Here is a 141,706-nt window from a genome sequence, read left to right on the forward strand (position 1 = left end):
ACACAAGAGTAACTAATGAGTACTCCTCAGTAACTACTCATTAGCTAATTTATAGTTAATCAGTAACTACTCATTAACTAATCATTGGTTCCTCGGTATCTACTGTAGTAGCCCCCAGTCTGTTCTCTAGTAACCCATCATTATCTACTATACAATCATGGATTCTGAGTTAATCAGTAACTACTCATTAACTAATCATTGGTTCCTCAGTAACTACTGTAGTAGGCCCCAGTCTGTTCTCTAGATCCTCAGTTACTACTATAGAAGTCCTCTTCAGTAACTAATAGTTAACTAATCTCTGAGTTAATCAGTAACTACTCATTAATCATTGGTACCTCATTAGTTACTCAGTAACTACTCATTTTTGTGTGATGGCCTCATGTACTCAAAGGTGATGGCCTCGTGTCTAAATTAGCGCGGGCCTGGGAAAGACTGAGACCATAAAGATTAGTATCAAATCTGGTAACACTTTATTGTAAAGTGTTACCAGATTTGATACTAATCTTTATGGTCTCAGTCTTTCCCAGGCCCGCGCTAATTTAGACACGAGGCCATCACCTTTGAGGAGAGAACTTGCTTAGGAGGGTACTAGTTTTAGGCTCTTTGAGGCGTTTAGAAGCCATTTTACTGCTCCGGTCGGCTCATCATCATCCTCAGACGATCCCTCAAAATATCAGAAAAACTGTTGGTTCAATGCCGCGGGCTTTGCTGTAATCAAACACTCTACGATTAAATTAGGTAGTTATGAGTAGGGCCCTCCTGCGTCACCACCATTGCCTCTGACAGCTATTTGCAAGGTTAATGCAGTTGAGAACAACATCCATCTCTCTATCATGTCCGTTGGCTGTCCTGTGACCCTCTCCACACAATGTTGTCAGATGTGACACACATCAGATTATCGGGAGGTATGGCGATCAATAAATAAACAAGAGCGCTGGGTAGAACCCTCCTGGCATGACTGCAGAACCAACCTCTATCCAGCATGCTGTTGCCTGTCACAGATCTGATAATAAATGGACTGGCCCCAGGCAAGAGCCATCAGTAATAATATAACATGTTGATAATGATGAATTAGGCCCTGGCTGTTGAGGGCAGGGTAGAGTGGGCTAGAGTGCACAGGCACTTTAAATACTGCGGCCCCACTGGTTAAACAGGACTCTTGGCTTCACATTAGTCCTCCAGACCTGCATGTGGATCAATGGGAAAACTCTCCATGAATGGATCAGTATGTGTGTGTATGTGTGTGCGCACATGCATGTGTGTGTGACCTCTAGCTGGGCTGTTACTGACAGAGTACATCAAATGAAAGGATCAGTTCCACACCATTGTCTACAGAAATTTTAATAATGTCCAATAATCAAAGCTGTTTATGAAAGTACCTCCATTTCTGTCATTGATTGTGCTCCAACTCTACTAGTAGGCCTAATGTACTCAAGCTACTAATGACTCAATCATAAAGTGCATGAAGAGAATTCACTTTTTTTTTAAAGTGCATTCATATTTGAGCATTTCCCAAATTTGAAAATATTTACAAATGTCAAGATTGAGAATTGCCAGTATCCGCTTTGATCCTCCAGGCCAATCTGGCCCACAAGTGCTCTTTCAGGTAATATTCATAATCCCAGTCTTCAAAATGGTAGGTTGTTTATCATTCAACAAGCGTGAATTTGCAATAGTTGCGACCCCGAACGAGCTATAAGCACTTTCAATCTGACTGAAACTTCTCTTTTCTTGTCTAATTAGTGGATTAATAACAGCTGTGCTGCCACAATTCCGCACACCCATACAAGGTCCAGTGGACAACAGCAGCATTGCACTTCTACATTTTTGTCGACCGACCGACTGACCAACAAACCGACAGAGTGAGCTATTAGAGCTGCTGGTTCCAGCTAAAAAAGGGCCTGTGAAGTAAGCGGTTCTGGCACAGTCGATAACAGCTGCTGCAAAGCCAGACCGGAGTTAGTTAAAGGTGAAGGAATAAATCTGAAAACCAATGTGGCCAGAAGCAACATACGTTTTGTACTAATATGTAAAGAGTCTGTGTACAATGTACTGAAAATAAATAACCTCAAAAGGTCACTTCCTTGATAATCATTGGATGTACAGCAGCTGTGTCTAATGAATACCGTAGTATCAACGCCTACATGTTTTCCACAGTGGTCATAATTTTGTGGTTGTTCTTGATGAACTGCCATGTGATGTGTTGAACCTGTAGATTACACAACACGGAGAGCAAGTCGTGAGAACAGCTCCGAGGTACTTGTGCAGTAATGTCACTTAAGACCCATGAGATCACGAAGCTTCACAACTGCTCCCACAATGGTCTTGGTGTAAGCCTTTCCTGTGCTTCTGAAAAGTACCATGAGATCATGCCGCCTTGACCTAAATGCCACAAGAGCGAGCCGGAGATGCGCCGAATGGAGTGGGGAACACAGAGAGTGATCTGCCGCTCTTCTATGACAGAGAATGTGTGATTTGACACATGAATGAGAAGCACACTGACAGTCGTCTGAGGGATGGACGGAAATGGCCTGTATTGATCTGTGGTGGGGGAGTAATGGTGGCCACAGGGGACATTGTGCTGTCTGCCGTTGAATGTTCAGCCTCATGTGCCAATACTGCTGTACTTACACTTAGCGTTGTTTGTATATTTACCAGAGGGGCGTGCAAGTACATTTTTCCCCGTTTTTTCATGGCAGTAACAATGTGACACTGACACTTAATAGAAGTAATAGAGGCAGTGAATGGGTTGCTTTAAACTGTATTCTTCAGGGGATTTGCCAATAACAGTGTATAAGGCAGGTTGAAATGGATATCTGGGCTCAGTTTAATCTTGCCTGCAGTCACTCTGAGGCACAGGGAACTTGAGCCTCAAAGATCTGGTGCATTAGTTCTGCTAAGCTAACCGTGAATGCTAATTGCAGGAAGGACAAACTGCAACCCTTGCCCTGTGGCCATGAACCCATTAAATAACACTGAGAGTTTCATAGCCATAGACGACATACAAAGGGCTTCCCCTGAAAGGGCTGCCCTCTGATTTCAGTTTAAATGGGGATAACAAGTAACTGTTTTCCAAAGTCTCCCAGGGGAGCAACCCCCACCCTCCTTGACACTGGATGACAGTATATAGAAACTGCCTCTCACTCTGAAGCTGACCGCAAATCGTTAACACAATGCAACAGGTTCTACATTTTCAATTGGAATTTGTTTTCTGAAGAGTAGGAATCGCCCCCGGTTCTCACAGATCCTGACAGGTGGCTCTCTGTGGGATGTGTTTCCATCAAGGTGTAGCGCGGGTTCTGTGGTTTCACCTCCTACAGAAAGCACAATGATCCACTCACTTCATAGCACTCATAAGAACTATCCAAACTAAGCAGATTATTTAATATTATATAAGCATAATATATATTTATTATTCATTATATAAGCATAATATATATTTATTATTCTTAAAACAACCAATCAACCAACCAACAGTGGGAAATAACAATCATTTGTTTGCCTTGCTAAAGAGAACAGCTATTTGTCAGTACTATTGTGAATCAACAGCAAACTCCCTGTGGGTCCTCAGGCCTTCACTCTGTGACCCACTGTCACACCCACAGATGTGTGATTTACTTAGCCAGGTCCCAGGTGTGCCTCTCTCTAGAGCACAGCCCCTACGCTCCCAGCTGCTGCCCAGGCAGAGATGGATGTCTCGGAGTGTGAAACCTAGCAGTGGGCTACATGGCCCTGAGCTCTGCCGTCTAATTAGGTCCTAATGTAACTACACTGCTCTGGAGGAGATGTTGTCTGGCTCACCGAATGTCTTTAAAAGCATCCCCGGGGCCTTAGTGGGTTGGAGGGAGATGCTGTGGCAGGCCACAGTCAGGGCCAAGGGGAAGGCTCAGGTTTCCTCTGCCTGCCGTGATGTACGTCGGGCGGGACGCCAAGACTTCATCCTCCAGCCGGGTTCTTTTTGCCCCTGGGTGCCCCGGTGACTGTCAAAGTCCTGGATTAACCTTGCTTCCGTAGGCTTTTTTTCACAGGCAGGTTTCCATAGGCTTTTTTATATCTCATGATACATACAGACGAGTGACTCTGCCTGCTTCTGTGCGGGTGCTACTTCTGTAATGGAGATGCTTGGGAATCAGGTTAATTTAGCTAATCACTTGTGAGACCCCCCCCCCCCCAAAAAAAGGTTCAAACACTAACAATGACACAAACATCAATCAATGCCTTGGCATGTTCATCAGATAGGCATATCCCACCAGATAGGCTGTGAACTGAGCAAGAGAACTGATTCCTGGGGTTGTTTTGTTAGTGGATAGTTAGATGAAGATAGATGGAGTCGCCACTGGATCCATACGCCAATAACAAATAACAGATTCAGAAACACATTTTTAGAAGGCTATCAATATTTACTGATGCATCATGTGATTTCCCCGTTTCTTGGTGCGTTATGTGGGATAGCGTCATCAGCTTGATATAATATTAGATACCACACTGGAGGGATTAAGTGTCCAATTGAAGGTCATCTGTGCCCTCTGAGTAAACACAAGACTCCTTTGTGGTCGGGTTAAATGTACATGACAGGCTGTAGGAGCACAATTACCCATTTTAATTGTCATGTAATGGTTTCATGTAGAGCCAAACTGTCTGCAACACTTCAGTGGTTGGAAATCAGAGCCTGGCCACACAACCACAGCTGTGGTTACCTCTGGCTTTGCACTTAAAGGAAAAACAAGCTGGAGGAAGACGTCCAGGCACAAGGGAATCGTGGTTATGTGTGCCTGGAAGAATACAATAGGATCTACGCACTGTACATTGGAATTATAGCCAAGTTGTGTGGATCAGTGCAATGTATTATGTTGAATTCCAGGCCTATGCTTTTCACAAACACTTATCTCGTAAATAAGAGCCCAGAGCTCCAACTGTCTGCGTTGCCATTCATCTTGGTTACATTAAAAGGAAAAGCTGCTGCTGCTAATGTTAATTGTCATTCTGCATCTGACAATAATAATGGAACTGCTGAATTACTTTTTGTCCACAACAGCTAGCCAATCCGAGGGAAGAACAACCCTAACAATTGTAATGCTCACTCAAGGAACTCAATTTTCTAATTTGGTGGAAGCAAAGATGACAGGAAACAAGGTAATTTACTGTGGTCTCCCTCCACACAACAAATCCCAGCCTCCCTCCGCCCTGCTATGTGAACGGTAATTATTCCCCAAAATGAACGCCATTTCATATTAAGCTGCAGTCAGAGCCAAATGACAAAGACTGAATCACGGCAATCATGGGAATTAGTTACCTCATTTAACCAAACGAACAAATAATTTCCAGGATGTTGAAGAGGCAGACAGACCCATTGGAAAAATTGTAGCTCTTAAATAGAATAATTGCCATCGTTATCTTCTCTGCTGTTCCTTATGCTGGAGTGTTTCAGAAAGTACATTAGTGCTGGGTTCATAGAAAATCCGCACTGAACACGTTATAAAAAAATACACTACTTTCTCAGTATTTAAGATACTGTATTCTACCCCATTCAATTAATGAAAGCCTCAATAAAAGGGTATGTATTTTATTTAGCGACAAACCATAGGGTTGATAGACTGAATTACCTTGCACATAGAATTGTCTGTATTATATTCCAATAGGCTATATTTTTAGGCTTATATTTCGTTTTTTTTTAGGTTCAGGTTAATATTATTCAACTGTATTTTATTTATAGGCTTTATTTTTAAGTTAATATTTTATTATTCACATTTATAGCATATTGTTTAGTCAGGAACTTGGGAACTGATTAGCAACTGTGGAAAGGAGCAGGACCAAGAATCCCAATGTATCTGTACGTATTGAGTATGGTAAATAAAAACATGAACTTGAAAAATGCAAGTGAAATGACTGCAACATAAATCATAATAATGGAACAAAAAACATAAAGAGCAGTTAAGTCAAACTAATCAACAATATCTAGCAGGAGATGCTCCGAGCCATGTCCTCCTGATGTATTATCAGCACAGGTCACGGTCTGGGGGCAAGTGGAGCCCTGGGCCACACTGCTGGGCCATCACTGTCCCTCAACACCACACCACAACCTCTCTTACCCCAAACACATTTTTCCTTCTCACAACTTCACTCTTGGAGTGAAAATAGACATTACATATTAAATAAAAAAGCATGATGTTACATATTGTCATTCTTTTAATTTCAAAAAGACAGAAAAGAGTCATATGAAAATCACTAACGTGTTCAAAAACATGTTTAAGTGAATTCTTTCTAAGATAAAATATAAATATCACCAATGCACACACAGTATCTGTTTGGCAAATCCTATGTGATGAGGAGAGTGAGCTATAGTGAATTTAGAGTGGAAATGGAGATGTTTATTTCTTCTATTACACACGGTACATAGAATTTCACTTTCTCAAGGAGTTAGAAAACACAGCTAAAAACAAAATCTTAGAGAACAGTGATTGAGTGACAAAACCAACAAATACAGGTAGCAATGGACAGCAAAAAGATGGACAAGACAGGACAAAACAGTGGTACACTGGATGCCAGCAGAGTGTTAAGACATTGGGGACATGGCTTCAGAGGGATACATTTCCATGGACACAACCCCAGGAAACCTTCCCATGGAGGACTTATGTTGACCTGTGGTCCAAAAACACGAGAACGCAGAGCATCCCATCAACCTACGAGCAGTGATGTCACGGAGACCAAGGTCTCCCCATTCTAACGTTTAACCCCTTTAGTACAGAGCTAACATTCCGAATATTTATTGGATTTTCCCTATATCACTAGAAAGTGCAGCTTTCAGCTTTTTTAGATATTTTTTTCCCGAATTTTTTTTCCAAATTTGCCGGCGAGACGGTCGTATTAAAAGGATTAACTTCCACAAACTCATTCAGTATTTCCGCTATGAATGTAATATACACTAGGGAAAACCTTCCACTTCTTACAATAAAATCAATTAGGCTGAATGAAACTGAATAATAGACGCTGGGTTCGTAAATCTACAAATTTAGCTCAACTGCCTTGTTTTTCCACTGATGTAAAACAGACCACAGAAAACAGCTTCTGGCTCATTTCAGCTTTTTAATTTATGAATGAAGGATCCCATCTGTTATGATATGGCCGGACAGGACTGAAACCATGTTATGGATGTATAATTCACTTTAAGATGAAAACAGGTCCAGGGAGTTAACTGTCTTTATGCTTTCCGATTGCTTTACAACTAGCGATTAAAGTTGGGTTCATAGACCTGCGTCTCATCACAAAACGTATTCCCTGGTCTGTGGGATCAATTGTGCTACAATTAAGACCCCCAGAGACATAACCACATCAATATTGACTATTGGAAGCTGCATTACAAACTAGATATTCTTGCAGAGGGGAACAAATCTTGAAGTCAATACAAAAGAGATATTGCAGTTTGTTTTTGATCTGTCTCGTAACGGGATACCATGTGATTCCACAACTTCTTATCACTTTTAGAAGATGTTATTACTAGATAATGGAATAAAAAGTTTGTCTGTAAAAATATCAAAGACAGTCTCAATACTTAACCTAGAAAACAAATACAGTGTTGAATTGTACACTTTCCAAGACACACGTAATACAGAGTGAGGGAGCAGCAGCAGCAGGACAGTCCACACAGGGACGCTGGCGTCATGTCCCACCGGAACTCACTTGGGCTTGGTCTCGGCATCTGTGACTTGGCGGATGAAGATGGCATCCTCCGGGTGGCTGATGTCTCCCTGCTCCTGCATGTAGGACGAGGCGATGGCCAGCGTGGAGCCGTCGTTGCTGAAAGCGAGCGAGGCCACGCTGGTGGGGTAGCGGTGGAACTGGCACAGGCGCTTCTTGTTGAAGGGATCCCAGATGTTCACGAAGCCGTCTGAGCCACCTGTTAGGAGGAGAGGCTCATTGTCAGTGCTGGAGAAATGTACATTCTCCTTCTGTAGATTAAAATCTGTAACATTGAGATTCAAGATCCAGGTTATGTCACAGGTAACGTACAGTGTACATCAATGGGTCCCTGATGTGCTTGTTACAGATAATTACAAATACACAATTTACCAATAACACAATAAATACAAATGTATACAATATAAAGATAAATATACCGGTATGGATGTATTATGTACATGCTATAAATATATTCATAGCCTGGGAGGGGGGCATGGGTGTATTATGTACATGCTATAGCTATAAATAATCCCAGGGGTGGGATAATAGTCATCTGCATGGTGATGTTATATACACTAGATATTCTGACACTGTGTATACTAGATATACACTGTATACACAAGCTACAGTAGAGTCATTCAGGTGCCGGCTGGCCTGGGGGAAGAAGCTCTTCCTGAGGAGCTTCTAGAGATATTGGAGAGATGCCGCTTGACCACACTAATTCAATAGACCCTTTTCCTAGCAGCCATTTTGACATCATGGCAGGGCAGGATCCAACAATAAAGACTGCCCGAGGCAAGTAAAATGCAACGTCAGACTAGTAAACCAAACAACTTACTTCCCCCATTAGGCAAGTAGTAAAAATAAATGTGATTTTCATTTTTATTCTATTTTTATCAGTTATTCTCGATCATTGCCGCATTATAGCTAATGTTCTCTCTGGCATATAACATAGCCCCCTCCCCTGGCACTCGTCGTTGGCCAATCAAAAACTGAGTAGGCTTGTAGTGTGACGCGTGGCAGTCAGACTTCTTTGAAATGGCGACGGGTAAAGACAAGATGTATGAGCTCAAGAGCAAACAAGTTTCAATTTTCTTGGACAAAGAAGTTTAGTTGGGTGGCGTCAGATGGTGTGGGAGAAACTCCAACTATTTTTTGCGAAGTTTGCTGAAAGTTAAAGAGCAAGGCAGATAAAACTGGGTAGTTTACAAAGACACTTCAAGTTTTTAAATGTCTTTGTTATTTCATAACTGCTACTAAATAAAACAATTTGTATAGGGGGTGCAAATAAATACTTAAGTAAAAATGGATTTTGGGCAATTAGTATTTTCTTATAGCAGAGCACGAGTCCACAGCCTAAGAAGGCAACTAGAGGAGGCGTACCTGTTCTACCTCTCAACAAAATCAATTTGTTGTTTGAAATTCACAAAAAACAGCAAGCAGATATACCTGTGGCAAACGTGTTGTGGACACTGTGGAATGAGATGGCATTGACAGGGTAAACTTGCTCGATTCCATTCTCCTTCAGCCTGTGGCACTTGAAGGCGTACTTCTTCTTCTGCACCTCCTGGACTGGGTCCAGGTACTCCACAGCCACACGGCCTTCTATTGAACTCAGGACATAGCCCTACAACAGAGACAGAGGATGGGCACAAGCTAACCATTACAGACAACAGAAAATAAATTACTACAGAAAATAAATTGTGGGGTGGCTGTGGCTCAAGAGGTAGAGTGGGTCATGATCATAGGGTCGGCGGTTCGAATCCCAGTTCCTCCCGTCCATTTGTCGATGTGTCCTTGGGCAAGACACTGAACCCCAAATTGCTCCCAATGAGCAGGCTAGCACCTTGCATGGCAGCTACCCCCATTGGTGTGTGAATGGGTGTATGAGAGGCCATTCTAAAGCACTTTGGGAAAGCCCTATATAAGTACAGTCCATTTACCATTTATCCCATGAAAATGACTGCGGCAATCAATTTGTAATGTGTTGCCACAGTAGCCACAGATGGCTACGGCTGTGACAGGTGGGGAGTTACCTGCTTGTTGGGGAAGGCCCTGATGCAGCGTGTCTGATACTTGAGACTGGATTCTCTCCTCTGCTGGACATAGCCCATGTTCCTCAGGTCCCACACCAGGACCCTCCTTCCAGCTGTACCCACAATCAGCCTGTCTCCAGCCACAGAGAGGGTGTATACCTTTCAGAGAGAGAGAGAGAGACACACACGTGACATTAGCATTTCTACTTGAGTGCCCTGCCCTTCTTTTGGTGTTTTCAAGCTTGTTGTGCCTCATGGTAGCTTGGCATCACTGTGAATACTAAGGAGATGCAGTTCCACACACCAGATAGCTCCCATTAAAAGGATTTTTATTGCGAGTGACGTTTCGAGCCCAAAGGCGCTTCCTCAGACAGTCTGACGAAGAGCCGTTGGGCTCAAAACGTCACTCGCAATAAAAAATCATTTTAACGGGAGCCATCTGGTGTGTGGAACTCTATATTCTCCTTATCCACAAGAGTCTGTGATCCAGCACCCAGCCTAATAGGTACAGTGGAATGTGTGCATCTTTTTTTAATATTTTCTTATCACAGTGAATGCTACCTTGAAAGTTGTGCTCGAAAGTTTCACTGCTGAGATATCAATGTGTGGGCCTTAACACTCTTGAGGACGTATGAGCTGTTGAGCTGGGATAATTTAATCAAGTATGCAAATCTTTGCCTTGTTTTGAAAATCTTGCATAATACTGCTCCCCCTCCGCTTCAAACATGAATCACACAGAGGTCAAACACCAACCGGGTAACCAGAGGTTCAACTCAAGGAGACTTTTGTGTTGTACCCATTAGATACAAGCCACGCCTTTAGCCACTCTTCATTTTCAGTTAAGGCGTCGCAGGAATGGAACTCAGTACCGGTGCATATGAGACATCCTTCACTAGGCAGCTGAAATCATGAGCTGCCATATGTGTACATTAGCGCAGGAACCACCACTACAGCAGGCATCTTGGCAACTGTCTTGTCCTGCTTGCTTGTCTTGCCTCTAGTATGTGCTTACTGTCCTGTTATTGTATGTTATGATGTCTGCTATGTGTGCTTAATGTCATATATGTATTGTATATATTGTCCGTGTGTTTGTCCGTTTGACGCATGCTATAGTGTTATTGTGCCTGCCTAACATGCTATAGTGTTATTGTGCCTTCCTGATGCATGCTATAGTGTGTGCCTGCCTGATGCATTTTAGTGTTATTGTGCCTGCCTTGCTTTAGTGTCTATCTTATATACACATCTGCATCTGTTTCATCTGTCACTGTCTACTAATTTGTCTTTATATATTTTACTGTCTCTTGGCTCACTCGGGCTTTGAATTCATAACATATGCATTTTTCTACCCTATTTTCTTTTTGAAATCGTAGGTTGACTTTTAAGCATCTGGCCAGGGACAACAGATGAAAACTAACCTTTAAGCCAACTTGTCCCTGATTAATAAACCAATCAATTAAATGAGGAAGGGATGCGCATGACCTTGGTACAAAGTGATGAGAGATGCAAGACATTTCCCTCAGGGTACTCAATAAAAAGCCTGGGTTTGTGCATGCAGAGCAATACATGTTTTTACAAGTTTCAAAAAGGTACACGAGTAGTTATGGTTTCCGACCTTTTCAGGCTGGGTGAAGGTGCCAGCGTTACAGGGCGTCCGCGGGTCCCACAGCCGAACGGATCTGTCCCAGCTCCCCGTCACCATGACATTGACCTCTGGGCAGTACTCCACACAGCGAATAGGGGCATCGTGTGTCCCAACTATAGTATCTGTACAAAGAAAGAATAAGCACAATAAAACGTCATGTCATCTAATGTTGTGTGTGGGATATCAACCTGCCTACACACAATACCTTCAATGAATCAATATGTTGGCAGACATACCTTGATCTGTGTTGAGATCATGGGTTTTCAGCTGTGTGTCTAAACCTCCACTCCAGGCATGTGTCGGGTCCTGCAAGACAAGTGATATCTCTGTCTCAATTTCCTTTGTGGCCAAGAGGAAGTGACCATAGCAAAGCAATATTGACTTGCAGCTGTTGCCGGGTTTTACAATAAGACACACTTTGTCTGTAACCCACTATAAATGCGTTGCTTTGAGATGCTTCATATAAACAGTGTTCCGATGCTTACATAAAAAGCACAGTCTAGAACAGGTGCGCTGTGTTGATACTTCATCCTCATGGAGTTGCCTCCGACATCATAGAGGCGAACAGTGCAGTCCCAGGAGGACACCAGCAGGAACTGGGCTGTGCTGGGGCTGAACTTCACAGCGGAGATGCTGTCCTCTGGACCCTGGTTGAGTTTGTACTCGTTGGAGCCAGTCATCTGTGGGAAGAAAACAATACGACTTATGGCACCAGTATTGCTGTATCTTAGCAAACATTTTAGTTGAGTACTAAATGACAATGTGATATGCTACTGCTAGCTACGGTTACATAGGGTTACAATGTCTGCACAGACATTGGTCGATCTGCCAATTAAGAAATTAAATAACATGACATGAGGTCACGACCCATTGCATGGTAGCTAGCTAGCTAGATAACTTGAACGCTTAGCTAACGTTAGCTAGAACGTGTGTTCATAGCTAGCTGGCTGCTTTGTCTTTTCCTAATGTAGTAACGGTAACTAACAAGTGGCGTGTGGGCTTGAGGTTTGTTATATTTCTCTTCATATACAGTGCATCACGCCATGGCTACCTAGGCACTAGCTGAGTTAGCTATCAGACTAGTGCTAACACTGTTAGCAACTGTACTGTAAATGTGGAACGTTCTGCTGTTACCCAGATAACGACAGCCAGCGAACGTTATCATATCACATTAACGTTAGTTAGTTAACTATTAACTAGCATAACTACCCCGGGTAGCTGTGTAGCTAGCTAGCGTATGCTTCAGTGTGATCAAAACAACTCGTTCGCGTGCTCAAAGTCGATAGCTTAGCTAGTGCTAACTACATAAGAACCTTTCCGAAGCCCGTAGACGAGCCACTTAGCATTGTGCTGGCAGCTAGTAGGAAGAACACCGTCCCGCCTCTCAGTTGAACCGCTACATTATTAGCTATCGTTAGAACTACTAAAATAGCACGTCAGTTACTTAGCTTGCTACTAAGTAAATAGCATGTTATCGTTTGCTGTATCCACCGATGCAGAATATACTCACCTTTCACGTTATATGGATATCGCTTAATTATAACTGACAATAATCAATACGACGATTTTCTTGACGCTATATCTCTCGCTTGTTAATGCTCTTGCTGGCTACAGTTGCTAGCATTCAAATGCACTGCGCTGCTGAACAGAGACTTCCGTTACAGGGAAGATTTGATTGGATAAAACGAATAACCCCTGTTCCCGCCTGCGTTTTGATTCGACGAAAATCCGGGATACTTACGTCACTTGGCGTAACCACGCTTGAATCTCTATTTTATAATTTCACATAAATAATAGACTCTAATAAGCAATGCACCATTTGATGTCAGGAAACGTACATTTCCTAGTTTGCTTAGTAGCCCGTAGAGGCAAATTAGAAAAATAACTCATTTTATTTATAAAGCACTTTTCATTGTGAAAATATCATAGTGCTGAAACAATCACAGAGTCGTTGAGACACAAATTAATAGGCTATATAATTTTTCAAAAAAAAAGTCTTAAAATAACCCAGTCTGTGGTTCCCTCAGATTGCCAGAGAGGGCATTCCAAAAGGCAGGGGCCTATCTAAAGTAGGCATATTGGGAAATCATTCACATTTCACAATATAGCTTTTACTGAGTTCCTATGTTGCACGTCATTAGGCGAGTTCTTCCCTCAATATCACATGGCCTCATACTTTAGTTATCTCACATCCGACATATGTAGGCTATGCAAGTCATTCAGTATTCATATTGAGCATGTTCTAGCTGTAGTAGTAGTCCAGACTAATTAGGGATGCCACGAGGAATTAATTTGGGTTGTCACTCGATTTTCTGTTACAAATGCATAGCAGGCTGTTCCAAGGATGATGTAAAGGTGTTTGGAAAGCCGCGTTGAGCGTGAAGTTGGAGTCTGTCCGGATCCATCTCTGAACGTGGTGAGGGGCATCCCAGTCAGCTCGGAGGAGAGATGACGCTTTCACTTGTTCCTTCTATTATGGAACCAATTTTTCACCTGAGCCTTGAGGTGAGTTGAGAGGTGAAGACTGGAGGTGGAGGCAAGCTCGCTCTGAACTGCCATGTCAAAGGTAGATTCAAGTTTGTACACCTAGGTGATGCAGGGCCGTAATATCTCTCGTCGCAGTTAAATATTTCACATTTTTATGTTGCGTGCCGTGCTCTTCACGTCTTGCCCCAGTAGGCTATTATTTCTTTGTTGGCACCTATATAGAAAAAAGAAAAGTTTGATCCAACTTGTTATCAACAACAACAACAACAACAACAACAGCAGCAACAACAACAACAACAACAACCGTAATAGCCTCGATAATAACGATATAGAGTAGGCTTATAATAAAATGAATGTAAGAAGAACGATGATAATAATAACAATTACTATAATAGGCTATAACAATTGTAACATCAATTAAATCAATAATTACAACACTATGCTACTGGGCGAATGGGCCTGTATTATTATTATTATTATTATTATTATTATTATTATTATTAGGGTATTATTATTATTATAATGGGCCTATAATAACTACAATATACAATTATTCGATTATTTAAGCTATTACTGTCCTGTTATCGCCTATATCTGCCCATGACAACATAATAATCGATCATCATAATCATAATATGCCTATGATAACAGCCATCAACATGAAATCATATAAAGCTGTTTTTTTCACTGACTTACCACAGGAATAGTTTGGCCTGAGGACACTGCATTTTTCATGTAGAGCAAAAGCAACAGGGCTGAAGTCGTCTGGAGAATCCTCCCGTTTACACGAGCTGTCAGCGTGCGATGTCCTGCACTGGTATGATAACCCTCCTTGCTCCTATCTTCGGACACAGTTCCAAGAATGAACTCAATGGTAAAGACCGGCGCAAAATCAGCAAATGAGCACTTTTGCATTTAGTTTTCTTCTTCATTTAGGCCCTATTCTTCAGAATTAATATATTTTCTTCAAATCCAACTGTTTTGTTTTTTTTTAGGATAATGACTCGCCCAGTTCAGTCTCTATTATGCTTTTGGTATGCCCTGCCCTACCCTCACTACCTCGAGGTCACATGTTTGCAGGTAGCCAAGCCTATTTCACATTGGCCAATCACAGGCTGAAGAAGCCCGGTCATTTCAAACCTCACTATTACAGTAGGCTACATGTCCCCTTTGCTTTCAATGACTTACTTGCATTCTAGGCCTATATCATGCGCCTTAAATAGGCTAGCTCTTTAAAACAAAATAGCATTAGATACCCTCAATGTTATCTAGGCTACCTTATATGAGCCAGTTTGGTAAAGCGATAGGTTTGAAACTTCATTAGCCTATAAATCTTTCTCACTCCTTCAGGTAGGTTAGGCCTAATTGCAATGATTCATGACTGGATAGCCTAGCCTATTGTTGAAGCCAAATCCATTAGCTGAAATAGGCCCACAACCGACTCATCTTAATTCAAAAATAACATGGCCCCATAGTCTGCATCAATAATTCTCATGTGATGCACATGCACATCGAATATGTTTTCTTCAATTTTACTGAAATAGCCTACAGTTTGTTTGGACATTTCATTAGTGAGAAAAACATAAGCACGATGCATCAGCTGTGTGCATGAAGCCACGGAACGACGGACTAGATGGCCAACAAGCATGAGAATGGTTCAAATTATAAGACGATTCTCCCACAATGCGTCGGTGCTATCTAATAGACTATTTGTAGGCTATGCGTCCAGTGAATAATTTCGTTTGATGAAAACACATAAGTGTGATATAAATATGATTTTTCTCCCCAAAAACATCACAACACAGTTTACGACTATTAGGCTTAGCCCATTTGTCATCAATCAAACGTCGTTTTTTATGTTTTAGTTTTTAGTTAAGATAAGCCTAGGCTATATAATATAGGCATTGAAAGATACTCACGAGGACCGTGATCCACTCAATTCATTTATTTCAGCATTAATAGGCTATAAAAAGAAAACATAGAATATAGACCCATAAAGGGCATTCGCGTCTTATTGGCTCTTCAGTTTCAGGGCTGGAAAATTGGAGCCTACATTTCATTCTCATAAATTGAATGCAGGATTTTCAAGGAGTGAAATTACAAGAACACATGATTGTCCTCACTGTTTCTGAGCTAGCCTAACATATTTTTGTTGAGGATCTATGCTGACAGCCGTATGAAGCGAACAAGCCTATTGCACATGACAACATTGTGACATATCCAATTTATATAGCCTAAACAAATCCTATCACAAACACAAGTCGGTCTTTGTATAAAAACATGGTCACAGACAGTCACGTAGCCTACAGAGAACCCTGTTAAAAATGACCAATTCACCATTAGGAAAAAAACAATACGTGAGAGAACTCAATGTCATACTGTTAGAATATTCTGAGTTGAAAAGTAGGCTATCCAGCATAAATTTCGGAGGGAGCAAAATTATAATTAGCTCGATAGCCTACCTAGCGCTTGCTCTAGCCTTGGATGTAGAGGCAAGTCTATAAATAAAAACAACACTAGTTATGTTAGTAATAGGCTAATAATAATAATAATAATAGCAATGTTAATAATATCAATAATAACAATAACAGTGATAATAATGATCATATACATTTTGGCATAGATAAATTGCACAATAGCCTATACAGCACATTTTAAAATGTTTCCATACATTTTCCCCAACATTTTATACATTATAATACAAATTAACGCACGTAAAGGAGTGTCACACAGGTCTCAACAATGGGACGGATGCGACTATTGGATGAGAGTAGTACATGGGGTGAGGAAACGTTAGGAGAGACTGGCTGGCAGGCGAATTTCCAGCAGAGCCTCCCGTCTCTGAGCCCGCGTTCTCGTGGTACAGTATTGGCACACGCACAATCCTCTGCGCTGCTGCATGGCTCAAATTGGCTGCCTCCAGCTCAGCGGCCAGCTGTCTTTTCCACTTATTTCTTCTGTTCTGGAACCAGATTTTCACCTGCGTTTCCGTCAGGTGCAAAGATGCAGCCAGGCCGGCCCTCTCCGAGCTACTCAAGTAGCGTTTCATGTCGAATGTAGACTCCAGCTGGAACACCTGACTCCTGGAAAAGACTGTGCGCGTTTTCTTTTTGCGACAAGGTTTCTTATCTGAAATGTCATCCATTTTCCCCCAGTCAACCCCCACGTCATCCTTTTTTGGTTCCTCCACATCACTCTCCTCTAACACGATATCATCGGCACTTTTGTTGTCATCATCCTCTTTGGCATCTAGGTCGGATTGTTGGAGCAGCTGCGGTGAGTCTCTACCGGTGGGCGATGCATCTCGCACACCGGCCTTTTCAGACACTAAAAGTAAAATATTAATCACATTGTATGATTATTCGGTATAGGCCTATATCGTAAGATAGTGTTGGTGCAGCGGTTATGGAATAGTCTGATTTGCCAAAGACAGCATAGCGTAATTGATCAAAAGCGCATAGTTCGGTCTGGGACGGACATATGTTTTCCTCAGACACAAACAAGTTATAGCCTATTTTCGACATCTAATAGCTTAACATTCTTTGGGCACATCTAGTGACAAACTGGATATATCACATTTGGATTTACTCATTACATGGCAACATATCATTCCACTCAATAATCTAATAAATTGGTAGTTTTATAGCCTAGCCTATTAAAATGTAGCCCTAAGAACATAATGGACCACCTGAGTGGGGGTAGGCTATGTTATATCGATCAAGTAAAGATATAAAGTGAGTAGGCTTATGGATTCCTTGCCTACCTCCAGTCCTGTAAAGGTGCCCCGACGTTCCAAGCGAGTAAGGGTACCACCAGGTAGCCGCTCGTTCCAGGTAGTGCGCAGATAGTCCAAACCGCTGGCTTGGAAACTCGAAACGAGGGAAAGTTAAGTCACCAATCCGGGAGAGAGAAAAGCCCCCTTCCAAAAGTCCTTTGGATGAAGCCAGAAACGTCTTTGGTTTTGAGGGTTTTGTGTCACAGTTCAAGAGGTTCTTTATGGAGAATGGGGATTCTTTAGCCGGTGGACTGGTCTCCCGAGTGTCTGCCATTGCTGTTAGATGTTTGTCCATATGACACACATAAAAAATCAGATGGAAAACAGTTCACGATGTTGGTATTCCAATTTTATGTTCGTTTTAAGTCAATGACTTGTAACGGTTGGAATGATTTAGGAACAGGCCTAAAGCAAAGAAATTCTGCGCAGATCTGCATCCAGGCCCTGGTGAGCGCTAAAATAGCGAAAGTGGCACAATGATCAATGCGTCAGACTCGCACCGGATTCTAACGATGAAATAAAAGTGTCATCCGAGTTAAATGCGCTCAGTCCTCATCGATTGGGCACGTACAATAGCAAATGGGATTTGAGATGAATCTGAGAGCCAAGGCAGGGAGGGGATAGGACGAGAATAGGCTTCGAAAAAAAAGTCCACCCCAGCATGCATGCGCTCTGGCTTCAGGCTCAATTGCGCGCGCGTGCGTGGTGTTGGCTATGCCGTCCAATTAGACGAAGGAAGCAAAAGGTGCGCGCGTTTGGGGCTAAGGTTTGGTTCATTCACATTTGCATTTTAGTCATTTATTTAGCAGATACCTTCATCCAAAGCGACTTAGAATAAGTACACCCAGAGTCCAGAGTAAGTGAACCGAATGCAATGTAGGCCACTGTGCATCATCGTCAGTAAAGCCTTCTATAAGAAGAAGTGACACCAGGAGTCAGAGTGCTAGAAAAAGGAAGAGGACTTCATATGATGCGAGGGGCCCAGTGGATACGAACAAGGCAGGGGATGTGGCGTGGGGAGATGTTTTCATATACATATACTAGGCCTACATACAGCCTACAAAAAGTGGAAAGTAAGTAATAGTGAGAAATCGATACGTGGTGTAACTGTTTATCAGTCAGTCAAACAAAGATTACAAAGTCAAGATTCATTTTTATTTGTCAAATCTACTGTAAAGTACAGTGTACAGTCACAGTGAAATGTTGCTGCCGGCTCCAAGATTATGCTACAGATAAACTTTAATACTCAATTTCCAAATTAGAAATGTACAAGTTACAAATGTACAAATTACACAAAAATAAAAAATTACAATTTAACACAACTTAAATGATAAATATCCCGTGGGGGGGGGGGGGGGCATGGGTGAGTTATGTAATGCTATAGCTATAACAAATAAATAATCCCATTTGCGTTTTTATGTGGTTATTTTATATACACTAGATATCCTGAGCATAGTGGTAATGTTAGATAGTCATTGCCTGGGTGGCTGGGGTCTCTCAGGATCCTGTTGGTCTTGGTCTTGCATCTTCTGGAGTAGATGTCTTTAAGTTGGGGGAGTGGCTCCCCCAAGGTACGTTCAGCTGACCGTACCACTCTCTGTAGTGCCTTGCGATCCTGAGAGCTACTGTTGCTGTACCAGGTGGTGATATTCCCAGTGAGAATGCCCTCGATCATGGATGAGTATTAGCCCCGTCGGATCTGGTGGGATGCTCTGAATTTCTCAGTTGTCTGAGGTGGTACAGTCTTTGATGTGCTTTCCTCACCACAGTGTCTATGTTGACTGGACGTCAAGGTATTTGAACCTGTCTCTCTCTCTCTCTCTCTCTCTCTCTCTCTCTCTCTCTCTCTCTCTAAACTCTCTCTACAGGGGTCCCGTTGTTGATTAGAGGGAGAGTTCTTAACCTGCTTCCTCCCAAAGTCCACCAGGATCTCCTTTGTCTTTCTGACATTCAAATGGAGGTTGTTTTCCTGACACCACTGGGTCAGGAGCCTCACCTCCTCCAGGTAGGCCCTCTCATCATTGTTGGTGATCAGGCCTATCACTGCTGTGTCGATGGCAAACTTGACAATGGAATTGGAGTCAAAGGTGGCTGTACAGTCGTGCGTGTACAGGGAGTACAGTAGTGGGGCCAGCACACAGCCCTGAGGGGCTCCCATGTTGAGCGTGAGTGGGGATGAGGTGTGGTTGCCTACCTTCACCACCGGGGGGGTGTGTCTGACAGGAAGTCCAGGATCCACTTGCAGAGGGCATCGCTTCCTCTGAATCTCAACAATTAATTTCATTGACTGTAATATGACAAGCCTGCATCATATTTGTTGAGAACCAAGGGTGTCTGTTCAGCTCTGTGACCTGTGTGTGTGTGTGTTTATGTGTGTGTTTGAGTGTGTTTTTTAGGCATGTATGTGTTGTTGACCTGGCACATCATGCACAACAACTTCTTATCCCACTGGAAGACCTGGTGACTCTCTGTCTTCCCTGGTCACACTAACCCTAACCCATTATTTAACAGTTGATGGTACCACTGACGTCATATCCAGACATTAGCATGCATTGTTAAAGGAGTAGTAAAGGGAAAATGCATGTTTAGCCCTGTTTTAAGGTTACTTATGATCATATACAATGGTTCAGATCCAAACGTTGACAAAACTAGCACTTTTGAGAAAGTCTGATAATTGCTCTACCACCGTTTTGCTCATATAATGGATGTGGGTGGGCACCTTGAAAAATCTTTCAAAAACATGTTAAACTCTCGATTTCAAAGACAAGAAGCTCACCGAGGGGGTAATTGGTGTCCGTTGGTGTTCTGACATCAAATTTTGGCAAAGTATGAATCCTGTAGGGTTTTATTGATCATTTTATGAAATCCATTGACTTGTATTGAAGCGACTGTTGTAGATCAATCCGCAGAGGGGATTCAGGAAGCGGATTTTTTTTTGAATGATTTTTCACAGTGCCCACCCACATCCATTGTACCAAAACGGTGGTAGAGCAATTATCAGACTTTCTCAAAAGTGCTAGTTTTGTCAACGTTTTGATCTGAACCATTGTATATGATCATAAGTAACCTTAAAACAGGGCTAAACATGAATTTTGCCTTTACTACTCCTTTAACTCTGCCGTGAAACATTCTCAAACTGTGTCTCTGCTGTGAAACTTGTCCATAGCCTACTGTATCTATGCTGTGAAAGATGCTCATACAAAGGGCTGCTGTGGCTCAGGAGATAAAGCGGGTTGTCCAATGATCCTAGGGTCAGGGGTTCGAATCCCGGCTACCCCTGTCCACATGTCGAAGTGTCCTTGGGCAAGATACTGAACCCCAAATCGCTCCCAATGAGCAGGCTAGCACCTTGCATGGCAGCTGCCACCATTGGTGTGTGAATGAATGGGTGAATGAGAGGTCATTGTAAAGCGTTTTGGATAAAAGCACGGGAGTGCAGTCCGTATTATTCCATGTTCCACTCTGCCATGCACTCTATGGTTCAATCTTCTTTAGGTCCATGTGACTGCTTCTACTCAACGATAAACAGATACAAAATAAAACACTCTCAGACATTCCCTATGGTGCCTTCCACCATCACAGAGAGCTCTTTCACTCACAGTAGTATCAGATTATCAAGGAAGTCCTGCGGGCAGTCGGCACATTGACTGCATGCTTGTTGCTTGTCAAATAACCGTTTGTTATGAAGGGCTAACAAATTAACTTCATACAAACATACAGCAGATGGAGAATGCTATTAATGGGGCTAGGGGCTTGTTTATATCAAAAACAATGTAATGTAATTGAAGTCAGAGTGCAGTGGTCTGTATGTGTTTTATTCAACATATCTTGTTTGTGAAGATATTCGATTGACAGTAAACACATAGTAGCCTACTGTACCCATCGACTCATGCTGCAGACGGGTGAATTCTGGAATATACAGCAGGTGAATAATATGTGACTTTGACATATAGAGTCGTCATCCAATGCCTAACAGCCATTTACAACTGCACACCGTGTTAACTTGTGACAAATGTGTGGCTAAAGAACGTCAATACAGCGACATTAGTGTGTGTCAACACACTGGGCCGGTGATGAAGTGGGTCCTCAGTCTATTCCTTCCACATCTTGTTGATCTCACTGATACGTTCATTCTGTGTTTATTTAGGGGTGTTTTGTGTGAGTTGCCACTTGATACTGTATGCTCCTGTCATGTAAACTCATGGTGATGGTCCCATCAGGGAGGAGATAGGTCAGCTGGCCATTACTCCATCAATACAGATGCCCCCAATCTGGGGAAGAATGCCAGCTAGATCCATTGCAACCTGTATGATGCCTCACTATAGAGAATAACCGGTGAAAATACATTGCAGTCTGTACACACTGTCTGCATACTGTATTTATTAATAGTTTTAGCCAGAGCACATCTAACTAGTCCAACTATGTCACTTTCCCTTTTTCATGAATGTACAGGCATACACGTACACAGTAGAGTCAATCAAATAGATTGTATTTGCGCAACCTACAGTACTGTATGCAGTCTGTCCTTTGAACTCAGGGGGTTGTTTCCAAGGACAACACTCTTTTATGGAAAGCTACTTGTTGTCCACATAATTAGAGGTTTCACAGCCGTGTTGAAAATGGGGGGGGTGGAGAAGGAGGAGTCGAGCTGTGCCTGCTGATGTAAAGTGTGATCAGTGATAACGGTAATAATATTTTCATCAAAGGCAGAAATTACATTCATTAGCCGAGGCCTGGTCTAAGAAGTAGTGGCTGTGGAGGTGAAAGTATAATATGGTCATTCTTTATTCTAATCCATTTTTTCCTCAACTCAAATGCATCTTTGTTGTGAAGAAGTGTTTACCAAGAAATTACACATCCACTCACAAGCCTTAAAATACTCTTCAACCCTCAACAGGATCTGAAACACAAAAACAGTACAAAAAAAGAAAAAAAAGAATTTGTAATACCTTTCAAATTATACTTATGTATGTTGTGGTTGATGTTCTGTTTGCACAACAAAATGCAAATAGAACATCAACCAAATTGGAAGAGACACAAGCATTTTATTCATCATATTTACATTTGAATTAGGGTGAGTGGATATTGTTTGATATCAGGACCTAGTAAGAGAAAGCAGCATGCATATAAACATTTATGAATGCTTATTACGGTCCATTATTACTCATATTAATTCCCAAAGAAAACAAATACTATAATGCTATATGTCAATGTATAGTATACATTCAACTTGACTGGTTCTGTTTGGCCATACTTAGGGTGGACATGCGAGCTGCAGCTAGCCAGGGTACAGAACAATAGACCAGTATTACATAAGACACCGTACGCATATCTTATCAATCTAATCTGACAGATTGCCACTCAGAGTGAATTATTTAAAACCTCTTCCCCTAGTCTGAAATCTGAGCATAATTAGATTGCAATAAAATAACAAAAATTAGCACTGACAGGCTATTAGAAGATGTTGTAATTGACTGCCCTTTTGGCTGGTGGCTTGTTGTGTCTGGGCCTTTACTGTGACACACAACTCCTCAGCTATTCATGACAGCAAGCTAAAGGCTGCCATCTAGTGCCTCAAATGGAGAAAGGCAAAAAATGACATTGGTACTAACAAGTGTGGTGTACTAACAAGTGTGTACAGGACACATCAATGGAAAAGCATTTTACACATGATTTCTCATGTTGTCAAAGTTTATGGAAGATATCATGACAGACCACATACACAGCACAGTAAGAGACTGCAAGATTACTCTCAGTAAAGCAAACAAAATGTTGCAGCAAAAAGGTACACATACGTGTACACACGTACACACATACACACACACACACACACACACGCACACACACACACACACCCCACTGTGCTACTGCATGCCTATAATCAATTCATGACGAATTCCTATTCATATCTTTTCAAATTTACTATGGTAAAATGAAGGCACTGACTCAGTTATTTGATAGAAGTAGCCCTTAATCACAGCTCCTCTACAGGTACATTTTTCCTGCTTATAACTGCCAAACCTGATCTTCAAGCAGCATCATATGTGAAATGTGGGTAAAGAAACATTGTTCTAAAATACAGATGGCCCTCGATGCATTATTCATCAGACAAGCACAAGCACCTACAGGGAAGGAGATCATCACTGAGGAGGGAATGAGGAGGCTAGAAGGACACATACATAACCAGACATCCAATGAGTACGAGCATTTTAGTGACAGGTTTAGCAAAATAAAGCTGGTGCAAACAATTGAAAAACACTAAATTAACCAACACCAGAACTAAGACTGTGTCTACAAGTGGAAATGTAACCCATTAACCCATCTAAGGAGCAGTATAGCATTCATCTACTGTACATGGTATGTATACAATTTTACATTTGTAGCTGGATTACCACTGTACAGATATTTGGGAGTGTCACACAAAGAGGAGTGGAAGTGGCAAGTCCCAATCCAGATGTCGCAATGTCTGTTCAGTAGTCATACTCCTTGTCAATGAACTTTGCCATGGTGGTGAGCTGGATGTTGGTTGTGCCCTCATAAATGGTACCTGCACAGTGAGAACATGCAAGAAAAAACAGGCTTCAGAAAATGACCACATTGTTGGGACAGTAAAGCACAGGGTATGTCCCTGAGTCAAGAAGGAAAGAACATTTGAAAGAGGTTTCATAATCAGTGTAAAAGAATCGAAGTTAAAAGGGTAGCCTGCAACTCGATATGCCACTGCTTTGGAGAAGAATGGAGAGCAAAAGTGGAATTGACGAAAGGAAAAGTGTCTTTCTGTCCTGAGTGCTTCCTGGCCCAAGCGATGGTTTAATGACACTTTCTCTTAGCACAGCAAGGTCAGACAGGAATTCCTGTGGGATCAGATTACTGGCCCTACTGTGCTCTGTGGTACCACCCCATCCACCACCTCGCTTTGGGCCAAATGCTAACAACTGTTCCTAGAGAGTCATGTTGCCTTCTTATTGCCACATTACAGGAACCACGCAAATGGTCATGTAAGGCACCTCTATTCATACATATCCTATTAGTTGAAACTCACCTATTTTACAATCTCTGTAGTATTTCTCCACGGGGTAGTCTTTGGTGAAGCCTACACCTCCCATCCACTCAATGCACTTGGATGTGGTTAAAGTTGCAACCTAAGTAATAAAAACGGGCAAAATAATAAACCAACAATATTACTGCGCATTTTTGTGTTAAGCTATGAATTTAAAGTGCCCTCTCACTACTGTAGGCATCTCACCTCTGAAGTGAAGTACTTGGCCATGCAGGCCTCCTTGATGAAAGGTCTCCCCGCCTCCTTTAAGCGGGCAGCGTTGTAGGTCAGCAGCCTCGCAGCCTCGATCTGGGTGGCTACGTGGGCTATCTGGTGCTGCATGCCCTACAAAACACACCACACAGAGGCCCCGAACCAAACACGTCACAAAGGCGAGGAAATATAACTGACGGATATCCGTGTTGACACATGAATCTTTAGCGAATAACAATGACTTTTACCTGGAAGTCAAAAATGCGTTTGCCAAACTGCACCCTCTGCCTGGTGTACGGGACAGCCTGATCGAAGCAGCCCTGCGCCAGGCCCAGCATCTGCCACACAGAGAGAGGGGGTGCATATTTTAGACGTCCTTTCACCTACTGGGGGGGCTGTAGCTCAGTTGGTAGAGCGGGTCGTTCAATGATCGAAGGGTCATCGGTCTGAAATCCCAGCTCTGACTGTCCACATGTCGAAGTGTGCTTGAGCAAGACACCTAACCACAAATTGCTCCCAATGAGCAGGTTAGCACCTTGCATGGCAGCTACCACCATTGGTGTGTGAATGTGTGTGTGAATGGGTGAATGAGAGGCCATTGTAAAGCGCTTTGAGTGCCGCTAAGGTGGAAAAGCGCTATATAAGTGCAGTCCATTTATCATTTACCATTTACTGTGTTTCAACAGGCAGACACAAGGAAAGGCTGCTCTCTCGCTGATGTACCTGAGCAGCGATTCCAATCCTGCCCTCGTTCAACATGCCGATGGCATACTTGTACCCATGGCCGATCTTCCCCAAGATGTTCTTCTCAGGAACCTGTAACAGCACAAATTAGAGTCCTCCATGTTGTGTCTGAGCCATGACACTGTTCTAGTCATACAAGTTTATTCATAGTTGCTATTAATACTTATGTTTTTAATGCACATACTGTATTTTGTGTTATAAAACCCACTGACCCTTGATTTTATTCTGTACCTCTTCTGATCTTTTTGCTGCTCTGATGCCCAAATTTCCCCTACTGGGGGTCATTAAAGTTATATCTTGTCTTATCTTAAGGGGAATGCATCAAATCTGACCTTGACGTTGTCGAAGTTGAGAGGGCAGGTGGAGGAGGCGCGCAGACCCAGCTTATTCTCCTTCTTGCCAATCTGAAGCCCCTCCATGTCCCTATCCACCAGGAAACATGTAATACCTTTGTAGCCCTGAAACCAAAAAGGAAGAGTGGACTTTGAACTGGATCTACTACCTGATATGCAGTCTTTATGCCGCTGGGAAGGTGGATATTAATCCACTATGGGACCAGATGTGTGAATGAATAGGTTTAACTCACAGCAGAAGGGTCCACATTGGCCATCACTAGGAACACCCCTGCGTGCTCGGCATTGCTGATCCACATTTTGGAGCCGTTGATGGTGTAGTAGTCCTTGTGTTTCTCAGCGCGCGTCTTCAGGGCGAAGGCATCACTCCCAGACTCTGCCTCAGACAGGCAGAAGCTACCCACCTGTAAGACATGACAGTGTCTGACAGTATAACATGTATAACATGTCAGACATGATCAGTATACATCAGATCCTTCCAATTCCAGCAACGTCTTTTTTTTGCGTGGCTGTAAGCCAGCGCACCTAGTATAGCGTTTGTCCGGTTTTCACTCCCTCCCTCCCTCCCTTACTCCGTTACTCCGGACAATGTTGGCTTGAATTTCTCTGTTGGCAGTAGTCCCAGCACACCAAAATCAAGAAGGACACCAAAATCAACCCGCCAATCTCCACTGCAGAAGTAGAGCAATGGTGAGAGCATTGGACTCCCATCCGGGAGACCGGGGTTCAAGACCCGGTGGGGATGACTTTATGGGACTATACCCCAAACCTCCACATGTTCATCCTTTCACTCCAACCTTTACCCCTTGCCTTATAGGTCAGATCCTGTCCCAACCCCAACCCACACTAATGACTGGAAGAAGGACATCAAAACCAACTCGCCAATCTCCACTGCACAAAAAGAGTAGTGGTGAGAGCATTGGACTCCCACCCGGGAGACCGGGGTTCAAAACCCAGTGGGGATGACTTTATGTTATCATCAGTGTAACTGCTTTAACCACTGACCGCTACCATGAATGTTACGGAAGCTGCTGCTAGTTGTTGTGAGCTCATGAGCTAACTGGCTATCCCGCTCTTATTGTGCTGGATTAGCTTTGGAAGCATTGGAACTGATGTGTCCAGGCGACAAGACCTATCTTAATTCATCAGACATTATTTCATATAATTTCAATTCACAGCTATTTCAGTGGCATGACTAGCTTCCGTCCTACCAGTCCTCAACAGAAACAAGCCAGCCACGCACATAAGCCAGGCTGGACCTGGCCTGGTTCTACTATTGCCAGATGTAGACATTATTATAGAAATGCGGCTCCATCTACTGGTAGCAGTGAAGAGAACTCCTAAGATCACACAAATGTCACTCAGACCCTGAACAACATTTTTGTGATAATTGTCTAAGGACATAAAACATTAGGGGCTGGTTGCACATTCATGGATCAAGCCTAGTCATGAACTAAATTGTACTTTCAATGGACAATCTCCATTGAAATTTCTATTTAGTCCAGGACTAGGCTTAATCCATGTCTGCGCAACCGGCCCTAAGGGTCCAATTTTGCTCGAGAGGCATTGGTCAGATCGGAGCACTATTGTAATTGGTACACTGTTGTGGAAGAATGGTAATGACCAACTAGACGGTATTTTCATGAATTTCCTAAATAGGAGGAGATTGTCTGTTTATGTAACACAAAATGTGGTGCAAAACAATGCTATCACTCATATTTCAGACTTTTATGAGGTGCTTGCCCTTCTATTCTTGGAAGTAATGTTTTGTTGGAATGTTTGCTCATGGCTATGCACCAGCAAAACATGGCCATAGGCCTGCTGGGAATCACATAGAGCATCTTAATGAGTCAGGATGTCTCACCATGTCTGTTGAGAGTCGGCTAAGGTACTGCTCTTTTTGGTCGGGGGTCCCCAGGTTTCCCACCAGAGTGTTGATCAGGGTGTTCTGGATGTCACACAGTACGGCCACAGAGGCGTCCACCTTGGCCAGCTCCTCAATCACCAGGATGGAGGAGAAGAAGGTGGAGCCGGTGCCACCATACTGTGGGTCTATCTCGATGCCCATCAACTGTTAGGATCAATGGCAAAAAAACATTAAGAGCCATTATGTATATGTACATACTAAATTATTAGCCCACTATCCATGGACTAGTGGAAACACATACCCCCTGTTCAAATAATGAGTTGATCACTTCATCATCCATCTTGGAGTTTTCATCCATTTTTGACACAAACGGGGAAATGCGCTCCTGTGCAAACTTTTTCACTGTTAAAAAAAATAATTAAGAAATTAACGGTTTTGGCTCAACTTAATTCTCAAATCAATAAACAGTGACTGACAGTGGAGAGACAAATTCAAAGTTAGCATACATTTGATCGGTTGTATCCGTATGTCTATCTATACGTGTTCTTCAACTCGCCTGCATCCCTCATCATGCCCTCCTCCTCGGAGTAGGTCTGTAGTGGTGGGTAGGAGGTCCCCAGGCCAGCAGCCAGGTCGGAGGTCACGTCTGGAGCAGACACTGTGGATCTGTTCCGCAGCAGCCCAGCCTGGCATGCGCTCCATGGTCGGGAGACGTGTCTGCCTACCTGAAGACCAACAGCAGATTAGTTTTTAGTCAGTGACATGACATTACCTTGCTGTTTCACTGAACAGTGGGTTAATCATTTGTAATACAAATGATTGAGCGAACTAGTTAGCTAGCTAGTTAGGATGTCATTAGTGCTAGCCACTCGTATAACTATAACACAAGTGAAGTGACTGAAGCGGCATTCTCTAAAGTGACCAGTTATGGGTCCGCCTATGGAATATGTGTACATATCCTATCCTATTGTATAGCTATATTTATATTGACTGATTATACTATCTAGGTATATATATATAATGCAATGTAGCAGCCTTTTTTAGGCTGCTACCCCCCCCCCCCAACCCACCTTATCTAGTGTATTTTTTGTTCCAACCTTTTTGAAATGTTTCAACTGCTGAAATGCCAGGGGGATCAATTGTCTGTCTGTCTGCCTGAATGTCTGTCTGTCTGTCAGTCTGTCCCACACATGGATGTATTAGGTCCCACATAACCTAGAACACTTGGCTACATGATGGCGACAGGCACACTACGCAATAGGTTAAAGGTAGTCTAGCACAAAGAAGCAGCCAATTCGAATAAGCAGTGTCTACAAATAGAGAACATACACCAATAACGCTTGCCAATTATGACTTCCGTAGTATAAATCAGTGTTTGTGCGTTAGAATTTCTCCTCTCACCTTAGAGAAAATCCTGACCACTGGGGCCGCCATGTTTCGTCTTATTTACATACGGGTCACAGAAATTGTGTTCCATTTTTTAAGGACCGTGTGGAATTGAGACGTAATACCTTTTACCGCTCGCCTGCATTTGACAATACGTGTTCCCTCTCTTATTTTCTATTTTTCTAAAAATAGAAAAAAAAAATCTTTTTTTCCCAGTAAAATATCAGTCAGATCTCAAATGGTCCAGATCAAATCGTATAGTTTTTTTCATCTCTGCAGTTCGCTAGCTAGGAACTTCGACTGGCAACGCTACTAAAATGGGAGTCATTTCAGTGTTACATCGAAAAAGGTTCCTTTCTTCAACCCAGCTGTGGTTTGACAGTTTGTGATAGCTGTAATAAACCTACACCAGTGGCTGTAAATGATCGACCCGATATATCTGACTTCACTCAGTAGTGCGGATGAGAGTACGTACTACGCAAGTTATTTGACAGATGGGATACTATCTACTTGGCTAGCTACCTGTGTGATACTCTGATTGCTAGCCTAGCTAGCTGATGGGGTGGATGTGTCAGCTTAGCTACAGCTAGCTAAACTAGCTTGCCGTTTCGCATACGGTTGAGTGGCAGCCAGCTAGCTACAGTACACAGATATAGCTACATAAATCATGAATAATATATTTTTTTATGATGCAGATTACCTAATATTGTATTTATCCCTCAGGTAAACAGGACTCACCCTCAGCAGGATCATGGAAGATATAAAGTCAGAGCCTCTTGATTTTGTGAAGGACTTCCAGGAGTATCTGACCCAGCAAACCCAGCATGTCAACATGATCTCTGGCTCCGTGGGTGGGGAGAGAGAGACAGACTCACCGCCCCAAGCAGGTGGGCATCCCAAATATTGTAGCCTACTCTCTGTTGGCACAGCACTCTAAAATGCATGTAAAAAAAAATAAAAAAAATCACAGACTCATGAACCACAAACAGACCCATCTGCCAACATTTGACATTTGTGTTTATTTCTACAGAGAGTGAGCAGAACGGGCTTGACCAACCCTCTGTGGAGGTGTCCCTGGAGGACAACTCAGGGCTACTAGCTGACGACTTTGAGAGGACTTACGATGGAAAACTAAAGTGTCGCTATTGTAACTACGCCAGCAAAGGCACAGCTCGCCTGATAGAGCACATGCGCATACACACAGGTAAACAAACAAATCAAAACATGGACTGCTCTTTCTTCCTGTGTCTTTAGATCTTTGCCCGACCCATTTAGTTTTCATGTCATTCTTCACCATTCTGCATTTCTCCATGTCTTCACCTTTCCCTTGACTCTTTGTTACGGTTTGTTAAGGAGAGAAGCCCCATCGCTGCCACCTGTGCCCTTTTGCGTCAGCGTACGAGCGTCACCTGGAGGCCCACATGCGCTCACACACCGGGGAGAAGCCCTACAAGTGCGAGCTCTGCTCCTTCCGCTGCAGCGACCGTAGCAATCTGTCCCACCATCGGCGGCGGCGCCACAAGCTGCTGCCCATGAAGGGGCCGCGCTCCACGCTGTCCAGCAGGAAGATGCTCGGGGTCCTGCAGAAGAGGGCCGGCTCCCTGGCCTACAGCCGACGGCTCTTCATCAACTTCAGCCCTCCGTCCATGGTGGTGCAGAACCCAGACTACCAGGGCGACTTCTCACACGAGCTGCCCCACCTGCGTCCGGAGGCGTACAAGGCCCGCGGTGGCGGGGGGACGGATGCCCCGGGCGTGATGGACAACCCGCTGAGCCAGCTGTCCGGCCTGCCCCCCGACTCCCAGACCGCCGAGTCTCCAGACAGGGAGGAGAAGCCCTTTCTCCTTCAGCAGGTCTCTGGCACGCAAGCCGCGGCGTCTACAGGTGGCGCTCGCACCTCTCCCACCCCCAGCGGCATGGAGCCACAGCCTCAGAGGCCCAAGAACCACAGCCCCGTAGCGGGCCCCGGCAGCGAGCACAGCTCCGCTAGCGTCAGCAACAGCCAGCCCAGCACACCGGTGCCTGCCCTGCCTCCGCAAGACCCCCAGCTCTTACAAAGCTGTCAGTACTGCGACACCTACTTCGCAGACAACATCCTCTACACCATCCACATGGGATGCCACAGCTATGAAAACCCATACCAGTGCAATATCTGTGGCAGCAAGTGCAGTGACAAGTATGACTTTGCTTGCCATTTTGCTCAGGGACAACATAAGCAGTGATGTCCTAATCGATTTTGTTTGGCTTACATAATACCATAACATTATTCTAGTTAGGATCCCATTGATAATGCATTGGGTGAATAGGCAAGTATTTAGCTAGTTACTATAAAGGTATGAGAATACCTTACATATTTAGTATTGGCTGCTGTGGCTTAACCTGACACCAGATGGTTTGTTACACACAACTGTCTGGGAACTCTTCGTGTTGGACACTGGAAAAGGGCAGGCACTTTCAAAAAATACTTGGCAGGTGACTGGATAAACCATCTGTCTATCACCGTCTAAGTCTTGTCACACAGTCGTCACACCTAAAACCATGCCGCCTGGCGTAGCTGCTAGTATTTCCTCTCAGAGCGCTGATCATTTTCTGATCGAGCACAAATTGATTTCTATTGAGCGTGGCCAGACTGATGTGTGGAGTGAGACTCGCGAGATCAGGATTGTCTCACAAGGATAGTTGTGACTGGGGTTTTAAGATGCAGGTTTGAGATGTATAGGAGACACTGAGACAGCATGTTGGTTCATCGAGAAAAGCTCAATAGTGACAGGCATATTCAGCTATTACTGTACTATGGCCTCTATCTGTTTAAACATACTGGAGGGCCTTGAACTGCTTGAGCTGAATGAGAAATATTATTGTATGTGTGTATAGGGTGACACTTGTTGCTGTGTATGTTACTGTTATTCACATTTTCTTTTGCACACTCAGATTCATTCCATGTAAAATATTTAAAGGTCCTACATGCCAATCATGATGTTGCCTTCCCAAAGTGGCTCCAAGTCATTTCATATCCTGAGCTACTAGCATTATTGAATCATGCTTGTTGCTCTGTGCTGATACCTCTTAAATGGGTCACTCGGTGCAGAATGTGAGCTAAATAATTTATCAGATTTGCCTTGGACATATCTCTCATGACTTAACAAAACTTGATAGATCATTTCGACACCAAAGTATTCAAACCATTTCTGTATTTCTAAAGAAAAGTTTTAACCTTGAGGACTGTAGATACCTTGTAGCACTCTTGTGGTTGTTACAATCTGTGATGTAAGAGTTCTGTATATAAAAGTATTTACACAATTTGCACATATATCTAGTGGGAGTGTGTGGGGTGTTCTTCCATATCTTTATTGTATGTGAATATCAAGGTTTGTGTCTTGATATATTGTATGTGGTCTGAAAAATGTGATGAGTAGAAATCAAGAGTTTGTCTAATATGTAGCCCATAGTTTATTACCCTGAACAGGCTACTGTTCTATCATTGTTGAATTAACTAAATGAATTTATTACATTTACTAAGATTTAGAGTATTTAATAAATAAATAAAAACTTGTTTTATTTTGGTAACGTTGGATTGACCTCTTAGGTTTTTGTATTTGTTCTGATTTCAGAATGTTGCCTTGACAGCTGGTGCTGGTTAAAAAAAAAGTCTTAATAATATAGCACGTGGGACAGTTCATGCCTTTGTCCACGTCTTTCCAGGAAGAAAAAAAATCCAGTTTGTGACTGTGACTTAATATTTGAACAGGCAGTGCTATTGAAGTCTTTCTCAACTGAAGTACGTTAGACTAACTTTGCAGTGTGGTTTCTGTAACTGAGGAGAGTGCGTAAGCGTACTTGCCGCTGTTACATTCTCTCAGGAACAACTGCGATGTAAACCTCAATTTACTCTTACAATTAACATGAACTAATCCTACAGTATCTAATGTTTTCTGACGTTCTTTTTTGTACATTCTAAATTAAACACTCTTAGGAAAAAAACTGGCACAGGTGCAGTCATTTCCTCTCAAATATCCATCTGCACAATTAACATTCATTGTGCATTCAATAAAATGTTTACATTTGTCATTAAATAATTAAACAGTATATAACACTGAAATGATAATTCCTACTATGGTCAACAGAACATTATTGCATTTCTTTTGTAAGGAATCTTGTCATGACTTCCTTCTGGTCTTGGTCAAAAACACCCACTGCCCTTTTCACCACCTGCTCCACATCGATGTTCTCCCCTGGGGCGACGGGGAGGCCTTGGAGAACTTGCTTTCGCAGGTTGTGAAGAAATCTCGTCTTTGATACATTCAACTGTGCTGCCAGAGACCTCATATGATCTGGGGGTATCTTGTTTTCTAAACACAGGAGGACAAGGAGCGAAACAGTTGGTCAAAGGTTAGTCTGAAACTTGCTGTACCTACTTACAGTATAACATGAGTCATAACAAAGAAACAATGATTTATGAGGTGCAATATGAGTTCAATACACATTTCTTTGACAATACATCACTTCCAGGTTATTCCAAGTCTGTACACATTAATCATAACACAATAATGATGTAGATCATGGTCATTTAACCTCTGACCTCTGGCGCTGTGCATGGCCAGAGATACCAGGCGTCGACATGCCTGGTCAGCCTGGTGAACAACACTGTTGGCACAGCTCAAACGATCTGCCTCCTGCCACAACATACATGAGTTAAAGAGACACCTTTCACCTTAATTTGCTTCCAATACAGTTGTATTTCCTCAATCTCAATATGAATTAACACAAACATGCCTTTTGTTCTGTGTTGTCATGGACGGCGCTCAGTGGGTTGTCAAATGCTGCAGAGATCAGCTTCATCAACTTCTGCCTGAGACAGGGAGATATTGAAAGAGAGAGAAATATCTACTCAAAGAACATTTACAATCCATCACCATCAAATCCTATCTTCGTCGTTGGTCCACACCTCACCTGTCCTCCTCAGTGAGGTCATCTGTGGCGTCCAGTGAGACGCTGCTCTGCTCCCACGGGTTCCTCTGAGGGTCGGGGGGCTCTATGCGTCTGGCCATTTCTATGATTACCTCGCAGGGCACAGGCCGGGGTCGTCCTTGGTTTCGGCGGACGCACGACTCCAAGGGACACTGAAGGTACACCTGACAGAACCCCAGTGAGTCTGCGTCAAAAGCGAAAGCAAGTCAACACTAACAGTAATTTTGAACTCTAGTGTGTTATGGCCCGACGCACATTCTGCTTACGCTTTCTTGCGAGCTGGTACACTTCGTATCTCATGCTCGGGTAGTAGAAGTTGTCGTCCAATAGGAGGAGGAGTGGTGGTCTATCCTGTGTCAGGTCGGTCTGGGAGCCCGCTGACGTACCAGAAACGCAGGCGCTGTCGACACACCGTCTCCAGGCATCGCTGTTGACCTGGCAGGTGGTGGTTGGCAGTGCCACGGCTTGAGGATTCAGCAGGAACTGTTCAATGCATTGTAGAACTGCGTGTCTATGCAACTTCCATTTAGTTTGCTGAAAGAAACAGTGAGGTTATTTAGTGTCAGTCATAATTTGAGTTCAATCAAACGCATTGCTTTAAATAAAGGTATAAGAATAAAGGTTCTTAAAGAAATCACCTGCAATATTATTGTGTGCATAGAGCATGCAGCAGTGCCCTATGGCGCTTCTTCAATGCAGGTTGATAGAATTAATTTGCAACCAAGACATTTCAAACAGTACATCTGCATTCATGCCAATACATTGGCATCGGGAGATAACTGTCATTACCGTCTGTGACAGGTCGGCATCATCATCTTGAACTGCTCTGTGGTTAAAAGCATCATCAGGAATCAACTCATCATAAGATATGACCGTGGTTTTCCAGCCTCGCTGTGCAGCCAGAGACCTGACAGCCTGGGCTACCGTGGACTTCCCCGCCGCCGGTAATCCGCAGAGGACGCACAGGCACGCACGCTCACACGGCAACTTTGCAGAGTCTACGTTTGAATCCATTTCCAACAATTATTCATCTTGTCTAACATTGGCTAGATGCATCAAGACATGATTGTTTTTTTTGGTGTTTTCTCAAGCGTTATCTTCTTCCGTATGTTGTGCTACTTCAGTGATATTCAATGCGGCTCATTACTGCCACCTATAGGGCTGGCGATCCCAATTTGAGACGACGAACTGATTCGAAGAGTGAAAATTACTTCCATTATCAGACTTCTTTATTATGATAAACACGTATTTAAATCTTTAAAATAGTCAAACAACCCATAACAGTTTAAAAAATATATATCTATGACTTTTGAGTTGAGCAACGACAACATTTTCTTACACAAAAATAGCCCTTTCATTTAGTGAGATTTAAACAGGAAAACCTAGAATGTATGTTGTGCAAGTTCTGCTGCCATCGACCTCAAAAGTCCCATGTTATGCTCCTTTTCAACAAGTTAATATACAGTAGGTCCCTGGGGTCTCCAAAACATTTGAATATTGTTGCTGAAAATATAATTCTGGCTATGTAGCCTACTAATAATTCTATGTACAGTACATGAATGAATGATTTTTATCTCTAAATAAACATGACTCTTATAAAGTGACACATTTCAGATATGCCTAATTGTAACAAATATTATCTAGTATCAAAGGTAACACATTTAACAATATTCAAAAGAGAATGCGGACAATGCAGTACAAGTAAGAAAATAATTTCATGTAGTGAAACATCTTTTTTTCATCTAAGTTAAAGTTCACTATTTTGGACTTTGGGCCTATTCTCGGTCTGTCTTACATTGGCCCCATTGACGTCCATTGTCAATGCAAATACTGAGGCGATCAGGGAAATTATAGTCTCTACGTCATGTCAGGTTCATGTAAGATAGACCGAGAATAGACCAAAAAGTCCAAAAAGGTGAAGTTATCCTTTAAAGAAGCCCCTATCAGTGCAGTGTTTGCTTGGATGGGATGGGTTTGGGGACCCCAGGGCCCTGCTGGAGAACAGGTGGCTGTGGTGGTATGGGGGCTGCTGTTGTATTCCAGTAATCCAGCTCTCCAGTACTAAAATGGAAACATAAAAAAGAATCTAACACAAATCGGACATAATGTATGTAACCGTTCTCTGAATGTAATATGCTAGAAGGACATGATACAGGTCATGCCCAAAGGATGAGTCACACAAATCCTTACAGCCCACACAAGTCATACTGGACCACTTAATGTGACACCATACCTGGAGGATGGCTCAGAGACAGATTTAGGATATGCAGGCATCATCTGTCATCAAATAAGAAACAAAGATATGAGAGTTACAACCGCAGAACGTGAAAGAAGTGAAACAACAGTGACAGAGCATCCCTAATTGGGAAAACAGTAGATTTAGATTGTCTTCATTAATCCCTACTAGGGTAACCAGTACATTTAGATGGTCTTAATCAGCCATGGTTCTTGTTCACATTAATATGTTCAGCATGAATGGACTAACCTCCAGAGACCATCCTGATCTCACAAGCTCAGTCTAGTAGGATGTGAGCTTGCATACAAGGCTATCACTGAACTGTTACTTGCACCACTGCGGCGCACAAGTAGGCTATTCACTGCTGTGTGTGTGTGTGGGTGGCTGGATGGATGGGTTTTGTTCACACCATAGCTTGATAACAAATAACCCTATGACATTCATACTTGGTACATAATGTTATGCCCAAAGTACCCTGGACTTGATTAGATTTTGGAGCGGATCTGAATTACAGGGTGGATCCACAAATTATTTTTTTCTTTTGTTATTAAAGTAAAGGAGTTCCGACCCACCTCTAGAGGGCAGCAACGACTACCTCTCTACATTGTAAACAAACTATGACTCCTCATCCTCATATTTCTTTCCATGATGATAATTATTTTTTCCAGCGGATATCTTGGTTAATACAAGATTGATCTAGGAAAAGCAGTATTGTGTTCATATGTGTGGTATTTATTCCATTTTGGAGACTCCCGCGACCGCCCTAAGTAGCACTCAACAAGGAAGTTGAATTCGCGGATGTTTAGGATCTTAATACAGGGTTGATTGATCTAGGACAGGGTTTTCAATCAGTTTAAATGTGAAGTACAAAATTATGTTCAATCAGTTCTAACTGAAACACTACTATGTACCCAGTACACCGGTATGCCTGATATCTTATTTAGTGAATAAAAAAACAAATTAGTTTGAATGTTGTGGTCACCATCATCTTATAATAATAATAATAATAATAATAATAATAAAAAATTGTTATAGTAGGCCAGAGCCTATCATACTGTTATGCTAAAAGTCAGTAAAAGATGGCATGAATACTGTATAAGGTGCTGAGTGAAAACTAAAATGTAATTAAGGGGTGCTGTAGATGAAAAAGGGGTGCCCTGAGCCTGAAAAGTTTGATAACCACTGATCTAGGAAAGCAGCAGTTTTGTATTTATTTTGTTCATATGAATGAATGAAAGCTTTATTGGCAGACTCGGGTCCATAAAAGTACATAAAAAAGACAATTATATGTGTGTTATTTATTCACGAGAGGAAGGGTACCCCTCTAGCCAGCACTTTAAATGGGAAAAACACTCAATATGACATCACAAGCATTGCTATGATGCCAACTACAGAATACTATTTTGCGATGGAAAGGTTGAATCAAGTTGAAATCAAGCTGACCCTGTACCTATTCCATGCTATGGAAAGATGCCAAATAAGGCGCAAGTTGGTGCTCTACCTGAGTGCAGTCTAGTTTACCATGTGTTGACAGTCAGTGGAAAAAACCTGACTGACTACATCCTTTGAAAGAACAGGGAAATAAAAAGTCACACTGTTTGTTTACCTGAGTAGGCGTGCCCTGTGCTTCCGTATGCATTGTGGAATTTGTTTTGTCATTTGTCTGGCTGTTGGCTTGGCAATTAGCTGTGTTCCGTGACCTGTGTAGAAAAAAAACAACAGATCTTTAAAACCTTGATGTCATAAAAATCAGCAAAACTAGCCAACCTCATTGCGTACACTCAGATGTGTGTAAAGGCTTTGAGGGGTTCTTGTTTACCTGTGACGTCTAGAGCAACTTCCTTTAAAGCAGCGCCCCAGGAGGTCCCGTCTGAACATGTAGAGCAGTAGCAGAATCAGCAGGACCAGGATAGGCACCACCAACAGGAAGAAGATCAACAGGCCGTTCCTGAGGGAGTAGTCTGAGAACGAAGGTCAGAGGTCAGGACCGCCGTGAGTTACAGGGGTCGCTCCAGGACAGTCATGATAGTCTTGTGATGCCAGACTTTCGAGATCAACGCCTAGTTGAGCGTGGTGTTTAGGGACTGACTCGTGAAATGTGAGCTTTAATTGACACTAAGTAATTAGTCTAGCAAGCTACAGAGGTCCCTCCAGGACAGTCATGAAATGTGAACTTAAACAGACGCTAACTAGCAAGTCTAGCAAGAGACTGTGCACCACCGTTTCAAGAAAAATATATATTTTGCTTTAAAAACATAAACATGAGGGAAAGACATGGTAGGCCTACCTATCATAGCCGGACCACTGTCCGCACTGCCTCCTCTCCCGGACCTGTCACAGTGGGGCGGGCCCCAACCGTTCTCACAGTGGCAGTGCCCCTGGTCGTTACACACCTGAGGAAAACACAAACGACACATATCGATGAGGCTCATCCAGGAGGTCCGGAGACGGCGCGACTATCCGACCCTCCACAAGAAGCTGCTTCCTCACCCCACGGTTGTTGCAGGTGCTGCTGGCATCGCAGTCCAGGTGTGGCAGCAGGGCGGAGGCGTTTACACACTTGAAGTCGAGGCAGGTCTGAAAGAAATTGCACCTCTTAGTGACTACTTCAAAACCAAATATCTATGGAAAAAGCTCAATTTCTTAAAAAAATATTTAAAAAATCCATTATCCAGAGAGACACACCTTCCCCTTAGCACAGGGACTCCCGGGGTTAACGTAAGCTGGGTCCCGCATATCGCTGCCGAGGTTGAAGTCTGCATTTACACACGGAGACCCGTCGATCACCTGGATACTGACGTGGGTGCCGGGAGGAGGGTGGTTGGTGTCTACGTTGCTACACTGCACCTTCCCACACATGGCATTGCTGCAGCAGGAGAGAGGACATGCCATCAGTTCCCCTGGTGGAGACGCTTGTGAAGCAGGGCAACATATCTATTGTTGTGATTATTTTCATTAATCATCTCACACTAATCATCTCATTATGTTGATTAAAGTGATCATCTCAGATCCAGTTTGAATAGTGCCGTATGAAAAACAGAAGATGAACTCTGGTTGACCTGAGCACCTGCAGAGGTCAGATGAGTTCATCTAGGAAAAAGGGCAGTGTCATCTAGGAAAAAGGGCATCTGTCCCACCCATGTTCAATCCAATCAATTCAGTCAATCAGCAAATCTATGCTCAGTCCAGAGTCCCACTACTCATTTCCATCACAGTATGTAGGCCTACTAAAATGTGTATCCAGGAATCCTACGGTGTAAATAAGCTGTAACATTTATCCTTTTTTTGTTAGAGCTATCTGAAACCATGCTCTCCTCATATTCATGGCAAAAATGCCTATGTTCATGAAAAAATGACATTTCACTGACACGGTAGATATAGTGACATTTTTCAGAATTATCTCAGTATCTCAAATACAATTTGACAGTTTTGAATTCTGTCCTCATCCCATCCCCCTCCAACTATTGCTCTCATATGGAAAAAACAAACAAACACTACCCACAATCCTATAGTGCAACAGCGCGAGCTCCACCAATCAGACGTTGATGATTGATTGGCCACTGATTGAGCACAGCCACAGTTACTCTGCAATTAGGAAAACGAGCCAAAAAACCTTGCAAACTCCAGCCAGTTTGTCACTCATGAAGATAACACATATTGTACTATTTGGATTTGGATTATGGACACATGATTTTAAAGATTTTTGTAATTTAAGAAGTTTTAAATAAATAGGGTCCGGGCAGAGACCCTGAGGTATGTGTCTCCTTCCTCTTCCTCCTCAAAACGCCCGGCCCTGATCCAGTGCTGCGCAACAGCTAGAATTAATTAATTAAAAGTTTTGGCTAATTTTAACACAAAATACTGACAGCCAATAGAAATACTGCTCCGAATGGAACCCCACCCCCAGTGTTCAAGCTGTTCAAGGTCAAGCTGACAGCAGATGTACAGTATTTAGTTGGTGTCCATAGTGCTCCAACAGGTATCATAATATATATATATATATATATATATATATATATATATATATATATATATATATATATATAAATAAATATATATATTAAAAAAAATATATTCTTGCTTGTCCTCTCTAAAATGAAACAATACAACATGCAAACCAGTCTATCATGCTGTACTTACTCAACAGAACACGGGAGAAAGACCCCTGGTCTGGTACTTCCACAATTCCCAAACAGATCCCCTTTTGTGTTGACATGTTGGAAGCAAATGTCTGCTGCCTTTGTTGCATCTGGTAAAATATAACAAATGTTAACAGAAGGCTACATGAAACATGAGAGGAACAAAACAATGTCTAAACAACTGTCAGATGCAGTACTGCCTCATGTTTGACATCACATGGAACTACCTTTCTCAAAGAGATGTTTGCACTGGAAGTCATACGTCTGACAGCGTCCGTCGTAACAGTACGCTGTGTTGCTCTCACACGTCAGGCCGTCCATGACGTAGAAGTCACTGGGACAGAAGCCTGAATAACCATTGCAGAACTCAGGCAGGTCACATGAATCGACAGACCCTCTACATGGTGTTCCAGCAACTTTGATCTGAAACATCAAAAGAATACTCAGTAATGTAGTCCAGGCAAACTAACGTTTAACTTAAAACAAATTCTAACAGACTTTTTTTTCACTCCAGAGCACTTCAATGAAATCTCCCATACTAAAGGTCCTAACAAATCCTAGTTGCCAACATGTCGAATTTGCTAATATATACATATATTATAATGTGCACATACAAAGACTTTAGGCATATTTCCCCAGCTCATATTTCTTAGAAATGTAAGCATGGTGTTCTAGACACTTCATAGAGATGCTCTGTGGTAAAAGAAACATGCTACAATTTCTTCATATCCAGGCTGCAAATTTGGATAGTTTTCCTGGGCATTATTTATTACCCAACCTTTTTGTTGAGTATAAATACATGTTGATTGAAAAAGTTTGACTGAAGAGGCTTTGACTGTTGCAGCTGTGACATATTATTATTCTCATATAAGAATTTTGACTTTTACTTGCAACTTGGATGAAGGACAATTGACCAATGTTCATTTAGATGGTTTTATTAGAGCAATTTTTATTTGGGCTGTCAATCGATGTCCAGCAATAGCCGAAGGGGGGGGGGGGACAAGGGGGGGGGGGGGACAAAGCCCAATCCCAATATCCCCCCTTAGCCCTAGCCCCTAGTTTTGGAGTGCCCTCGACTGGGTAGTGGCCCTTCAGAACGGAGCCACAAGGGACAGGGGTTGAAATCTTTCTAAGAAATGGGAAACCACTCGCTATGTCTTCAATCTGAATTTAATTTGTTGCCAAATTTTCTGTGGAGTCCCTGTGATGTTACAGTATCTACACCACGATCGGCTTCCATCATATTCTAAGTCATCTTCTATATCCTCAAAATCGGATAAATATTCAGCCATATTGCACACAATATTCCAGGCACCAACAAGCCGATCGTAGCGTAGAGAATGTGAGCCGCGAGTGTAGCCTACAGACGGAGAATAGCCAGTCTGAGTGCTGTGTGCATGCATGCTGGAGCAAGTGGGGAAGCTATATTTCATTTCTAAAGATAATATTAGAGGCATGTGAAAACCACAACAAGCCCTCGCTCTATGTAAGCACAACTAGCGATTCATAAAAACAGATTGATGAAAACTGTTTCGTGGCAGAAAATAGATTTTTTAGAAGCTGCATTCTCAGTGCCCCGTCCGCCGCCATTACATGGATATACTTGGCTCGCGCTGGATTTTAAATTTCTTCTACAGGACGAATTACACCAAAGTTATCTTGGTGAGTCAAACGTCTTATAATATGTCGTAAATAAGGTCCAGGTTGTCAAAAACGAACATTCTCCTTTAAGTACAGCCATACAGTTGCATGGACTTGTTTGGCCACTGGATGGTAGCATTGAGTAGGGGTGGGGGGAGGTGGGTGGAGGTCCCAGAGTCGGTGAGAGGCAGGGGGCTTGTTACCACAAGCGAACATGCATAATGGGTGGGGGACAACATGTTTAATGTGTACTTGGTCTATTGCCTTCCTTCCTGGCGGAAGCTGAGTTTTGTTTCCTTATCATTGTTGGCATTTTTTGTGTTACAGTATACAGCTAGGAATACATCATATATCATTTGAATATAATGCCTTGAGTTTGAGAGGGGTGATCTGGTGGGTGCTGGGTGGATGTGTTTTAGGGTAATGTTAAGTGTATGTACAGTATGGTGTACAATATGTTGATGTTTGTATTTTTATATGTGGACCCCAGGAAGAATAGCTGCTTCCCTGGTAGCAACTAATGAATGCAACCCATGAGTCCATGTTTTCAGCATGTGCATCTCTTTGTGCTGCAGTCTTTCTTGCAACTACAGCAGACAACTATGCATCCCTCCATTAGTTGTGGTTGTTCCGCGGGCTGATAAGTGATTATTGCCATACATCTTCCAGCCATACATCTTCCAGCCACAATCTGCCACCCCCAATCTTTCGGGTTAATGTTTTCACTCCTCCCTTTGCACTCCATTTGGTAGCCTCAGTCTGTTCCAAGGAACAAGAACGTTATCTTCACTTTTTTTTGCCAATCCCTTTCCCATATCCGTCTTGCTTTTGTTGCTCGCTTTGGTTCTGGTGCCAGAAATGGCTCATGTGCGTTCAGATTAGGATGATGCAAGAGGACTAATACGTCTGTGTCGTCACCAGCCAGGACTGTGTCTCTCGTTCTGGCAGAGGCAATGGATGTTTGGACAATGAGCACATCACCATCATGCTTTGCATCATCTGTGATGCACCCAGTCCTTTCTAGTTTAGCCCTCTCTTCATATCACTGTGAAGTGCTGCCGGGTTTCCTTGTTAAACACTGGGACAAACACGTTTACCGGTTTTGTTGATGGCTTGTTGTTGGTTCATCTTTGTTGGTTCATCTTTGTAGCCATCAAAGACTACAACAGTTCCATAGTTCTGTGACATACATCTCGTCATATGTGGAACCTGGTGGCCATGGTAGGTGATGTAGTGACTCCCATCAAGGCATGCTGGACAACACTGCTGGGTTCTCTTAGATACCAATCTATGGACATTGCCAAGTTCACAACAAGTTGGCAACACTTGGCTCAAGCACTCAGCAGTCCATCTCTTTCTCCTGCTTGAGGGGAAAAAAAAGGCCCACCGCTCCAAACACGGTGATCTTTAATAACTGGAAATAGCCTGTAGTTCCGTTAGAACAGTTCAAATGTTTTATGGGATATTTTCTTCGAATTTCTCACCTCAAAATTGATCTAGAAGTCGATAGAAATCTCAAATGTATGAAAACTTGACCCACCATAATTTTTTAAATGCCATTTTATTGATAATTGATGCCTTTTTATTGATAATCGTTGCCATTTTATTGATAATTGCCGGCCATCTTGAATTTATGCAAATTTGGCATATGTCGGCAACTAGGATTTATTAGGACTTTTATTTAGTATTGTGTTCTGGCGACTTCATACAAATGTTCTGTGGTGAAAAAAGGTTCTGTTACAATTTGCTCCAAGTTGGGCTCGATTTGCCTTCATGGACTATTGCATCAGAATATAATAAAAGCATGAAAGAGGAAACCTTCCTTTGCGCTAGTGATATAAAATCACCAGCATATCTCAGAGATCTCAGAGACATCAGAGACAGTGTCTTGCTTGCTTTGCGTCAATGCAGTATGTCGTACTGTATATGCACAATGAAGCTCACCTGACAGTTATTGCAGCAGCTTCCCTGAGCACAGACCGACCCCGGGGTGAGCATGCAGGTGGCAGAATCACAGCACTTGTTTGTGCACTCCTGTAACACAACAAAGACAATATTAAAACTAGAAATGGTGCTCGGAGAGCGGACCTCAGCCCATTAATGCATTTCGTGGCTCCGTGCACGCACACATGCGTGCGAGTCCAAAAAATGAATGGAGGTGAATGGGCAGCTGTGTTTGGGAAGCTCTGTGGCGCCCCCCTCGGGTCACAGCCTGCGGGCGTGGGGGTTTGGTGCACTCCGGGCTCTCACCCCGCACAGCCCAGACCAAACCCTGCGTCTCTAGCGCGCCCCGAACGGGGAGCTGGCTTTGCTCAAACTTTTCTTTTGGCTCTGTGTATATGCACGTGCGTGCAAGCAGGACATGTTTGGTATTGCTGCATGTTAGGTTGAGAGCTTTATGTCAGTCCAAAACCCGTGTCTCTGTGACCTTCCCACATCAAGATATGTCCGTTTCAATCCCTCCCCATTGACAACGAATGGAGGGAATTTTTTGCTCCTGAGCCTAAGTCCCAAAAATGAATCGAGGTGAATGGGCGGCCATTTTTGGGCGGCTCTGGCTCTTGTCACAGCCGGCAGGTGGATCCGCTCCAAAATGTAATGGGTTCCAAGTTGGCCCATGTTTCATGCCTCCACCGATCATGAAAATCGGTCTGGTAGTTTTTGTGTAATCCTGCTAACAATCAAGCAAACAAAGAAACAAACCTATACAGAACAAACACACGCCACCGAAAACATGACCTCTCACCCTGGGGCCCCTGACCTCACAATAAATCGCAGAAACTAAAGTAGCCTCTGAGCACCATGAATAGTCATACTGTTATAACAATGTAATCACTTAAATAAACAATAGCTAGGCAACTCTGTGTGTCTGTAGCGATGTTCTAGATGCGACACAGTGGCCCCATTGTTGTCAGGTGGGCGGTACCTCTGCTGTGCCACAGTCACATTGTTCTCCCTCCTCCAGCACGCCGTTGCCACATTTGGCCACGGTGACCACTTCTGACGGAGAGGGCTGGTTCTTCAGGCACACCCCGCCCCCGCGCAGGATCATTTTCTCAAAGTCGTACCCGCTGCATGTACTGAAGCTGGTGGATCCACTGGGGAGCAAAAGGACAAAGAATACTGTACGCCCATTTTAATGTGCACATTGGGTCAAATGTTCGCCCATGGCCAACCAGATCAAATTTAATTTATTCTAGGTTCACATTTGGCAGTTTTCTTTTCTACCTGGCAGTGGCGGACATGATACAGCTTTCTCCATTACAATCGCAGCGGTCGTCATCATGGGTCATGCCCAGAGTGTGGCCCATTTCGTGGGCCACCACAGTGGATATGTAGGCCAGTCTGTAGTCATTGTACTGTAGGGAGGTTTGTGTTAAATCGTTAAGTTCTCCATTCTCATGTCTGGAATCCTCAAAATGAAAACGGAAGTTATCCAGGGTACTGTAGGTGATTGAAATGCTATTCCCTGGAAGTTTGTCAGCACAGAGCCTTTGACATAATTGAGAATGTCATGTGACATCACACATCGATCGAGAATCTTCAAGAAAAATCCTCAAAGGCATTATCATTCCCATTGTCTTTTGATGCTGTAACAGTGTAATCCTGCCCCCCGGGGGATCAATCAAGTTCAGGCTTTTGCATCCAGGCTTTTGCGCGTCTTTAAGTTTAGACTGTTTAACTATCCATCGATCCATCTTTGATTCCTGTGTTAGCTATCGTTGACTCCTGTGTTATTCATGGTAACCTGCACTGCTGTCATTTACCTTAGAGCTCCTCATGAATAATACAGACAGTATCAGTTTTCTCACACGACCTGAATGTCAGTTGGTGCTACAAGTTAAAAGGTAGTTGAACTGACCACACTGATTCCTCCGGACGAGGACGCAGAACACACCGTCCCCACATACGCCATGCCCAGGACCCCTCCAGGATACGCTGTGGATTTACCACTGAGGAACAAAACGGAAAACATTATACTGTAGCACAAAGGCAGCCGAATACTGTAGATCAGGTTACACTACAGCTCTCTACAGTATGCTTGAGACAAAATAACATTCACTTGTTTATCTAGTGTGAGGAATAGGTTTTGTTTAGATTAGAATGACTTCTTACAACAAGACAGAAAGTCTTATTCCATGATGTGTGTACATTTGTGTGAACACTAAATGCAATGTTTCAAATGATTTGACTGTGTCCTTAACAGACCCAAAATACACATAGAATATACAGTAGCACACACTCACACAACGAGCTGGGCAACGTCATGCCTAATCCTGGGCAGCAGGGTCTCTTTCCTCCACGCCACGAACCTCGCCAGCACATCCCCAGCTGTGCCAGCCTCCACATCAAAGGGATTGCTGTCCTTAAATATATCCAAGGCCACCAATACCACCCTAATATTCAGCAGCTTGAAGTACTGGAATGACAAATGAGAAAAACAAATGAGATAGCATCAGCTAATTCAAATTTGGAGAAGCAGGCATGGACACACAACCAGGATATGCTCTAGTTGTCCAGTGTGAGCAGATCAATGGAGCCTCTCACCCCATCCAGCAGATTGGCCAATTCCACCATTTCCTCTCGCACCGCGGTCTCATTCTGATCCTTAAACTTATACTGTGGACATGATACAAGCAAAGCAAACGTATCTGATGCTGATGTCAGGGCAACTATACACACACTGTGACTCAGTATATACAGTATACACACAATGATCAGTTATTTTATAGCTGTGAGATCCACTTCTAAAGTAACACAAAAAAGTGATGAAGCACATCTGCACACTGACAAACAATGGGATGTCTTACCCTGAGCTGGTCTGCAACCAATGCCAGCTCCACATATCTTGTTTGAGGTAGGTGACGTTTTCTCTGTGAAGACACGGTAGGAAAGAGGGGGTAAGTGGGTGTTTACAGTTTACTACATCAACTGTCACGTCTCTTATGGGCTTTGATTGTGAATAGTATAATTGTCATCTCTACCCGTAAAAGTGTCAATGAGAGGGCAGGGTCGAAAGGTGAATGACTCTCTGTGTGTGATGTCTCACTGGTCACTCCGCAGGCAAAGGCCTCCGATTGGCTGTGCTTCAGGAGGTAGAGGAGGTGGTCGCCGTTTTCAGACTGTGGGACTGGTTCAATTCCATAAGTCTTGTTGCCAATGAGAATCACACCCCTGGAGAGAAGAAATGTGAAGCTACATAAGCAATGTTTTTTCAAATAAAACTTAATTTAGCACTAAATATTCATTCTGACCTGAAGTCACCTGTTGTGGCACAAAAAAAATTGCTGACATGCCATTGGGCTTGAATTATAGAACTTCTTTACATTAAATTACACTTCGACATAACTAAAGGGCATTACATATTTAAAACATCCTGACCGGAAGTCACCTGGTGAGAAAAAAAAATCAACTGAAGAAAGAGGACATTTGAATTATACTATCTGATTAGATGGACAGTAGGGGTGTAACTATACACTAATCTCACGATACGACACGATACACGATATTGGGTTGACGATAACAATACGATACACTAAGGGCAGGTGTGAAGCGTTGCAGTAGTGCTGCTGTTCACACCAATAGTGCATTTCTCCACATCTCTACTCCACTACACTTTGTGAATTTAGATCTTAACTGTTGTAATATCATGGATAGGCCTAGACAAAAGACGTGTTTGTTACCAGCGTTGTGTAGCCAGCGTTCACTGATATACAATAAACATATCACGATATTGTTTTCACCTTGACGATACGTAATGTGACGTTTCTGTATTGCGATATATTGTGGCACGATATATTGTTACACCCCTAATGGATAGACAGACAGACAGACATAGATATCTGTAGATAGGTAGATAGATAGACACAGACAGACACACAGATAGATGTGTGTAATGATGAGTTAGCCAATCGGATCTTAGAAACATCATATCCGGGTATACCATTGAATATAAGGGCGCGCAAAACAAACTAACTACTTCTGCTCGGGTGAGTCCAATTGCAATTGTATGTTTTGGCAAATAAACCAGACTGAACCTTTTTGAGCGAACCTCGGCAAATCCTTTTTTACTTTTGATAGTTACATCAAATTTATTCCATTACAATTTAAATCATGAACATGTGGATGTTTGGGGTATAGTCCCATAAAGTCAACCCCACCGGGTCTTGAACCCCGGTCTCCCGGGTGGGAGTCGAATGCTCTGACCACTACTCTACTTGTGCAGAGAAGATTAGCAAGTTGATTTTGGTGTCCTTCTTGATTTTGGTGTGCCGGGACTACGGCCTTGTGGTGCCAACAGAGAGATGCAGGCCAACATTGTTGGGAGTAAGGGAGGGAGGGAGTGATAACCCAACAAATGCTATACTAGGTGCGCTGGCTTCCAGCCATGCACAAAAAAGGTATTGTCTCTAGTGCTGTTGAAGTGCATTGCATTTGCCTAGGGCACCAAATGTGCTACAGTACCAGTAGGAGTGGCACTGTCGAAGGGAAATTATTTTGTTGCAGCAACAAATACAAGAAATACACACACCAATACAAAACACATAAAGGCAAAGTGGGGACAGAAATGTACAAAGAAGTGGTATATTAAGGCACAATCCACAGTATACACAATATATATTATGCAAGATAGTACAAAAAGACAATAATATACAAGAGTTCTAAAATCTGTCAAAGTAAATGGCAGGGCGGTATACCGGGGTAAAATTTAATGTCAGTTGTGGTGTGACTAATAAACGGATTTCACTTCATTTTCATTTCATTGAGTTCCCTTTTCTCAGTGCTTTAACTGTTACAACTCTCACAAAAAGCCCCCCCACGCACACACCAACTGTGAAGTATTCATTCAAACACAGCAAGTGAAAGCAATAACTGTACACACACACACACACAGGGAAGTTGAACATGAACAACTATTTTACAGCAACCATGGACATCTTTGAAGGCCAGGCTAAATACAAACAATTTGAATAGGTCAGCCAGCATATTGGTGACACTATATAAGGAAGGAGAAAGTGCTTAAAGAGCAGGGTATTCACTAGCCTGGTATGACCATCCCGATGTAGCGAGCTCACTGCTTCGCTCTGCAATATCGGTCTGGCCTTCGCCCCATAGAGAGCGATTACGTGGGCAGGGGTACTTTCCTTGACAGACAAACACCTTCAGCCAATCAGCGTTCAGCAAACTTTTGCGAAATCCAGTCTGAAGAACGGCAAAAACATATTTTCCGTCGAGAAACTCCGCTAGTGCATACTCTTGTTCTTGTTTAAGTGTTGTGATTAAGTCTATTTCTGCAATAACTGCACTTAAAGCTGCGTTTATTCTTCTAATGTTAACGTTACCACTTGTTGCTTCGGGAGCCGCCATGTTTGTGTAGCGAGCGGCAGGGACACGAACCAATCAGGGGCTGCTTTCCACTGCACTGTGGGGCGGGACAGCAGTTAAAACGCAATCCCTGATTGGCCCGGTATGGTCTGGATTTTGGCATATTTGCTCTGGAGGAGGCGAAGGCCAGACCGTTCTGCGTTAGTGAAACAGAACGTGAGCTCGCGAGAACGGGATGGTCGTACCAGGCTAGGTATTCACTGTGTTGGGTCCAACAACAAGGGTCCAACAATGACTGTCTTCTGAAAGCACACACACAGACACACACACAAACACCGACAGCAAGAGATAGCATTGACAACTGCACTTCAAACACACAGAAATCCATCCATCCAAATACACATAATTCAATCACAAAGAACAAAGTTTGCGAGGGCTTTCAGATGCGAGGGCTTCATACAGTTATTGCTAAGAATGTGACCACATATCACACACTGTGGTACGGGATCCGCCTCGGTCCCACTCCAGGTGAATCACAATTTAATGTAGCTCGAGTCGTATTTCCTTGTGAGTTTTCCCCGCTTGGTGCAGCGGGGACTGCCTTCATTGCCGCTGCTGGCGGAGCCTGTGCTGGGTTCCTGCCCACTATGGTTTGCGTTCAAGTCCATGTCCTCTTCCTCTTCTATGTTCACCACGCTGCTCGAAATATTATCCTCCTGTTCTGTACTTCTCTTCCTGAGAGTTCCCGTTTTGAGCCACGATTGCATCATTGTTTCTCTGCTGTTAAATATCTTGCCATCAGTTCAGATCCGTGTTGTTTTGATTGTTGCGAACACCCGGCGCATTTACCTACGTAACCAGGGCCAGCGACTAGGCCTACGTGCTCCCACGATGACCGTGTGTTCACAGAAAAACAAAACATTTTTTCAATTCAATTTCAGTGATATTATAACGCTATTTCCATTCATAGTAGTATTATGTTTTTATAATATTTTCTTTTTTATTTCATTAAAACATCCCCCCCCCCCCCCCCTTTTTTTCCAATTTTGGGAAGAGTCCTCTGCGTACCAACAGAGGGGGCCTCCCGTACCACAGTTTGAAAACCACTGCACTATGACACCTCACACCAGATCCTCACAACAGATTCCAGATTCTCGGTGGTTTAGTGGATAAAGTACCTGACTCCCATGCAGAAGGTTAGGGGTTCAAGCCCCGGTGTGGAAGATTTTCTTTTGTCACTGGATGTTATAGAAGCTATGCAAAAATGTGGTAACCTGGTGGTGCTATGTGAGTTATTGAATTTATGTGCAGTAATTGAACATTTGAAATACTCCTGTTTTGAAATTATACCTACAGTATATGTGTCTCAGTAATTACCCATTATATATTAGGTTATACCTTACATGAATTTACCAGGTAAATGTTTAGTAATTGGGGGACTATGAAAGGAAGGGTCACCCAAAAAATGTTCAGAGAAAGTTTAATTTAGCAATAGAAATCCATAAGCCTAGGGCCAATGGGCCTAGGACAGGCAATCCCAAACTGTGAGAAATTCAGGGGAGGCGCGGAGGGATGGTTAGAAAACAAAAATAGAAGGAAAAACATGTTTTTTATTTTTAAAATGTCTAATGTTTTATGAATGAAATGTGATTTTAAAGGTCAGAAGATCGAAATAAATAATGGGAGAGATTTTGTGGATAGTGCAGAGTCTCCCCCCGCAGGCATGAATGTATTGTGCGAAAACGTCATAACGTTAACTAGCAGCAGGTGCCACCGAGCTAACTTAGCCGTATAATGTTATGGGCTAGCTAAAGCTGCCTTGCAAAATGGACAAATCTGGGGGGTTGGGGGGGCACGGGTGTGTCACTGTTTTCAGAGGGGAGGCCCACATTGATGGAGTTTGGGAACCCATGGCCTAGGATATAGACAATAAACTACCGGTGGAATAGTGGTGCAGCAATAGTGGGAGCATTTCGGATTACTAACAGACCATTGTCCCTGACGTTAATAATGCAGTCCGCATGGCGTTTGATGTGCAAATGGGCAGGAACCCGCCAGCGGATTCGGCTGGAGGCCCGCCAGCTTGTCCATCGGGGACCTGCTGTAGGTCCAAAAACAGAAGTTGAACCAAATGCAGCAAAATAGCTAATGTTACAGGAATCATCAGTGTAACTGCTTTAGTCACTGACCGCTACCATTAATGTTATGGAAGCTGCTGCTAGTTGTTGTGAGCTCATGAGCTAACTGGCTATCCCGCTCTTATTGTGCTGGATTAGCATTGGAAGCATTGGAACTGATGTGTCCAATAATAATAAATAAAAATAAATGTAATTTATCAGACATTATTTCATGTCATTTCAATTCACAGATATTTCAGTGGCATGACAAGCTTCCGTCCTACCAGTCCTGAACAGAAACAAGCCAGCCACGCACATAAGCCAGACTGGACCTGGCTTGGTTTAACAATAAAGACAGAAAAAATGTAAAAAGAAATTAAATGTTGATGATGCAGTAGATCTGCCATGGTTGAGCTCTGGCTAAAACAGCACCCCCACATAACAAATCCCAATTTAACCCCTGGTTAAACCATCATCATGCTGCACAAGGGGCATAGGTGCTCTGTGACAACAACATGCAACATTCTGCCAACAAAGAACGCCAGGCACAAAACACCACATACACAACAGATTCACCACATTCTAACCACACACCGAACAATGATCTGTGTTTTCCACTCAGAGGCAACAATGACAGTGCAATACAACCACGGGAGAAGTTAGAGACTCTCTTATGCAAAGAAAATATATTCCTCTATATATTAACTGTCAATATATTATAGTATGTAAAATATATGGTGTAAATATACAGAATAATATATGCCACATACATAATATATAGAATAATACATAAGGATTTGCTGCTTTTCATATATTGCAGTATATTGGAACATAATACCACTAGTTTCCTATATATGGAAATGGATTGTTTAATATATTATATTGTAGGCTACTTTCCAATATCGCAATATATTTTTGTTTCCTAAAGGCTGGGAGACATACCTAAGTCCTGAGCAGGTACTGAGTGCCACCAGCGAGTCCTCATGTCCCTCCACTCGCCCATGGTAGTAGCAATCGTCCTGTAAGGAACACATCACATTGAACAAGATGACTACCACCAGGTCTTATCATTTATACCAGCTCCACATGCATCACGTACTTCTCAGATGTAATTCACCATATACTGTACATCAATGAACCGGTCTTACTCACATGCTCTGGATACTTTAGCTCTGGGTTTCCATCGGTGGAGTGGGAAAACTGAGCAAAGTTTTTCGATATGAAGTCTCTGAAGAAAAATACCAGAAAGATACAGATCGCTATACAATTTGAACCAAACTTGTTTTTGCTTACTTGCTTACTTACTTTAAGATAATAGTGAACTAAAATCATACCGGTTCTTTTCCAGATGAAGGATGTGCTTGTTGTCATTAATGTTCAAATAGTAAGCTAGGTGGTCAGCTTCTTCCCTCTAAAATGGTATTCAACACGCACCATTATTATTAATAATAATAATAATAATAATAATAATAATAACAATAGGCTAATCATCATCATCATAAAAACAATAACATCTTAAATTGTTTGGCAAGGTAAGCTACTGTAGCCTACCTGCTTAGTTTCTGGGTGTCTGTTAGCAGTCCTTGTCCATCTCCGAATCAGCTGAGGATTCACCACAGTGTAGTCTGATGTCTGTCCATTGAAAATAGCTGAACGTAGAGGAGACACTGCTATTATACTGTAAGCTCAGTGAAACACTTCCAAAATTGTCTTGTGGAGAGCCGAGACATCTTGTGTGTGGACGGCAATATATAGCGGTAGGCAGCACATCAAGCAAACCACAGAAAAAGATAAAAAATAATAATAAAAATGGCCCAAGACATTAAATCCAATGAACCCACAGGCCTACTGATAGCCTACTACTGGTTCTAGTGGCCACTACAACATCGTCTCGATAAATTGTCATCCCAACGTCATGCAGTAAGAACTAGGCTCTTTATAATTGAAAGAGAACACCTCACCTTTGCTCTCAATCCCAAGATTATAAAAAAGCAAAAATGCTAAAGTCAAAAGACTTTTGCAGACCATGATTCTACAGCATAACCACTCAGTGGTATCGGTCCAGCGGTCGGGTGAAGGGGTAGTGTGCCTGCTGTTCTCGGCACAGGTAGGGCTGCAGGGAGGGGAGGGGAGGGGCTGAGAAACAGGTGACAAGAGTGCTCTAAAACATTTGGACTGGTTCTACAAGTCTATCAAGTATCAATAGTAAGGCCACGTTGAGTTTATCTGAACGCATTTAGCTGAATTTTAAACTGATGTAGCAGGTGTTCTAAAACATTTGGGCTGGTTCGAGAAGTCTAGAGTTTCTGAACGCATTTGGTTGAATGATTGTAGCCTAGGCCGCACTTCTGCCACAAACAGAGAGGAGTAGCCCATCTATTCGATTATTGAAAATGATTAATAGTCTATTTTACTACGTGTTTCAATAGCTTTGCGAATGGCACACGCACCGCGCACCCAGGCTCCTGGCCGTAGATCTCATAAACATAATTTAGAAACATAATTCATTCATTAGACAAAGTTAGCCTAACTTACCTTAGGCTAAGCCTACCATAACCCTACGAAGTAGCCTAGCCTACTCTCTGCTATTACTGGTATCTAGCCTAATATTTAATATTTAACATCACCACAATTGTCACTGATGCTACTGGACAGTTTATCTAGTAGCCTACTTTACAATTTACACTAGTTTACACCTCTCCTCCCCATCACCGACAGGTGCATTACTAATCCAAAGCGCGTTACACAGCTCCCTTACGGACTTATTTCTTATTTTCTTTTATCGCTACCATTTTTCCTACTTTCTTTTACTGTCGCCGTAGCAGCTCAATAGTAAGCATTTCATTGTATTGCGTCGGCTACGTACACCCAGTAGTTTAGTCAGTAGGGCTACACAGCCTATTAAACTTAATGAATTGCAGCTTTGGTGCAACTTTGGCGCTCTTGAACATTAAAAGAGGGTTGCCAGGTTTGAACACAACCCCTACTTAGATTACGTTTTGATGGCACCTTGCTGGGGGATAGTACTAAACAAACCTGGTAATGTTCGACCTCCACTCACATTCACACCCACACTTCCGCTGTTTTCGCTAGGCTTTCCCGGTGTTTCCGACACATCTCAAGAATAAGTGAGATGTGCTTTGGCTCACACTAAACCGTGTGCAACTGCATTTACAGTATATAGCCACTATTATTCTAGCTAACTAGCCTACTGTACAACTAAGGTATTCTTGTATTGCGTGTATGAACAACCAAAAGGGTGGTGGACAGGAGAAAACGTCTGCAGACGTAGTTACTGTCCTGTGACTAACAGTGCCATGTGATAACGTTATGTTTATTTAAGGGGATGGTGTCACCTCCAGGAGCTAGAAATTGATCCATTGATGGCTGCAGATCGTATGTTGGGGTTCATTAAAGTGTTAAGGAAACTCCACGTGAGACAATTCTGGAGAACGTGTCACCAAAACTCGCCTGTGGTATTTGCTGGAGTTGTGTTGTGAGTATTCATTGAATCAGGTGTGGAGGACCAGGTTTTGACTACCACGGATAGTATCCATAAGTGCTTCTGTCAGGTCATGTTAATATAGCCCAGCCTCCATGGTGAAAATAGACTACCAGTGGTTGACCATTCCAAGTACAGCAGGCCTACGTTCAATTGTCTCACCGATATTGTCTTTTTCTCCATTAAGTATGAGTGCACTGACTGATTTTGAACCACATAAAAAGAGATTGAAGATTCAAGTTGGATTCCCCTCTGTCGGCCCTCCATCACCACCTTGTAAAGGTAAGAGACTCTGCTCAGGACCCCAAAGTTACCAGGTTTAGCAGATTCTTGGCCTTGAAGCATTCTCTGTCTATCGGGCAGCAGTAGCTCAGGAGGTAGAGCGGGTCGTCCAATGATCATAGGGTCAGCAGTTCGAATCCCGGCTCCTCCTGACGACATGTCGAAGTGGGCTTGGGCAAGGCACTGAACCCCAAATTGCTCCCAATGAGCATCCCTTGCATGGCAGCTGCCGCAATTGGTGTGTATATGTGTGTGTGAATGAGTGAATGAGAGGCCTTAATTGTAAAGCGCTGAAAAAAAAAAAAAAATCCCCCCCCAGCAATTTAGCCATTAGAGTATACACACTTCTTTAGTCACCACTACACCCCTGCTGACTAACACAAACAATTGATTTCTGTTTTATTTTTCTTTATTTTTTCCTGCAGTAAATTCTAGTCCACTCCTGCGTGGTGTGAACATCGATGATGTGAGAATGGAGAGAGAGAGGTAAATGGGGCTTCTCTTTGCTTTTCTGTGTGAAGCTTAATTTTTGCACAAAATGTTTAATGAATGTCCTTATGATAGGAAGGACAATGACGACAAGGAAAAGAGGAAGGATCACCGACCGAAGACTGGAATGTCTGGACTACGCGGTGTCAAAACCAAATCTACTCATAACAAAAACAGCCCCAAGCAGCAGAAGTTTCGGTTCAAGCTGGAAAACTGGCTGGTGAAGCCCAAAAGCATCACGAGTCCACTGGAAGACTCTGGAGCCCAGCAGGATGTAGAAATGGCGAGTCCAGAGAATTCTCACTCTACCTCACCTCAGTGTCTGAACGCAGAGGAGCCTGCAATCAGCACCATGGACCTGGGGGAAGAGACCCGGCCCTTAACACCCGCTGACCAGGAGGAAGAGACCCAGCCCTTAACACCGGCTTACCAGGAGGAAGAGACCCAGCCCTTAACACCAGCTGACCAGGAGGAAGAGACCCAGCCCTTAACACCGGCTGACCAGGAGGAAGAGACCCAGCCCTTAACACCGGCTGACCAGGAGGAAGAGACGCCTGGCACAGAGACCCCCAAATATCCTACAGGGAGCCATGATGAACCGACGGTGGGGTCAAAGGTGTCTTTCAAAAGAAACCCTAAAATAACAGACTTCTTCTCAGGAGCCCCCCTGCCGTCATTCTCTGTGAAACATGGCAGTCCAGACGCTCCGCCAGAGAAAGGAGGTGGGGGCAGTGGCAGTCCTCCACCCAGTGCCGAATGGCTGGGCACCCCCATCGGTGAGCTGAGGAGAATGCCGGACTGTGGCCAACCGTTCCCCCCACTGACGGATGTTCCTGACCAGCACACTGTCCTGATAAGGGTCAGAGCAGATTTCTTTTTTTTTTACTAAATAAAACAAGCAAAGCTAAGTCGTGTAAAAGAAAAAATGTTTTGGTGCATGATGTGGTGTGTTCCATACACATTAATTTTGGCAGACAGACCTCCTACAAGATGGCCAAGTTCCTGTGCCATATCCCTCAGTGTTTATGGACGCATGGGATGATGTACACGTGAAGATGCCCTGTTCAAAGAAGAGCCTGTTCCCAGCGGTAAGTGACATTTACATTAAAAGTTACATTACAATGATAACATCTTGATTACAAGCCAAGTTTACAAGCCAGCGCACCATCACCCCGAGCTGGCTTTTCACTATCTAACTAATTATATGGTTAAGGCTTAGGGTGAGCTCAGCCCCGACAAAACCAACAGGACTTCACACTGTTGTTCAACCCGGGAACTGTAGCTAAACAGTGCACCGTTTTCAGATTGATCCCTAGATTGAGTATTGGCAGGGTTTCAGATGACCAATAGAATCAAGTGTCATTCATGGCTGGCCAATAAAATCAAGGCAGAGAGATGATTGACTGCTTTCACAGGAGGAAGGCGGGCTGCAGAGTCGCTGGGAGTTGATTCAGAATGCTTTGACAGTGAAGTTTAGCACCTGGCACGATGTAAAGGTGAGTTAACACTTGAACTGGAGCACGCGTTTGGAATACATTTTGTATACCTACCTGTACAAGATTTCCTGACTGAATGCGTAGCACTATTTGTGACTCAAGGGAATTATGATTCCAGTTACAAGAAACAGCCATAGGGTGGCGTCAGGCTCCCAGAAATAAAAGGCAGGCCTAATTGTCATAGAAAGTCATGTGCCTCATAAATAATTCTGTAAGATGTTTTGAAAATTAAAAAATATTAATGAGAAATTATTGCATTGTTTTAATGGTTTGCATTGACTACCAGTTCACTGAAACATTATATGACATCTAATTTATGTATTCTGTTGTACGTTTGTAGAATGCTATACTGAAATTCAATGCTGCCCATGCCAAGAAATGGGACTTCACAGCATTTCATCTGTTCTGCACTAAGGTAAGCAGTATCACACACACACACACACACACACACACACACACATACACACACGCACACACACACACACACACACATATTTTAAGAAGCACTATCAGACTAATATGATATTTAGTGTTGTTGATCATAATATATACGTAGATTGCCTAGCAGAAGGTATCATAAACCGCTGGATTAGTGCTAGACTCTGGCTCAGTGCAGACAGCCCAGATGGCTCATTAGCCCATAATGATATTGTCTGTGCAGCTTCAGGCAGACACAGTGATCTTCATTTCTCATTGGACACGGTCAAATGTACTGTAGAAGGATTTGCTTTGGCGACGCTAGACCTACATCTTCATTGAAAAGACGACTGAACCAGTTGAAGAGGATTTTGAAATCCAACCAAAATCTACTTAATTGTGTAGCTGCTTGTATCTGCGTCTGAAATTCATCCATTTTTCATTCTCAGCTTGCAAATCTGCTGATGTGCAGACTGTTTATATTAGTATGAAGATGTAAGGCAGTTGTATGAACCAAAGGCAGACCATATTTGGCAGTTAGTACTGGTCATGGCTCTGTCACCTGTCTGCACCTGCCCTGTTCCATCCACCCACCCATCCATCCATCCATCCATCCATCCATCCATCCATCCATCCATCCATCCATCCATCCATCCATCCATCCATCCATCCATCCATCCATCCATCCATCCATCCATCCATCCAATCATCCTATCTCTTCTCACTTTCTGTGTGTACGTAAGCAAGGCAGAGCACTATGCCAGTACCTGGCTACAACTGACGATCTGTCTGAATTAAAGAGGGGGAAATACTCAACTTGAACCAAAGAAAAAGAGTGGTCAGTTTTGAAGATCGATCACAGCTGAGCTGATCCTCAAAACATTAGGATTCAGATTTAAAGCCCAGAGGTCAGTCTTCCTCATGATTCATGAGTGTCAATGGCCCACTCCTACAGCACTGTACTGTATATCTGACTTCATAGTGTTCTTCAGTCATAGATGTGTCAGGGGGGGCGTCGTTACTGCCATGGCGTAGTGTTGTTGTATTTTGTTTATGATGTTTCTGATCTCCAGAAACATGATCATTTCATCCCTTTTCCTTTGAGAACTAGTATGTCAAGTCTAGTGTTATCGTTTGCCACGTAACTGTGATGTATTTCAATGTCCGGGGGTAGCAACAGCAGCAGGTCTCCAGAGTGGTAAGGGGAGAAGTAATTTAATCAAAAGGTCACATTTAGTATTATGTCAGAAATGAAAATGCCTGACATTACATTCCAGAGAATGTATTATTCCATTCCTATGCTGTCAAATCGATTTCAAACCGTATGTTAGCCTTAAATCATGTTGGAGTGGATTATTTCCATTTTTTTACAGTAAGAAAAGGGAATATGTTGCGAGGTCATGAACCATAATGGAATTGAGGTGTGTTGCAACACGAGTAGCCCATTCTATGAGACTGATAACAGCACCAAAGTTACATTATTTTACTTTTAGGAACATTAATAGGGTCTATTAATTTAAGCACATGACAGCAATGTCATTTCATAACCAGATTTGATAAACGTTCTGCTCTTAATTGGATGTTAAAGGAGTAGTAAAGGGAAAATGCATGTTTAGCCCTGTTTTAAGGTTACTTTTGATCATATACAATGGTTCAGATCAAAACGTTGACAAAACTAGCACTTTTGAGAAAGTCTGATAATTGCTCTACCACGTTTAGGTCATACAATGGATGTGGGTGGGCACCTTGAAAAATCATTCAAAAACATGTTAAACTCTCGATTTCAAAGACAAGAAGCTCACCGAGGGGGTAATTGGTGTCCGTTGGTGTTCTGACATCAAATTCGTGGCAAAGTATGAATCCTGTAGGGTTTTATTGATCATTTTATGAAATCCATTGACTTGTATTGAAGCGACCATTGTAGATGTGTAGATCAATCCGCAGAGGGGATTCAGGAAGCGGAACTACTTACGGTAGCTATTGTTATTGTTTATGTTGCTAGGCTACCTAGTTTGCGGAGGTTTACACACGTATGTGCTGCGACTAAATAGTTCTATGCTAAATATTTAAAAAAGCCTTTCCAGATGAACTAGAATCTTACTTTATGGCGAATTATATGTCAGAACGCCAACTTACACCTCGGTGAGTTTCTTGTCTTTGAAATTTTTTAACATGTTTTTTGAATGATTTTTCAAGGTGCCGACCCACATCCATTGTATGACCAAAACTGTGGTAGAGCAATTATCAGACTTTCTCAAAAGTGCTAGTTTTGTCAACGTTTTGATCTGAACCATTGTATATGATCATAAGTAACCTTAAAACAGGGCTACACATTTACTACTCCTTTAATATCATTGCCAAGGGATTGTTCAACAACGTTGTTAAATGTGTCAGAGGTGGACTAAACTGACTGCTCAGCAGTTAAAGGTATAATGGCCTCATAAAAGGAATCATAAATTACGGCTGGTCTTCATTCTATCCCGGGCCTCCTAAAATTTAAATCAGAGTGTGGTTTGGGATAACTGTCATCATAGTTCACCTCAGGGCTTGGACTGGGTTGCATCTATATTTCACGCCACCGTGGACAAACGCTTCCTTTTTATGAAGATTATGTAATGTTCCTCCCCTCACTAGATCCATTCAGAGTAATTGAGTTTTCACGCCCTTATTGGCTGGGGCGGGGGAGGGCGGTGGGGGTAGCCTCAAATGTTGCTTAAAAAGGTGATATATTTTTGGAAGGTCCACTTGTACATCAGGTTAACGGATGCATATCTTTTCTTTCCTTTGTAGTCTATTTTCTATTTCCAGAGGTGGAAGAGAGATTGTGTACTGTGATGGATCGGAGTATTAGAGAGAAGCAGGAATGACAGGAGAAGCTCCCTCATTGACTATTCATCCTTGAAGACAAACCTAATGAATAGCAGAAAAGCACGTGACGGTCCACGTCTGATTTGTTTGTGTGTTTTCGCCTTCTCTCCCACGCCCAGTCCTGTATTTATAGATATGAACGCACAAGTGTTTCATTTTTACATGGCCACATATCCGGACGGCGAGTCGCTGGTGCTTTATTGCCCGGACTGAAGGAGAATGGGAGCGGAAAGGAGAGACACAGTGGTAAATCTGGACGGGCTGCTTGATTACTTTGTCAGGTTGATGTGATGTATAGACCTGTTTCAAGTCATATGCCGAGTTAGTTCAGTTGATTTGATGCACTGTCCGTCTGTGATTTAAAGGCGCCGTGGCTTTGCCACCTCAGCTATATCCCCCTCCGGGCACGTCAGCCTCCTACATTCATTACACCCAAAGGAACAGTTTATGATGTCAACCAGGTCATTACTTATGACAGCGTTTAGTCAGGCCTCCTTTGCCAATATAAATGTCCCACGCTGGATCGCCAGTCCAAGGCTCCCTGTCCGGGGAACACACAGTCCTATCTCTCACATTCGGTCATTTGCATCTATTCCAGGAAGCCCGTTTAATCAGCTTGCATGGCCCCTACTGCAACCTTGATGAAACGGGCCATGATTGATCATTCTGACATTTGGCAGCCAATTCGGCTGTAAATAAACTATAGTAAATATCCTCCATGATAGAATACTGCACTTATATGGTGGCGTCATGGATGGCCGGTGTGCTATACTAACATTTTTATCCCACAATATTGTTATGAATGCACCGTTGAGGCACAAACATGTTTTTTTTCTTCATGGTTTAGCCTTCTGGGGAAGGCTGTATTGATTGAGTAAACCTCACTTGTTGTTTTAGTCCTGCTGTGTTTAGTGCTGTAAAAGTGTGCTGTTTGAAAGGAAAATATCCTATCCACATTTGATTGTTTATTTTAATTAATCAATGTGATTGACAAATAACGCCACAGCTGAGCTTTTGCAGGCAGACATGCCAGCATGACCGCCGTCTCTCTCTCCTGTCCAAGGCTCTGGGTCCTGATACTGTGGAACATCTGCTGGAATCCCTGCTGCCAGACATGGTGCAATTAGCGCTGCGAGCCTCCGAGTTGTGTACCAAGGTAACAATCCAACCACTGTCCAGACACTCACTCAATCACCCATGCCCTGTAGTTTTCAACACAACGTTGACCCCTAAAAGGTCAAGACATGACACACAATTTCAAAACACTTGTCAGAAAAAAATGTCAGGGTCAAGGTTTCTGGCTATTGATGGTCTCTTATCAAAGGTTTATGGTCCTACTGGTCATCTTGAGTCGTGGTCCGAGATGAAGAAGGGCAACGCACATCTGTAGCAGCAACAGTCTGATTAGGAACCCAGGCCAAATCGGTCAGCCCAGCAGCCAATCATCTGTCACTTGGTTTTTACACCCTTTACTTAAGAGTTATCACCAGAGACGCTTGGGTTGGGCACAGAATTCCCCCATACATTTACTACTCTAACTCTAATAACTACTCTACTCCATACACTACAAAAAATATTATGCTTTACTGAATTCGCAGTGTGTGGATCACTCCAAACACATTTGAACCATGTTTATGAATAATGCCTGTACCTTTGGCATGTTTCTGGTGTTGACGATTGTTCAGGTCTCTCAGCTGCTCATGGTTCCGTGTTATACTAGTCCATCCTATGGAATGAGGTTTTGTGAATTTCATTTTCATTTAATTTCAAACCTTTATTTATACTCGTGAAGCACTGAGGTTTCCCTCATTTACAGTGATGACGAGACACAAATCAACAAAACAAATGCAATATACAATAATTATTATTATTAAAAACAGTTACAGGTTGAAGTACATACTAGGTCTAGATTGAATTCATGGACTTTAACTCTGTGACTGAAGGAAGGACCTCAAGCTTTAGAGCAGGGGTCATCAACTACATTTGTCCAAGGGCCAGAATTTTTCTCAGCAGACACTTTGAGGGCCCGGCTTTTTAATCATATTTTAAAAAATATATATTTTTGTTTAATATTTTCAATTTCTTGTGAAAGTAACTTTAGCCTAATTACTAATTTTCAGTAACTTGCCCAACACTGGTGAACAGACTCCTAAGATTTGTAAATCAGGAGGTCCCTGAACAGCCTGTATGTGCGCAGGCACGTGCATACACAAACTTTGTGAAGCACGAATCATGCCCACAACAATGTGACTTATGAGTTTTCATAATTGCCACTTATAATTTCACCATTTCACAGCACAAAGCGCCCACTTGCTTAGCTGTGGGGCTCACAGTAACGTAATCATTATGCCAAAACGACACCAAAAAGCATTAAACCACTGGCCAGCATACTACCTGGAAATTCCCCCATCGAAGTCTCCTCACCAACTCCATAGCCGCGTCCTCATCTCCACCTCTCTCCCCAATTCCAAGTTCTCCTCGTCATTCCACTTCTCGTTCTAACAATTTTTTTCTTTTAATCATACTGGCAATTGCTTTTGCTACTGTACCTGCTGTCGCAACCCTGGTCCGCCGAAATGACTTTGGCTTGCTTTAGTGCTTAGGGGTTTGTTGGTTTCTTGGTTTGTCATTGACATGGTCTGATTAGAAGCCGCTGTGAACCCGTTCTGTTCTATGCACTCTTGAAACTCTTGAAAGCAACATTTAGCCTACCGTCATTGTGCATGTGAAAAATAAAATAAAACAAAATGTCAAATAAGAGCATATAAGTAAAACAAAATGTTAAATGAGAGCTATGAGTTTGTCCATCTTGCATGAAGGCTATTGCACATGTCATTCTACCGCTATTCACAACCAGCGAAGCAAGCAAGCACAGCTTTGCGAGTGAGCCTGCCTTAATCTCCTGCATCAGGTTGTGTAGTAGACTATGCTACTGGCTAATAGTAAGAGATTTGGGGTCAGTAAATCATTCCTAATAAAATTATTTCAATCTCAACTGTTTTTGGTGTTGCTTCAATATTGGAAGATTTTTTTTAGATATTCAAAATACTTCTGAGGGCCGGATGGGAAGCTTTGGTGGCCGGATTTGGCCGCCAGTTGATGATCCCTGCTTCAGAGTCTGTTGTAAGGTATTCCAAATATAAGGAGCATTATGAGCATCAATGCAGCCCAGAATGGACTCGAGGAACCCGATCATTAGATCGGGTCTGGTAGGTGTCAAGGCTCCAATCCAACAGAGACGAGATGTAAGGTGGAAGTTTACCAATAATGGCTTTGGAAATAAACAAATACTGTACCAGTGATAGTAGTGATAGATACCAGTGATAGATAAGAGAAAGACATGGCCAGCCTACCTTATGATAAAGAACACAGTGGTGAGTATCTATCACCCATAATAAATCTTATGGCGGAGTGGTAGACAGAGTCCAAGGGTTTCAAGGTTGTCGCGGAAGCATGTCTATAGATAGTGTCACCATAGTCTAATACAGATGGAAAAACAGCTTGGACAATTATTTTCCTAGTGAACATAGGAAAGCTAGAATGGTTTCTGTACAGGAAGCCAATTTTCTGCAGAGGCTAGATTATCTATATGAAACTCGAAAGAGAGTTTATAATCCAACCACAAACCAAGATATTTGTACTCCATGACTCTATATGCAGGACATTAGTAGTTGAAAGGTGGAGTCGATCATAATCAATAGTCCTGGCTCTAGAGAACAACCTGAACTTAATTCAGGATTTAGGACTAGTTCAAGATTGGTGAGAGCTTCTTGTAGTACATTAAAAGTTGCGGATTAACAATGGCTGCCATAGTCTAGGTAATTAATCGGAAAAACTGCAGTTTTATGAAAAAAAAGACAAAAGAATCTAGATTGTCCTCACCAGAACACTTAGGGTCTATGGATTGCAAGATTCCTAGAGTTCCGCTGGGTGTAAAGGGCTGAAAGGAGAAATGAGAGACGTTCCGAAGTGGGAATGCAACCAGAGTCAGTATCCAAGGGAGCCAGCCCAGTATACAACCTATCAAATAAGTGCCCTGCCTCAGAGAAGTGCTTATTGTTATTTAAAAGCAAGGCAAATTTCAGTTGGATCAGAGATCACATAATCCTCCACATTACACGAGGGCAGTGAGCTAGAGGATTTGTTTTTAGTTGGGTTCACTGCACCTCAGAATTTAGCTGGGTTTGAATAAGAGTTAGAGACTAAATCCAAGAAGTAATCAGATTTAGCTTTGCTTACAACATTTACATGTATTTCTGAGTTGTCTAAAAGAAAGCCAGTCTTGGGTAACACCCTTAGAGTCCACTCCGGCTTGTCTAAATAATCCAACTGCCTTTAAGGAAAGGAGAGGGCATGGGCTGATTCATTTAAACATAAGAAGCTTCCTTCAACAACATAAATTAGATCATCTGAAAACCCTAGTCTCTCAGGCTGACCCTGATGTCCTGGTACTGTCGGAATCATGGTTAAAGAAGTCTGATAATGACTCTTCCATAGCTGTGCAGCACTATTAATTTATTATAGAATTGATAGATTATGCAGGGGTGGTGGGGTTGCTATGTATGTAAAATCGTGCCCGTCTGTCTCTGTTGTGAATTCCATTACCATACCAAAGTGTTTTGAACTGCTTGTAGTGAAGGTTGAATTGGGGCCTAGTAGCTCATTGTTTGTGGTTGGTGTTTACAGGCCTCCCAAGGCTGAGGTCAGTGCTATTGACAGAATCGCTGATATACTCTCCTTGTATTCAAATTGGGAGATGATAGTGATGGGTGACTTTAATCTGGACTGGCGGAGTGCTGCTTCTGGCTACCTGAAGGAAATTAGCGCTAATCTCTGCCTTTCTCAGTTGGTTACTGAGCCCACTAGGTCGAATCCAAAAAATTGCTAAATCTACCGTTATTGATTTAATCTTTTCCAATAGATGTGACAGGATTTCTGCCTGCAGTGTTATTGATTTGGGTATAAGTGACCACTGTCCTATGGCTTGCGTGAGATCTAGAAAGCTGGTGAAAACAAGGCCACGCATTGTCTTGAGGAGAAATCTTAGATCTTTCAATGCCCAATCCTTCATAGATGACATCACTGACTTTAATAGTCTATGCTCAGTTGAGTCTAATGACGTGCAAGTTTCCCTTGACTCTTTTGTCAAAACATTAAATTACTTTGTAGATAGACACGCCCCTTTTGACAGCTGAGGCCGTGCAACAAGCTTGGGCCAGAAGACCTCCCCAGGGCTGATATCCCCACTCAAGGGCTTCAGCTCTGCCACCATCAGTGGTTCATAGGGAGGTGGGCAACCGCTGTCCAGGTCAGGCACCTGCACCTGGTCAGGCACCAGCGGGTCCAAGAGTTGCTCAGTCTGATGAATAGAGGAGAGAGTGGAGATTCTACCCTACAACTCCACAAGTTTTTGGCTGAGCTGGAGACATCCAGTACAATCTGGGACGTTGGGGTGCGGTGTCATCTCGTCCAGTGGGGTCACTAAGAAGAGAAGAACAGCTGCCTGTACAGGAGTAACAAAAGTAGCTGGGAAAATGTGACAGATGAACTGTGGCAAATATTCTAGCTCTGGCACAGGACGTAACTTACACGCAGGGCCTCACAAGGAGGCCGCGGTGGTGAGGAGATTAGACAGCTAGCACAGTATTTTGATAATTAGCCTATAATGTTGCTGATAATAGCCAAGATGGACTATGAATGGCACAGAACGGAACTTGCATGCGAGGACTCTACACGGGTGTCCATGGCGAAGAGTAGATTTGATAGCAAAACACACAGGTCCAGCTAGGTACGAGAACGAGACTTACCAGCAAAGGCCCATTGACTGGGTCTGCTGAGGTGGAATAGCCTCTGGTATGCACGTTAACATATATAGCAGACGGTCCGGTTGGCTTGCTAGCATTCCCAATCGTTAAAATAATTCCAGAATTAAAATAAGAAGATTAAAAAAAATATATATATATATATATATATATATGCGAAAAACAATCTCAAATAGATGGTGTAAAACTAATTCAAAGCAACAAACTTTGACGGAGCTTCTCAGCAGCAAAGAAATCTCCCACTACTTCCTGCTTGATTATGCCTGTGAAATAGAAAGTCATGTTCATGTTCCAGAGTACATTCCTGTCCCCAGATTTGAGCTAAATTTGCAATAATGAGACAGAAAATTGAGCAGCTAGTCTAAGTTCGATTGAAATGCCACCTCAGGTCCTTAGAGCCTATTGAAATCTATTGCCTGTCTGTGAGGTGCTGCTACTGAGATTAATGGGGGGGTCAAAGCGGAATGGGATCCCCACAACATTCCTCCTCTGCCATCCACCAGACTGGGAACCCTATCAGCTAGCTAACTGATTTATGTATGGTGTTGCAGAGTCATTTCTACACACAGGTTTGAAATTTTTCCTTTAGCCAACTCAAATTTGTGAAAGGTCGATTCTCCATTTTGAATGGAGATTTGTACACCCGTTTTACTCTTTTAGAGATTACATTTCATGCAACACAGAATGCCAGCCATGTTAAACACACTATGGACTTGAAAACCCTGTGTCTGGATAAGTTATTTACATCATCAGTCAGATGAATCTTCATCCTAGTGAGTATAAATAACCCTTGATGGTAATTATGATGCCTGATTGGAGAAGCCCAGAGTGGCCCTAAATTAGTCCAGTTAATTTACTTACCCCATTTAGCTTCTTTGTTTGGCAAATTGGCTAAACTAATTATTTTGACCTCCCTCAATCACTCCTCCTTTCCTCCTCCCCCAGCCGATACCTCTCCTGAAGGCAGAGATGAACCACTCCATCACCATGTCACAGGAGCAGGTGGCGTGTCTGCTGGCCAACGCCTTCTTCTGCACCTTCCCCCGACGCAACTCCAGGAAGTCAGAGTACGCCAACTACCCTGACATCAACTTCAACAGGTAGCCTCCTCCGTCCCCTCTTGTGGTACTTTGTTGGGATAAGGTAGAGGTATCATTACGGTTTCATTAGACGTTTTACTACGGTTGTTGAGTGGATCTTGTCTCCTGTAGACATCTGGTGAATCTTTGGTCTCATTTCCATAAGGGGGCACTACCGTCTTCTGCTTTCCTCACTAATTACTTTGCCCTTTAATCCAGCTCCTTGCTTAATGTCCATCCGGCAGTCTCTCACTGTTCCTCTGATTGCAGCAAATCATAAATATATGGCTATAAATAAAAATTGTCACATTAGTACACTGCATACCATCAGAGCCTCTTGTCTGACTGTATAGTCTCAGTGAGTTGTCTGAAAGGTACCATTTCATTTTCATGAGTAATAATTCCTCTTGATATGGATCAGCTGCTGTGCTTCCTCGATAATGCCTGCTGGCATGTGTCTCTTCTCTACAGCATTCAATGGACACAGTGCAGACCGTTCAATCCAAACGGACTGGATAATTGAATTTAACATATGCTTTAGGAGCCACTCTTATCTTATTTGATTTTGTAATCACATTTCAAATATTGTATGAAGTGCAGACATTTTTTATGCAATTATTGCTCCACCATTGATTGTCAAACAGAACATGGGTCTGAGAGTAAGAGATAATGTATGGCCAGCTGGTCATTATCAAAAAATAGAAAGAGTGCCCAACAGTGCATTCGGAATCCCGAGGCGAAGCTGACTTAGATAGAACACTAAGCTCCTTGCTAAGTATAATAGCAGAAATCTGGCTCTGTCTGTATCTGTATCTGTCTATATCACAATTATCTCTAGAGCCGAACACTGTCTGAAGTTGACATTCGGTAGATGTATTGCTCAGGACCCAAGGAAGTGTCGACTGTGAAGTTGTTTGGATCAGTGGTTCTCGAGAATGCTGCAAAAGAATGGCCTGTTTCGGCCTGTTCCAATCACGGGCACTAGGACTCGACAAGACTATCTGATTCGTCTTAGAATTCCAATGTTGTTTTGGAAGTGAAACGACCACAAACATTTACGGTACTCCCCTCTTTTAACTCCCTGACTTCAATTTGAATGCAACAGGGGACCTCTGCTGTCAAGATTATTTCAAGCACACACAGGTCTGGTAGCAGCAGCTAATGTTAGCTTGGTAATAGCTAGCTACTACATAAGTAATGTAGCCACAGTTTTAGTCTATGTTCTCTAATATTACTAGCTATGTACTAGCTATGTAGCTATGTGTTGTAGAGTTCTAAATGGCCACATTGGCATTCAAGCTAGTTAGCTAACTAGCTAGCTAGCTGTTTCAATTTGAACACAACAGGGAACCTCTGCTGTCAAGATTCTTTCAAGCACACACAGGGTCTGATGGTTGTTGTTCAGTACAACATACAGTACTGTACTATAATGGAAGGACCGCTCTCTCTGCAATCGCCCCGTTCAGAGCATGCACGTTTTGAACGGGCACTGCATTAGTCTAGATAATGACAAGTATGAGGACTCTTTCCAGACCAGTCCTGTATATCATCTCAAAGCTGGTTTGTCCTTGAGCAGATCCAGTGACAGAAGCAAAATGTTTAGTGAGATTTCACCAAGGTTCTTTTACTTCTTGGGGGATCTTTATGGGATTAGTGTAAATGTAGTTCCCTCCCTCTCCGGGTTGTATTTCTAATTTCTTAAAGGCCACTGAAGCAGCGTTCCTGCTTTGACAGACCACTGCTCCGTGGCGCGCCCATCTCTGTGGGCATCACAGTGTGATTCCCTAACTGGAGGAGGGAATTAGATTAACATTGACTCAGATGGCTGCTCTGACAATGAAGCGAGGTCACTGGCGGTTTGCTGACCGCTGTGCGACAGACCCGTGTACAGTAGCTTCACTATTCCATTCAGCTTTGTTCCAGAGTGAGAGGGCAGGACACAGCCAGTCCTCTCCTCTCAGCCTGGATACGATCAGGAGGAATTTACAGGTTCTGCTCCACACACTCGCCGGGTGAATCTCACTGATTGGTAATTTGTTAGAGTGCTGTTTTGACACCACCCTCTGTGTCTGTTTTATGCAGGGGGATAAAAGAATTTAACTTGGGTCTGATGAGAACTTCTTTATGAGAACTTTCTGGATAGAAACAAGTGAGTCACGATGGCACAGGGTAGATGGGCCGTCCAGGTTACATCATATCTCAGCGTGTCTTTGATGGATCTGTTCTCTAATTACCGTGCATTAATTCCCCGCTTCCGAAAGAACGTTATTGTCCTCTTATTACTAAAAGCCTTCTTTCACCAGCGGCTAGCTCAAAGACCTCTGGGGGTTGCATGACGCAAGATTGTTTCTACTGGCTACTCTGACAGAAAAGAGAAATGGAAGCGGGAACGGACTTAAATGAAGGAGTCCCCCTGAAGGGCTCTCAGTGCATTGAGCGCGGTGCCATTATTTCATTTTTTGCTCTCGTGAAATGTCTTCTGTGATTGTTGTGGCATGTGGGGCAGTTGGTGGGCTGAGGAGACATTCAAATGCCCCCCCTCCCCCCTCAGCGGCAGCAGCTTTGGTAGTCTCCAGGGGGGCTGACATCGCGCCTCCTGAGGTCCGCTGCTCCTTTAAAAGGGACACGAGGCCTGTTAATGTACCCCTGGGCTGGGAGCCCTGTTCTCCTCCCCACTGCTTTTTGTGCGAGTGCTGTGAAGTGGCAGATGAGTGGACCTGGGTGATGGCAGGCCTCGGGGCAGCTCCATTGTAGGAGCGTTGGAGGACTCCTACGTAGTGGGGCAGGGGACTGAAAAGGAAGCCAGAGAGAGAGAGAGAGAGGGATGGAACTAATTCATATCAAACGTTAAAGCTCGATTGAACTCACATGGCTAGAGTGGAGGCCCTGTGACTGCGCTGTGGCCTCACTGGATGTCACGTCTCCAGCTCATCCCAGTCAGTCGGCTATGATGTTATTTCACAGCTATTGAAAATGTGGGAGAAGTATTGGAGCGTCGGTGTGTTGTTGCATAATTTATAGATCCTGAACAGCATACAGTGAATGTAGTTATGTTGTTTTGAAATACCCTCACCATCTCCTGTTCTCCTCTCCCTCTCATGTTCTCCGTCAGATTGTTTGAAGGGACTTCACAGAGGAAGATTGAGAAACTGAAAACACTTCTCTGCTATTTCAAAAGTGTCACTGAGAAAAGTATGTTTTCAACCTAAGAGATGAATGATACATCAAAAATTGTCTCACAATGAAAAGTGCTTGATAAATAAAATGAATTGTTATTATTTTCATTTTATTATTAAAAATATTAGCGCCTGTCATATTCTAGCTTAGGGTGGGGATTATAATTGGTCTAATCGTTTTCTTACTTTCCAGAACCCACCGGACTTGTAACATTCACGAGACGAAGATTGGATAGACCACCAAATTGGAAGAAGTACTGCACTTTGTCCTCCTCATTTTGACACTGCGATTATATAAATGACTATTATCATATAGAGTACACACTCTTACACTCTCTGTGCTGCTGCTAATCAGGTCTACTAAAACTAATCACTATTTGGATTATCTCCAACGAGTACCAAGGAAAAGATCTTTATTTGTAATCATGGCTCATCCTTTAATTTGTCTTACAGCTCTGAGAATCACCTTACTAAGCTCCACATAACGTGCGAGGGAACCATTGAGGACGAAGGCTATGGAATGCTGCAGGTAGGACGCATGGAAGACGGTGTTATCTGACCATGAGATTTACAGTAAGAGAGGCGGGGCGTGGTTAATTCCAGCAACGGCAAAGAAACTCTAGGATCACATTCTAAACCAGACATCTTGTGGAGGTGAGATCTCAGTTTGAAGGCTGCCGGACCTCACACTTCCCTGTCTTCTTCCTTGCTGTGGTAGTTTTTATTTATTTATTTTTTACTTAACCTTTATTTAACCAGGCAGAATAATTTCTTATTTACAGTAGCAGCCTGGGGAGGGTCTGAAAAGGAATGTCAAAGTTTATTTAAAACCAACACAGCAGCACAGATCCCAACATGTCAAAACAGTTAGTAAGTAAGTAAGTAAAAGTGTATTTGTATAGCACCCCTCTAAGCATGAATGCAGAGTGCTTCACATAAGGTGCAGGTAACAAAAAGTGCATAGTAAAATAAATAACATACATCACAGTAAAACAGGAAAGTATACAAAAAGTGGCCGATTTCAAAGGCCCCTATACTAATACAATAAAACAAAGAAAGACCCAGCAGGACCTACAGGTGTGAGAAGCAGTGCTCAAACGCCTGCCTGAACAGATTTGTTTTCAGGTGCCCCTTGAAAATATGTATTGTCCCTGCGGTTAAAAGTTAAAAGACAGCAGCACAGATCCCGACATTTCAACGGCGTAAGAGCCAGCAGCACAGATCCAATCATTTCCCACACACCCTCTGCTTACATACAGTCACATCCTCAGGCAATATAGTAAAAGACAACAGAACAAGAGTAACACAGTCAGTCGAGGGAAGCGTCCCCAGCCGCTCTCTGGTCTCCAGAATGCTTACGGCTGCTGAATGGGCCTTGGAGGGAGCGGTTGACATGTCTGAGGTGACCAGAGATGTGTGTGTGTATGCCGGGGTCGAGGCGCCTGCCTCTCCCTCTGCTCTCTCTGCCCCGGCTGCTGTGTCCCTGCTGTCAGGGCGACCTCCTCTCTCTCTTCACCTCGCACTTGCCTCCGCCCGCCACGGGCTGACAAGTGACGTACGCACGTGACAGGGTGCTCTGGGGGGGCCCTGCTGCTGGAGTGACGGGTGCGCCGCGGCGAGGTGGGGGCCCTCTGACAGCCTGTCGAAAAAGCAGGACTGAGAACGCTTTCTGACTGTCCCGGAGATGAGTGACCAGTTCAGGGAGATGGGCCAGCAAGACCGCCGCTACCGCCTTCCGAGCTCGCTGCCGGGGGGATAAGACGGGGTCGGTCCGGGCTGTCTGAGGCCAATGAGCCAAAACTAACAGTCGTGGTGCGAAAACGGCGGATTGCACGTTCTGCACTGCTGCCGTCAGAACAAGAACCATCTGCCTTCCTGCCCGTCTCAGGATTAGAGGTTCTCGTCCCTGTTTTGTTGAGATGAGAGGTTCTCGTCCCTGAGTTTTGTTGAGATGAGAGGTTCTCGTCCCTGAGTTTTGTTGAGATGAGAGGTTCTCGTCCCTGTTTTGTTGAGATGAGAGGTTCTCGTCCCTGAGTTTTGTTGAGATGAGAGGTTCTCGTCCCTGAGTTTTGTTGAGATGAGAGGTTCTCGTCCCTGAGTTTTGTTGAGATGAGAGGTTCTCGTCCCTGAGTTTTGTTGAGATGAGAGGTTCTCGTCCCTGAGTTTTGTTGAGATGAGAGGTTCTCGTCCCTGAGTTTTGTTGAGATGAGAGGTTCTCGTCCCTGAGTTTTGTTGATGGCAAAACGCATGAAACAAACCGTCAAATCGGCAGAGTGTACATGAGCGGTGCGCCCAATATGACTTAAATAATTAGTAAAAAAAAAAAATGTTTACGGACCCCAAAAAAAAGGAGGTGGATGCCATTGACCATCAAGAGGCTCGGTTTGGCCTAGCGAGAGCATTATTGTGGAGCGCAGCACTGTTCTGTGTTCATGTTTGCTCCCGGCAGCTCCGCTCTCTTAAGTGGCTCTCCATGGGAGGGCTGGTTTTGGTGGCGACGGGTGCGGGGACAGATCTGGTCTGAGTAACACCAGGACTCTGGGCCGCTGCCCCAATCAGACGGAGAGAAACATTTGCCGCCGGCTCCGTCGGGGAGGCAGAGAAAAGGGGTCAGGCCTTTTCATGAGAGGTGGTTTTTTTCCGGCGCTGTTCTCTCCAGTCAGTACACAGTATGAGCAGAGGGATATTTCTGTATATTCAGTTTTTTATTTGATCCAATTGTAGCGTGTTCTAGGGTTAGAACCGCGGTTATCACAAATATGAAGGGAAATGGATTTAATGCATTAAATCAACTTATGGGGCACCACCCTGTTCTGTACAGGGAAACAGATGACCTTTATCAATAGTCTAATTTATCTATCATTCTCCGTCTGCAGGAGGTCTTTACTCAATCAAGTGACCTAAAGATCATGTGATGGCGCTAGCACATAATCAAAAACTAATCATATTTATTGAAGTTATACTAATCAATTATCAAAATAATATTATAACACAATTCAATAATAGATGGAAAAACACATGTGGCAATATGAAAACACAGCAGAAATTAGAAGAATGATGTCATCGATTATCACAGCCTATCCTAAATCCTCTAAGCTTAAACAACACTTGGCATCACACCACATCAAAGAGAATGCTGGATGCAACCTTACGAGTGGTGTGGAAGCGTGGTGTCCGAGGCTTGAAGCATGGAGGAGGCACGTGACTGATGGTCGCTCGGTTCGATGCAGGTTATGTCCTCCTCATCCTCATAGCCTACTGCGATGTCCGTGGTTATAATGACGCTGTTTTATTGATAAAAAGGGTAGGCTAAAACTGGAAAGAGAAATTAGTAAACTCATATTACTGTCGCGAATCCCAAACCAATTAGCCTACATCCTCAAATGCGATTCATGCAATTGAAATAAACATTCATGTTCTAGCCTACAGTCGCAATTCAAAGGTGACTATTTTTGTGGCACCTGTAATGCAAAATATAGGCCTAGCACATGGAATCATGACAGCCCATCACACATTTAATCATACGGATGCGTAATAAGACAATAAATGGCATATATAAGCTACACGACGGCCAATCACTGAGACAAACACCTATAATAGGCCTAATATTCTATTTTAATATAATGACCGGAATTTCTCCAGTTTGTCCGGAAAAGTCTAATGTTCCCGGACACATTGACCGGTACCGATTTTCTCTAACGGAAACCCTGACTCCACTACACAATGGTTGAATCTGTCAGCAGTTAGTGGCCACTCTTGATTTGCATATCATAGAACAGGTTCTATATTACAGCAGTGTGGCGATACTTGTCTTTACGTGCTTGCCATGCCGGCGTGACGTTGCAGGTGGACTTCGCCAACCAGTTTGTGGGAGGAGGGGTCACGGGGTCAGGTCTGGTCCAGGAGGAGATCCGCTTCCTGATCAACCCTGAACTCATCGCCGCGCGCCTCTTCACTGAAGCCCTGGACCCCGACGAGTGTCTGATCATCACAGGTCAGTGGCCGAGGGGACCCGCTGCCATCTTCCACTACTCCGCTCTCCGAGTACGTTTATGGTGTGTTCAATTCAGTTCAGTAAAAAAACACATGACGGACGGACAGCAACAGTGACAGCACATGACAAACAGCAGTGACCATACCACAGAGCCAGATTGTCAATGTCCTTAAAGAGCAAGAGTGGTCGGCATAATGGGGGAGGTGGGCTGGTGGCACGCCTGTGTGTGTGTGTGTGTGTGTGTGCGTGTGTTTGTGCGTGCGTGCGTGCGTGCGTGCGTGCGTGCGTGCGCGTGCGTGCGTGTATATGTTAATGTATCCCCAAAGCCAAGTCAGTGACACCCTGGTTAATACCTGGGGCACCTGACCCATAATGTAACTGATGAAACAGACAGGACACCTGGAGTCACTCACAGCAGGGTCTTCAAACCAAGGAACCTTCATTCCAGCCTGTACGATGCCGGCACAGCAGGAGCCCATGGGAGTGACGTTGGGCAATCGCTTCCTGCACTGTGATTGGCAGTCACCCTCTCCTCCGAGCAGGCTGATTTGCTGTTGACGTTCACCCCCACCCCCACCCCTTGCTAGCTGTTGGCCGTGGGCTCTCTTGATTGCCCTGTCTGTCTGGGTAATTACTGCCCAAGGACTTATTGTGAAGTGCAGCTCTGATAAAGAAGCCCCAGTGTAAACAGTGACAGCAGAACAAGCATCTCTCTGGGAGGTTGATGACCTCTGTTTGAGCAGGGGGGCTTCCTGCTTGTGCACATTCTTTGTGTTTATACCATGGCCTGCTTGAATACTTGATTCTGATTGGCTGCTAGGTGTCAATTCAATAAGGGACAATCAACAGAGAGGTGCACAAAATGGAGAGGTGTGAAACGGCCCAAGCCGCAACCGCCCCCGTGAAGTATGTATTTTTATTTTTATTTCAGTTCTCTTTTAGATGACGATGACGTGTTCGTTCAGATACACAGTCACATACATAAGCTGCACCGTTGATCTGACGAGGAGTTATTGAAAGAAGACCATTTTGTAAACATTTACATACAATCAGGATAAGGTGTCTGTCTCCCAAGAGCTACAGTATAAGATTCATTTTTTTATTTCAACTGCTACGATCTCTGTCTTGGCTGACCTCAGAGCTGGGCTGTTTTAATCAATACCGCATCGATTGGACAGCCGAGTACCTGGAAAGCTAGAGTTCTCCTCCCAGATCTCCGCACCCTTGATAAGAGGGTCGTGTCTGAACACATCAGATGGCTGGAGTGAGTTGAAAAGATGCATTGCAAGGACAAAGGGTAGCGCTCTTTGGCTGACAATCGTTGAGATGCATTTTAGCCCAGGGCACTAGCCCAAGCCAGTCAAACTCATTTCAACCAGTGCCTAGGCAAGCGTTAAGATGATATACACATTGAAATAGTAGGACCAATAGGGCAGATTATATAATGACTTTCAGTTTAGTTTCTCTCCTCAGTGAGTCCTGCTTTTTTTTAGTTTGCTTGCGCTAGACTAAAACCTTCCACTTCAACTAATATTTTGGATCATTTGGTTCACATGTAACCTTGTACCAAAGCATTTAGTCCATGCCATAACTTTTTTTTTTTTCTTTCAGATTTGTATCCCTTTTTCACCTTATGTGGTAACCAGTCACACCCGACCTGTCCGTCCAATTGTCCCCTGTTACTGCTGTGGAGGGTCCGTCGCACAACCCCACGGTCGCCGATCCTAAATAAAGAGCCAGCTGCCTGACTCACGAGCCTGTGACCGTGACTCAGACACCAGATATGGTTGCTGTAGAGGATCCTGTAAACTAACTTCCCTCGAGAGTGGCGGCCCAATATGCCACTCCCCTGTGGGATCCGGCCATATTCGGATCTAGCGAGACCAGGACGCGAAGTGAACCCCCGGTGGGCAGCTGCACCCTGAACCCGTGCCTAGAGCCTGATGATTCTATTAGCCGGGAATTTGTTATAGACCAAAATATTCCTGTCATTGCAGATTTATGGTTTTGCTCACTAGATAGGTGAGAAGGATTGGCTCTAAGGAGAGGTGAGCTCTGATTTGAGTGGCTGGTGAGGTTTGGATGGAGGGAGTTCAGCCTAGGGGTGATACCCGTTGTGAAGGCCCTCCTTCATTAGCCCACACACACACACACAAACAGACAGACAGTGTACTCCCATCCTCCCCCACAAACATACACAACCTTGTACTGTGTCCTTTAGTCTCACAAACTGTCGCGTCCCCCTACATTAAAAATAACACTGTGTTGTTGTGTCTTGTAGAATGGTGGTGGTTTATTTGCCTGTAAAGAAACCTTCCATTAGCATATAGCTTCTAGCCTCCATACTCTAGTCTAGGTCTACAGCATGTCCAGCCAGGCCACTCACGTGAACGATGAGGAGGCTCCATGAAGTCATACACCAGAGGCTCCGCCCACCTAATTAGGATTCTAGACCCTACGTAGCAGGCCGGCTCTGTGAAGGAAGGAGTCACCTTCAAGCTCCTCTCCTGCTCTCTCCCACTTCCACTTACGCCACTTAACTTTATTACAACAGCCCAGAATTGATTACAATGAGAAGACCTGCCCAAGACCTGCCCAGCTAATGGCCTCCTCCATTCCATCATCTTTATTAAACCCTACCCGTGTTTGTTCACCGCCATTTTAAAGTCCAAGACTCGGTTGTATCATAGGCCGCTAGGTAAATCATATTCCCCCACGATGTCTCTTGGCATTGGGGGAGGAGGAGGCTAATGGATCATACTGCCCCACTGAAATTTGCAAAAGTGGCCAGGCCTAATTGAATTTACCCTGATTGCTCCATCTCTGGCTGCCATCAGGGGCAGTCAGAAGTATAATTGGGATCAAGCGGAAAGCAGATGATTCACCAATAGCAATCCTGTCCAGGAAACGTGACACACCACGGGGCTGGGAGGCTGCCCGCTGGGGACCAGCACTCTGCAAAACCCGCCTGGTCTGTACCCAGACAGAGGACCAGCTCTCTCTCTGCAAAACCTGGCTAGTCTTCACCTAGACAGAGGATGATAAATGGTAAATGGACTGCACTTGTATAGCGCTTTTATCCAAAGCGTTTTACAATGAAGGCCTCTCTTTCACCCATTCACATACACACACCAATGGCGGCAGCTGCCATGCAAGGTGCTAGCCTGCTCATTGGAAGAAATTTGGGGTTCAGTGTCTTGCCCAAGGACACCTCGACATATCGATTCGAACCACCGACCTTGCGATCATTGGACGACCCGCTCCTCCTGAGCCACAGCCGCCCACAGGAGGACCAGCGTCTCTCTGCAAAACCCACCTGGTCTTCACCCAGACAGAGAACCAGCAAAGCCCGCCTGGTCTTCATCTACGTAGTCTTTCGAGAGAACATGCAACCAGAGCTTCTCAAATACCTTCCACCAAGAATCAACATGGTCCATACTATATTCACTCTAACGTTCTAATAATAAACAACTATGACCACTATGAAATCCGACGCAGTTTTACTTTGAAAACCTGCAGCCTCCAACATCTAACCTGTGTCCCAGCGGTTGGTCCTTAGTCATTGAGGGTGCGTGTGAGTGAAAAACAGTGCATGGTTCGGTCTGGCATACTTACACATGAAATATTAGCTCAATAGTTAGTTCCAACCCCCTCTACAAGATGGGACTTTTGTCACTTGGGACACCAATCGTTCTCTGGCCATGAATAAGCAGCGTGATTCAGAAAGACACGCTGCCCAGCGCTGCCACAGACGGAGTCAGTTGGTCCTCACGTGAAGGTCAGACACACATGCACCCTCAGGGGCCTGGCCGTGTTATCTCCCTACGCTGTCAGTACAGGGAAAGACTATCTCCACCTGGAGCTCCTCAAAGTGTTGCCATTTAATCTAATGATTTCCTTCTCTGTTTGGCTTTAGGGACAATCTCTTGATATCCAAAGCATTTAGTGCCTTGGCAGTTTCTCTCTACTATGCTATGCTAACTACACAGCTTATATTTTATTGCCTACTTAATGGCTGGTGATTATGGCGTGGGGGTAATAGCTGCAGCTTGAAACCCATCTGCCTGGAACAGAATCAGGCTTTTAAGCTTTTAAGCAATACTGAATCTTGAGCCAGTATTTGTGTCTTTAGTAAAGATGTATTTTTAAACAAATTTAAGTGAAAGGAGAATGTTTAATCATATTTACTCACCAAATCCTGAGCCTAAAATAATTAAGCCCATTAGACTAGTGAAGCACTTGAAAAACTGCTGCCAATACCTCAGAATATCCAATTGTAATTTCTCCCAAACTGCCTCGATAAGTCACACAGTGTTTTACGCAGTGATTGGGGCGTGTTCTCTACAATGCAAAATGGGAGGTGAGTGTTGGTGCTGTTTAGCCTGACACTCAAACTGAGTTCCCATTTCGTTTCACTTCATTATTCAGTCTGAACAGGCTCCCATTGCAGCTGTTGTCACAGATGGGCGTTGTCCTCAGTGATTAATTCATCCCCTAACCAATCACATTGCACAGTTTAATTCCGTCATCGCATTCAAATGACGCTGATTGACTGGTTGGCAATTTCAACTGAGGAATTACTCTGGACGAGAACCTTTCCAGACCCTATATCGCATTTCACAAATGAAAGCGGGCGTGTGATTCCGAGGCTGGAGCCGTGGGTGCCGTTTCCTGCCAGGTGGAGTGAGCCCCGCAGTCACCTCGCTAGGAAGGGCCCTTGTGGTCCCTGACCGGGGCAACGCCACTAATCAGCTGGCTGATTGGCCGCTGTGTTGAGGGCCTCGGCAGGTACTTAGGATTCCTAATGAACTGGGAAGTTAGTCTGTGGTCTGGTTCGTGTGAATGTACACCTGTTTCCCTCATGGGCGTGGGAGTGCCCCCTGTGGGCCGGGGCTGTTGCTAGCTCTTAGGGCTGCACGATTATGACAAAAGATAATAATTGCGATTATTTGCTTCAAAACGGTAATTGCGATTAATAATTGCGATTCATATTTAATATATAATATTAATATATAATAACCAAAATGCTCCCAAATCACGGACGTTGATCCCTTTCTTTCTACTAACTCGTTTTCGCTCATTTTTTCACTACTCACGGCTGCGGGTACTCGTGACACTTGTCTTAACCTACTGCTATCTGTCTTCTCAGTGAAATTGCTGCGCACAGCGCACTCGGCAGGAACGCATGTGATTGGTCAGACAGCATAAGCGCCTGTGATTCGTCTGTGTAGTCCTAGCCACACTCAATTCAAAGCAAAATTATTAATCACATTAAACGGGCCTTTTGCGATTAGTTAATTGCGGAGGTCATAATCGCGATTTCAATTAATTCATGATTAATTGTGCAGGCCTACTAGCTCTCCCATCTTACCAGGGGGGTAATAGCTTGACCTTCCTGGTGTTGGGAGACAGCTGCTCTCTGCTGTCATCAGCTGACATGAATAATTACTGTAGAAACAGTACTAGAGACTGCTACTGTAGCCTGTCATTTTATTTACATAGCAGCATTCATACAAATTAATGTAGCACATAGTGCATTCCGTTTCCGCTCTGACGCTCTCAACACTCACCTGGTTTTGTGGACCTCAGTCTTTGAGCTGTCATAATCTGCCTGGTCTCCGCTGTCTTGTTCCCATCACAGGTACAGAGCAGTACAGTAGGTACACTGGCTACGCAGGGAGCTACCAGTGGGACGGGGAGCATCAGGACCAGACGCCCAGGTACTGGACCAGGTGCACAGTATGAGAAAGCACAACGGATTCCAGTTAGAAATCATACACACTGTAAAAATCACTGTTCCTCCCTGAAATACAGAGATGGCTGGCAGAGAAGGTGTACGGAGATCGTGGCCATCGACGCGCTGATGTTCAAGAACTTCCTCCAGCAGTTTCACCCTGAGAAAATCAACCGGGAACTCAACAAGGTGAGCATGTCTCAGAGTGAAGGTTTGGAGGAGACCTGGCACTAAAAGAACCTGTACTTTAGTGGCATTCATGGCCATTTTGCAACTTACAAAACAGCAATGTAGTGTCGGGGGTTATCGTGGTGTACTCTAGGTACTGTAGGCTTAACTCCTGAGTGCTGCTGTAAGTATAATTTGTAGTGTCCTGTCGTAGACATAACTATGAACATTTTCTATTATTTATGACAGTGGCAGGAAAGAGGGGGATCCAGTCTCTACTGCAGCTCTTTGATGTTTTGCTTTGATCTTCCATACTTGAGTGTCGCTGAATACGATCTTACGCCTAATTGTATGCATCAGTGGAAACTTTAATTGGCATTTAAGTTGAAATTAGACTCATGCAGATCTAATGGCTGTGGTGTCGATCCACAGAATACAATCAGACAAAACACGACACCCGCTGCCAAGTGTCAACAGGTCTAAACATGTGTACACAGTCCCTGAGGTGAGTTTGGCAGGGCTTGTGAGAGTGCGGTCCAGAATCATGGGATATTTAAGGATTATTAGTGTGTAGTATTGCGTGGCCGTTATGATACTAGATTGCACCCCATAACTTGAGATTAGGTCTTTACTGCCCAGCCTATTTCAGACATTCACAAAGGATCCAAACCAATTTTATACCTGAATATTCTAGAAGTCACTTCTCCCAGACTCTGATAGATATTCACCAGACAAAATCAAGACGTTGATGTTGTCAAGCCTGCCGTCAGAAAGCATGGAAAAAGCTGGCAGTTCTGACAGGGGTGTGAAGAATGCCCCAACACGCAGATCAATCCCCTTTGGAGGATTGTTTAGCTAACTGTCACATCTGCCCTTTCGCTGCAGGGATTTATGAGCTGGTCAGAGAGTAGGACGGCAACTAACCATTCATTTTCACTCAAACGCTTCATTTCCTCTGTGAAAATTGATGGCCGGCACCCTCGTGCAAATCCATCACCTAATTTCTGAGATCCTTACAATAGCCGACATACAGTATACAGTACAGTAACACACTTCTGTCATACCTCTTATCAAAAGCCGTAGTTAATGTTAATGCTCTTTACGGTATGTGTGATTAAGTATACACTATTTGTAATTGGCAATAACAAATGTGTAAATGTTCTCAATCATTATATCAATGCTGCAGGTTCAGCTTAATGTGCAAAATTGTCAAATGATAATGTCAAAAATGTATGGTAAGGCAGGCCAAGCAGATGCCCCAGGCTTTTTTTGTGTGCTTTCATTGAATAGCGTGCCAAGCATTGGCCTCCGGGGACATGAAATTACACCGTTGTGGCCTGCGTCCCATTATCACGTGGACGAACGGGACGCAGGCCGGGCTGTGATCGCATGTACAGTACCAGCGGTGTGGAACGGCGGTACGGTGATGCCAGTCCTGAGGCGCGTCGAGCTGTTCCCGGCCAAATTACAGAGCCTCTGAAAAGTGTTCACCCCCCTTGGACCTCCTCACATTTCACTGTGTTACAACCTGGAATCAAAATGGATTTAATTTAGGTTTCCTGTCACTGTTAAACATGCTACAAGTACTCTATAATGTCAAGGTGAAAAAAAGAAAAATCAATATTAGGGGAATTCTTCACTGCAGCAGGGACTGGAAAACGCACAAGGATAGAGGGTGAAATGAATGGAGCAAAGTATAGATAGATTCTGGAGGAAAACTGCAGTCTGCAAGAGACTTGGGAGAAGATTCATCTTCCAGCCGGACAATGACCAAAAACATACAGCCAGAGCCACACTGGAAAAGTCAGTATCCTGGAATGGCCCAGTCAAAGAAAAATTGAGAATTGCCGTTCGCCAACGGTACCCATCCAGCTTGATAGAGCTTGAGCAATTTTGCAAAGAAGAATGGATGACAATTGCTGTGTCCAGATGTGTAAAGCTGATCAAGACTTACCCAAACATACTCACAGCTGTAGGCTAATTGCTGCCAGAGGTGCTTCCACCAACTATTAACTCTGGGGGCGGGGGGGGGGGGGGGGGGGGGGGTGAATACTCATGGAATCAATTATTGAGACATCAAGAATTATTTATTCACCATATGAAAAAGTCAGAGGGTGGTGTTTTTATAGGAATTATAATTTACCCACTAATGTCACTCTCCCTCCCTCTCCCTCCCTCCCTCTCTCTCTCTCACACCCCTCTCTCCTCCCCAGGCCTACTGTGGTTTTGCTCGCCCGGGGGAGAGGAGCCAGCACCTCTCTGCCGTGGCCACTGGGAACTGGGGCTGTGGGGTGTTCGGGGGAGACACCAGGCTGAAAGGTAAGCGTCAGGAGCTCTGAGCGCTATCAAAAAAGCGGTCCAGGCGGACTGCGGCAGCGTGAATCCCAGCGTGGACGCCGAGGCGTCAGCAGAGCGGTGTGGCCTCTCATTAGTCTTGCAGGGGGATGCGTTCATTTACTTAAGGCCTATCCGTCTACCTTCCTCTTATTGATTAGCTGACAGCCAAGTTCATACTTTTCATTAATAGTGAAATTGATCTCCGGCCCCAGCCCATCAATCTGCTGTGGACCTGTCGTCCTGTATCACTGTGAGTAAGCAGAGGGGGGTAATACTATACTATTTAGCAGCAGCTGACACTGCGGAAATATGTATTTTAGCTTACATACATACATACACTGTAGATGCAGGCTGGCTAACTGTAGATGGGCTAACTAGAAGCCAATCAGAGCCCACTATGAAGTCAAGTGGCGCCGTCTTCCTTAATGATGCGCCTCTGGGGAACGGGCTCTGTACGCCAGCCCCGTTCTCCTCCGTTAACCTGAGCAGGCTCCGATAGCCTCGCGTCTCGCACTGTCAATTGTGGGAGTCGTAGAAAAATAGACCAATGGCGATAGGAAGGGGGGGGGGGGTACTGAGCCGGCCTCTGCCTCGCCCGGCGCTGCCATGCAGATGTTTATTCTGCCTGCTCGTTAGGGCGCCGCTGTCCCAGGCTTCATTAATCAGCAGACTTATTTCCAGCCGCGTTAAATATTCAGAAGTCTCCGGGGCCAGACCTTCTCTCCCTCTCCTCCCTCTCCCCCTCTCCCCCTCCTTCACTCGGCGACTTAAATCGCACTCATCTGCGGGGGCAGAACCCCGTCCATCGGATTACTTGCCACTAACAGACAAACAGGACGGGTGAGAATGAACAGCCTGCTGTGAATCAGGACTTGACAGCAGATCAGAGCAGGTCAGGTGGGGCGTCTCTGGACCTCTCACATAGTTGAATGGCTCTTTCTCAATGAAGCGCAATATGTGAAAGAAGTAGTGGGTATAACTTTAAAGAGGGTATTGGTGTGGAGACAGCTCTCTCTCTCTCTCTCTCTCTCTCTCTCTCTCTCTCTCTCTCTCTCTCTCTCTCTCTCTCTCTCTCCTCTCTCTCTGAGATGGTGTAACTAACTAACAGTGGGCTTCTGTTCCCTCAGCTCTGCTCCAGATGCTGGCAGCTGCTGAGGCGGGCCGCGACCTGGCCTACTTCACCTTCGGGGACAGAGAGCTCATGACAGACGTCCATGCCATGCACTCCTTCCTCACTCAGAGGAACATTGGCGTCGGTAAGCCACTTTTCTCCCTCTCCTCTCCTGAAGAGTTCAATTACAAAAGCAGATATCTCCCGTTGTTCATGAATTTTCATAAATCATTTTTTCAGTCAAATATCAATATCAAATGTCAAACTGCAGTTGGGTTGTTTTGATTCAGTAAAGAAGACTACTTTACTTAATCAAAACAACCCAACTGCTTTCACATCTAATGGCCATTACCAAGGCGCTTGCCACATTATGGTATTAAGTGTGTACTGCAACCGTTTCATCATTCGCTTGCGGCCGCAGGGTGAACAGAGGCCTACCCACAATGCTCCTCTGAGCCTGCCCTGACGTGTTGCGCTGCTCTGCCTCAACAGGGGAGGTGTACGGTCTCCTGGGGCGGTACTACGGTTCCGTGTGCCAGAGCTGCCTCACCCGCCGGCCTGACGTCAGCCTCTACGCCTTCATCTACCAGCAGGCCGGCAGCCGCCCCACCTCCGCGGCGCCCCCCTCACCGTAGCGCCAGCGACGGGCGGCGGCTCGGCCAGACAGAGCGTCCCTGCAGACCGCCAGTGAGGTCAGGTGGCCGATGAGTCACCAGCGCCGCTGCCAGCCTTCCCAGAACAGAACCGTCCGCAGCACTAAAACGCTCTCTCCATTCAGATTTATCCCCCCCCCATGAATTCATTATAGCGGATGTATTAAATGGCATTTGATCTATTTACAGTCATGAATAGAAACCCGTGAATCACGCTGATCGAAAAAAAAAAAAAAGGTTAATGGTAAGTCGCTCCTCGCCCGGCATTTCCAGGGGAAGTTTGTTTAATTTCATTGCTGGTGATACTCTAGTACTCCCAAGACTAAGATTCAATACAATGTAGTTGTGATTTGAATGGTGAGCCAAAGGTTGCCATCCATCTTCTGAGTGTGTCATATTTCCTTTTTCACACCCGCATATAGCCCGCTTAATTGAATTGGTTGTCAGAAATCCAGTAAAAGGAAGAAAAAAAAAATGAATAAAATAGGCATGGGAAGCGAAGCTAGGAGCAATCTCAATAAGGAGGTCTGATTTAAAGCAAGGAGGCTCCGGCTCTTAAGGAAATGATGTATCTTTTGTGGTCCGCCGTACTAGATTGAGGCTGAAGTTGAGAGTTTGTCCATGGCCATGTTTTGAGTTCAGTGCAGATATTATCTAGTGTTCTATCATTGCCTTAATGCTCTGTAAAAGTTGTTTATAGGTGCTTGTTTTTTGCTGGAGGCTTTGTTAGTAATGAGGAGAGAGGTGCAGTAGGGGCCTGCATCATGGATGCTTTGATGGCTTGAGTATGATGACTGTGCCTAAATTCATGTCTGATTGTTGAATATTTTTTGCAAATGATGATGAATAAACTGTGTTGTAGTTTTATACAACCATCTTTTCTGGCCTGTATTATGATCTCGGTCACCAGTGTGGAATAGACCATCATTCTTAGTGTGTTATTTCACCTACATCAATTATTCAGAGTTACAATTTGAATCGTGACCATGTTAATGAAACTGAGTGATGGGTTCTCACCCGCTGGACGTTAAAGGCAGAGCGAGTCCCCGTGCCGTTCTCCCGCTTACCCCTTCAAAACTATGGCCTTGCCCTTTCACTCATACTTTAATAAGGTCATATCTTTTATATATAAAGTGTACATGACATCTCATTAAGTACGGCGTGGATCAGAGCAGATCCCCCCCTGACTGGAGGAAGACAGCTGGGCCCCTATGGGAAGTCCCTGCCAGTTAGACAAGCTTCATGTTCCTATGGATCAAGGCTAAAGCACCTTGTAACAGCTAATAATAACAACTACCAATCATTTAATAATTGCCAATTACGTAATAAAATGCTTTTTTCAGGTAATAAAAAACAAAACTTGCCAATAATGTAATAAAATGTCCATGCCGATGACATAACTTTTGCGCGAAGATATTACATTATTGAGTGGGTGTTATATTATTGAACGTGTAGAAAAAATGTCATGACAAATATAATAACTGAAATCAATAACGTAATATACTCAAATCAATGTATAAAGTTTTATTTATTGGCAATCAATCATCTCTCTCCCTGTCTCTGCTTCTCTTTCTGTATCTCTCTCTCATATATATATATATATATATATATATATAATCTGTGTCTTTCAATTCAGTTAAATTCAACTCTTTATTGGCTTGGCTTGTTTACATTGCCGAAGCATGTGAATAAATATCATTTATAAATCAAACAAAACTAGAAAGGGATTTTGTTGATGTAACCAGTATAAATATTGCTTGGAAGAGTAGGCTTTTTGGTGGCTTTTTGTTGGCTTAACTGTTAGTGGTGTTTATGACAGGTGGTCATGTGTGAACTCATCTGAGCACCTGGGTATGACGCCACCAATGTAGTTGTGCAACCAAGTTGCAGAAGGAAGCGCTACTGATGAGTAATGCACTGACACCTGCTAGATCAGCATGTGCAGTTGTTGAATGTGTAAGTGGATAAAATAATCGGACAGTCATTCATAGATAAGAAAGCAGCAAAGTCTCTCTCTCCCTCTGTCTTTTTCCCTAGGATATTGGGGTGCATTTAATAGGCGTAGGGTAGAATATAACCTCAATAATAGATTGTGACATTTCTTAAACTATAAACATAATTTACAAACTATTGTAAAAACACAACATTCACTATACTACACAATCACCATTTCCTCTGCATCAACACTACACTAGACTTACTACATACATTACTACACTATAAAATACTCATTCTGCCTCAGTGTCCTGCTTGGGGTGCAGAAGCTGCATTGACAAAGACCTGAGCCTAAATCCAAAAGTGAAAGTTAATGGGCAGGCAAGTATTGTTTTAATTCATGGATCTGCCCAGTGATTCGGATCTGCTCTAACATTTAATGGGTTCTAAGTTGGCCCATGCTACACCCCTCCACCAAGTTTCGAGAAAATCGATCTGGCAGTTCTTGCGTAATCCTGCTAAAGAATGAACCAACCAACCACCACATGCAACCAAAAACGCTGTCGCTGGGGCGGAGGTAATGACAAAAACAATAAGATGTAAACATTAAAACATTTTGACTATCTTACGAATGTACAGTGCAGATCTTCACCCCTGAATGCATGTTATCAGCGTGTACAGTGACATCAGGGTACTGATTCTTAGACAAATGTCAAAAATATACTGGTGGTGCATCGCGGTTGCAGTTCATGAGCAGCCAGGTTTGACACAGCTGGGGTCAGCTGAACGGGTGCTCTCTGATGTATCTCAGCTACTTAGCTAGCTAGCCAGATATTACAGGGCCGACAGCAGTAGTCTAGTGCTACTGTATCTAGCTAGCATAACTAGCTAATTCAAAGCAATTGAAAGCAGCATATTTATTTAATTTGAGGAGGTGAAGGAAGGTTCCTGCTCCGCCCCGACACAGACCTTTTAATACAGCTTTTAGCTCTCAAAATAATAATAATTGTGAAAACAATCCCAATGTGCTGAAACAATCATAGTCATGAGGAAAATATATATTAATATATATAAAATGTTAGCTGTGCGTATGCACTGCACAAATGAGTACTGTACCTGTGTCTCAGACTGTATTTTCACTATACAGTAGACAGTAGCCAAAATCAAGTGCTCCCCAGAGTATTGAATGTGCTTCAGGCATGAGTGAGTGACTGGGCTGGAGGTCGCCCCCCCCCCCCCCCCCCCCCCCCCCCTTCACAGGGCTGGGTGCTGTCTGTCCCTCTGGGGTGTCAGGCCCTGGTGTGGGGCCTTCTTCTTTGTAGCCTGCTGGGTTCAAAAGCCCCTTTGGTGTCATCCTTCACAAGCAGTGCAGGGGAAGCTCACTGGGAAGTCCTCCATGCTACGGACCCCATGCCTGTCTCTGACCTTCTGGTCACCATCTGTCACTAAACACCATCACCTGGACCCGGGGCCAGATTCTACATTATATTACTCTCTGTTAAAATACACAGGACCTCCGAGGTTGTTTTATTCCTCCAGGGGGCAGCCAGGAGCAGTGGGCAGCCTCATCAGTGGCGCCCGAGGACCAAGTCCAAGTGCTCAGTCCAGGTCCTGGTCAGGGACAGGACTGAAGAGCATCTGTTCTTCTGCATGTTTTTCATATTGGATTCTTGGGAGGAAACCCTTGTGAACACGGGGAGGACATGCAAACTCCACACAGAAAGGCCTGGGAGATACCCCACCTGAGTACCTGATCACCCTGGGAGATACCCCACCTGAGTACCTGATCACCCTGGGAGATACCCCACCTGAGTACCTGATCACCCTGGGAGATACCCCACCTGAGTACCTGATCACCCTGGGAGATACCCCACCTGAGTACCTGATCACCCTAGGATATACCCCACCTGAGTACCTGATCACCCTGGGAGATACCCCACCTGAGTACCTGACCACCCTGGGAGATACCCCACCTGAGTACCTGATCACCCTGGGAGATACCCCACCTGAGTACCTGATCACCGTGGGAGATACCCCACCTGAGTACCTGACCACCCTGGGATATACCCCACCTGAGTACCTGACCACCCTGGGAGATACCCCACCTGAGTACCTGATCACCGTGGGAGATACCCCACCTGAGTACCTGATCACCGTGGGAGATACCCCACCTGAGTACCTGATCACCATGGGAGATACCCCACCTGAGTACCTGATCACCGTGGGAGATACCTCACCTGAGTACCTGATCACCGTGGGAGATACCCCACCTGAGTACCTGACCATCCTGGGAGATACCCCACCTGAGTACCTGACCACCCTGGGATATACCCCACCTGAGTACCTGATCACCGTGGGAGATACCCCACCTGAGTACCTGATCACCGTGGGAGATACCCCACCTGAGTACCTGACCATCCTGGGAGATACCCCACCTGAGTACCTGACCACCCTGGGAGATACCTCACCTGAGTACCTGATCACCCTGGGAGATACCCCACCTGAGTATCTGACCATCCTAGGAGTCAAGGGAAGTCAACCGTAGGGCTACAGCAGGTCCTGGAGGGCCGCCCCCCCCCCCCCCCCCTGTGAGCTGTGGTGAGGGACAGAGAGGTGTTCAGTAGGGACTGGTAGCCTTGCAGGCGCCGTTCACCAACACCAGCATCGTCCTCCCAGTTCCACATAACCAGCGGACATCTTAACATCTCAGAGTACTCCATAAACCGTGAGTGGTGGATCACAGATGTAGGCTACAATAAATTAATCAAGACATAAAAAGCAGTCTATTATTTTATTCCCTTTGAAGTGACAGGGACTTAATCCTCCTGTGTCTCCATATTTGTATCCCAAAAGGTCAGCTTCAATATTTGTTTGTATCATATAAAATGAATGAACAAGTCTATTGAAATTCATATTGATCTCATCTGCATATGTTTTTGATCATCTTTATAGTATCTGGAGGAATGATGCAAGCTTCTACTGGCTACAAATTAAAGACATTAACCACTAAATATGGAGAACCGTGATATCTGAATGATATGAAACCATTATTCATTTATTGTCATCATCCTGTTTTTGCTCGCGCTAGAAGTCATGTGTGAATAAAGTTGTAGATGAAATGTGACACCAGTTAAACCTGTACATTCCCATCAACTGTATTAAAGCTCCAGCATTGCTCATACTGTAGGCAGCATGCAGATGATTTGACTGTGAAAAAACAGATGAATCTTGGACTCCTGAGCTTTGCTATGACAGTGTGTTTGAACTGTGGGCACCCCGAACATGGGACTGCTTCTCCCTCTCCTCTGTGGGTCCTGGGCAGTGCAGTGTGATGGTAATCGGTCTCTCCCATGGCTGTGCTCATGCATGCATTTCCTGGTCCAAGCCAAGTCAAGAGCCACTCTTTCAACTTGCTTTGTCTTTTGTTCTGCTCTGAACAGCCTCCGGTCAAAACTACTCCAGAGTACTCAGTGCCACAGAGGAGGGGGATGGGAAGTGTGACTGATCAGCCATTCTACGTTGCTATAGACACAGTCCCACCACAGGATCATGACTGAGTCTATCATCCTCATAGATCCGATGACCACTTATGTGACCACGTTTGTGTTTTGACCAAACCGCCTCCTTCGTCTATGAGGTCACGCGTTTAGCGAAGTTGATTCTCTGGTTGTGATGTCAGATCCTGTAGCCCACCGGGTAGACGGCCAGGCGATGGATATTGACGGAGCGGCTGGTGTGAAATTGAGCGAGCGGCTTAGCTGTGGGCGGCTCTGGGACTATCCACCTTCTCCAGCAGAGAGGCAGGTGCACCCTTGGACTGGAGGAGAGGGAGTTCTCTGTGTCTGGGAGGATAGATACATGATTGATAGGAGACAGGGAGGGGTGGAATGGAGAATGATGGTATCGTTTGAAGGAGGGATGGCTATCAGGAGGGATGACTGCAGTTTGCAAGTTTGCAGCAGGACTGTGACTGATCTGAGGCCAGGCTTCATATTCACCAAATTAAATATACAGTACTGCTTACATTTCAGCAAGCTCAGAAACAGCTGGGCATGCATATTCTTCCTGGCACCTGTGTGGAGAGTAAATTGCTTCATTAACTGTTTTGAGTGTTCAGTTTGGCGCAAGGACAGTCTAGCGATGGCCACTTACGGCTGCATAAATAGTTCATCAGCATATGGGAGCATCTTGATCACGACTGTTCCTTATATTGGACTCAGGTTGTCAAGTTGAGCAGGAAACTTGTCTCAGCCAGCCCATGGGCTGGATGTGAGGGGTTAATTTGCCTTAAGAATGTCCCAGAGCTGATCAGCATTTGGCGAAGCAGCTAAAATTCTATAACATAATCTTGCATATGCATACGTGATGAATCTGCCACTGGCTTCAACTGTCAGGGACACAAATAATTAGTGCAATTTGAAAACATACACAGATAGTGTAGAGATAGTCTGTCTCATTCCTATGGTATAATGGTTAACACATCATGACCAGAATACAATCCTAGAATCCCCCCCCAAAAAAGAAGCATCCCCTTTGTGACAGTTTAACCCTTTACAAGCTAAGGAAATGTGAATGTGCCAGTGTTAAGACAGCAGGAGAATGGTCCAATCCGTGCAGCACCTCTTTGGGCCCATAATTGCACACTTGTTGCTGCCCATGAGGCACACGGCACCATCTGCTCTGTGTCCACACAACGCCAATCAGAACCCCAGGAGGAGAAAAATATATATTCTCCTCCCTGGCAGAGAATTCAAAGTGCCACAGGCATCTTATTAGGGGATATGAAGGAATGTCATTTTGGTGCTGAAACCCTATAAGATTTTCAAACAGATTTGTGTATTTGGAGTGGTGGGTTGGAGCGGGCCATCGGAGAGATGCCTGGTGTGCAGTAGTCTTGACTGCGGGTCGATGCGTCAGCCCTGTGTGCCACCGTCAGACAGATGTGATTCTCCCATTTCAAAGCTACCATGCAGAGACAGATGTTTCCTGCACATTTCAAAGGTGACATTTTTTGCAGGGGTCCAGCCCTTGATCATCCCTAGGACTTGATGATTAGATCCCACACATCTGTTCTGGGGAAGAAAAAAAAAACAAGCCAATCAGAGGAAGAACAGTGGAGAAAGTCAGGTGAGGTGAGAAAGTGAGTAGACTTTCTGATGTGATGTTGACTCAGATCTGGAGGGTTGAGCGGTGGCGTCTTCCTGGCGCTGTGTGTAGGTTGTGAAGCCTCGTCTGAGGGCGCGGTGACTCTTTAGGGGGGGGCAGTGTGACCGGGCCGCGGGCGTGTCACGTGTGGAGGGTTGACAACGCGATCGTGGGTTTCTGTGCATCTGAATAGAAGGAGGGAGGGAGGGAGGGGAGTGGGAGAAAGGGAGAGAGAATGTGGCTTGAGTGGCTGTCATAGCCGTGTTGGCAGAGCGGACCTCCAGGCCCCTCTGGTGCGCACGGCTCGTTATGGAGCTGTCACTGCTGGGGTGGCAGTGCGCCACGCCACGGCCCCCGTGAGCAGCCCTCTGCCTTGGGCTGGAGGGGGGATGGGGAGGGCGCCAAAGAGATCCTATAAGATGCTCTGAGGCAGGCTGCTAGACACACAACCCCTTTTTTGGGGGGCATAACCAGCCAACTGATTTTAAAGTCGAACATTGTTGAACAGTTAAAAAAAATCAGTTTGTCTCTCTAACTGTTCTCCTTTTATAAGGACACCATGCTCACTGATAGGTAGTGCTGCTTGGCAGATAGCTCAGGCTTAATGTATCACGTTCAGGATTGTTCGGATTCCCTGGTCCTCCCCTACTGAATGTTAATTTGATTTCCTTCTCGGAGAACCCTCGGGGTAGAACAGAGACATCTCTTTTAATCAAAACATGTATGAGACATGTTCAAATGATTGCAAGGATCCTCTAAACTCTGGGGATTTTATTGCTTCTAATTGAGATGAAAAATGTATGGATAGATCCTTTTATCTTTGCAATTTGAACTCTAATTCACATATTGAAAGCCTTGACTTAATTTCTTGAAACTTGATTATGAGGATAGACTGTGGTACCTCAGGTCTAATACATTATACTCTTTAGGGTACTGGTTTAATGCATAACTGAATACTATGTGATCCCCCACAGATTGAAGTTAAAGGTTTTCTGTTCACCTTGCAAGACAAAACTGTAAGTGATGCACATTTGACATCTGCTTAGTAGCAAATAAATGAGATGCAATAATAAGCCACGTGTACTGTAAGTACTTTCTATCACCCCCCCCCCCCCCCCCCCCCCCCCCTAAATTGTGTTAAATGGTTCAGAAACCCATTTATTATCTTGGCCAGCCTTCTCTAGACTAGGACTAGTCAGGCTAATGACAAGTTTGCTCTCTGAAGCCTTAAAGAGAGGACACAGTCATCCCTCAAGACCATTCTCCTATATACCCCATATGTGGGACCGCTGGCTGAAGTGACAGGCTTATCTACGCTGGGACAGATATCCCCATGACGGCACCATTTCTCCAGCGACCGTCCCCACGCGAACTCAGAACAATCTGGGTGACAAACCGAGCCAGAGGAAATGACAGGAGGGAGACGAGAAGTACTCTGCCCGTCGTTTTAGCGCGTAGACTAAGGCTACACGTCATCTACTGATTGGCGGATTAGACCTTTTTACCTCCTGCTGTTCAATTACCCAAGCTCTCATAAAAACCTGGAGAGGAATCCCCGCGGAGCACTGCTCAGCGCAATAACCCCGTGATTTAGGGTGAACTCTGCCTAAACCGTGGAGGACCTTCTCCCTGTCCCCAGCCTCCCATCACAGACGGACCCATCAGTGTAACAGCGCCGTCACGCTCCGTTCTCCACCTCCATCTTCCTCCTCCACGGCCCCCTAGAAGTCAGTAAAAACAGCTCACTTGTAAACATGCAGCTGTGGAAAGCACTTGAGCCTTTGCCAAGGAAACCACCACTGTTGTTTTACTGCTTTGACCATGGACCGTTGGTTTTTTTAGTACCTAATATTATTTCATAATGTCTGTGTGTAGTGACTAAGATTTTTGTGTGGGGCTCCCTAGAGAACCAAACTTTGTAATGTGTGCATTTGATCCAAGAGACCATGTGCGCAGGCAGCTGTCTATGGAGTTGCGTTTGTGATTTAATCTGATCTGTTTCTCTCCAACAAGGGGAGGAATACCACCTCAGCACAGGATGACAGTAGAGAAGCATGGATAGGGGGGACATGGATAGAGGTTTATGTTGAGGAAATCTACTTTTCTATTAGAACATTAATAGGTGTGACTTCAAAGAGAATAGCTTCTTAATGAGGTGTGTGTTCGTTTCCCCTGGAGCTTGCAATCTCCCCTCAGATGAAACATGGGGCCTAGCTCTACCATGAATGAAGCCTTCTCCCTTGGGCCAACAGTCAACTCGAGTTAAGGCTGAGGGAGATACATTTTACATTATTCGCAACAAATTAACGCCATTATCATCGGTTAGACAACTGTGGCCTAGTTCAGGGCCTGTGTGTGTCAACAAGGAACGACGAAAAAAGGCAAAGGTGGACACAAACACAACTAGCGAGACATCCTTCATTTCTGGCCCTTTTTTGATTTATTTTTCTCCCCGTGTCCAAGACAGGAAGTGCATCAACAGCAAAATGGGTTTTGTCTCCTCTGTCAACAAAGCGTCCCAGCGATTGAACACATCGGCGTTGCCTCCATCTGTCGGCGCTGCGCTCCTCCCTCCTTAATGGATCACTGTAATTGGCCGAGCCGATTCGGCGAGCGACGCTCCGCGGCGTGTGGGTTGCCGGTCGGAACTTCTGATTGATGGCACGGCTGGCAGCTGCGGGGGTTTGCTGGGGGGACGAGGCACGGTGGAGGGGAGGGGGGGGGGGACTAAATCTTGGCTCTCGCCTCAGTGCCACGCCACTCCTCCCCGGGGGCCGGCGCGCCAGGACAAGGGGACGCCAGGGGAGCCAGGGGTGTAATGAAGCACACTTTGCTCAGTCCTCCTCCTCCCCCCCAGGAGCCCCACTCTATCCCTCGTCTCATCCGGCGCCGGGGGTGGTTTTCGTGAAGAAACGCTGGGGAAATTGCCTTTATTTCGGGCATTTCAGTCTACATGCATGCAAACTCGTGTGTTCTTATTTTATCCCCCGCTGTTTAGTGGCGCGGCGTCTCTGCGCACCTGTCAGGCCTGAGGAGGGTGAACGCGCGGCCAGTCCGCAAATATCCCGAGACGGGGGTTTAGTGAGAGACAAACGTGTGAGGAGTGTACGCCGCATTTAACGAGGCCCCTCCATCTTAACTCCCCTCTCTCCTCCTGTCGCCCCGGATCGATTCATAGTTGATACTTACGCAACCGGCTCTCGGAGCTGCTCTCGTGCTGCGCGCGGTGCGACCGGTCCGTCTCGCCGTCGGTGCCCTGATGTGATGAGACGGGGAGAGATTTAAGTGATTGGCTCCTTGCAATACCCCTTGCAATACTCTCCTCTTATAAGATCCTACGACGATGGCCTGGCACTACCGCTTATTCTCCCGGGGCTCAGCTCTCATCTAGTCATGAACTGAGGCCCACGTCCTCCCCCCTCACTCCCCTCTGTCCCTCGCTCTCTCTCCCTCCCATTCCCTCCCTCCCTGTCCTTCTCTCCCTCGCCCTCTCTCTCACTCTCTCCCTCCTTCACTTTCTCTCTCCCTCCCTCTTCCTCCATCCCGTCTCTCTTTCCTTGTATGCGTGTGAGAGAGAGTGGGGCAGAGTTGGATTTGGTGTGTGTGTGTGTGTGTGTGTGTGTGTGTGTGTGTGTATGGAGAAGGATTGGCATGTGTGTGTTCCTCTGCACATCCTTTCCACCCCCCTACTGCGCTGTACCTTCCTCTCCCCCAGGGACCCAGGTGCCCTGGTGAACCAGCGTTGAGAGACGGGAGTCTGAGTAACAGTAGCCCAGCATATAGGGCTGCGCTGTGCTGAGCATTGTGGTGAGGATGGTGATGATGGTGATGAAGATGACGATGACAAGGACGGCGACGTGACAAGCCACCCTCATTAGGCTCTCTCCGTCTCCAGCCACTAATCAGCGCGCGGCCGGGGTGCTTCCTGCCGTGGCCCGGACCCCCGCCTCGGACGCGTGCCTCTCTCCTCCCTGCGCCCCGCCGTTCACCCGGGGGCGCCTGGCTCGGGGACCACTCAAATTAGCCCCGGCCGATCGGTGGGAGCCTCTCCGGGGCCCAGGCATAAATCACCCCCCCCCCCCTCCCGTCACAGCAGCACTGGCAAGATTTACACCGCACGTCCAAACACTCGCCCGCAATCTTGACCCACTCCACCAAGTCATCCTCAAATTGGTTATTGATCTCAGAATCAGAAAATGAATCACATGTTGCCAACACTGTTTAGATATATTTTACAGTGTTATAACTTGTATTACAGTTGCCACGGGATGCGGCATGGGCATTGAACATACAATAGATTAGTGCTGTTGCTAAAGGCCTGGGGCAGGTATGGTGATGAGATAAAAGGGAAATATAGAAGATGCTCGCATACTGATAAAAAAAACAAAAGGAATGTTCAACACTGAGGCTTTCTTTTGGATTGTGTGAGAAGAGCGCAAACTATTTTACTTATTTGATGAGATAAACCTGAAATGTACGGTATGATAAGACATCCCATAATGAGCTTTTTTCCAGTTCATTATGGGATGTCCTAACAGTCTCTGAAGTAAGGATATGCAGTACAACAGAAGAGTTGGTTGTTGAGAATTTTCACTGTAATAGGGCAGTTCTATGTGAATCCATCGTAAAAAAAATAAAAAAAATAAAAAGCAGTGTAACAAGACGGAGACTGAGAGAGCCTAATGATAGTGGCTTGTCACATCGCCGTCCTTATAAATTGTCTAACTGGAACTAAAACCTTTTTGTTTTTCATTTTCAGGAATCGGTTGGCTTGGGTCAACTTAGAACCCATCACATTTTAGAGCAGATCCGAATCACGGGGCGGATCCACAAATAAAAACAAAACTCTGAGCAAAGCCAGCTGTCCGAGACTGGTGTGCACCGAACTGCCCTCCCTGCCGGTTGTGACCGGAGGGGGGCACCACAGAGCCGCCCGAATATGGCCGCCCATTCACCTCCATTCATTTTTTGCACTCTGGAGCGAAAAATTCCCCCCATTCGCTGTTAAATGAAATGACTGAAATGGCCATATCTCGATGTGAGAAGGTCACAGACACACGAGGTTTGGACTGGCATAAAGCTCTTCCTGAAGTCTAAAACCATCTCCACTGTCTTAGGAGTGTTGAGCTCCAGGTTGTTTTGACAGCACCAGGACAGCAGCTGGTCAATCTCCCACCTGTAGGCGAGCTTGTCACCCTCAGAGATGAGTCCGATTGGGGTGGCGTTGCCCGTAGGAGCTTCAGGAGCTTGACAGACTGGTGGCTGGAGGTGCAGCTGTTCGTGTACAGGCAGAAGAGTAGAGGGGAGAAGACGCAGCCTTGGGGAGAACCGGTGCTGATGGACCTGAAGTCAGAGATGTGTTTCCCCAGCTTCACATGCTGCTTCTTGTCAGACAGGAAGTCGGTGATCCACCTGCAGGTGGAGTCAGGCATGCGCAGCTGGGAGGGCATGTACTCCAGTGTGGGCGGGAGGTTTGTGTTGAAAGCAGAGCTGGAAGTCCACAAGCAGGATCCTGGCATGGGTGCCTGTGGACTCCAGGTGCTGCACCTTCAGCCTTTTACATTATGCGTGTGGGTCTTTGGTTGTAGCAACTATTAGTGAAGCTTTATTTGGATACTTTATTACCTTTGACATGTTATGGAAGAAAGTCTTCTGGTAGATTAGATTCAATTACCAAATTGAAATGTCTGGCTATTTAAAAGTGAGAGACGCTGTCATATCCTTACAAGTTACTTTTATCCTTGACTTTTAAATGGTCTGGAGAGTACCATGTCTCAGCTCCTGGCATATTGCATAGACTGTAGATAGCTATTACTTAACGGGCCTTTACTTCTGGACCAATTAGGCACCCAGTCTTGTGAAGTAGCCAGAGAGTTTCTTCTCTGGGAACAGCTCCTTTATACAATAAATGCCAGAGGGCTTATTATCAAAATCCCTTTGTGAGGAAAACAGACAGTAGACTCCCTTAATTGAAAGATTTCAAGAATGGCAGCCTGAGGCATTTCAGATATTTGCCCTGAATCTCCTTTTAAATGTCAGCATCTGAATAGCTGAAACACTATAAGAGGTAACGGTTATCTCCAGATCCGTTTTGCTGGGAAAAAATGTCATACTCAATTGTATTTTCATAGATGCCTGCATCATGACTGTTAATTTCTGAATGGCGTAGATATATTAATGGAGCGGAAAATACATTTATGATGACAGGTTTAGTTTTGGAAAGAGGGAGACCTGGTAATTGGCCATCAGCTGGATTCAGTCTGCCTCGTGGCTGTTATTTTTGATGAGCAAATGTCCAATTAGGGAAAATAATCACAACTACAAGGTGATTAGCTGGGACAACATTTTAGATAATAAAGACTTTTCCCATGACAAGAGAGGGTAGGCTACAGTAGAGGTTGGTCATCGTGGTTTGCTTACATTAGTCAGTGCAGCTTCTCTGCTGTGTGTGACTGTCTGCAAGCCCAGGTCGCTGTCCCATTGTGTGGTACTGAATGTCATTGTCTGGGATTCATCTAAAAATAGATGTTCTTCTTCCACACAGTAGCCTACCCTGGTTCTTTGGGGAAGCGGTGAGCATGATTTGTGTTGTGTAGGATATGGAGACAGATACTGACTTCTCTTTGCTTTCCAAAGCACACCCCCGTGGCCCATCACTCCTCACATAGCGTGTCCCCTAAACAGGGAATAGTGCGGGGCGCTCGACAGCCCTGCTCCCTCCTGACAGCAGTGAACAGGTGAGGCTCCGCCTGCGTGGCAGACACCGATCAGCACTAATGTTCCCACCGCATCCATCTCCAGGTGGGCTTCCTCCATCGATTTCAGCGCCTGGTCCTGTCACCCGCGGCTCTACGCCGATATCACGAGTCGCCTTCGGCGCCGGCCTGACGCGACCCGCTTTGATCCCCTGTCGAGCCGACGCGTCTCAGGGGGATACGAGCTAAACCAGTGTTATGTTGTTGTCGTTCTCAGTTACGTTCAGGTGCTGAATAGAATTCGGCTAATCTATTTTGATGGCGTTACGGTGTCAAGGAATTTTATTACATTTTTAGATTTGGCATTGTATCTTTTCATTTCTTTTTTTTTCTTCTTAGGCCTACTGGTCATCATGGCCACAGTATCAACATATTGCAGAAGTACATTATCTGCAAGGTTCCAAGTTCTCCATTGACTATAGGCTACTGTATACCAGCTGAAATAGGTTGTCTGTAATGCCAATGTGAGATATGTATTGTGTTCAGTTTGAATGAAAAATGTAATCAGGGCCAGCCGGCCAGGTGCTCGAAGCCTGACTAAATGCTCCGTCATTATCTAGGTACTTGGTCGGCCTGGTTCAGTGGTTCAACCAATGGAGAGTTAAATTCTGGGCTCTCCCTGAAGCCCTCCTCAGATGCCAGGAAAACGGGGCCATCTGTTGTGAGTGGGCTCGTGCGGCACATAGACTGACTCGCGCAAAGCAGGCCAGTTGTCCAATTATGTCCTACTTGACACAGCCCTTTATCAGTCATGTGACGTGTGCATTGCTGATTGGTTGTTTCATAGTGTACCTTGGTTTTATGGTTTTTACTATATCTTAAAAAAAAAAAACTCAAAAAGCGATATTAGGGAATCAATTTTATTTCTGGACATATATGTTCTTTATAGTGGTATTCTCTACAGCACAAGGCTACAATATATTCATATATTTATTGTACAGTAGTTCAGAGTGAGGATATTATATAGATTTTCTTTTGATGAAAATACATTTATGAACTACAAAAATAAAATAGCTTTTTCTTTTGTCTTGAGACTGAGCATAGATCAATGTATTCATAAAGCACAGACTAATCACCCTGTTACTGAAGACAATATTACACAAATAACCACTGACTTGGTTTGGATGAGATGAGTGGGATAACGAGGAGAGAGAGAAGCTCCATGCCATGCATCACAAAAACAATAAACAAACAGCTGCTCTAGAGATCACACTGCATCAGACAATATATACTCTTACAGTACATTCATTCTCTGAACACCATGATGGGAACACTATGATAATAAGCAGCATTAAGGCAGTTTAGTACGAATGTAATACCTAACATTTCACGTTTGATCAATCCCTGTTTTCATTCAGAAATATACTTTGAAATGATGGTATGTTTTCTTACTTAATGTACGTCTAGTTGTATGGTGAGCATTTTTTCCCATTGTGCATATATCAGGAGCCAAATCAGCCATTCTTTAAAATGTTTGTTTGTTTGTTTGTTTGTTTGAGAGTGTGTAAGTGTGCGTGACAGAGAGAGAAGAGATAAAGATAACGAAAGAGAAAGCGAAAGAGTGTGACAGAGAACGTGACAGATATAGAGGGTGGGGTGCGGTACGAGGTATTCATCATCATCTAGTTCACATTCAAATGGGTAGCAAAATACATCTAGAATACAAAACAACATTGACCAACAGTTAACATTTCCACTTTGAGCATTGACAACGATTCAACATTTTAACAAACACTGACACAACCTCTATTTGACCATCATAAAACATCAAAGGGGAGGTTGAGGGACTGATTTCAAACACTGTTTGCTCTACATTTTCAACACGAAACAGCATGCAACTTTGATTGTTACTATACAAGACAGCTCTGCAGCTCACACATGAAAATACATTCAGTTTTTACTAAAATATTGCTAGATACCCCAAAGAGCAAAGATCCACTTACAGTAATTCCCCACTATATGCACATGTACTGGCCATATTGGCTATTTTGTTATTGCACAAAGCACCCTTGCAGGACTATCCCTAGGCTTCTAAACATTACTACATGTAGTTATGACTACCATAGATACGATGACTCACCTTCCACTGCTAGTATGACTACCATTCACACGATGACTCACCTTCCACTGCTAGTATGACTACCATTCACACGATGACTCACCTTACACTGCTAGTATGACTACCATTCACACGATGACTCACCTTCCACTGCTAGTATGACTACCATTCACACGATGACTCACCTTACACTGTGACCACAGGCAGCACAGCACAGTCTATCTTATTAATACTGTAACATTGAGATTTTCTATTGCTTCACACACACACACACACACACACACTTGGATAAAACTGATGATAAAAAATGATTTACTGCACATATAGTAGTTACCGATAGACAACATTAACTGAAGCCATACATGGAAAATTTGTATTTGTTCTGTATATCTGTCAAAGTGATGTTCTTTGCTCTGCTTTTGATAATTTCTTTATATTTGTTGAGTTCCAAAAATATACTAGGGCTGCGAGCAGCAGTGAGCGGGCCCTCGCACCCCACGCGTGTCGGGGTGCGGCGCCGTTAAAGGGTGTGCTATTTCGTTGTCCAGTACTGAGAGAAACTTCCTGTCACCAGTAGTTGGCGCTCTAAGCGTGACTCAATACCAAAGCATAGATGTGTTCAGGACAGTACCTTGATGAAGCGTGAGAAATGTTGTGTAAATCGGACAAAGTATGTAGGAGTTATGAGGACTTCCTGTTTCACCAGTAGGTGGCGCTGTAAGTGTGACTCAATACCGACACATAGATGGGTTCAGAAGGCCACCTTCATGAAGCATCAGCAATTTGGTGCAAATCGGATGATGTATGCAGGAGTTATGAGGACTTCCTGTTTCACCAATAGGTGGCGCTATAAGTATGATGCAATACTGACACATAGATCTGTTCAGGACTGAACCGTCATGAAGCGTGAGATATATCAGACAAATTGGATAATGTATGTAGGAGTTATGAGGACTTCCTGTTTCACCAATAGGTGGCGCTATAAGTATGACACAATACGGACACATAGATCTGTTCAGGACCGAACCGTCATAAAGCGTGAGATATATCGGACAAATTGGATAATGTATGGAGGAGTTATGAGGACTTCCTGTTACACCAATAGGTGGCGCTATAAGTATGACGCAATACTGACACATAGATGTGTTCAGGACAGAACCCTCATGAAGCGTGAGATATATCGGACGAATTGGATAATGTATGTAGGAGTTATGAGGACTTCCTGTTTCACCAATAGGTGGCGCTATAAGTATGATGCAATACTGACACATAGATGTGTTCAGGACAGAACCGTCATGAAGCGTGGGATATATCGGACGAATCGGATAATGTATGGAGGAGTTATGAGGACTTCCTGTTTCACCAATAGGTGGCGCTATAAGTATGACGCAATACTGACACATAGATGTGTTCAGGACAGAACCGTCATGAAGCGTGAGATATATCGGACAAATTGGATAATGTATGGAGGAGTTATGAGGACGTCCTGTTTCACCAATAGGTGGCGCTATAAGTATGACGCAATACTGACACATAGATGTGTTCAGGACAGAACCGTCATGAAGCGTGAGATATATCGGATAAATTGGATAATGTATGGAGGAGTTATGAGGACTTCCTGTTTCACCAATAGGTGGCGCTATAAGTATGACGCAATACTGACACATAGATGTGTTCAGGACAGAACCGTCATGAAGCGTGAGATATATCGGACAAATTGGATAATGTATGGAGGAGTTATGAGTACTTCCTGTTTCACCAATAGGTGGCGCTATAAGTATGACGCAATACTGACACATAGATGTGTTCAGGACAGAACCGTCATGAAGCGTGAGATATATCGGACAAATTGGATAATGTATGGAGGAGTTATGAGTACTTCCTGTTTCACCAATAGGTGGCGCTATAAGTATGACGCAATACTGACACATAGATGTGTTCAGGACAGAACCGTCATGAAGCGTGAGATATATCGGACAAATTGGATAATGTATGGAGGAGTTATGAGGACTTCCTGTTTCACCAATAGGTGGCGCTATAAGTATGACGCAATACTGACACATAGATGTGTTCAGGACAGAACCGTCATGAAGCGTGAGATATATCGGACAAATTGGATAATGTATGGAGGAGTTATGAGGACTTCCTGTTTCACCAATAGGTGGCGCTATAAGTATGACGCAATACTGACACATAGATGTGTTCAGGACAGAACCGTCATGAAGCGTGAGATATATCGGACAAATTGGATAATGTATGGAGGAGTTATGAGGACTTCGTGTTTTATGGCGAAATGTCAAACTTTGGCAGGGCGCCACGGCAAGGGTGTTTGGTGAAAACTCAATTTTTTTGATAACTTTTGATCACAAAGGTCTTAAGATGAAGCTGACCCGATATGAAGTTGATCGGATGAAATCTGTAGGAGGAGTTCGTCGAAGTACGAGGCATGGAAATGGTCAAAACAAGGACAAAATGGCACATTAAGAGCAAAATGGCGGACTTCCTGTTGCATGTTGGGTATAGCTCCAAGAGACATTTTAGTGTGGCTCGATGAAATACATATGCCCACCGAATTTCGTTAGCCTACATCAAACTGAAAGGTGGGGCTCGCCATTTTAAACTTTCCAGGGGGCGCTCTTGAGCCGTTTTGCCACGCCCATTTCCGTCACCCATGAATTATCAAATTTTTCACCGGGACTGACGTATCTGCAAAGTTTCATCCGTTTTCATCGATGTTCAGGCCGCCTAAAAGGCATTTGTTTGGAGTAAAGGAGAAGAAGGAGAAGAAGGAGAAGAATAATAATAATCCTTCGAGTTTCAATAGGGCCTCGCACCGCCAGTGCTCGGGCCCTAATTAACACTAAAGTGCCACTCACCCTTTCAACTTTACATCACATCCTCTTTGACAACGTGATTGTATTAATCTCTAAAACAATTTTCATGAGTTTTCATGTTACATTTTAGACCAACGATACAATACAGAACAGAACAGCAAAATGTGACTAAGACACATTCAGCAAGGTCAACACTATGATTTCAGGAGATGTGATGACTGGACATCAGTAGACTAATTTCTTAGATACTTTTCTCTTCATAGCATCTGTTCGATGCTGACTAATATGGCACTGAGTGACAACACAGAAAGGGATGAGACATCCAGAACTTGAATGTTGGAACATTTTAACATTTAAATCTAATTCTAACACTTACCAACGCACACAACGATCTATGATTGCATGATTATTGGGAATTTATTATACTGCAGTTATAGTTTTTGTTGTTGTTGACAAAGCTAATGGACGACTGTATGTTGGGCTTACACTGAGATCATTCAGGAGCTAATTCACCCTCTTACAGAGGAGCTGTCCCTCATGTCAGTGCTGAAAAGCAGGCATGGCTTCCGTTTCCTAAGTTAGCAGACCACTAGCAGACTACTCTACAGTGTGTCTGGAGAGTGAGGTACCATATGCATTCCAACCCTCACTGAAATCACTGGTTTTCTTCAGTTCTGTGAATCGCTTAAGTAGATTATTTCACTCACCCTTTGTACTATATACATAGTTACTGTACATACAATTATTAAGGCTTCGTATTTTAGATTGAAACAAGAGAATATCCTAAAGGATAACACATAATTGCACTACTACTACACAAAATACTGTCACCGCTAGTGTGTGTAAAACGTGTGGAGGGGAGCAGCAGACGCAGCATACCCCGTCTCTATGGCTTACTTCCCTGGTTTCTGGGTCCCGCCGGCCGCTAGGCTGCGGTCAGCGGGCTTGGACACGGCGTTGGTCCTACTGCACAGATCCCTGACTTCCAGCAGGCCCGCCTCCAGGGCCTTGACCAGCACGGCCGAGCACGTCTCTGTGCTCTCCCGGAAGCTGGACACGCAAAAGATGATGTGGTCTGACTGGGGGTTGTAGCAGGCACCGTAGCCATTGGAGACCACCGGGCCATAGCAGCAGAACATGTCCACTGTGGTGGGGACCTGGGGATGGTGGAGGTCAGAGGTTAGCAGACCTGGGGATGGTGGAGGTCAGAGGTTAGCGGACCTGGGGATGGGATGGTGGAGGTCAGAGGTTAGCGGACCTGGGGATGGTGGAGGTCAGAGGTTAGCGGACCTGGGGATGGTGGAAGTCAGAGGTTAGAGGACCTGGGGATGGGATGGTGGAGGTCAGAGGTTAATGGCCCTGGGAATGGTGGAGGTCAGAGGTTAGAGGACCTGGGGATGGTGGAGGTCAGAGGTTAGCAGACCTGGGGATGGTGGAGGTCAGAGGTTAGCGGATCTGGGGATGGTGGAGGTCAGAGGTTAGCGGACCTGTGGATGGTGGAGGTCAGAGGTTAGCGGACCTGGGGATGGTGGAGGTCAGAGGTTAGGGGACCTGGGGATGGTGGAGGTCAGAGGTAAGCAGACCTGGGGATAATGGAGGTCAGAGGTAAGCAGACCTGGGGATAATGGAGGTCAGAGGTTAGCGGATCTGGGTGCAACCCCCCCCGCCACCTGCCAACCCAGGTGAGCGCTAAAGTAAATGATACTACTTCAAATAGTATTTCAACCCTGATCTGCTGGTTAGCTGTGTTCAACCACTCAGAAGAGGTAGAACACAGTGTTACAGTGTTATTCTTATGTTGACGTGTGTAGACAGGGAATAAGGTGGGTCACAACTGCAGTGAGTGAGATGGATTCTCACCTGACTGGTGGAGAGGATGAACTGGTTGCTGGCTACATATGTCTCATCTGAAAAAATATCAGGCTTCTCCATCTTCAGGTCCCGCGCAATCTCCCGAAGTCCAAGGAGATGATTGTCTATTCCCATCCCTGTAATAGCCTGAAAAACACCAACCAATGAGAAGGTTTTGATCATGCACATTTTGAAGAAGTCATTAAATGAGTGCGCGGCTGCATTTTTCCTTCTAATGAATCACTGGAAGGAGAAATGAGTATGCAGCTACCCTAGTCAGCACCTCACACAAGGTTTTGATCATACACTTCCAACGCCAAAAATATTCTACAGTAGTTTATCAATTGTAGTTTATTCTGAGTTTGGTTGTCAAACAGACAGACACCAGCTCCAGTACTTACTGCAATTGTGGAACTGGTCTGGGCATTGATGGCGTCCCACAGTCTTTTCATTTTTTCTGAATCCTGTGAGCACAAAGAAAATATGCTTGTAATAAAACAGGAAGCCAATAACAATTTCTCCTCCAGTTCACATTTTGCAAGAATCAATGGCCCTTTCAGGCACTTGAAATCTGCAGAGAGAGTTTTTTTGGAATGGGAGGCGAGTTGGGGGGGGGGGGGGGTTGGAGTTTTTTTTTTTGGCAGGGAGCAGCAGTTTCATTTAAGCAGACATGGTGAACAGCATTATGGGAGATGACCAGTAATTGGGGCCTAAGTGAGAAAAATGACTCACGGAGAGGGAGTCCTTGTCATCCGTCATGGCCCTCACGAACGCCAGGGCCTCGGGGGTGGCAGAGCGGATGTTGTCCACCCTCCCCTCCTGAAACCGCCGGATAGAGGCGCTCTCGTACGTGGACACCAGCCTCCCATTGCATCTGAGCACAGGGCATAGGAGAAGGAAGCATTGTCTGTCTGTCTCCTCTCTACGGAGCGGGATTCCCTGGTGTTTAGACTATGTACAGTACAGTACCTGTAAAATGCAAGCTGTAGGGCGACCTGTATGAATGCATCTGGGCTCATCTTCTGTTTTTTGATGAATTCTTTTCCATAAGCCTTGAACTTGTAGGCATCCATGTCCAGATTTCGCACCAAACTGGGGACATAAAAATTCTGATACTATAATACATTGTGTGTGTGTGTGTGTCTGTGTGTGCGTGCGTGTGCGTGCGTGTGTGTGTGTGTGCATGTGTTGGTCTGACCTCTGAAGTCTATCTGTGGAGGCAGCCAGGAGTCCCTGGAGTTGCGGGGTACCTTTCCACAGCAGTCTCCGAGGAGTTTGCATCTCTGTGATGCTACCGGCCCTCACTAGCTTAGAGGGACTTCCTGTCCTAGAGATAACAAGACCGCACATTCAGGGACGCCTTTATCAAATACCGCTCCGTCGTGAATTTGAATCGGCGTAACGTACAGCATAGCCATGAAACATTATGACGAGAAGATGCTTACATGAATTTCATCAGGTATTCGGTGCACTGTACGAGGACTATCCCTTCGAAAGGCGAGTGCTCACACACCACCCCACAGATTCCATCTGTCCCTACGACAAACTGAGAGAAAAGAGCACAGCACGTTCAAATCTCTCTCCACCTCGCCGTCCATTCTGCGCTGGCGGGGTCTGGGGTGTCGCGTGGGCGTGGCCCTACCATGTACCTGCATCGGCTTGTCGTACCAGCGGTTGGCCCCATTCTTCTGGGGGCCTCCACCGTGGAGCATCAGCAGGGCCCGGTTGGTGTCGCTGGGCTCCAGCCCGCTGGGCTCGTCCAGACACACCACACACAGGCAGCTCTCCATCGCACCCAGCGAGTCTCGGTTGGTGGATTCTGGTGGGTAGGATGAGACCAGAGATTAGCTCATGTTTAGAAATGGTTATATTTGCAATAGCATGTAGGTCCTTTGGTCTATGGGTCAATGACGTATATGTAATTCAGTGCAATGTTGAGTGTAAAAAAAAAGAAGAAAAAAAAAGAAGGTATTAAAAATATAATAATGTATTTTTTTCTGGGTGGTTATATTTCTGTCAGTCTACATATGGATATATAAGCTTGTGATTATGAAAAAAATTACATTTTTCGAGGGGGCACTCAGCGTTGTACTGAATTACATGGGACACCTTTACGTCATTGACTCATATATGAAACCTTTTATGAGGACTTCTCTGGCCTGAGCCCACTCAGTCCTCCCGTCAGAGGTCAGCAGGCCCACAGGAGGGAGTCTCTCTCCTGCATTCTCAGCCATCTTCATAATTTTCTCCAGTTGGGAAAAGACGTCCATTTCATTGAGTTGTTTATTGTTCACTGCTAAATCCAGTACAAAGAACTGAGGGCGGAAACATTTGAATCAGATAAGTATTCAGGATACTGAACTGTATGATATAGAATATGTGACATGTCATGTAAAAAAAAAAGAATGGCAACTGTGTACAGTGCTCACTATTGTGAGTACTGTACTGTACACTTTTTTATTACTGTACTTAAAGGGACAGTCACGTGTTTGAGTTCATATTATTGACGTCACTCGACTGTTTGCCTTTGACATTAAACTCCTGTGTCGGGAAACGGCTACACTGGCGGTGATTTTAAAAAGGATTACATACATAATCCAAATAATATTCACTTAAACAAGCGTGACTGTTCCTCTTTAAGAGTAGCACACAAGTGGAGCAATTAACTGTATTACCCAGCGGGACGCCCTTGTCTGTCAACAGGCTATTTACGACTTTCCCATGCAAAGACCACTACATCTGTTATCTAATCACAGCACAGTAAGAGAGGCTGGGGGTGAAACAGGACAGTGGCCCCCCCAGTCAGTGGCTAAGTGACTAAAACGTGGCTCCGCGGTTGTGATCAATTGTCCTTGCGACTGAAGGAGACTCTCAGACAAAGTGGCAGATCCAATCAGCGGTAATGAAGTTAGTCGCCTGTGTCCCCGCAGGGATGGGCCCTCGTGTGCTGCGGAGCGATAGCTCCAGGAGACGTTTCCAGGTAAGGCCGCCTCCCTCTTAGCCTTTTCAGGATGTTCTGTCCGTTTTTTGGGGGTTGGGAAGTGAGATACATAGCCTGACCTCAGCCAAGCACCAGGGAGAAAATCGGATTCACTGACCTCTTAGAAAACCACATCCACGGCAACGGCAAACAGTGAGTAATACCGTATGTCTTCTACGGGGGCCTCTACGATTAAATACCATTGACAGACTGGACATTGATTGGTTTCATCTCAAAATGATGTCATCTAAGAATAGGGCGTGCGTGGAGGCTAGCGTCCTGACCTGGTTCTTGCAGGCCACGATGATGTGCTCTGGGCCCGAGGAGGCCGGGTTCTGCTGGATCACCAGGGTGTCCCTCTTCAGGCCCGGAAGGCGGTAGGAGTTGAAGAGGCGGTAGTACTGCTCCATACACAGAGGGGTCCCTGCCAGCTGCCCCCGGGCATAATCCACTGGCAGTGCCCGCCTGCCAGTCACACACACGTGTTTAAAGGAGGGCTTTATGGTCAGATAGTATTATAAAGAGTGACTGGTACTGTAGGTCAACTATTGACATGTTGTGGTAAATGAAACGGCTTTATCTCAGTGGATATAGTCTTTTGCATGCTAAGAAACTTACGCGTCGATGAGAGCCTTGTATTCCAACACTCCTATGATGAGGTGAGAAGCGAATCTGAGAAATTAGAATAAGGGTACATTCAACTGCAATCTCAGCTCAGCTCAGCGTTCAAGCCATGTTCTGTTGGAAGTGAAACAGCCTCACAGCCCCACTGTTTTACAGAGTACAGAAGAGCTACAGAACGTGTGCCAGAACCCCATGAGCATTTGTTTACCAACAACGGGTTTCCTTGGATGTTTGCAAACAAGGGTTGGTGTTGTAGAGAAAAAATACCATCCTTTTAATCCTGTTTGTTTGAATAACAGTGTTTTTGTAGAACTCCAAACATTTTCACAGACAACAGATTTTGGCTTTAATAATGGAAACCAATGAGCCTGCAGTTTACAATGAGATGATACCGCCTAAGGTCATGTAGTTACTTAAATTATTTAACTGCCTCAGGCAAGAGGTAAACTACTGTGCAGTATGTAATTATTCTCCTTTTACGTTATATCCCCTCATAGCTAATGGCTATGAGATTCCAAACATTTATACACACCATATTCCTTGAACATATACAGTAATGCTGGATATGGATATAAAGAATCAATGCACTCATGATAACCCTGAAACATCAATGCACAACAAGATGCTACAACACTACAACCCTGTCCTCTCATCTTTCAATGGAGAGTCGGTAATCACATTTGTGGTAGATTATAGGGCTACACTGGCTGAGCTGTGTGTGTGTGTGTGTGTGTGTGTGTGTGTGTGTGTGTGTGTGTGTGTGTGCGTGTGTATGTGTTTGTGTGTGTATACAGTATGTGTGTGTGCGTGCATGCATGAGTGTGTGTGTGTGTGTGTGTGTGTGTGTGTGTGTGTGGTGTGTGTGTGTAAATGTGCATGTGTGTGTGTGTGTGTGTGTGTGTGTGTGTGTGTGTGTGCGTGTGTGTCTATGAGGGAGCGTGCCGTGTGTGTGTAGATAGGGAGAACAGAGCGCTATGTCAGGCCTGGTGTTTTTTGTCGTTTGTCTTGGTGTTATTACGTTCAGACCCAGATCAATAGAGGAGGGAGTGGGGGGGGGAATGGGCTACACCACCACGCCCCAGAGCACGACAGGCCCTGGCCTCGGAGGAGTGCTTGGTCCTGTCACTCTCAATCTAATAACAGCCTCTGTCAGTATATTACCAGCTGCTCTGGATGCTCTGCAAGTATTCACTTACAGTAGGTACGCTGTGAGCTGACAAAAGCTAATTGTGAGTTACAGGGCTGAGCAGGGCTGCTGGCTCGTCTGGTAGAACCACAGCTCATTTAATAAGGGACAGAGATTTAGAGAAGAGATGACGCTGACCGAGCATTTATACCCCCCCACCCCTGCCTGTAAATCAGAATCTGTTCTCATGTCTGCCGGATGGAAGGTAAAGATCTCAGCGACTTCAGAGTTTATAGGACAGACACCATTCTACCACCTTTTACTGTTGTCTACTGTACCATTTACTGGTTTGCCTCTTTAACAGTTGAAAAGAAAACCGGTCTATTTACATGACAGCGCTGCGTCAGGATTGGTTTGACTTGGCTGTCCGTCAGCTCTAATTATATTGAGGAAATGATTACATCTCGCTGCATCCTCATTACAGCTGTTGATAACGATGTTCTACAAGAAAAACAACCGCTTTTTTATGCAGGTTGAAATCCAGAGTACATGTCCAGGCCATTTCTTTATCTACCTCTCCTGTTTAATAGGGTCTAGTGTGGGCGGGTGGAGCTCAGAGGATCATACCTGAGGGAGTCTTTGCGATCTCTGAATGTTTGTTTCGGGAAGACCATCACAGGACTGGAGTTGACTGGAAGAGGCAACCTGTTGTTCAAATACATATCCTCAAGCCAGTAGTCATACACCTGAGAAAAAGAAAAAAATATTATTATTAATTATTATACATTATTTTGTCTGATGACTATTGAGTTGTCATTTCTATACAGTTGCTATGGGACTGAGAGCTCTTCTTCATGAGGGCACTGAACTTACGAGCCGTAAGTGCTGTGGATGCCCTGATACACCGTGCACAGTGATACACATGAGTAGCCAGGTAAAAAAGAAGAGTGTATGAGAGCTGACGTGAGAGTGGAAGCTTGATAGATATCAGACAGCAGCATTAACGCTGGACAGAGTGATCATCTGAGTGCTCAGTGATGGATTGAGTGAAGAGACATCAAGTGACGAGTCTGATAGATTTACGACCGCCACTTTGTCGTTCTTCCTCCTCTAGTTGTGTCTTTTATAAATGGACCACATGTATTGGGGCCATTTGTTGAAAGCTAGTACCTTCAATCACAAGCCTGGCATCCCATACTATCAAATTAAACTTGCCAGCTAACCTAGAAACACTGAATGTTTGATGGATTTATTTTCCGATCACGGTTGTTTGTCTGTGAGAGTTTACCCAGTTGTCGGTCTTGTCCCTCCTCTCCAATAGCTTCTTCTGGAGCAGCTCTCCGGTTCCGCCCGGAGCCCCGAACCTCTCCACGATGGTCTTAGTCTTGCGAAACTGCTCCTCTTTCACCAGGTGTCTGATACACCTCAGATACCCGTCCAGGGTCTGCTCTAGCTGGGGGATGGGCAGCTTAGGCAGAACCTGTATTCAAGTTTATGGTTAGATTTGGATAAACATTTAGCTTGCTGTCTCACAAAAGGACAAAATAGATTCATCGCTGGAAGCTGTTTCCCTGTCCTCAGGCATTTAATCATTAGTCTGATAATTAAACCTTTCATTTGCCTGTTTAAGTTCTCTTTAATGATTGCATTATTAGAACCAGGCTTAATAATTCATTGTAATTGCTTTAAGCCATGTTTCAAGAATGGGTTCTTAAGCCCTGTGGGACACTGTTCTTTTGATCGAAACAGGATATAAAATGCTAATGAATGTGTAGGCTGGCTTGCAGACTTTATATTGGCAGTGGAGGATGTTTAAGGTGGCGTGAGGCTCGGTGTTCAGTTAGCTCCCAGGATGTTTAAATCACCCTAACTTGTTAGACAGAGACAGATTTATGAAGTTAGGCCTATTTGTCCGAATTTTCCCATACATACAGTTTTCCCATGTAGGCCATAGCCTACCGGACATGCGATCTAGTGCACCAACACAGAAAGGGGTCCTCATAATCACATTATATTTAATTCAGAAATTAAAGAATTGTTGTTGGGTTTTGCAGGATCCGAAACTGTTCACATAAGTTCTGATGATAACGTTGCCTATCTATTCTATTGCATATTTTGCCCCTATCGGTCAGTCGGCTACAATGAAATAGGAAATAAATTGCATTCAGCACCATGGACAGGGCTTATAATCTGTCAGAAGCGGAACGGTTTCCAACAGTTGTTTCAAGCTTGTTGAGGCTGTTCTCAAATAAAAACGCAGATTTCAATAGAAATAATTGCAATCCTCCCCCATGTTGATGTGAGGACAGTTTTTCCCCCCCTTTTTTTTACTTAACAGTAGACGGACCGTGATTTAACAACGCTTAAAACTTGAAAAGCCCATGTTTAAAAAAAAAAAAAAAAAAAAAAAAAGGATTAATGAAGATACATAGCTACACATACTGCTATGACGGAGTAGCCTTTCAGTTTATATTCCAGTCCCATATTGGCTATATCGGCGTTTCCCAAATGGCTCGAATCGCTGAAAATGAACCTACTCTTCAACAGTGTAATCTATAAAGCAATGTCTGATAAATTAGTGAACGAAAGAAAAGTTTCATACATAGCTGTCCCTGCGGTATTTTGGCGGCTCCAGGATAGGCATCTTGGTTTTGTCCAGTCAAGTCCGGTCAAGGGAAAGTAATGTGGAGACTCCGAGTTGTTGGAAGTTCAGCCTCCCTGTATGAAGCCGGAATGTCCAACCAATTAAAACAAACATAATAGCTTGGCTTTAAACCTCCAGGTAGCAAATGCAATAAAGAAATTGAGAATATGTTTCGAATAAGATGAAATGTTCATAGGTGCCTATAATTGTATTCGAAATAACGGATAGTTACATCAATGTGGAGCTTAGATGCATTAGGCTACACTTTTCTTATCCGAACTGTATTGCCATGCACCGATTCACACTATGAACGTATAATATATATAAAGTGAGAAATATGTTTGTGATTACCTGAGCCTTTGGTCCCTTCGCCAGTCAAGAGGCCAAAGAGGTGCGCAAAATCGCTTTGGCTTCCTCATCCACGCGTTGGGATCCCATAACTCCTTGAAGCGAAGGAATGTGCTCACTCAAGATAACCACGCATCTCACCCATTGTGAGCATTGACTTTAAAAGCGCTCTAGTAAAGATGTTGAAGGTGTTTCTCTCTACCTACCCCCTGGAGGCAGGAAACTCCTCCCATCGAAATCTATTTGTGGAACATATTTAGACAGCTTGCTCTCCCCCCGTCCATCTCTTATAAAGTATGAACTTTATCAAACTATCGCAGGTGGTTCTTTGGTCAAGATTACTTTCACTTTTGGGCTGACATCAATTTCAACACTTTCTTTAGAGTTTTGTCAGCTTGATCTCAAGGAACATCTCCCACATATAGTACTGTAAACTTTATTAGTGGTGACAATATTGTTTGAGTCCCGCTCCATCGTTGGATATGCTATTTGTTGTCAACTTTCTACGCTTCTTTTGACTTTACGCGCGTGAATGTATTATCCTATGGTTAATGAAAACATATTGGCCTATGCAGATGTCTTTCACTCCTCTAAAGCTTGCACATATCTCTGTCTCTGTTACACACTCACACACACACGCCGCGCGTGCACGCACTCGCTCACACACAAACGAACGCAGACACACAAACACACGCGCGCGCACACACACACACACACACACGCAGGTTCACATACAGTAGGCTATGCCGACGCAAACAAAATAACATTTTAAAAAGATATATACATTTGACCCATCAACCAAAAAACAGATCAGCCTAAACGTCTTGAAAATTGTGCAGGTGTTGTGTTCACCTTGCAGAGCACGTGTCGTGTCCATTTGCGCAGATCAGCAACTTCAGCTGAAAACTTGCGCTCCTAAAGCTGTCCTTTTCATGTGCTTAGTTTCATTATCCTAAATTAATTAATTAGCATCTTACTTTAACCACTCATCCTTGACAAATGTAAAAAATCACACATATCCAAACACATTTTTATTAAACCAACAATCGATAAATGAACATGGATTTACTCAATTATTTACGGATAGTCTACTGACTTCATTACGTTTTGACAAACTATTTCAACATACACGCAAACACACGCACTCATATGCAGAGGATCACGTACTTTTTAATAATTTACATTGTGAATATCCACATATGTACAATACACATTTGTTATGATAAACTTAATACAAAATAAATAAACAAACTTAAAAGAACAAAATGACAAATTTAGTCAGGAAATCTAACTAATAATAATGCACTAATAATGATGTTTAAATTAACTAATAATGTAACTCTGAAATAATAGGTTACTGTGAATTATGTGAAATAAATGTGATTTTATCCCATAAAGATAACAAAATGATACGTGGATAGTTGGTCCCTTATTTATATCAATATAAACTTGTGCATACATGTATCTATTTACCTTTAAACAACAGGCTACTCTGCATTAATTGTGCACAAAGTCAACATAGTTGATAGACCTCTCACAAAACTCCAATTATACGTCCATAACATTACATATAGACTTGTTCAACACGATGAAATTACAGTCGAATGAAATTAACTTTGGAAACGGGTCACACAATCGTGATTAGGTGATTGGGTGTTCATATTGCACATCAGTAGGCCTACATTAGGCTATATTTTATTTATTGACCCCCTTTCCTTTCTTCATTTAAGTTACACAAGTTCTCGTATCCAGATTTGTTAACGGAATGTATTCGTGGACGGTCAGTTTTCAGAAGGTGTTTTAACTGAACTCCGGACCGGACGACTCCTCTGAATGTGACCTTTGTGCTCTGAACGGATCAAACCCATTTTCATCGACAGGCAAGCAGTTTCCTGCAGAACTATAGACCTTCTTCTTGCCTCTTCTCTCCTCCATCTTGATGGTGTCGTACAGCCCCTGTGGAGCTTCTTCCAGCAGGTTGTCTCTCTCCGAGTAGGACGGTTTCATTTGGCACACGTTGCGCAGCAGCAGCAGGGCTGGCGCGTACAGGACATTGACGAGGCCCATGCCCAAGTTCAGCTGCACAAAGCCGAGGTTGTGCACTATCTGACCGGCAACTATTGGGCCCATGGCATATGCAACAGAATATGATATATCGGCTATAGCATAGACACTACCATACACAGACACATGGCGCACGTCGACCAGAAAGGCAAGAGTTGGCAGGAGGGCAGTGTCCACGAGTGCGATGCCGAAACATATGCCGCACAACGGGACGGTCAGCTGGCCAAATGTTTTGCATGCCGGAACTGTGCAGGAACTGGCCCCGATTATGACCATGCCCAGGGCACCGTAAAACCACTGCAAATTCGGGTACTTGGATGACATTTTAACTGTGATGTACACACCCAGGACGTGGGGGAAGAACGCTGGCAGCCACGTTAATCCCATCTCCCACTTCGTGGAGTGCATGGTCGTCTCCATCCAGTTGGCTATCGTTGGCTCCAGGAAAGCCAGCGGGATGTTACAGACCGTCAGCGCGCCTGCGACCACTGCTATGTACGGGTCGATCATGAGTTTGTACATGGGGGTGCCAACCGGCATGTTCTCTCTAGTCCTGTTGGAGAACGGCTTGATCACGGTCAGTAACAGGATGCCGTCAGCGAGGCAAACGGAGGCCAGTACAATAAACGGCACCCGTTTACCCGCGAACTCGTACAAAATGCCCCCGAAGGGAGGCGCCACCAGGCTCCCGAAGGAGATGAACGCCAGTGCGATACCCAGGGCTCTGCTTCTCTCTGCCTCCTCGGTGTATTTGTCTGCTATCATGGCAATTCCGGAGGTGTCTGCGAAAGCCGACCCCAGACCTTGCAAACTGCGGGCCACAAACAGCGTCGCGTAGTTCTCCGCGAAAGCAAATATGCATGTGGAGAGGAACATGACCGTTAGTCCAATTAGAAGCGGGATGTCATATCCAACGCGGTCTATGAAAGTTCCTGACAAGGGGTTCACTAACAGCTGCAGGATAGCTTTCGATGCAAAAAGTACTCCTATTTGCACGTCTAAATTGTCCTTGTTGCTTTTAGATTGGCTTGTGCTGTTGGCTGAGGAATTAGGATGTATAACTACATGCACGTACTCTGCTTGCTCACTCTCTAGATCGGCAAGGTAATCTGGAATAATTGGCACTATTACCATATACAGCATGTTGTCGAGAAGGAGAGCCACGCAAACAATCACCAAGATGATCCGTCTCTGCTGGTGAGGATCCTTGATCGCGGTGCCTAACTGTTTCGTTCGCTCGCCCATCTCAGACAATTTCACAGCGGCTGACTTCGCCAGCCCGTATGATCCCCCTTCTGAATCCATGATTTGTTCTTAATAGTTTGCGATGCAAAAACTTGTGCTCTCTTCCTTGCCTGCTACACTGATGTATCAGCTTCGCAGATTATACGTTCCCCGTGCATTTATATAACCGTGTCTTGGTTCACTTACGGAGTGCGAAAGAAAAGGTGCATCCGAACTTTTTTCCCCGTGATTTTGTGCCGCGCGAGGCTACTTCTCGGGCGATGGGTTTTCTCAGGCTTAACTTGGTCCACTTTCATCCCGTCGCGCGTTCAGTGTTATTTCATGGTCTTGAGATGTGACGTGGTGAAGTCTACACAATGCTGGACTTCAAACCGCTAATCCTCTCGTCAAGTTTCTTTTGAACGATTTTGTTACTTGTTTATAACACCTCGCGCGCCCGGGATCTCTGATTCCAACGCTCATCTCTCTTCTCACCTGTAGCACTTTTGCGGTCAGTTCTGGGAACACGAGTGGTTTCGTTGACATTGGAACACATTAACTCGCAGGTTTGTCGATATTTTAGTCTTTTTTCTCTGACGCATCACCAGCTTGCCCCCAAGTGGATCCTTTGCCAGTTGCGTCCTTTATGCTAATTTCGAAACACGGCAATCCCTTAACCAATAAGAGCCAGTATCATAACGCATGTTAGGCACGAGGACGGGAGAACCCTCCCAGCCATGACCAGCTTCTCACTCTAGACTTTCTGGAGTGGATGAAGTTATATGTTCTGTAGGCAACTAGCCCACTAAATGCAAGATGATGGTGTTTTCCATAGGCTACCATCATGTCCGACAAACGGAAACACACTGAACAATAGAAGTCTCTCTGAAGGATGAACTATTTATTCAGAATATTTCAGATTCAGTGTTCTTGTTCACACAAAAACGAAATCACCTGATATAGATGATGAATAGCCTACATTTTTGAAATCATATGAGACGCTGCAGTGACTCCTTATGCAGCGAAGGAATGATTACGTGGTATTCATTTTTGCAGATCAAGAAGAACGGTGCATTATGATTTTTATTACTTTATACTTTCGAATAAAGTAGGCCCTACTGTAGGCTATGTATGTCCCCTAGGATAGCTCTCGGCTGCTCCGTAGGCGCGCCGCCATCTGGACACACCCACAAATAAAGGCATCAGCTGATTTCATGCTTAATCCAAAAAACAGACTATAGTCAGATCTATTTGATTTAAAAGAAGAAAAAAAAAAGAAAAAAAAGAAAAAAAATGGTAGGCCCTATTCAGAAAGTGAGATCATAAGGATATAGGCAACTGTGTCATTCTGTTCTCTCCATTATACGCCGAGCCCTTTATATTGTTGTGCCTGGTTGAGGTTTCAGCACCACACGGTGACGGACAGCTCCCGTAGCTTCGCTCTCTGTCAGGTGGGCTGCCCTGTTCACTAGGCACTTATTTTTTTACCTTTGCCGAAAGTGCAGATTACGCACACCAGCAACATTATAACACAGAACCTGAAATATTTATTTCACATTTTAAGTCTAACTTTCTAGGCAGCCGTTGCCAATTTACGCTAATCTTGAATATTCCAATGACAGGGAATTCCCTTTAGCCTCGTGAGGCTATCCTGATTTCGCGAGCTCACATTCAACCCTCTGGCGCATGAGATTAAATTCCCTTGGCAGTGGCCACTCTCCTGCGTTTAACATTTAGAGAAGGGTGACATCTTGTGTTGTAGGCTCACAATTGCACCATGTTGTCCTGTCCTGTAAATGAGATCTCATATTCCCCCCTATGTCACCTGTCACCTCCTGCTTTTTTTTTTTTTTTTTTTACCTCCCTTTACTACTTTTTACTCTTGTTTGTATATTATATTAATTACACATATTTGCACAGATTGTATGGTAAATGGACTGCACTTATATAGCGTTTTTTATCCAAAGCGCTTTACAATGGCCTCTCATTCATCCATTCACACACACATTCACACACCGATGGCGGCAGCTGCCATACAAGGTGCTAGCCTACTTATTGGGAGCAATTTGGGGTTCAGTGTCTTACCCAAGGACACTTCGACATGTGGTCAGGAGGAGGCGGGATTCGAACCACCGACCCTACGATCATTGGACGACCCGCTCTACCGCTGATGTAGTCTGATGTATACTCAGATCTACTCAGGACATTCTGGCTGATGTAACGCCCCCCCCCCATTATTAAAGTTCATCTTATCTTTATTGGCACCCGATAGGCCTCCATTTGCCTGGACATACCTTTTGGGACCACGAGAGGGCGCTAAATACTTGAAAAAGATGACTAAATGCACAGGCGTCATTATCATGTTCCAGGAAAAAAATCTCTTCATGAAAATGTATCAAATAAAATCCTTATCAGGTTTACTGTATATAATCATATGAATATGGTCCACATACAGAGTATCATGTCCAAGCCTTATAGTAGACCTATTCCAGTTGTAATGGTTTAAATTATAATAATTTTACAAAACATTTTTGTTGATTTGATTTGATTTTTAACATCAACCATTTTGACTTGTCATAGCCTATCTGTGTATAAAAAATATTTTTCTAAACACCTTGTTGTCTATGATCATGGGTGTTCAGAAAATATATTATCATACATAGACTGTAAGGAATTGAAGTTATGTATTGCACATTGATTGGCTTAAGACACTATAAAATGAGGATGGATTTGATGTGCAACATTCTTACTAGATTATAAACAAACCGGAGGTGTTATCTCACCCTAGAAAAAACAGCCCATCTCAGTAATGACAGTGAGTTGGGACAGAAGCCACTTGGTAAATTAAAGCAGACACCTTTCATATTTCTATTCTGGGTAAATCCCATATCTACTCTTAAATCAACTACATTGAGACCATGAAGCCTGACTGTGGAGTGTGACATGACAACACAAAGATGGGCTTGAGTGTTCACATAAACAGGCTTCAAGGTACACTAGTGTTTCTATGTAGAGAGCAGAGTGCGTCAGTGTAATCCAGAGTGCTAAATATGTCCTCGGCCTTAGAGGGAACCTTGACTCGCAGCTCTGTGGTGGAGATATGAGTGAGGAGTTTAATCAATTAGCAGGAGGCTCTTGAAAGGGTGGTGACACAAATCTAATCCAGATTACAACGTTGCCACAATCCTTAAATATTGATTGTAAAACTACTACAGAGATGTTCCATCCATAGGGTTTGTATGGAACCATTTTTGAGGACAGAAATAACTATTTAGGGATCCAAACTTATGAATGGTTCTACAGTATATACCACCCTTTTGTATTTTAGAGTGTACTTTTGTGTGTATTATTGAAGTATAGTGTATAGGTTTTAAGGAAGGCGTTTGTTGGGCAGGTTTTAAACAGCACACATATCATTATCTACAGCAGGGCCAGACTTCTCTGTTTCTGAGTTTGTTTTCATCTTCCACATGTCTCCCACTGTGAACCAGTCTGACCTGACAGGTGTGTGGTTAATGTTTCACTAAGGTTGACCTTTGTCTTGTTCTGATAGGCAGCACCTTTGGTCTGGATGTCATTGGTCTAGCAATACACAACTACAATAAGATAGTCTTAGTTGTTTATTTATTTATGTTTTGAAACAGTATTGATTTACAGCATGTATTGTGGAAGCTCACATGTACAGTAAACAAGCAACATATTGTACTTTGTCTGACAAGAAGTCAATCAAGCACTTTAAAGGGTTTAAAGTACACAAACAAAACATAAATGTGTTCTCTAGATTTTCTGATTCATTCTTGCTAATACTGTGTGATAACATTTGTAAATGATCTATAAAGGGTTTATGATTACATCATTATTGGTTATATAAACATTTGTAAAGGCGTTATGAACAGTTTATAAACTGTTATAGCACATTGGTGAAATATTCTGGGATAGCTAGTCAGTGTTTACAGGGCCGGCTCTAGACTTTTGGAGGCCCTAGGCAAAAGTTTCAGTGGAGGCCCCCTTTTTGGGATAAACCCTACCCACGATCAAGCAATAAAGACTGAGGCACCATCATCCTGGCTATCATCAGCAGCAATGAGTATCATATTCGGTTGGCGCCTCAGCCAATCAGAACAATCTATTTCTGGAAGAGAAGCCTCTCCAAAATCTGTGATTTTGATTGGCTTTATTATCACTGGCACATACTGTATCCAGTGAGAATGTTAACACTTTTAAGAGAGTAAAATAATAATAATAATAATAATAATAATAATAATAATAATAATAATAATAATGATAATAAAGAAAGGTTTTGCGAGGCTGGAGGCCCTAGGCATTTGCCTATTCTGCCTAATAGGGGATCTTGCATGAAATTTAATTAAATAAGGCCCCTTTGATTTTAACTGTTTTATAACTTACATTTTCTATCAGTTCTATGTCATTTTCTCTAATTACCCTTTATGCATTATGCAATCTCACAATCAAGTGAAATGCAAAGGTTGTCAGAACACATTATAGTATAAAAATAATTTGAGATTAATCAAATCTGTTCTTCGTTTATCTGTATTATTGCTAATCTAGATGGAAATCAGTTATCTTTCTGTTGCCCTATCACTACAAAATATCACAACAGTTTTGCATGTACAGTACACATCTGAAATGACAGCAGCAGCCTTATACAGTATCAGCGTACATTGTTGTCATATTCTGTTAAGTTTATAAAACTGCTTTAATCACATTTATTAACATTCACCTAATGAAAGGTGTCAACAAGGATGTTCCAATTGTCTTAACCATATCTGTGTTGTCAAAGAGTTCCAGTCAGGATAGTGTTGATGCATCAAATGATTGTGACATTATTGATAATTAAATAGTTCCAGTTCAGATCATTATTCCAAGTGACTGTAAACTAGTGGTGTCTAGGTTTGGTGCGATACTACAGCCAGAAAGCTGGCTCCGCCGCTTGAACAATCTCACCTCTTGGATCTCACCTCTTGACCACTCCCTCTTCTGGCCAAGGGTTACTGGGACAGTAGTCTTCTGTGACAGGGATTTAGAGCACACACTCCCACCCCTCCCTCTCTCCGTCTTATTCTGAGGAGTCCCCCATATTTAACAGTTCAGACATCACAGCGCAGACCGGTATACACTAGCACTGCTAATGTCTTCAACTCACAGCCCTATGAGAGTATATCTCATTTAGATAGAGCAAGCCTGGCAGAGAAAGAGCACAGCGTTCTTGTGTACAGTTTCACATCCAGGTTTCCGTGTGGTGAAACAGAGATGGCCGCAAAAATATAAAGGGCACAGGTCATGATGCTGGTAACTGTTTGGCTGCCCTTACAAAAAGTTGGCAGTCAGCCAGGGTAAACAGGGTATTTTATCTGAGGGTGACAGATCAAGAATCTGTATGTCATTTCTGAGAGTAATAACCTTGTTGTTAGTAGTGTCCTAATGTGTACTATAACTGTACATGTTGTTACTCTATTACATTATGGCATAGGAATGAAAAATAATTAATTCAAGGGGGTATTTGTGGTAAGAAAAGTATTTCCTTAAAATGTGTCTAATGTTTTGTGACGATAAACAAGTGCTCAATACAACCATTATTATCCAGTACAGTAATATAGTTCAGTTGCTTGTCTGAAGTGAGCCATGCCGCAAAGCTTGCTGGGTAACTTGCTTAAGACACAGCACATCTTAGAAGACAGAATACTTTTTCACCCCTATAGATAGAAACAGTGTTATATCACTTTAAACTCTGCTGAAGCAAGAAGCCACAAATTATTCAGCTTAGTAACAACTTGAAACAATCATGGCATGAAATTGCTTTTTTTTTTTAGACCGATGCTGTGCTTAAAGACAAATGCAAAAATAAATCTTTAAAGCCTCAGTTTTAGTCAATTTTAGGCTAGCTATTTTGAATAATGAGCAGTCAAGTAAAAAATGTCTCCACATCTGAATGTTTTATTACATGTGGTAAACACAGCGAGGGGGATGAGTGTATGATACAGAGCTATGATATAGATCGATAGATGGTTGATAGAACTACCATCAAAAACAAGTGATTAAAAATAACAGTAGGCTACATGTATAAATACAGTACAATGTATATATAATTTTTTTCTTGAACACAGTTTTAGCAGTGAACAATTGTTAAAACATTTTGCACTGAATAGCACAGTGGTACTGGCATTCAAAATTTGGTTAATGACTGTCCTTTGTTCAATCAATCACATCATTGCACTTTTTATATGCCATTCAGCTTATTATACATCGATGCAATGTAAGGCTTCACCTCAAAATCTACAATGAGCAGTCTAGTCCGTACCATACTGACCTTGTTATCCACAGCTATCAAGAAGGGGTGATTTAAATCTACAGTACCTCACAATCACACACATAAACCATTTGTCCAAGGCGGACCATAGTGCAATGAGAGTACAGTACTTGATCGTTTTACGATAGATTCCTTTATCGAACCTTCTTAACAGCTGGAACAGACATCTTATGTCCAGTGAGGAAATGCCAGACTCCTTCTCTGTAAAACTCATTTCCAAAAGAGTAGAGGAGGGCGTTGAAGATCGGGTTTATCTTTGCCAGAACAGGAAGCACCTGAGAAGAGAAGCATGTTTTCATGTCAAGGTGTATCACCCCTTCAAATCCTCTCAGTGTGATCATTAAAACAAGAGGAGCATGCTCTCACCATTCTCAACTTTGGCGACAGAACCGTCACATCGTCCAGGCATGCATACAGGCACGTGAGGACATAGGGGCCCCAGCACATCAGAAGCACCCTCAATGGAATAGCAGTGTTGAACTGTAAAATAAAATACACTTAGTGTTGAATGTGCATACAAGCTACATACACAAGGATGATCTTCACCTACTGTATCACGATTCAGTGACGTTATAACACACAGTCAAAACCAATTGCTGGGGTAGAAAACAATATGGTATGTAACCCTAAATGGCGGCTGAAGGTTTAGGTCTTTAGCGGGAACTGGGACTGTACAGACCATATTACTTAATCCTCCAATATCTCCTACAACATTCAAGGTAGCCTTTGTCTACAGATTACTGTACATTGGTCCAAGGTTTTGCAATCTTTAGTTTATGCAACAATACATACCATTTAATAGGATTACTATAGGCCAAGAGGCATTTCTTTGTGAAATTTCCAGAAGCACTGTAGTTGGAATGTGTGTTACAATAGACTTGTTTTCCAACAGGTTTACCTTGTGATGGTGGATCTTCTTGAAGTATCGATAAATGGCGTTATAGTTGGATATGATGGCGATGATGGGGAACACCAGGTACAGGACTACGAGCATGGCCACGTAGATGATGTAGTCCCTGGGGGGGTGGAGGAGGATGGCGGGGCATTCTTACAGTGTGCAGGGATCAACATCAACCTGAGGTCTTTGCTAGCAGTCCGTTTCAGATTCCCAGACTTTCTTCCAAGAAACACCGGATGCTGTTTAACTCAGTGGAGGATGAAGCCATCTTCTTTCTAACTTTGATTCTCGGATGTTCCTTATATTTCATTAGAGCTGCTCAGAGAGGTCTATTAATGGACTGAGAGAATACTGTACCTGTCTCCTTTGGTGTAGTCCAGAGTGCAGCAGGTCTTCATGGGTTCGAAGTCATATTGTCCCCATCCATTGAGAGGGAGAGCAGCCCAGAAGACTGACAGACCCCACACAATGACGCTCATAGTCATGGATGTGCTCCAAAACAATTTCTGTTCTGCAAAAATGAAGTTGAAAAGTTCATATCCCATTTTCCAGAACACTCCACAGAGTTCACAGTAGATCCTTAAATACAAGCATCAACTCACTGGTGCAGTGTTGATGATATCTGTCCCAGGCAATGGCAGCCATGAAACTGATGGAAGACAGGACGGAGACCATTCCATGGAAGGCGTGATTGGTGCATCCTGACTGGCCAAAAGGCCAATATCTAGAGTGTGTACAGATAGATATATTAGGTATGAGTGACAACATACAGAAGCATACCAAACACTTCACAGCTCATATCCTTACATAAATATGATTACTTAAGAGTGGACAAGGACGATTAGGCCTGTGGTATATGAGTAAAGTGATGTCACCGGCTTTGGTTTGTGTGTCCAATAACTGTGCAGTAATTAAAGACATGTAAAACATGGCAGATTTGTATGATACACTCAAATCAAATCCAACTTTTATTTGTATGACACATTTCATACACAGATCCAACACAAAGAGCTTCACCGGAACAAAAGGGGGGAGAATACAGTATACATATATGCTGTATACTGACCCTACCCCTAATTTTCAGTACTGTCATCATGCACTGGGTATAAAAAATATAAGAGGATTGATCTGAATACAAATGGCCGATAGCTTAATCCACAGTTGTTTCTGAAGGACAGGAATAAAGGACAGGAATAAATACCTGATGTAGCTGGCATATGCAGCAATAAGGCCGTTCACATTGAGACTGAGGTCAGCCAGAGCAAGGTTGAACACAAAGAAGTTATTTGGTGTTCTCAGCTCCTTCACTCTCAGATAGGACAGTACTGTTATGCTGTTCAGGAAAAATCCAAGTACACCTTCAACAAGAAATGAAACATATAGTTAATTCAAAAAACTTTACTTATTCCATTGATTTCCAAATGTTTCCAAATGTTCCCATTGATTTGTGGAGAGAACCTGGCTTTCAAAGCTCCTGCTAAAAAACTGGTCTTTGTCATGTCATGTAGGTTGAAACCAAATTAATAGACTGACAATTTTGATTTTAGAGTGCATTATCTCTTTAAATGTGTAGGCTATGCGATGATACAGGACCTCACAGGTCCATCCCCTTTAATCACACACATACAAGTCAGCGTGGTGCCCCATTTTAATTCAAATATTCCCATGATATTGGCCACTTACCCCCAACAAGAAGAGCTGTACCAAAAACAAACATATCAAATTCGGTGAAACCCTCCGGCAATGCTGCCATTATGATGCACAATATTGGACCCTCACCCTACAGAGAACTGTTCTTCTTGCTACAGAAAGTGCCCCAATTTTCAAAGACTGGCCGCCTTATAAAGCCTCTTTCACGTGACAAGGCATGCAACGACTTATCTGAGTAAACCCCCACGCCCCCACGCCCCCCTCCACACACACAATCCTCACAAGAATGTCCTGAGAGGTGCAACACAACTGCAACAGTGTGCTCTACAGTACACTGGGAAATGTAAGTATGTTGACTTCAATTTTGGATTTCTTTCTCACCTACATTTCATATTAAGAGAAGTGGTCACAGGGCTTTGGGCTGCACAAATCACCATGCTCTACGCCAAGTCACTGGTGATTTTAAATGGACACCTAGGTATGCCACATCTGCTTGTACATTTGCAGAAATTCCCAATGTGTAGGCTAGGAGTAACTTCAGTTAAATTGGGCATTACATTTAAATCAACTTTTGTTTAACTTTGGTTGAAATTTAACAGTGTTGGTGCAGGCATTAAAGAAAACATGTCTTGACACTGAATAACAACCCAGATATGGTAACAATATTATTGATAAGATATGATGATTATATTATTTAAATGTTCCAAAGTCAGTCACTACAAAAGTCTCTTAACAGTCCCTGACCCTGCTTGACAAAATTACCTCATAGGCGTCACATGGTCATAACCTTATAAAACAATTAATTTTGTCAGTCTCAGCTTGAATTCAATGTTCAATCAATCAATCAATCAAAGCTTTATTTGTATAGCGCATTTCATACCCAGAGGCAACACAATGCGCTTATGTTGTGCCACTAATCTTCACACAGATTACAAACTTCCACTCAAACTCATTAAGAAAAACCTGATGAAGTAATGTAATGTGTTTCCTCATGGTTTAACTTGATTTAACTGAATTTGCCCATGTGAACGTTCTAGAAGTAGAAGGATTTTTGGTGACATTCATCCATGCTTCCTCTCACTCAAACAGGACAGTTTGACCAATGTTCTCCCTCCTCATCCTGGGGATTTCATTCAAACGAACACACTGTATGTGTGTACTGTATGTGCATGTTCTTCCACTGCAATATTTGACTCAAAATGTAATTCACTAATGGATTGTGACAAATTAAGTTTTAAAGAGATGTTTATAGATTTTGCAGTTGTGTATGATCTATCTAATTGCATAGTCTGCTAGCCCAGAATTAGGTGGGATGAATACAAGGGCCAGTTGAAAGCTGATAGAGCGTTACAATGGAGGTCTGAGCCATCCTTCCCAGAAACAATCCTTGTTGTCCTAGGCTCACCTCAGACAATGCAAACAATGCAACAATACATTCAAAAACCATAAAGAGTGTCAGTGTTACCGAGTGAAACATGGGAGTAGCTGGAGAAACCCACTCCTCAAAGGAGCGCTGACAGTCCCTCCAAGAGGGACATCCCTTTTGGCGTAACTGTCAGCGTGTCTGCCTCACAAGAGGGAGAGCTTGTCGAACATAGTTTCGAATTCTGCCCTGGGCAAGCCTTTAACATGGGTTACATTGGTGCCGTGACCCGGATGCCCAGTGGTGTGCAGTGAGTTTAGAGGGGTGAGTGTAACCAAGTGAAACATGAAAGTAGCTAGTGAAACTCACTCCTCAAAATGGTGATGACAGTCCCTCCAAGAGGGACATCCCTTTGGGTGTAACTGTCAGCGTGTCAGCTTGTTGAACTTGGGTTTGAATCCCACCTTGGGCAAGCCCTTAACATGGGTTACATCTTTACTAATCCCAAAATATTAAGGACATCATGTCGGAAAGAATCATAGGCCTACATCATTGGATATTAAGCATTAAACTACGGTATAAATTAATCCCAGGGTATTATTATTTTATTTTTCCCCGGTGGTTAATGTTGTTAATTACCTCAGTTGTGGTGTCTATGGAGGCCTGCATCCACAGAACCAAAAAATAAAATCAAGATGCCAAGGATTCCGTTCATAACAGTTTAGTAGCTTTGTAATTGGCTTCTGGCGTCACTCAGAGAAACTGAGGAAACCGTTTGAGTTGAGAAACGTCCATGGAAACGTCACATCTACAGTTACGCATGTTGGCACATAGTTAGGCCTACTTAAACACGTCATAATCTGCTGGTGTGGCAATAAAACAAAGGCCGCACTGTTGATCAAATTCTACCTCGAGGACCAAAGTAGAGACTGGCTGATTACACCCAACATTTCTGAACAAACTCAGTTGTATAGTACATCGGTCTGTCTAGATACTGTAGCGTGCATCTGACATATACAGTACAGTAGTCCCAGAGACTACCATGTTTACCGTAGGTCTGCAGGCTGAATGGACATTGGTTGTTTAATTCACTCAGAAAATGGTGTAGGAAGTATATACTGTATATACATACTATATACTGTAGTATGCCAAAAAGGATGTAATATGTCCCAATACATAGCATTCAGAGTATCTGAATGCCTCATCTGTCGTGAGTGTGCAAGCCTTTTTTGCTTCTATATTGGGACTATTCATCTGGATTAACACACCTTCTCCAATCGCTTGTAAGCCTGAGCAGATAAGAGCGCAAACTTTCTTTGCTATTTTCCAATACATAGCATCCCACATGCAGTATGCCAAAAATACCAGGGTGTCCTACTACATCTGTTCGTATTTTGCAGTATGCAAGCCAGCAGGCTTTTCTGGCTATTCTGACCCACAATCCTGTGCACAGCGAAAATTACATCACATGTGTGAGTCACGACAGCTGTGGACACATGCTGCTTTATGGACTGCAATGGATGTGGTCAAATTTCAAGGTGCAATGTTATGACAAAGTAGTATGTCTCAATTGTATGCGTACTGCGTGCAAAGTATGTTCTGTACATTCTAGGGGCAGCTGTAGTACGTACTGGTAGTAAAAAGTAGAAGTATGCGATTTAGAACGCAGCCCTTGTCTTTTCTTGTCGTGTCTTGTTTGTGTCCACAGTTCCCGTCCCAGTCCCATTCCTCTCAGCCTTTAGCTCCCCGCTCCAACTTCCCCCTCCCTTCTGTCCTCAAGCCCCTCTAGCCCCATGTTCCCCATTTAATCCCTTTGTAGTCCCCTTCTAGTTTGCCCCCCACTCGAGCCCCAATCTCAGTTGTCCATCTCCAGTCCTAGTGCTCGTCCCCTCAGCCCTTGTGTGTCTCTGTTGCGCCTCTGTTTTGTTCAGTTAACCCTTCGCTGTCCGTCTCCTGCTCCTGTTTGCACCTGTGTCTCATTGTGTTTAATCACCTGCACCCTATGTCCCTTGTTTGTGTCCCTATTTAAAGTTGCCTCTGTTTCTTCGTCTTTGTCTGTTCATTGTTGTCTTGTGTGTTTAGTCAGTGCTCCTCTGTGTCCCCTTGTCTCTGGATTACTTCACTTCTTGGATTAAAGATACCGCACTGAACCTTCGCCTTTCTCATCGTCCTGCAATTGGGTACAACCCCCGCTGCTACACGCTCTACACTTGACACTCCCCAGGATGGAATGTACCAAAGGTGATATGGGAGAGATGACTGGATTAAAGGAGGAAAGCCCACCATAGTACACTGTCCTTAAAGCTTAGCCCCTGTGTGTCAGCCCACTGGCCGTTTAATCACACTGCTCCATCGCAGAATAAGTGTGTCAGGAGAGATCCGCTACACATGCGAGAACACATAACACTTTTGGCTGTTTACAGGTATAGAACAGTAATCAAGTCTACTGTGAATGAAAGAACATTGGGCATCAACAAAGAGGGTAACTTGGGTTCATTCTCTTTCAAGAAAAGAATAATCTATAGTATTGTACTACCTCTCCTTTAAATCAAAAGCTCTGGATCAAAATTTATATTTATAAAACTTCTATTGTTATTGACCAGTAACACATAATTTTTCATTAGCATAGCCTATGTGTCATATTATTGTTGTGGTCTAAGCAATCATCAGGACCTTTTATTTCAAAGACTCTCATGTGTTTTACAAGTGACAAGACATCAGTGAAACTGACACTGAGAAATGGTACATATTCTTGTCTGCCTCCTGGTGGTTATCCGTTTTTATACGTTTATCTGTGAAGACTATTGGTATAGTGATCCATAGAGACCAACAGTGCATTTATGCCAAATCACTGTCTTGTGTCTTTGAAGCAGGGGTGTGTTACTGAATGGGCTCGCTGGGGCCAGAGGCCCAAGAGCCCAGGGGGCCCCTAAGCCAAAGCCTCTGCGTGAAGTGGCTGTTATTAACTTTGCATTTCTTGTTGCATAGTCAAATTGCTTAGAGCCCCAAGTCCTGCTGAAAAACCAAAGGAATAGACTAAACACTCACTTTGAAGATGTCACAAGAAAGACCGTCATGATCCTGTACCTTTTAAGTGAGTAGTAAGTTTATCCCCTCAGTTTATCTATAGGACTTTAGAGTGTGGCTGAGTAGGTTAGTCTGTGCAATATGGGTTCTTCTACCCACTGAGTTGGGGTCCCCCAAGACAAAACGGAGCTGGGAAAAAAACGCTTTTAGTTATTGTGCTCCTAGAGCCATGGAATGAGCCTCAAGAGATCTTCAAATTGGATGCCTTAGGGTGCATTCAGGCCAAGCTTGTTGTTCCCATACAGGGAGCACTTCTCCTGTACATCGGGTTGTTTGGGCATATGTGAACACAGCAATCACTCGCGGTTCCGGAACAAATCAACCGGGCTGAGACCATCTAGAGAGGGTGGTCTCAGCCCACTTGCGATGATTCGTTTGCAGTGAGAACGCACGTTACCCACAAACCCAGAAATGGCACTGTCACACTGAAATGTGCTTTCCTTCATTGGTTATGTTGAAAGTGTGCGTATGTTGAGAGCTTTATGATGCCATTTAATGTAACCTACTGGATTTTAGGCCTGTTGCAAGGTTTATGCAGTATACAGGCAGACAGACTGTTCTGCATTTGTCTCGATAAAATAAAGGCACTTTGTCTGGGTAAAATATAGTAAAGCTCTGTGACAGGTGGGTGAAATTAAGTGAGTGAGTGTGTGTGTGTGTGTGTGTGTGTGTGTGTGTGTGTGTGTGTGTGTGTGTGTGTGTGTGTGTGTGTTGGGGGGCTTAGACTTGGTCAAAGCCCCGGGGCCCACATTGTCTTAATCCGGCCCTGTCTGGGCGCGTCGCTCTTATGATACGATATACAAGACTATAAAATACAGGCCTACCACATTCAAAACTAAATGAGTAATAAACTCAACTCTTCCATAAGTCGGAAGTCCTCCAACAGAGTGAAACTATAGGCCTATCCGCTTCCAGGAATAATCGTGTGAATGGAAATAAACCCAAGTGCTTTCACTAATCCCTGTCTATCCTTTTTATCTCTGGGTTCGGAACATGCGTAGCAGTATGGTGCTGTGCGAGCAAGACGACGATGCATCTGATGTTTGGATGAGCGAATTTGCAGTCTATCTGTATTAATTGTAGGCTAGGATAGTTTATTTTCATAGGAAAATGATTCAAGGTTTTAGTTTGTGTTTTTGCTTGGCATTAGTTTGCCTTCCTCTATCTTGCAGTGCGTGTCCATCACAATGTACTTGCTTTTTTCACAAATTAAGCGACGGGTCAAAGGCAAGGTAAGAATTACGATGTTTTTGGAATTATCTGTGGGCCTATTTGTATTTCTATTCTTAATTTAATTTGTCAATTGTGTGTGTTGTGCGCAATTCCCTTTCCTCACTCCAAAGGATTAATTTGCGAATGCCCTTAATCTGCTTTGGTTATTGATGTAGGCTATAGAGTGGTTTGCTTAGATAAATCAAGGGAATATTATTATAAAAATAAAATATTGTTATAAAAAAGCAAATGGATGATGTTCTAAAGAAATATATTTTGGCCCAAACTATTGCTGCTTGTTGCGTTCCACACTAAGTATGTATCTTTTCTCATTTAGGAGTGTCCTTTGCAATGACCCGGAGATGAATGTGGTTCCAACCAATTTTCCTGTTGAAACCTCTAAGTTACGAATAGAGAAGACGGCAATCACAAGCATTTCCAGCGAAAACTTTCACTACCTCAACAACATGGAATTTCTCTGGATGTCGTTCAACTCTCTGAACTCCCTGAATGTTGACAGTTTCCGTGGTCTATATCATTTGGATGAACTGAGACTGGATGGCAACTCCCTCACCTCTTTTCCTTGGGAGTCTCTGACTGACATGCCCAATTTGAGGCTTCTCGACCTACACAACAACAAGATCATGTATATCCCTCCCGAAGCAACCATGTACATCCAGAACCTAACCTATTTGGATTTATCAAGCAATAATCTCGCAACTGTCCCTCCAGAAGTCCTCGCCACATGGCTGAGTATAACGCCATCTCAGGATGACTCCTCCAAACTGATTCTTGGTAAGGGTCATAGACCTCATTTACACCTGGCATTAAAATGTGTCTCATATCCAGTTTGTATCTATATGATTTAACTTGATTACATTTACTGTACAATATTAATATGTGTCTCCAATGAGATCCGATTGAGATCAGATCGCAGCTCAAACAACCGAACGCCACAATTTAACATTGCTGTACTGTATGTGGATTGAAAACGCATTTGCATTTACACTTGTGTTCAATGTGGTCACAATGCGTCCCTGACCACCTCCGGATTTGGTTGGCTGATCAGATCACAATCTGTCCTCAAAACATTTTGGGTGCATTTACACTACCAGCTTGCACATTTATTGCCATGTGTAAATGGGATCATACTTGCTCTGTATCATATTCGCTCTGTGTTGCAACATGGTCATGCTATTATGTACTGTAGCATGTATTTGTCCATTGTTTATTTTTGTTCGCCTGTGTTGCTCCCGGACAGGTCTCTCTTGAAAGAGATGCAGATCTCACTAAGACAACACCTGTACAAGTAAAGGATACATAAAATAAAGGACACTGAGATGTGGTGTGATTAGAATACAATGTCTGGTCCCATGATACAATACAGTACCAATAATACCAATGGAAACTTGGGAAACAGTGTCAGCATTTGAGAGTTGGTTAAAGGATTAGTCTGTGCATGTATTGCTATGTGAATGTACAGTAGCAGAGGTGGTTTAGAGCCTGTGATGAATTAGCCCTGCCTTAAGCTTTGTGTTTGTTTTCTGCAGGTCTCCACGACAATCCCTGGCTCTGTGACTGCCGGCTGTACGATCTCGTCCAGTTCCAGAAGTCGCCGTCCTCAGTGACGGTGGCCCTCATAGACACTTGGCTGCGCTGCGCGGACCCAGAGAGCCTGTCGGGGGTGCTGTTCGCCGAGGCGGAGCTGCAGCGGTGCCAGCGGCCCCGGGTCCACACGGCTGTGGCCCGCGTCCGCAGCTCGCTGGGGAACAACGTGCTGCTGCGTTGCGGGACCGTCGGGGTGCCCGTCCCGGAGCTCTCCTGGACCCGCGCCGACGGCAAGAAAATGAACGGCACTGGTGGGTTTGTCTGAATTCTATTCCAGTCACGTCGGACCGGCTAAGATAAGCACGGCAAATCTATTTGTGTCGCTGTCGCGTTCGAGAGTGACGGTGAGATTAAGGATGGAATGTCACAGCACAACACAAATCCAGCACTCTGCTCTACTCTTTATCCCTTCTCTCACAGTTCAGGAAGAGGTTTCAAAAGAAGGAATCATCTGGTCCATCCTGAGTGTGCCCGCTGTCTCGTACCGCGACTCAGGGAAATACGTCTGCAAAGCCAGCAACTTTGTGGGGACTGCGGATGCGATCATTTCCCTGGTCATAACGGATTCCTTCAGATCCCAGGAAATGGACGGAAGCTCCAAGAGAAGCCGAGGGAAGAAAAGTGGCGGGATCGGAAGGGCGGCCTACCAGGAGAAACATATTGCGAGATACCTTCCACCACCGAGCACCACCGTAGCCCAGCCTATCATTGAGCCTCTCAATGGCGTTACTGGAAAGTACGAGATCAAGAGCTACAGTATTTCTGACGGCGTAGCCGAGGGACCGACTGCTCCCGCTGGCACAGATGGGCCCACGGAAGCAGAGAAGGAGGTTCTGGGTAATCTGGCATCCAATGCCTCCTCCCTGCAGCAGGCGCCGGAGAGAAGAGTGGTCCGTTCGGTAAAGGTGATCGGCGACACGGACCACACCGTCTCGCTGAACTGGCGGGCCCCGACAGCCACCAACACCACACAGTTCAGCGTGCTGTACGCCGTGTTTGGTGAGAGGGACATGCGCCGGATCAACGTGGGCGCGGGCAAGAACCGGATCACCATCGACGGCCTGGTGCCAAAGACCAAGTACATAGCCTGCATCTGCGTCAAAGGTCTGATCCCCAAGAAGGAGCAGTGCGTAATCTTCTCAACGGACGAGGCGGCCAGCGCTAGTGGCACCCAGAAGCTCATTAACGTGGTGGTGATAACCGTGGCCTGTGTCATCGCCGTGCCCCTCACGCTGATCGTGTGCTGCGGTGCGCTGAAGAAGCATTGCCAGAAGCTGCTGGGGAGGAACACCAAAGAGATGCAGGACTCCTACGTCACGTTCGAGACCATCTCCCCGGGGAACAAGGGCAAAGGTGTGGAGGGGGAGTACCTCACCAAGACGGCCCCGGACGAATCCAACAGACTGCTCTCTGGAAGGTCCAGTGTGGACTCAGAGGCTACGGCCAGGACTGAAGGGCCTCCCAGTGAATACTTCTGCTGATACCAAATGTTGGCCTCAAAATGTACAGAATGCACTTTGATTGGCCTCTCTAGGCTGTGTTACTACCGCACAACTAAAGACTACAGGGAGATGAAGGAGAACCATAAGCTATCATGGCTCTGCCAAGGGCATGCATGGCTATGTGAGTATAGATATATGGAAAAATAAGTGTTCATTTAACTGTCATTTTACAGCCTTGTGGGAATAGGAGCACCCTTGACCTGGTGAACTTGTGCAAAGGGAAAACATGTTATATTATTTCGATATACACATACATCTTTAAATATCAGATAATTTGTATTATAGATTGGTCATGCACTTTTGACAGGGTCATTATGTATCCAAATGTCTTTGGAATTAAATGTTGCTGTAGAATATATGAAACCCATCTTTTGTGGAAAAGACAGGGGTTTTCTGAGGGGTACAGTATATGACCTCTGCATTCTGGCACAGTTGATAAAATAATGTCTGTAGATTTGGTGAAGCAGAGATTATGTACGTAGTATATTTTATATGTCAGTGTACTGTACCATACATTAACGTGCCAGCTTTACTGTCAAACCTAAAATACATAATATTTTGCATATGTATTTATCATATGAGATATGTGTATGTTTGAATGTATAACAATAAATATTTTATATAAACTATGTGTGATGTCTGAATATAATGTGTAAATGACCCAATGAACAGATTATAAGAATGGCACTTCTTATAATGGTAAGGTGTCCTATTATGCTAATGACAACATGTCTTTGAGTATTTTTGCTGAAAATGCCACTCAGAATAAGCATTCTAGCATGCCTCTATACCCCTCTGTTGACCATGAGATCAGATTGAGTGGATTGAGCCCTCTTTTATATGCAAATGAGCTCAGCTAAGAGCAAGTCGGCAGGCTAGAGAATGAGGGCTGTTGACGGCGCTATGCTACCTCAAATATAGCTGGCTAGCCTGGACCATACACACTCAATGACACTGTGACAAATTTAATTGTCCTCTCTCCCTGACTAAACATGATAGTGTTAGTGCCCATGTTATTATCTCCACGGTTGAATGCTGTCACCTCTAGCTACATTCACTAGCTAGACACCACCAAATCATCAAATGTACATGCAAAAACAATGAAAAAGCTTGTTTTGCAAATGTGGACCCCTTTAAGTCAAAATAAAACAATAGGGTACAGTTTATTTTAGCTAATCTGAGATGAACAAGATTATACTGTCACTGTTGTCACAATGAAGCCATCATACTCAAATCAGAATCAGAATATGTTTATTACCATTTACATACAAATGATTATCACCCACATTTCAAAATCTCTTCTGTTATCTTTAGTCTACAAGGGAAAAAACCTCTGTTATCTTTAAAGGACAGGTTCGGAATTTAGCACTAACACGTGCATAGACAAAATCCCTCAAAAACACTATAAACTCTTGTTTTCAAAGACAGGAAACTCACCGAGTGGTCACTGGTGTCCTGATGTTCTGGCAAAAAAATCGCCATAAAGTATGCTTCCGATTGGGTTTTACTGATCCTATTATATCCATTGATTTCTATTGACAAGAAAGCCAGAGATGTTTAGATTAATCCGCATACCATATTTATTTTGATCAACAAACAATTCTACCTAACATCATCAATTAAATATCAGCTGCAAAGCAATCCTAGGCTTCTCGACTTGTTGTTGTTGTTGTTGTGTAGACCTGTGACCTGGAAGCGACTCTTCTTCTTCTACGGTAGCCTCCAATCTCAGTCAAGACCTCCCAGTTCAGGTGGAAGTTTACAAACGTATGTACTGCAAGTGAAAATAGTTTTATGCTAAATGATAAATAAAATCCAATTGGAAGCATACTTTATGCCAATTTTTTTTGTCAGAACATCAACAGACATCAGTGACCACTCTGTAAGTTTCCTGTCATGCAGACTCTGCACTACTGTGCACTCTATCACTTGAATCAACACCTGACAACACTTGAGCAATTGAACACCTTGTCTATACAATAGAGAACTCACTCTGCACTACTGTATACTACTGTCCAGTATACTTGACATGTTATGTAATTGCACTGCCTGTATCATTTACACAGTCACAGCCATCCATGATCAGATACTGCTGTCTGGCCATGTTCTGTCCGGGTGGGGCTTGCACCTGAAGACCATCTTTGGGGAGGCTGGACATCAGCGTTGCACAGCAGCCGACACCTGACTGGTGTTGCATCACGGTGTTCTCTGGCCTCAACCACACCAAGCATCCCAGGTTCACATGTGTTTCTCCAACTCCATAGTTGTTGAAGAAACGTAGTTGATGACTGCATTGCTGCTCTTGACGCCATCCCTTTGTCGATCAGGTAGTTCACTTGCTTTTATGGTACCTAAACATCCATTAATCAATTAATGAACAGAAATACTGATCAGAAGCCATATTACAAGAAATTCCTAACTTGCAGACGCCATCATAATTGTAGGTTATGGGTTACGATTTGCTTAATACCTACTGGAGAAAAACATCCTCTCTTAATCCCTTCACTTTAAACTTAAAACAATTACATACATGCAGGGGTCAAAATTAACTTTTTAGCTCACCAGTCAAATGTCTGGTAGATGAACAATTGTACCCGCCAAACCTTTTTTCCCCAGCCAAAAATAACATTTATATAAAGCCTTTTTTGTGTCACTTCATCTGGATCAGTAGGGGGTTCGGCTACCTCAGGATGATACCCGATCCCAATCCGTGAACCACGTCTGGATCGGAGCCCGATCCCGATGCAGGATCTGATTGGTCTTATCTCTATCTACATTGAACCAGAAACATAAACACTGTAATTACACATACCAAACACCTACAAATATTCTGATTGCGATACATTTCACAGGAGAGCATACTGACATTGGTAAGATTAGGCTACATTCTGTTTCCCGTCTCGGAAAAGCAAATTTACAGTATCATCTATGGGTGCCACATTGACTTCCATTGCCAGTGAGAGCCTGCATAAAAACTGCAGCTAGCTCAATACTGGAACAATCAGTGAAATGATGGTTATGTTTCAGGTTCATGGTAGACAGACCACAAATAGGGCTAAATGTCCAAAATAGCACACTACCTCTTTAATACAGTCAAGGAAAATTGACCCACTTGCAATAGGCCAAGGAATGGGCTATTGCTTAGGGTGGTAGGTAGCCCATTCAGTGACTGAAAGGTTGCTGGTTCGAGTCCAGGTCAGGCCACTTGACAAGTGATTTCCCATCAGCCAATGCCTACAGTTGTGCCCTTGAGCAAGGCAGTTAACCTCTACATCATAATTGTAAGTCATTTTGGGTAAAAGCTTCTACTAAAATGTAATGTAAAATGTAAGAAATTACGGTAAGCCTATTTCAAAATGTATAAACAGCTCTTTGATGTCTAAGCACCCTATTGTAGTCAAATAGTCCAAACACCTCCCACCATTCACCAATGGCATATTATAGCTATGGGTTGTTCAGATTAATTTGTACTTCAATTGACCCCCCCCCCCCATCATCCCCCAGAAGCAGACATATATACTTTATTTCAGACAACATGCCCTCTCAGCTGAAGTGGTCCATTGCTGGAAATAGGCTACTCATGTCTGGCGTGTAACTGTGTCTTAACAACTGCGTCAAGGAAGATTAAGGTAAGAAGCTTTATTGCACTGCACCTGTGGACATGCCCTGCTGAAAGACCTCACATGCAACACTTTTAAAGGACTATGGACATGTTGTATATCACATTAACCATAACTTTTGTGTCTCTTCTAGTAACTCCTGGTTCACCATATTGTTTGTCTGGTTGCTCTTGCACAAATGACAGCTTGGGAAGGTGAGTAGCTTTTTTATTCGTAATTCTTTCCTGTCCGACATATTGTTTTCCCTTCCCTTACCATGGGTCAGTACAGTAGGCCTATGCTAGTATTTTGTTTTGATCAGTGGTACTTTACTATTATGCTTTATAGTATACTAGTATAGTATACTAGTAATACTTTTTCATACATGTCCATTCAATAGACGTGATGCAGATGAAGAAGAATAAGGCTATAGGCTATGATTCATTTAATTATAATTTTGTACACAATTTTTACCCTAGATATACACGTTTGTCCAATTCATTTTAGGTCATTACTTTGTATGGAAACCGCCATGGGACAAGTGCCAGAAGATATCCATGATGATTTCACAAAGATCAGAATAGAGAATTCGCACCTTGCCGAACTGCCCCGAGGAGCATTTTCTAAAATTAGTGCCTTGGAGTTTCTTTGGCTCAATTTCAATGACATCACCCTCATGAATATAAAAAGTCTGGAAGGGCTTGGGAATTTGACAGAGTTGAGGTTAGAGGGCAACAAGCTGCGCTCAGTACCATGGACAGCGTTCCAGGACACGCCAAACCTCAAGATTTTGGATCTGAAACACAACCGTCTAGATGTGCTTCCAGAATACGCCTTGAGACATTTAGCAGGTCTGACCTACTTGGACTTATCCTTCAATCAGCTTACGGTCATATCAAAGGACGTCTTCCTGAACTGGCCTCTCCTCCAACGGGCAGGGAAACAATGGGGGAAAGAAGGGCTGATGGCGGCAAATGTCGTTTTGGCGCTGCACGACAACCCGTGGCTGTGCGACTGTCGCCTCAAAGGGTTTGTTGAATTTATCCGCACCGTGAGCCCGCCGCTCATCCTGATGAACTCGTACCTGACGTGCGAAGGCCCGAGCACGCAGGCTGGGAAGTTCTTCCACGATCTCCAACTGAGGACGTGTACAAAGCCCTTGGCCTCTGCCCCAGAAACAAACATTACTTTGCCACTGGGGGCGAATATAACTCTCATGTGCTTAGTCAAGGCCAGGCCAGAACCCGCCATTCAATGGATATACAATCTAAAGATCATAAGAGGATTTTCTGGTAAGGGTTTAATTTTTATTTTTTACGACTTCTATCATCATCCATTACTGCTGCTACTACTCTCGATGGGGTACTTAGCATCATGGCCATGGATAGTACGAAAGCTTTGATAAGAATAAATCATATACTTATAGAACCACAGGATCAAAGTACGTTTTACTGTATATTTACATTCCAATTGCAGTCAAATAATTGCATACTGATGAAGGGCTAAAGTTAGATATCGCAAGTGAACAGTAGCTGTGACCTAATTCTTTCCACCTATTCAGTCATGCAGATGCGTGTGGACGAGGACACGGTCAGCTCCCGGCTGGTGATCCCCTCTCTTCACCTGGCAGACAGAGGAGTCTACACGTGCACCGCCAACAACTTCATAGGGAACTCCTCTGTCAGCATCGCAGTCAACGTCAAGTCTCTGAACTCCTCCTTCGCCTTCCCTTTGGCGCCGGCAGATGAGAACGTCTACATCGACATCCGCATCGCCAAGCAAACGGTCTACGGCATCACCCTGGAGTGGTACGCCATGACCGAGAACCCGGCGGAAACCTGGTTCACCATCCACTTTGGTAAATACGACTTGCCCAAGAAGGAGATGATCTACATCGGCCCCGGCATCAACAGATACTCCGTCGGCGACCTGCTGCCGGTCACCAAGTATGAGGTGTGCGTGACCCTGAGGAACCAGCCGCCCCGGGAAGGCCAGTGCGTCGTGTTCGTGACGGGAAGTGACATCAGCGAGATGGAGCAGCGGGAGAGGCTCATCCACATCATAGTCATCGTGTGCGCCATGGTGCTGGCGGTGCCGGCCGGCATGTACGCCTGCACCACGGACGCCAGGTTCAACTGCTTTGAGCGCTGCGCAGAGGTGTGTAAGCGGCGGAGGCAGCAGGGCGGCGACCTGAAGAGGGCGGAGGAGAGACAGGGCACCTTCGACAGCCTGCAGGCAGCCAGCGACGAGGCGCTGTGCCGGGACTCCGAGGAGCAGGTGGCGAGGAGGAGGTCAGAGGATAAGAGTGGCAAGGGCACCAGTGGAGCACAGCTGTACTAGCTTCACTGTTGACATCAGAATCAGAATCGGTTTTATTGCCAGGTAGTTCTTACACATGCTAGGAATTTGTTCTGGTCAGTTTGTGTATAAAACTGATGGGGAGACAACATTAGGGTGCAAAGACAGGACAGTGCAAACAACATGGCGCACCAATCACTGTGGCAGCCACTGTATAAATAACTGTGCAAGATGTCTAAGTACAGTATCTAGAGGTAAAGCTGTAGGTATGTTTTTAAGTCGTATGTGAGAGATGATCTTTAGGTGTATCATGTATGTCAGTTAAGCTTAAGATGTCAGCATACAGTAAGATTGAATGCCTTTGTTCTACATTCTTATGAAGAGTTTGGTGTTTTATGTAAATTTAAGAAATCAAATGATAAAATGAATTTGAGAATACATTGAGGTTTGTATATTTTTTTCTTTAAAACCTTGAGATGTTAAACATCCAATAACTGCAATCATGGATGCAATACTAGCTTTAAACATATATTAGAGTGGACACTGTTCATTGAAAAATGATTATTTAGAGCTACAAATCATAATCACCTGATTTTGTATGTTGTTCTTTTTTGATATTAAATAATAATTTTACTACTTGTTTTGCTTTTTGGGATCACTGTCCTATGTTGGGTGGGATGGAGAGGAATATACTGCCCAGTTGAAGATGAACACTAAGACATACTCCTTGATTTTAGCACAATCACAGAGGATTTGTTACATAAGCAGTATTTTGTGTGTTTTTTCATCCTCTGGTGAGGAGATTAGAGTGCTTTTCTATCTGAATCTTGTTTCTCACCAAATCTTATCCAGAGTTTAAAAGAATGGTCACAGGAAACTGTGCAATGTGCACATGGTTTTGGTGTTGACAACTGTACTGATAATGTTAAGATGGGTAAAAAAAAAAAAAGGCTCTTTAGAGAAATTGCGTCAATTAGAGGTGTGCAGATGACAATATGTATCTGTTCGACCCACAAAATGATCTGTATTTAGATATAAAACCGGAAGTGAGTGTGGCTTAAACAGAAAGACGTCTAAACGGTAAGTGTGAATGTTGTTGACTTTCGTTCTTTTATTATTGTCCTTATTCAGCTCTGCGTTGTTTTGATTTAAAAAAAAGACGGCCCCCAATCTCTCACAATACCACACAGTCCCGTGTCCCTTTTCCAGGTGTATTCCAAATGAATCTCTCCAACACGGGATTTGAGTGACAATCAATGGCGGCAAATTATGTCATTGGGAATGTTGAACTCCTTTTTGAAAATCTGGAATAAACAAACCTCCAACTTTGACCCATTGGTGGTGCTAGAGTGTTTGAGGGGTTGACGAAACAAGGATCATGGGACTGTCCCCATGTCAAATTTCAAATATTTTGACCATACTGTTCTGTGGGCTACCATGACTCCAATGGCAGAAGAAGATGAATAAGAAAAGGTAGAAACACAATAATGGATGTCTGTGCAGCTTTGTTGCTTGGCCCCAAATACTATCTCAAGAAACCATAACATGAGCCAACATCATCAGTGCACAGACTGGCTGCTGGTCTTGTTCCTCCTCTATAGTCAGACAAAAGACAAAAGCCGGTTACTTATATGCGGTATTACCCCTGTGAGTAGGTTTGGAGGGAAGAGGGTCAAGGAGGAGATTAAGGGGGAGGGTAAAGTTCAGCTGGGAGGCATAGACTAGTCTGTTCATGGGAAGGATAGGTTAAGATGGACAGGGCTCTAAGCATGGAGAGTTGTTACTGTTAGGGCTAAAC

At 43.9% G+C, this 141,706-nt stretch overlaps 12 protein-coding genes across 13 annotated transcripts; 4 read left to right on the top strand and 8 right to left on the bottom strand.

The window, feature by feature from the left end:
- Positions 1-6,226: 6,226 nt before the first annotated feature.
- On the bottom strand, positions 6,227-12,979 carry bub3 (BUB3 mitotic checkpoint protein). 2 transcript variants are annotated; one of them, XM_084456339.1, is made up of 7 exons: positions 12,866-12,979; positions 11,841-12,035; positions 11,592-11,661; positions 11,326-11,477; positions 9,714-9,872; positions 9,127-9,304; positions 6,227-7,894 (listed from the first exon to the last, which is right to left on the bottom strand). In XM_084456339.1, exons 2-7 carry the CDS (start codon positions 12,033-12,035, stop codon positions 7,674-7,676), a joined length of 975 nt encoding a protein of 324 aa, XP_084312465.1. In that variant the 5' UTR covers positions 12,866-12,979; the 3' UTR covers positions 6,227-7,673. The 2 variants fall into 2 exon arrangements, with proteins under 2 accessions (XP_084312465.1, XP_084312466.1); XM_084456340.1 differs by lacking the exon at positions 12,866-12,979 and adding an exon at positions 12,565-12,601.
- A 3,588-nt stretch (positions 12,980-16,567) lies between these two features.
- hmx3b (H6 family homeobox 3b) lies at positions 16,568-17,912 on the bottom strand (the record flags this gene model as incomplete). Its single annotated transcript, XM_084456342.1, has 2 exons — positions 16,568-17,169; positions 17,606-17,912. 2 exons carry the CDS (start codon positions 17,910-17,912, stop codon positions 16,568-16,570), a joined length of 909 nt encoding a protein of 302 aa, XP_084312468.1.
- Positions 17,913-23,353: 5,441 nt separating this feature from the next.
- acadsb (acyl-CoA dehydrogenase short/branched chain) lies at positions 23,354-29,267 on the bottom strand (the record flags this gene model as incomplete). Its single annotated transcript, XM_084456337.1, has 11 exons — positions 23,354-24,164; positions 24,660-24,759; positions 24,864-25,001; positions 25,118-25,207; positions 25,593-25,685; positions 25,946-26,071; positions 26,200-26,370; positions 27,831-28,037; positions 28,135-28,235; positions 28,390-28,558; positions 29,235-29,267. 11 exons carry the CDS (start codon positions 29,265-29,267, stop codon positions 24,088-24,090), a joined length of 1,305 nt encoding a protein of 434 aa, XP_084312463.1. The 3' UTR covers positions 23,354-24,087.
- A 317-nt stretch (positions 29,268-29,584) lies between these two features.
- Positions 29,585-33,185, top strand: LOC311323986 (zinc finger protein Pegasus-like). The gene is made up of 4 exons (XM_084456338.1): positions 29,585-29,686; positions 29,943-30,106; positions 30,250-30,423; positions 30,573-33,185. The coding sequence occupies exons 2-4, from the start codon at positions 29,971-29,973 to the stop codon at positions 31,439-31,441; spliced, it is 1,179 nt and encodes a 392-aa protein (XP_084312464.1). The 5' UTR covers positions 29,585-29,686; positions 29,943-29,970; the 3' UTR covers positions 31,442-33,185.
- A 136-nt stretch (positions 33,186-33,321) lies between these two features.
- pstk (phosphoseryl-tRNA kinase) lies at positions 33,322-35,273 on the bottom strand. The gene is made up of 6 exons (XM_084456343.1): positions 34,977-35,273; positions 34,454-34,721; positions 34,170-34,371; positions 33,993-34,068; positions 33,799-33,892; positions 33,322-33,568 (listed from the first exon to the last, which is right to left on the bottom strand). Exons 1-6 carry the CDS (start codon positions 35,199-35,201, stop codon positions 33,348-33,350), a joined length of 1,086 nt encoding a protein of 361 aa, XP_084312469.1. The 5' UTR covers positions 35,202-35,273; the 3' UTR covers positions 33,322-33,347.
- An 857-nt stretch (positions 35,274-36,130) lies between these two features.
- Positions 36,131-54,147, bottom strand: adam9b (ADAM metallopeptidase domain 9b; the record flags this gene model as incomplete). Its single annotated transcript, XM_084456071.1, has 23 exons — positions 36,131-36,248; positions 36,421-36,464; positions 38,030-38,123; positions 38,243-38,384; positions 38,711-38,816; positions 38,914-39,000; positions 39,109-39,289; positions 40,564-40,672; positions 40,790-40,985; positions 44,148-44,237; positions 45,130-45,301; positions 45,432-45,562; positions 46,066-46,156; positions 46,451-46,623; positions 46,752-46,823; positions 47,015-47,077; positions 47,189-47,378; positions 52,589-52,665; positions 52,799-52,874; positions 52,981-53,057; positions 53,198-53,295; positions 53,683-53,759; positions 54,104-54,147. The coding sequence occupies 23 exons, from the start codon at positions 54,145-54,147 to the stop codon at positions 36,131-36,133; spliced, it is 2,508 nt and encodes an 835-aa protein (XP_084312197.1).
- Positions 54,148-55,026: 879 nt separating this feature from the next.
- LOC311323984 (poly(ADP-ribose) glycohydrolase) lies at positions 55,027-85,558 on the top strand. The gene is made up of 18 exons (XM_084456336.1): positions 55,027-55,142; positions 55,336-55,430; positions 55,856-55,916; positions 55,995-56,778; positions 56,894-57,007; positions 57,335-57,415; positions 57,756-57,830; positions 61,764-61,856; positions 67,468-67,622; positions 70,714-70,793; positions 70,971-71,031; positions 71,231-71,306; positions 74,624-74,771; positions 80,413-80,491; positions 80,586-80,694; positions 82,887-82,992; positions 84,138-84,266; positions 84,614-85,558. Exons 1-18 carry the CDS (start codon positions 55,030-55,032, stop codon positions 84,754-84,756), a joined length of 2,502 nt encoding a protein of 833 aa, XP_084312462.1. The 5' UTR covers positions 55,027-55,029; the 3' UTR covers positions 84,757-85,558.
- An 18,837-nt stretch (positions 85,559-104,395) lies between these two features.
- On the bottom strand, positions 104,396-112,727 carry chatb (choline O-acetyltransferase b; the record flags this gene model as incomplete). Its single annotated transcript, XM_084456072.1, has 14 exons — positions 104,396-104,659; positions 105,363-105,500; positions 105,755-105,817; positions 106,086-106,227; positions 106,323-106,445; positions 106,552-106,680; positions 106,799-106,899; positions 107,003-107,172; positions 107,491-107,668; positions 108,618-108,798; positions 108,952-109,005; positions 110,711-110,829; positions 111,372-111,563; positions 112,686-112,727. 14 exons carry the CDS (start codon positions 112,725-112,727, stop codon positions 104,396-104,398), a joined length of 1,896 nt encoding a protein of 631 aa, XP_084312198.1.
- Positions 112,728-114,875: 2,148 nt separating this feature from the next.
- slc18a3b (solute carrier family 18 member 3b) lies at positions 114,876-116,444 on the bottom strand (the record flags this gene model as incomplete). The annotated part of the gene is made up of 1 exon (XM_084455902.1): positions 114,876-116,444. One exon carries the CDS (start codon positions 116,442-116,444, stop codon positions 114,876-114,878), a length of 1,569 nt encoding a protein of 522 aa, XP_084312028.1.
- Positions 116,445-122,825: 6,381 nt separating this feature from the next.
- Positions 122,826-125,342, bottom strand: rgrb (retinal G protein coupled receptor b; the record flags this gene model as incomplete). The annotated part of the gene is made up of 7 exons (XM_084456073.1): positions 122,826-122,966; positions 123,058-123,171; positions 123,590-123,707; positions 123,947-124,100; positions 124,192-124,313; positions 124,791-124,947; positions 125,273-125,342. The coding sequence occupies 7 exons, from the start codon at positions 125,340-125,342 to the stop codon at positions 122,826-122,828; spliced, it is 876 nt and encodes a 291-aa protein (XP_084312199.1).
- A 5,457-nt stretch (positions 125,343-130,799) lies between these two features.
- On the top strand, positions 130,800-133,990 carry lrit1b (leucine-rich repeat, immunoglobulin-like and transmembrane domains 1b; the record flags this gene model as incomplete). The annotated part of the gene is made up of 4 exons (XM_084455800.1): positions 130,800-130,921; positions 131,239-131,696; positions 132,452-132,760; positions 132,930-133,990. 4 exons carry the CDS (start codon positions 130,800-130,802, stop codon positions 133,988-133,990), a joined length of 1,950 nt encoding a protein of 649 aa, XP_084311926.1.
- A 3,779-nt stretch (positions 133,991-137,769) lies between these two features.
- On the top strand, positions 137,770-139,950 carry LOC311324132 (leucine-rich repeat, immunoglobulin-like domain and transmembrane domain-containing protein 2; the record flags this gene model as incomplete). Its single annotated transcript, XM_084456540.1, has 3 exons — positions 137,770-137,825; positions 138,118-138,902; positions 139,172-139,950. The coding sequence occupies exons 2-3, from the start codon at positions 138,131-138,133 to the stop codon at positions 139,948-139,950; spliced, it is 1,551 nt and encodes a 516-aa protein (XP_084312666.1). The 5' UTR covers positions 137,770-137,825; positions 138,118-138,130.
- Between the last annotated feature and the right edge of the window lie 1,756 nt (positions 139,951-141,706).

Source organism: Borostomias antarcticus (assembly GCF_949987555.1).
Source record: "Borostomias antarcticus genome assembly, chromosome: 22".
Lineage (NCBI taxonomy): Eukaryota > Metazoa > Chordata > Actinopteri > Stomiiformes > Stomiidae > Borostomias > Borostomias antarcticus.

Excerpts from the sequence above, each read along its gene's own strand:
- LOC311323986 (XM_084456338.1), top strand. The coding sequence starts at position 29,971 with ATGGAAGATATAAAGTCAGAGCCTCTTGATTTTGTGAAGGACTTCCAG. Across the intron at positions 30,107-30,249 it reads AGACTCACCGCCCCAAGCAG|AGAGTGAGCAGAACGGGCTT; the intron begins GTGGGCATCCCA and ends TTATTTCTACAG. Across the intron at positions 30,424-30,572 it reads GCACATGCGCATACACACAG|GAGAGAAGCCCCATCGCTGC; the intron begins GTAAACAAACAA and ends CGGTTTGTTAAG.
- bub3 (XM_084456339.1), bottom strand. The coding sequence starts at position 12,035 with ATGACTGGCTCCAACGAGTACAAACTCAACCAGGGTCCAGAGGACAGC. Across the intron at positions 11,662-11,840 it reads TTCTAGACTGTGCTTTTTAT|GACCCGACACATGCCTGGAG; the intron begins GTAAGCATCGGA and ends CTTGTCTTGCAG. Across the intron at positions 11,478-11,591 it reads TGATCTCAACACAGATCAAG|ATACTATAGTTGGGACACAC; the intron begins GTATGTCTGCCA and ends TTCTTTGTACAG.
- pstk (XM_084456343.1), bottom strand. The coding sequence starts at position 35,201 with ATGGATTCAAACGTAGACTCTGCAAAGTTGCCGTGTGAGCGTGCGTGC. Across the intron at positions 34,722-34,976 it reads ATGCCGACCTGTCACAGACG|CAAACTAAATGGAAGTTGCA; the intron begins GTAATGACAGTT and ends TGTTTCTTTCAG. Across the intron at positions 33,893-33,992 it reads ATGACAACACAGAACAAAAG|GAGGCAGATCGTTTGAGCTG; the intron begins GCATGTTTGTGT and ends ATGTTGTGGCAG.
- LOC311323984 (XM_084456336.1), top strand. The coding sequence starts at position 55,030 with ATGGCTGCAGATCGTATGTTGGGGTTCATTAAAGTGTTAAGGAAACTC. Across the intron at positions 70,794-70,970 it reads CAAAAGTGTCACTGAGAAAA|AACCCACCGGACTTGTAACA; the intron begins GTATGTTTTCAA and ends CTTACTTTCCAG. Across the intron at positions 80,695-82,886 it reads TCAACCGGGAACTCAACAAG|GCCTACTGTGGTTTTGCTCG; the intron begins GTGAGCATGTCT and ends TCTCCTCCCCAG.